The sequence below is a fragment of the Acipenser ruthenus genome, chromosome 21 (genome assembly GCF_902713425.1).
Source record: "Acipenser ruthenus chromosome 21, fAciRut3.2 maternal haplotype, whole genome shotgun sequence".
Taxonomy (NCBI): Eukaryota; Metazoa; Chordata; class Actinopteri; order Acipenseriformes; family Acipenseridae; genus Acipenser; species Acipenser ruthenus.
Window position 1 is genome coordinate 11,923,485 of NC_081209.1, and position 144,179 is coordinate 12,067,663.

Here is a 144,179-nt window from a genome sequence, read left to right on the forward strand (position 1 = left end):
TATAAGTGTACAAAATTTACATGGTTGAGTACATATTTACATTGTTTGAGTTGGATTTGTGCTGTTGCAGTGCAATAAATGAATGACTATCCGTGCTTCAATTGGCTGAAATGATCCTGTAGAAACAGTGACAAAGTAATATGGCTTTACAGTAATCCTGTAGAACTCTGAGGGGATCAAGGCAGCCATTCAAGAGTTAATAGGCAAGTCTTGGTGGTCACATGACAGGGAAGTGAGACAGGGAATGTTGGACTACAATCACATGACAGGGGAGTAAGAGTTTTAGGGAAGCGCTGACTAGATAAAAAGCAATCCAGCCTTGCTGATAATATCCCAGCAATAATCTGTTTCCATCTGTCACAAAGACGGCCAGAGTGGGTGGCGTCAGACCAGAAAAGGAACACACAGACAGAGACGGTGGTGATGATGAGCTGAGTGCAATGGCTGCACTCAGCGTTTATTAACAAATAAAAGGGTTGAAAACAGCACAAAAACAGGACACGGCACTATAGCCAAAATAAACAGACATACAAAACGACTAAACACTAAACAGACGGTGCAGGACAGACAGACGAACATGGTGAGTACAAACAACTATTATTATTATGTTTAATGATTTTAACTCTCCTCTCTCTCTCTCTCACCCGTTCTCCTCTTCCGAACACCTAACCCTGAGTGCAAGAAATGTGCGTCTATATACACTATTGTGCTGGGATTCAATTACTAATTAATTATTCACTTGAATCCCAGCACGTGAATTAATTACGTGCAACCCTGTGCTCACATATTACATTTAACCAGCACGTGAAGTGATTTGTGCCATCCTCGTGCCTAAATACAAATCTACACTTTTTAAATACACGTGAAACACAGACCCGTTTATATCCCGTGTACCAATCTATACACCAACATTAACATACGCACGCATACATACATACACAGAACACACAAATGCACACAGGGGCGGGGCACTTTGCCACATATACCCCCCCTTGTGCGCAGCACACATGGCCTCAACGGCCACCTCCCCCCTTAAAAATCCAGCAGTCCAGGACAAAGTCTCGGGCTGGGAAGGGAGGCTTCAGTAGGCCCATGGCTGGCAATGCTGTCAGCTCCCCTGCCGGTAGTGGCACGGCTGACAGCATGCTGGTCCCGTCCTGCAGCGAAAAAGCTGCGGGGGCGGGTGGTCCCCCGACCTCCCCCTTCTTCGTAGCCGGCAGCTCCCTCCTGTGGGGCTCCGGCCACAAGAACTCCTGCAGCGAAACTGCTGCTGGGGAAAGTGGTCTCCAGACCTCCTCCCCCTTCTTCGTGGCCGGCAGCTCCCCTTTCTGGGGCTCCGGCCACCGTACTCCCTGCGGAGGTACGGGCAGCAGAGGCAGCTCCTGCTGTTCTGCTTCTGGCGGTGGTGGAGGCAGAGGCAGCTCCTGCTCCTCTGCTCCTGGAAGTGGCAGAGGCAGCTCCTGCTCCTCTGCTCCTTCCGGTGGTGGTGGCGGAGGCAGAGGCAGCTCCTGCTCCTCTGCTCCTTGCGGTGGTGGTGGCGGAGGCAGAGGCAGCTCCTGCTCCTCTGCCCCTGGCGGTGGTGGAGGCAGAGGCAGCTCCTGCTCCTCTGCTCCTGGCGGTGGTGGAGGCAGAGGCAGCTCCAGCTCCTCTGCTCCTGGCGGTGGTGGAGGCAGAGGCAGCTCCAGCTCCTCTGCTCCTGGCGGTGCTGGCTCCCTCTGCTGTGGCGGCTGGGCATGTGCGCGCCGTGCTGCCTTCAGCAGCATAGCTAGAGGCTGCTGGGGGACACCAGCATCCTGCCCTTCTCCCCCCCAAAAATTTTCAGGGGGTTGAGCCTGTAACCCCTCCCCTTCCGGCTCTTGGGGCTGAACCAGCAGGCATTTTCCCTCTGCTGGTGGCTTGGGTCCCAGGGCTGTGGAAGCCCCGACTTGCCTCCCTTTGGGCTGTGGACGCACCGACTCCTCCCTTTTGGGCTGTGGACGCACCGACTCCTCCCTTTTGGGCTGTGGACGCACCGACTCCCCCCTCTTGGGCTGTGGACGTTCGGGCTCCCCCCACTCAGGCGTAGGACGTTCGGGCTCCTCCCACTCAGGCGTAGGACGTTCGGGCTCCTCCCACTCAGACGTAGGACGTTCGGGCTCCTCCCACTCAGGCGTAGGATGTTCGGGCTCCTCCCATTTGGGCTGTGGACGCTCAGGCTCCTCCCGCTTGGGCTGTGGACGCTCAGGCTCCTCCCCATAGCTGCGGAAGGGACAGTGGGCGAACAGGTGATCCTGGTCGCAGAGGAGGCACCCCGGCGATGGCTTGTTACATCGCCGTGGATGCCTGGCCCTTAGGCGGCACTCCTCCTCCCTGTCCTTCACCTCTTTATCCGTCTCTGCCTCCCGCTTGGGCTGTGAAGGCAAAACCAGCAGGCATTCACCCTCTGCTGGTGGAGATGGGGACAGCAGGTACTCACCCTCTGCTGGTGGAGATGGGGACAGCAGGTACTCACCCTCTGCTGGTGGAGATGGGGACAGCAGGTACTCCTCTGCTGGTGGTCCTGCTACCTGGGCTGCTGTTCCATTTATGGTTGCCTCCAGGTAGCTGAGGACAAACTCCACACCTTCCTCCAAGGTGTTTGGGGTGTGTTCCTGCTGATAGGCCTCCCATCTCTCACTGTCCATCATCCACAGGGCCTGGACGACTATGGGCAGAGACTGGGCCTCCAGCCCAGCATTCTCCAGGAACCAGTCCCGCCATTTTGTGGCGTCTTCTGCCATTATATTTTTTTCTTTTTTTTTTTTTTTTTTTAAACAAAACCCCTCCTGGTCTGACGCTTGGAGGCGCGGCTATCCCACGATGACACCACGTGTCACAAAGACGGCCAGAGTGGGTGGCGTCAGACCAGAATGGAATACACAGACAGAGACGGTGGTGATGATGAGCTGAGTGCAATGGCTGCACTCAGCGTTTATTAACAAATAAAAGGGTTGAAAACAGCACAAAAACAGGACACGGCACTATAGCCAAAATAAACAGACATACAAAACGACTAAACACTAAACAGACGGTGCAGGACAGACAGACGAACACGGTGAGTACAAACAACTATTATTACGTTTAATGATTTTAACTCTCCTTTCTCTCTCTCTCACCCGTTCTCCTCTTCCGAACACCTAACCCTGAGTGCAAGAAATGTGCGTCTATATACACTATTGTGCTGGGATTCAATTACTAATTAATTATTCACTTGAATCCCAGCACGTGAATTAATTACGTGCAACCCCGTGCTCACATATTACATTTAACCAGCACGTGAAGTGATTTGTGCTCTCCTCGTGCCTAAATACAAATCTACACTTTTTAAATACACGTGAAACACAGACCCGTTTATATCCCGTGTACCAATCTATACACCAACATTAACATACGCACGCATACATACATACACAGAACACACAAATGCACACAGGGGCGGGGCACTTTGCCACACCATCCCATTAGCTCTGCTTCTTTATAAGGCTTTATACTTCAAATCAGGACACCTGGGCGCCCAGAATAACTGCCTTGGCTTTGCTCCAGGGAAGTCTGCACCCTTCAGCACATGACAGCGTGCTCTAGTTATGAGTGCAAATAAAATCAAGGCTGCAACGGGATTGGAATCCTCATTTCAGTCCCTGACTTACAGGGGAAGTAGTGGAAGCAATTGTATTTCTCTAGAAAGTTAGTGACCTAATTCTGAGCAGTTTGAAAAGCATACTGTGTGCGTTTAGATATCGGACTCATCTGCACTTCAGTTTCTTCCAGTTGAAAATACAGTATAACGTTTTCAAAATGTTGATTCTGACACCAAGATTTCTTTGTGGTTTATGTGTTGCTTATTAAAGTAATAGTATATGAAGTCCTCGGATCAGGATTTCAATAGCAACAGTAGCCATGTTGTCTTGCGGTTTATTTTGTGTTTTAAATATTCTTACAAAAATGTACACACCAGGAAAACCTCATTAAGCTGGTTCATCACCCCAGGCATCTTTGAAATGTTCTAATATTTCTATAAAGAAGCGTTCTATTATAATTAAACACTGCTCTTCCAGATGTGGGGGCTAATTGGATGAACATCTGGTTTCTGATTTTTATACTATAATAAGAAATTCATGTCATGATCAAATGTAGACTCTTTTTAGTCTCCCACTATGGAAGGATTGCCTGATAATTAATAATAAAAAAAAAATCATAAAGATAAAAAGATGGCTGAATGCCTGTTATTAGGAAATGGAGGATTTTCAGCAGCCATTCCTGAAATAACCTAGTATAGGTAGAATATATCCAGCAAGTATTTTCCAATATATTTGAATTACCCATGCAAGTGCTATTATTCTTTCTCATTTAGCTCTATTCAGAGCAGGACTGAGCGATTCTACCCTGGCAGGTGCTGTCTTTTCTCCCCAGTGTTTTAGGAGAACTCTTTTTGCTACTAATTGTAGTGGATCTCCTCCGCCCGGCTGATGAGTTATTCATACTGACGTCAGCATGAGACTCATGCTTTCATCACGACGAGGGAGCTTGCTCTTCAGTTCAATGACAAGACGCTTGTGTTTGAACAGTGATCTTAGCACTTTGCTTCCAGCCCGCACTCCATTCAATTTAATAGACTCAGATGCCAAGCCATTAGTGCAGCTTTTAGGAAAAGAATCCTGCCCCCTGTGGTTGAAACACGTCATTTCATATCTTTGTTTTTTGCATTATAGCTATAGCATGTATGAGTCTCTCAAGTCATCCAGGTGGACGCACAGTTGTGTTTACACTCAAATTAGAGATGTTGTATACCAGTTCATGTTACATTTATGATGCAACGTTAAATGGGAAGGAAATGGATTTGAATGGATACTTATGGTGTGAACAACACAAGTGTGCTCACCATTGAGCACCCCTCCCTAGAGACGTACATCTGGCATGCAGTCTGGCTTCTAGTTAAGTGGAGCTGCATGTACTGTCACTTTAAGAACGAAGAGGATTCCCTATCTGTGATGGCCTGTAGATATGGGAGATGTGTGGTGGCCTTATTGTTTATTTTTGCTGCAGCTCTGTGGGTGGTCTGTCCCGAAATGTCATCCCAGTGCTCCAGGAGGCTTAAAGAGGTGGTCAGTACTGAGGTGTTGGGATAGAAGACCTACTGAAGCAAGTGCAAAAGGAAGAGTCAAATCATTTGAACAGATACACTACTCTGAGCTCTGCAACTAACCAATAACAAAACCAAAACAAGGAATATGCTAGGGAGCATGCAAGTTTAAAGAGCTGTGTGAGAAATACACAAGGATCAGGATGGATTTCAGGTATACCTTGCACATACTGTGGCTTGCATAATATTTGCAGTTAACAGTTTAAATCTTTCAAATTCCTTGTGTGGTCCATTAATCCATTACATCATCCAAGCATATGAGCAAGACATGCTTGCATAGTTCAAGCTGTAAACTTGGTAAGACGTTGGTCTTTCAACCATGAGGTTAGTGGTTCGCATTCAGCCCGTGCCTATATTCAATACAATGGGCTGAGATGCGGAGCTCTATTGGAGATGCGCAGCCCTGTGGTTGAAACAGGTCATTTAACGTCCGTGTTCTTTGCAACATAAGCTATAGCAGGTACGCTGGCTTAGTAGAATGGTAACCCGTTTGTCTTTGAACTGTGAGGTTAGCTGTTCACATTCATCTCTTGTCTCTCCATTCAATTTAATGAGCTGAGATGCCGAGTCTCAACATGTTGTTAGACCATCCTCACTTGTGTGATGAATTGAGAATGCATAATGGGTTTGAGTGAGATATCAGATCATCCACCACAAGAGAGGGAAGGCATGATAACAAACAAACATACAGGCCTTACTACAAGAAACAATAGTAATAACAAACATGTCCACTAAAAGTCTTTCTCAGTGTCTTCCATTAGAAGTTTGTCATGGCTTTCTCTTTGCTGTATCCTGTGTTTTCCATAGCGCAGCAATCCTGATTGTTTTGGTATTTTTTTTATTCACACATCATAGGCAAATTAACTAGGGAATTACTTTTTCAAGTTTTGCTACGGTGTGTTTGCCAGGTAAAAGAGAATGTCTCTTCTAAACCTTGCAATAAGGACAACACAGGACACAGCAAAGGTAACCTAATAGGATTCTTGTAAACACTGCAGGGTGTTCTGTAACACTTTAAGTTTATTTTAGTGTTTATAAATGGAGCATTAGTGACCACTTAATGGTTGTGGTTGATGTACAGTAGGGCCTTTTCTCAATTAAAAAAAGCCCACACTTCTGTAAGCAGTATTATTTTTGTCACATCCTGAACCATCTGCTAGTAATGTTATCTGGTTGTGAAATGATAAGAGAAGCAAAGATAACAATATCATTTTATGGTGGTTAAGGGGGAATAGTATTACATTTGTGTGGCTAAAAGTAAATTCCTCCCAGACTGCTATAGAAGGCTTTGGGTAAGAGTTTGATGGCATCAGCAGTGCTCTGAGTGGCTTGTTTCTGTCTGATACAGAACCCTACATCAAGACGTATCCCTGCAGAACACAATCTCATTCCATGTGTCACTGAGGGGTCCTGGGCTGGATTAGAGAGGCAGCAGGAGCCTGTCCACAGGGTCTACTGCAATAGACAATTCAACCCATACCAAACTGATTAGGAACTTTAAATATATCATAAAGAATACCTTAGCTGTTCATGGATTTGATTCTGCTGTGTACCCCACCCAGAAAACATATCATAATCTGATTTTCTAAATGTATTTCTGTATCTATGTTTTCTGTGTTCTTGTAACAACAGGGACTATGGCCAGTACTGACAGGTAACACATACTGTAACACATACCTGCAACCAGTTACTGTACTCTGATTGAACTTTTCACTAAGGGCTCCTTTTTTCATTACATTTTACAATAATGGTTTATTTGTCAGGCAGGAGGCTATGTGGTCCAGTGGTTAAAGAAACTGTTTTATAACCAGGAGGTCCCCAGTTCAAATCCCACCTCAGCCACTGACTCATTGTGTGACCCTGAGCAAGTCACTTAACCTCCTTGTGCTCCGTCTTTCAGGTGAGGCGTAGTTGTAAGTGACTCTGCAGATGATTCATAGTTCACACACCCTAGTCTCTGTAAGTCGCCTTGGATAAAGGCATCTGCTAAATAAACAAATAATAATAATAATGAAATGTGAAAAAATACTTACATTTAAAAAAAAAATAACTATGGATAATGCACAATATGGAAATCAAGAAAGACTTCAGCAGTTCAATAGCTGCATCTTAAAAGAATATTTCGAGCTGCAGCCAGACCGAACTGAAAAATAAAAGTATCTGAGAAGTAGCTATTTGCGACTGTACCTAGTTATATCTTTTCAATGTAATAAGTTACTGTAACTATTTATATCTTTTCAATGTAATAAGTTACTGTAACTGCAAGTCACTTGTAACTGTAACAGATTGCTTTTAAAAGTAATTCCCCAACACAGACAATGGCTGTTCAGAAGTAGACTCTGCTGCTGATGAGGACAAGCTGGGCTCAGTAAAAGACAGTGGTGTGTAATGTTATGGGAACCACAGGATCAGGCTCCTTATAAAAGCATGCAGCGCTGTGAATGAATCCTTGCTCTTTGCTGCCATCTAAAGGAAAACTTTGGAAGAGCATTCTTCTTGACCCAATTTTTTTTTAAAAGCACCCAAGAGAAATATTTTTTCAAAATATAAATATTTGAAACTGGCAATTTTAAGATATCAGAAATAACCAGTTCTTTAAAAATGTGCACATCAGTCTGACAAGTTCCTTGCAATTTGTCGATTGTTTTTACAATATATATACCGTGTGCACTGGCTTGGCATCTCAGCCCTTTGTATTGAATAACAAGGCAAGGGCTGGACGTGAATCACAAGTCTGATACTGCTGGCAATATCATGAACTCACCAACCACTCGGAGGAGATCCATTACAAGTGCTGCAGATACTTTTGACACTGGGGCGTTTCAGTTGATCTAAATGATTGCAGATCTAAAGAGGAGACTAAACCAATGTCTCTAAACTGTATTTTTGTCATTAAAAGTATAATTGCGTTTTGTCCTAATTTAATATTTAAACAATGCAATATGTAGATCTCCACTGTGTAAATTAATTGAATAGCCCCATCTATAAAAATTATTTAGCCCCTGAATAGCTGTTGTAATATCAAGGTTCAAGGCCAGAACTAAAGGATTGTCCCAGTTTTTCCTTTTTCTCGCTGGGGGTGTATATGAAAGTGACAAGTACTGTCTACGAAAACCATTGCTCAAAAATAACAGATAAAAGATAAGGCTATTTATCTAGAGTGCACATCTCCACCCCAGCCTAGCACCTATTCCATATTCACAAGGGGATTCGCTATCTCTCTCGGGGAAACTGAGAATGAAACACCCTTTCTCAATAGACCCTAACCAGAAATGCCAGGAAGTAACCTTTGCCCTGCTTGGAAAGCTGTGGGATATCCCGGCTGCCAGCTTATCAGTACAGTAGACAACGTGGACACAGGACACCTCGCTCTGTGACGTATTGATAACTAGGACATGCACAGATTGCACCTGGCATGGGAGTCTTTCTCTATTTTGTTGTTTGCTTGTCAGAACTGGAATTCCCCACATGGGAGGTTGCAACCTGAATGCCTTGTCTTGAACCTCAAGCCATACTATTCACTGATATAACACATGGTCTAAGTCCATTATATTTACTGTGGAAGTTGACACTTATTTATTTATGTGACTCCTTTCTAGGCCCACTTGTGCAATTGTGCTCATTTTAAGGTCATTTAATATGATTGTCATCTTTAAACAACCTCTGTCTTCAATATGTTGTATAGCATTATGAAATGTGCTACATATTATATTAAAGATGGCATTATTAAAAGATGGAGCTCACATAAAAATGGATTGAAATAGGATAATTACTTTAAAATTAGCAACATTGCACACGTGGGTCTACATTGGACTTGATACACATGGACAATAAGAGAATAAAAATAGAGTCCTGCAAATACACGCTGTGGTAGTTCCATTAAAGGTGAAGCCACTTCCATAGTAGGCTACATATTTTATTTTTGGCCATCACTTGTAGGCACAACTCCCATGTCATTACCCTTTTCCATTAATTACATACAGAATTCAGACAAACTGCATTCCTAGTTCACATCCATATCTACAAGTCTTTCACTTAGTTTACTGAATCATTTTTAGAAGAAGATGGTTGCCTATTTTTCTATTGTTGATATAACAATTGAATATTGAGGGTCTGGATCTGTTCAGAGACAATTGAATACAGGTTGATATGTTTTGTATAGTGATATAAGACCACAGCATAACCCATTGTAGTTCAAGCAATGGTTCTTCAATGGAGAATAAGTGTGTTGTATAGTTGGTGTGAATGCACACCCTCCATATCTCATTTACTTTGTGTCTTTTTAGTTCTTTGTCCATCATTAAATGACCACTTGATTTTGTCATTCCTCATACAAGTAGCCATCAGGATCACATCAGTGATATATATCACATATGCGACTCACATATGGTGATATGCATCACGTTGTGAAATTAGTGAATAGTTACAACCCTATTACTCACACTGACATCTTGATAACTACTTACTTTTCTCCCTGAATGCTCCCTTCTTCCCTTCAAAGTAGATATTACACTTAATGTACAGTTCACTTCGAGACATATTGTTGAGGTGCAATTTTATCAATAACTATTTGTTAACCCCGATCACATGACTTATAGATTAATGACATACGTATGCTCTGGGTAATCTAAAGACATCAGTTTCCAGGAGAGTGCAGTCACTCCTGGCCCAGGCCTTTATCTGGAGTGGATTGTGTAGGCCGCTCAGACACCAGATAACAATGCCAATGGAAGTTGACCTGTCCGTCTGTGTACTCCGGAGATTTCTGATCCTGGAAAAATGCCTGGCTTGAAGCTACACTCAACCAAAATCAAAGGTCAAAATGTGAGGTAGCATTGTTATCTGAGCAAAACCTTTTCTGTCTTGTTGAAAATCTATTGTTCACACTTAGTTTCACAAACGAGGTGTGTAGGGTTTTTTTTTTTTTTTTTAGTGTAATGTGAAAAAAGCTCACTGCTCCTTTCCTGCTGTTTTTTGCGCAATTCCACATGGAAAATAAATATATGCAGTAAAAATAATTAATCATTTTCACAGAAGCTGTATGTAGTGCAATGATTTCCAGTGTATATTCCCATATAATTCATTTTATTTAAAAAGAATATATTGTAATATGTTCCCTCAACACACACATAATTTGATATATTTCAGCATGTAAAATACATGTTGTAAGTTATTTACCCAATATCTAATTACTTATTAAATACATATGTTAATTATTGCAGTTTATTCATCGGTTTTCTTTGCATGATATTAGTTTAAAAACGAATATGCATCCTCCTCTCACAGATGTTACAATGCAAACAATAAACAATACAATAAATGACTAGTGCAATCTTTTTGTGTTACCTAGCAACACTCTTATCAGAGATCCCACAATCTCAACGTCATTAAAGGTATATTTCCATCTGATCTAAATGTATAGCACATTGTAATCGTAGTGCAAACAAAATGGCTAAACACACACACACACACACACACACACACACACGTATTTATATAAAATGCATAAAAATCACTATTGACAGGGACTGCAGAAACAGAAACACTGGTTTCCCAGAGCTGGACACTGACCTAGCTTGAAAGTTGAATATAGTCCGTTACTGGATAAAGCATTTTGTTTCCCTTGCAGTGAATTTGGGATGCACAGAGGACATGTGTTGTATGGAAGGCTTTTCAAATTGGAAAAGGCACCGAGACAATGTAAAGCACTTCCCACGTTTCAGCAGCTTGCATTCTATTTATTGGTTTTTGTTTGCCTCTCTCACATGTTGGCCCCAAATCCCTCCTGTGGCTGCAGCAATGCACTGTATTAGATCTGTATTACACGTTGTAAGTGCAAGCTGTATTCGTGTACTGCGAGTTTCTGTGGGTGTCATTTACAAATTCTGTTATACGGCTACATGCAGTATGCAGAAACCATTTGAACTACATACCCATCTGAAGAGTTTTGGTTTTGACATATTTGCAAAGCGTTTAGCTCCAATTTAGCAACACTTCCATTAGCTGTGTGGATCTCATATGGGCAGTTTTGAAAGAAACACGGGTAAAAAAAAGCTGTCAAAACATGTCTCATGCTGCAAAGGGTGGTTTATGACATGAAAGTTGGTTCTGAAGGACTGGAGTAGATTTACCTCTCAAAATGAAAAGACCTAGGAAGTGCAACAGAACTGAAAGTAAGGCATACAAACTGAGAGCTTACCTTAACCAAATATAGTAACAAATAGCATGTATTAAAATACAATTTTACTATAACATGAGCATAGTAAATGGAAGAACATGACAAGTCACTGTGTGGGATTATTTCTACTACAACTAAACAACTAAGTGATATAATTCAAGGTTTATTTTATAACCAGATTTTCTACCAGGTAAATTAGATATTTGAAATCATGACCCTTATGCTCATTTTGTTTAGTAGCTTAGGAAATCCCTCCCAGTTCCCCAGCTCTAAGCATTAGACCACACTGCCTCCCAGTTCCCCAGCTCTAATCACTAGACCACACTGCCTCCTATTCTCTCAGCTCTAACCACTGGACCACACTGCCTCCAATTTCCCTGTGACCTTTTAGGAAAACTGGAGCCAATTTTCTAGACATGAAACAAAAAAGCTCTTTGGTTTTGCTTTGCAATCCCTTGGTGAAAAACAGTTTTATTAGAGCGTTTATAGGCTTTCCTTGGCAATCAGACACAGTGGAGAGCACCTGGGTTTCATTAGAATGCGCATCTGTGGCTTTATGATTTAACCTGATGGGATTTCATTGGCAGTGCCCTCTGAGCTTTAGCCAGATTTCGGTGTGAGCTAGTAGCTGTGCCATTAGCTTTGCCAGTTGCATAGGGTGCCCTATAAAGTTGCCTGCATGTTTTTAACAGATCTCCCACTCGTTACACAGATTACTTACAGTGCCCATCACTGTTTTGGGAGAAAAATTTCACGAACATTTCCCAAGCATTGTGCCTGAAGGCTTCTTAAGCTTATTATTAATGATGTAAGCTTTGCACAGGAGTAAAGGCTACACATCCAGCCCTAAATATATATGCTGTTTACTTTAAGAAAGGTAGTGATATATGTATATATATATATATATATATATATATATATATATATATGTGTGTGTGTGTGTGTGTGTGTGTGTGTGTGTGTATGTGTGTGTCTTCTTCAGTCTTTAATATTTAGTGTAACATTTATTTCTGTTTGAAAACTAGCTTGTTTGTTATATACATGTGTATAAAATGGTGTGGTGTGTTACAAAGTAATAATGAAAGTCCCAGTCAATTATTTGAACAATTTAGTTATTTATTTAACTTTGTTTGTCTGAAATAATAAATTAAGTCTACTGAAATAATGAACTTGTTAAGGGCTCATGTGTCCGTGGCAACATGTGTCATTAATTAGTGTCTCATTTGTGTTTTATTTGCCATTCCATTCTTGAGTAATAACAGAATGGTTGACCTCCATAGAAAGCAATGGGCGAGCAGTGTCTGGATGTTTGCAATCATTCTGAGTGGCTCTTATTGCAATTGCTAAGATATTGTGTTTTTAGGGGACCTTTATGCATTGATCGTGTCTCTCTGACTGTCTGTTTGTCTGTCTGTCTGTCTGTCTGTCACACTCTGCATTGAGAGCATGTTAATTGCCCTGATTTTACCCTAATGTGCACCAAATGTTTATCACACACTCCTACCCTCATATACTGTACATGTATCAGATTGCATTTGGCTACAATCAATTTGATACAGATATGTAAGTGCCTGCACTGCTTTTATTTTTTTGGTCTGTCTATAGGAGCTTTCACCTGAGTTCAGGAGCTGCCCTTCCTGGAACTGGCTGTCTGCTATGTAATGTAGTAAGCGCCAGCACCCTCTAGTGTTTCCATTTATTGCATACCCCCCCCCCAGGATTTAAATCGCCTGCTTCCAATAATGAAGTCATTTACCCCAGTTCATTATTTGGAGGTTCCATAGCCAACTGCCAACTAACTGGACCACAGAACTCCCTTGTGATTTTGTTTGTTTGTTTGTTTTTTCCACAAAGTGCTAATCCTCCCAACTGGAAACATCTTGTACCCTTTCCAAAACCAACACTGTCTCCGTGCTCCAGAACTGCAACGATAAACACTGAGCCAAGCGACACGGGAAAGCTTTGTCCTAGTAATTACAAATCAAAGGGAATGGGATAGGCAGGATAGTAGAAATATTTGTTTCCTAAAAACCTAGGATCATGATTCTGAATGAATCGTCTTTTACCAGTTATACTTATAATTGCAAATGTTGGAAATATGTGGAACTGTTCTTGTTGTTTTTTGGTTCAGGATAAACAACTGCTGTATGCCAAAAAAGTTTTAATAAGAAAACAATTCTCCACGTCCTCTCTATTCAAAGAGTAGCTTCAAACGCCTGAGTGGTTCTGAGATCTGTTTCTTTAAATATGCCTTACTTTGAGCTGTTTGTGAGCTTGTCTGGACTGAACTGCCTCTCTCAATCCAGTCAAATCCAGTGAGAATGTGTTTAAATCGAGGTAGTACACTATGACTGTAGTGCTATTATGTCCTTTTTCATACAGGAAAATCTGTCAGTATATATTAGGGATGAGATATTAAGCATCAAGTCTAACTCTTCTATGGTTGCTCCAAAAAGGGACATTTACTTCAGTGCAATTACTGGGGATGTTTAGAAAGATTTGTTCTTGCTCTGTTAAAGTAAATAAGAATAATGTTTATCCCTCAAAACAAAAGTTCAGGGCACTTTTAGATTATTAAGGGTTAACAATTTACACCTTTGTTTGTTACTGGTTAATATACACAATCTATTTATAAACGAATAAAAAAGATCAGCTGATAATATATATTATAAACCTCACGGACCCTGTAACCTAAAAACACATTTATAATAGCATTAATACCCCACAGCAGTCATTACTGCAGATCATTGCCCTGTAAAGCGCACTCACCTTCATCTTGGGAGACTTACCTGTCTGTGGTCAAGTCAGAAAGAAATATCTGATTATGGCCTACCTGTAATTAGCCCCATGATGAGTGTAATCAGCACACGTATTCATAACTGGTAGAGATCAGGTATAAGATCCAGGGAACAGCAGTATATGCCACTCAGTTTGATAGGTTTCACTACACACACATCATTTTAAACACACCCCATACTTTTTAATGAATAGCTTGATGGTATATTAGTTATATTTGTCTTTTTAAAGTCCCATTCAAATACATGGAGTGCCTGTCTGTTCTACACGGTGAACACGAGGACTGCGTTGATTTTCCATCAGTCTTCACCAATATTTTGTCATGTGTTCCTAGCCCCTATAGGCATTACTGGGTTGCATTTGGCTATGATCCGATAAACACATTTTTAAATATTTACAATAGTCGATTTCTGAGGACCCTCTGTTTCACATCCGCAGGATTTCTGAAAAGTTTTAAAAAGCATTGTGGAAGTTCCAGAAAATGTGTAACGTTTAAATGTGTATGGCAGTGCTCTCTTCTGTCTGTGGAAACTTGTATACACCCTCATCGAAAGAATGTCTTTACACATTAATCTTTCACTTTGGAAAGGATTTGATGGTTTAGTTCTGTTGTCATTTCCACAGCTATTCCTGTCATTTTTCTCTGGTTCTCCTTATAAGTTTACTGGTGAAGTTTGCTCAATTAAGTTTGCTGAAGAATGGAGTAAAATCAAGGCAGTTATCTTGTTCAGCATGTAGAGTGTGACAGATGGATAGACAAAAAGAAAATGCTGAATACAAAAATATAACTACCTTAAAATGATGAATGTGATTTACTGTTTTCATTAGTGAGTGATTACTGATAAGTGATAATTAAATGTTCACATTTTCTGATGAAAAAGCATATGTTCGTATTGTAAAGCCCAGAGAAGTATTGTGAAGCATGTTAAAATAAAATAAAATAAACCATGGCAAGCTTTTGTAAATGCAGAGTATAAGCCTGGAAAAACTGCAAAAGCAGCATGTACATTTACCATGGGAAACTTTCACAAGGGACACTGTTCTAATCTGTGGGTAACAGGGCTTGTATGGTGCCTTGTAACAATAGCTACGTTCTAGAATTAAATATCTTGCACTGTGGTATTTTCAACAGTCTTACTGAGGTCTTGGTACAGCATTTCATGGTAGGCAGTGCCACCTGCTGGTGTATTGGTGATATTGCAGTGGGCATACTGAACCTGAAGAATCTGCAGGAGATACATGCTTACTGCTGCATGTCTGTCTCTCTGTTGTTGTTTCTTACAAGATATCTGTGAGTCAAAATATAGTTGATAAGAAATACAATGAAAAGTGCAGTTATGAGGCCCTGTTCACATTTTAGTGTAGGAACTATATACTTTGGACTCCTTGATTCTCGCTGTCAGCAAATTCTTTTTATATTAGTGTAGGTTACAATTACATTTCTACAGCTGCAGTCAGTATCATTTCAATATGACAGCGATTATAGGTCAATGAGCATAATCAGGGTATAGAAGTCTACTGTAAATTGTATATCTGTCCAAGCACATTTAACAGGTACAAAAATAGCCAAGGAAGCAGAAATCCAGTATCCAACTCTGGTTCTCACTCACTCACACTCACACTCACACTCACACATAAACACACACACACACTGTGTTAAAAAGCTTGATCATGGCGGCTATGTGACGGGAGGATACACGATGGATTACTGTATATATAAAAAAGTGGGGGCCAAGTTTATCTCAAATGTGTCTTGTTTAACTTAGCCACAATACATTACTGTATATCTTTATAGGGCTGACCCTTTTTTGCAGATAACTTGGCCCATTTTTGGCCTTATCGAACTATCACACTGAGTGCGGTGTCAAAAGAGCCAGACTTAATGGCAAAACAGACTAAAATGATTAACTTCCAGAGAAGTCTTTAAGCTTCCTTTCAGGAGAGCTTGTGTGAGTCTGTCAACCTGCTGTCGCTGACAGTGCATCGACCACAGCTAATATCTCATAAACCAGCAACTTTACATTTTCAATGTGTCGGCACCCTTCACTGACCTGTGAACTAAGATGACTGCCGGATTGGGGCCATGTGACTTTTTGGTTTCCGGACGATAAAGAATTAACACAAGTTAAATCGTGGGTGCCATTAGAAAAAAAATAAGTTTCTGAATTTTCTTTTGCAAAGTTGCCACCACTACAGTGTCAAAGCCTTGTATCTCTGAAACGATTTAAGATAGTGACTTCATATTTCCAGGGTTATATAAACTCTTCATGCTAAATGTGTTGCTAAAATGTACTTCTAAGCTAATATGACTTCCATTTTGAAGTTATAGATTTAGAGACAATACATGCTGAAAAATTGTCTTAATATTTGATACACAGCTGTATTGTTTGATTTTCTTATTTAAATTCCATTACCAGTGTTAAAAATTAACTCTTTCACTGTCACATTGCTTTAACCTCTCACCATATCAAAGATACAGACCACGTGTTATTGATGTGGAGTTTTTATAGTTGGTACATAGCTGTATTCTATGATTCTCTCAGTAATGTTATATTACAGGTGGTGGTGTCCTGTGAACATTAACCATATCACTGCCATATTTTTTTAACCTCTCGATATACAATATCAATGATACAATCTTTTTCACTTTTCAAACCTTTTGATCAGATATGACTTAAATGTACTCCTTTTGTTCACTCCCATTTCTAGGTTAATATAGATTCAGAGTTTTTTTGAAGACTGTCGCATAAAAGGTTCATTTTGACCTTCCTAGTCTCATTGTCCAGAAGTCAGGACGTTAAACCAACTGGATATATTGTCTTGATTTCGGTTCTCATCCTAAGGGGGGCAGACCTTGGTATTACCTTTCCCCATGATGGATGGCCTGTCAGCCAGCAAACTTCTCACCGTATCTCCAGGCTTCGACAATCCGCCAGGCCGGGAGTCCCAGACGTGTAGTTCTGGCTCCCTGGGGTTGACTGATCTTACACTTTACGGATACCTGGATCGTTTTTCCGATGGGAAGTGTCGGATGTAACACATCCCTGGCACCCCTCGGCATTAAACATTCCCAGCTTCCTGTGTTGGAGCAGAGCGGAGCGATGTAGAGCTGTCACAGCAACATGATGAAGCCAGGCCCCAGATCAATAGGGGAGAAACCGGAGCTCTGCTACAAAATGGGGCTGTTATTTTTACTCAGACAACCTCATATATAATGTCTTGCGTGTCAATCGATAACAGCGTTTCACTTGTGTTAACTGTACAGGCCTTTTGATCTACCAATGCTTCTCTATTTGTTTTGTACCTACCACCCTGCCTGCCTGCCTGCCTGCCTGCTTTATTTCTCTGTCTGTACTTTATATGGCTGATTTTACAGACCCTCATTAACCCTAATATTGGATTACCTTACCCAAAGTAGCATTAAGTAGTGCTAATCAGGGTCTGTGAAACCAGCCAACAATGTTTACCATATTAAACAAGTACAATCATTTCAGTTTGCCATGCTTTGTCCATGCTGATACTGTGCTTACAATAGTTAGCCATATTTTTGGCATACCTATCGACCATTAAACAGGGATAAACTGCAATTAGGTGTCCATTTTCCAAGAGTGTTTTCATTTTCCTTTTCATTGTGTTGCTGGTCCAGTTCATTGTGGTACTTGGATGCTCCTTGAATCACCCTAAACAATGAAACCTGGGCTGGTTTGTGGTTCTGAGGGTGGGGAATTTACATCAAGGAGCCCTACAGCAGATATCTGTGAGCTTCTAGCACCTGGCGAAGAAGGGCCTGCAGGTGTCCTCTTGAGCTGAGCTGGTGGCTGGCCAGTAGGGGCCGCTGTTTAGCGATGAAGAGAATGTCCCTGACTGTCAGCAGCACCAGTCAATGCACCTCTCCCTGTAAACTCCTGAACAAAAACCAGAAACTTTACACAGCCAGGAGCCTGCACTGCCCTGACTGTGCACACTACACAGCTGTGCCTTTACCAAGTTAGTCACTCAGTGTTTTATCTACTAAGACTTGCTAAATATCCGTTGGATGTCACAATTACTAGAAAATATGTAACTTTGACTTTAGCTATTTTAATTGGTTGTGAAAATCAATGAACACATATTGAGTTAGTGATTGCAGATACAGTTTTTGTAAAATGTTTAATTTATATTTTTGATATTGACAATAAGTTAGAAAAGATCTCTATGGGGACTCAGGCTCACAGGCACGCAAGGGCAGGGGTGAATTTAAGAGAGCTCAGTGATATTTCTGTAGAGGTTCCTATAATCATGTTTAAAACCATTTTCATAGCTATATAACTATTTTCTAGAGTATTAAAATGAAAATGTGGTCCAACAGCTGGGAAAACTGAACTAGTTAGTGTTACAGAAATCATGGTGATATGTGAAACACTGCCCCCTGCTGCTCTTTATTATAATTTCCACCGCCCTCATAAATTGAATTACAGTAGTGGTGAGGTTAAACAAAAAATCTCTTTGGTACAATTATATATTGACCCATCCTGAACATTTATGGACATGGAATTCAATTGGCGGTGTCCTCTGGTCGCTGTAATTGAAATCAATACATTTTTTATCAATAATTTTCTTTTTTTTTCTAAACCCCGTACATATATAATCCCGTACATATATATATATATATATATATATATATATATATATATATATATATACAATCAAATTGCTCTGTTTAAGCTACAGATATTGCTTGATTAAAAATATGTTAAAGCCCTTCAGCTTTGTAGAAAGAAAAGATTCATTAAGTCATTCAATACCTTTGTGTGTATATATATATATATATATATATATATATATATATATATATATATATATATATATATATATATATATATACAGCATATATATACACTACCGGTCAAAAGTTTTAGAACACCTCCATTTTTCCAGTTTTTATTGAAATTTTCGCAGTTTAATGTCTCAATGTACTCTGAAATTAAAGCATAGAACAAATAAACAATTGGAGATAAAAAAGAAATCATGGAATCGTTTTGATTAACAAAATTTAATCTAACTTTTGGACTCATCAAAGTAGCCACCTTTTGCAGATATAACAGCCGAACACACTCGTGGCATTCTTTCTACAATGGAAATCAAATATTGTTCGGAAAGTTCTTCCCAACACTGTTGCAGAAGTTCCCACAAATGTGTTGCACTTGTAGGTTGCTTTGCTTTCACCCTTCTGTCCAGTTCATCCCAAACCAGCTCGATGGGGTTTATGTCTGGAGACTGTGCTCGCCATTCCATGATTTGAAGCCTACCGTCTTGTTCTTTTCTTCTAAGGTAGTTCTGACATAGCCTGGAGGTATGTTTTGGGTCATTATCTTGCTGTAGGATGGACCCCTGACCGACTAGGCGTATACCAGAGGGTATTGCATGGCGCTGCAAAATGCTGTGGTAGCAGTTTTGGTTCAGGGTGCCACTCACTCTGTGCAAGTCGCTGACTCTGGATCCAGCAAAAGAGCCCCAGACCATCACACATCCTCCTCCATGTTTGACAGTTGCTGTCACACACCGAGGAACCATCCTTTCGCCTACTCGACGGCGTACAAACCCCCTGCGTGATGAACCGAAGATTTCAAATTTTGATTCATCGGTCCATAAGACCTTCTTCCAGTCATCAGTAGTCCACTGGCGGTGCTTCATGGCCCAGGCAAGCCTCTATTTTGCCATCTTAGCAATGGCTTTCTTACTGCCACTCGACCTGTCAAACCTGCAGCTCGAAGTCTTCTCTTCACAGTTGAAACTGAGACTTGCTTACTTCGTCCAGTGTTAAGCTGTGCTTGAAGCTGTTGTCCTCTGAGCCGCCTATCATGCAAGCTGTTGACTCTCAGAAACTTGTCTTCTGATTCTGTTGTGGCTTTGGTTCTGCCAGACCTCTTCCTGTCAGAGTTTCCTCCAGTTTCCTCCAGTTTCCAAGTGCCTCACTGACACCTTGGCTTTGCAATTTCTCTAAAGGAAAGACCTACACTTTTAAGGGTTATAATGGTCTGTCTGTCTTCATTTGTTAATTGCCTTTTTCTCACCATTATGAGAGCAATATACTACTTCCTGCAGTACAATACTGTCCAAATAATGCTTAAGAGGGTGTAGTAACACAGTCTGTTCCAACACTGCTTTTATACAGACAGAGGGTTTGTAAGTAATCAACAAAAGTTGGGACACCTGTAGGAATTGTTAGCATCAACTTTCAAGGCTTAATTTACTTCCATTGCTGCAGAACAGCTGTAAGTTGTTAACCCATTACTTGTTCCCTGAAAAAGGCCTTTTTGTATAACTCTGAAATGTACATTATTTTTCAGTTTTTCGTAACCTAAACTTTTTTTTTAAACTCTGGCAGTTTACCGCTTACCTTTGTACCATTTCAGGTTATTCACTGGACTTGAACTGCTTAAATTTCAATAAAAACTGGAAAAATGGGGGTGTTCTAAAACTTTTGACCAGTAGTGTATATATATATATATATATATATATATATATATATATATATATATATATATATATAATTCAATCAACCAATCAACCTTAATTTTTGTACACTGCAATTCAGCCTCCTCTGAAAAAAAAAACTATGTAGAATTTCAAGAAGGTCACAGGCATTAGACAACATCCCACCAACACAGGCAGCTCTGAAACAGCACACCATGCATGCAGCCTACCAGGCAGGACATAGATGGAGTCAGGCACTACAAAGGGATCCCAAGATACCCAGTCCTGCAGACTGGGGTTGGCAGAAGAGTGACGGTTCTGGATGGAAACCAATGTGGACAACCCTTCATCACACTCATGATGATGGCTATGAGCTGAGGTACTGTAGCTGTAAGAAGGCATGCAGAGGCCAGTGCAAATGCTACAAGGCCAGTATGATTGTGCTCATTTTGTTCTGCCAGGTTACTGTTGAATATGATAATAGGTTCATATTTTGTTGTGTGCTGTAAACATTTATGTCTTTTGTAACAGATATAAGTTTAAAATGTATTTTATTTGTGTTAGAACCTGTTTTAACAACAATGTATGATCAATTGGGTAAATAGTTTTAGTGCAGTTGCAGTTTTCCACTATGTACTACACAGAAAAATAAAAGTTTAACATTTTTCCACTTAGGAAGATCTGAGAGGGTAGTTCCAACCCAAAGTGCAAGGTTTTGGCAATATCTCTGGCTAACCACACCACTACAATGATCAGATCCTTATAAATGAGATCTCATTTTAAATCTGCTGTTTATATGTGTACCATTATGGCAGGGCAATTTATATAATAAATGACTTATTGATTATCAATTAGGTCTGGCCACATGCTATAAAAAGGAGCTGGAAAGACATTGTTTAACCAGGGTAAGCCAAAAAGGAAGACAAACCAATTTTTTAAATGTCCACAGAACCTTTAGAGGTAGATTTAGTTCAGGGGATTCTTATCCCACACCAGTAAAGAGAGGGGTGAGTCAGGGTTGAAGGATTCTGGAGCAGGACCTTCCTTACAGTGGAAGCAGCGCTCAGCCACGCCTGTTCACCTTGTTTTCTTCGCTGTGTTTCGTAACATTTGTAGCTGTGTTTTGGTATACAATGTGTCTTACCAGAGCAGCCTAATGCTATGGCTACCATTGGTGCCTGTGTGGCATTGTCATCTGCAATCCCTGTGCCTCTCTCTCTTTCTCACTCTCTTGCAATGGACTCCCATCATCCCTTTTGAACATATTACCCCTGTTTTGGCCTCTTACACTGGCTCCTTGTGCAGTATAGAATTGATTTTTAAGATGTTGCTGTTGACTTACAAGGCCCTGAATGGATTAGCACCTAGTTATTTGCAGGAGTTACTGACCCTGTATCTTCCAAACCGCACTCTGAGATCACAGGATGCAGGGCTGCTGGTTATTCCTAGGGTCAACAAAAGCAACAAGGGAGGTAGGGCTTTTTCTTGTAGAGCTCCTAAATTATGGAATGCTCTGCCTTCGTTTGTCAGGGAAACTGGGACCGTTGCAGTTTTCAAGTAAAGACTAAAAACGCACTTTTAGAAAATGGCTTTCTTATCTTAGTGGGTTTTAATGTAACTTTAAAATTGCTGCTTTTGTCTTATGTGTATGCATAAATGGTCTATTCAAATGGTCTGACTGTGTTATGTGTGACATGCTATACAAATGTATTGTGGTTTGTTCCTTTTTTTCTGCTGTGTGCTGTACAGTGCTTTGCAATACTTTTGTATAATAAGCGTTATATAAATGCAATAAATAAATACATTTTACAACCATAGTGCAAATAGGAAAATGTGCTTAAGTATCAGGAAAGTGCTTATATGACAGAAAAACACATGCAGGGCTATTAAAGAGTTGAAGAGACAGAAAAAATATATCTATTGGAAATCCATTTACTGTTCGCTCCTGTTACAATATGTAAGGTTCTGGTGTATAGTAATGCAGATTTGTAATCATATTAGTCTCCTATTAGGGGTAGAACCACTACTAATTTGAATCCAAGAGTTATTATTATTATTTATTTCTTAGCAGACACCCTTATCCAGGGCGACTTACAATTGTTACAAGATATCACATTATACATTATTTCACATTATTTTTACAGTTGGGTTTTTACTGGAGCAATCTAGGTAAAGTACCTTGCTCAAGGGTACAACAGCAGTGTCCCCCACTGGGGATTGAACCCACAACCCTCCGGTCAAGAGTCCAGAGCCCTAACCACTACTCCACACTGCTGCAGTTGAAGTGAAAATAGTCAGATATGTCAACTAGTCGCCACTTTATCATGCACTCAGGTATTTTATAGCGTCTTGCGCTCTTTGTGAGCGTACTGTTTTGTAACTCTTAGCAATATATTTAAAAACAGCTTGGAATTAATTAATGCTGTGAAATCTAATTTATAAGTTAATGGAAAGCAACCTCCGTTGTGCTTCCGTCCATCTGAAAGCGCACGCTTCACAACTATGTCACAATAAGGTGACGTGAGATTAGTGGACGAGCAGGGTCTGAGGTCGACTGTCACTTTTCTATCCCACTAGTCCACTATTCGGTTCTACCCCTAGCCTCTACACCTTGCATTAACTCTGATCTTCATTGTTGGAGGTGCATATACTCAGACACAGGCCTATGGGCTTCTGCATTTCATCAGAAAACAGTGCTAAATACAGGCATCATATTTTAATAAGTCTGTTATCCATTAGCGCTGCTGTGGCAAACTGTCTCTTTACAGCACGGTGTGGCTGCTGGTCCAGCTCAGGTTTCAGGTCAGTCAGCTCACCTGCCAGGTAAAGTCTAGAATTCTCCTATCTGGGTGTAGATCTGTGTGTAAGTTAATAAGGGTCTGCCTCTCTGCCTGCACCGAGTAACACAAGCCAGCTCCCTGTGCTCATTACACAGTGACTGAGATCAGGCTCACAGTCCTGGTATCAGTGGGATCTGCCTGAACCCTTTTCATTTGCACTTGCATTTGCTGAGCAGATCAAGTGTTTTCTATCATTGTATTTCCTCTTCAATAATTGACTTGATCATACACTCTGCAGCATACTGTGCACATTGTTGTATTAATCTGGAGAATCGGTTATCAAAACGTGAGAAACATTTCCTTGCCATTACTTATTCTATACTACTCTGTAACACTGTTGATTAACATCACTGTTTCATCATACTGCTGGCTCTAGTTATGAATATACAGCCATGGGGGGGGGGGGGGGGGGGGGTGTTACTGACACACTTGTTAATTTATGTTCCTGTTAAAAAGGTACTATACAGTGCTGTTGAATTTCCAGGGAATCTGGGCTGAAAGGACTATAAAACCCATGTCAAATGATCAATGAATCAGCCATCATTGCGCTCCATGTTTTGGCGAATGGAGGCTGCCTTCAGTGATGCAAATCGGGGGAGGATATCTCTGTCTCTGCCTGCCTGCCACTGAAGCACTACAGCAAGGCTGGAGCTGAAATGTCTCATTTAATTAAAGTGATAAGATCGATGAGGAGTTAGATTAGAGACAACACGACGATGGCAGCTGTCAGGAGCCTGATTAAAAATGCATCCTGCTCGAAAGTTAACATTTCCAGTGTCTCCGAGCCGCAGCTCTGCACACAAGGTCGTGCAAAGAAAGCTGACAGGGCAGTGGGAGGGAGAATGCTTTCCTCTGCAGTTCAGTTGCATCCATTATGATGAAATCCTCTGTGAAGAGGATATTGTGAAAGCTGTTCTATGTGCATTTATCTGATTACCATGAGACTATTAACCCTCCTGTTATGTTTTGGGGCAATTTAAAACACATTTAAACAGCCTTGAATTGATAACATATTTTTCTTTGCATAGCTTTTACTCTTTTGTTAAGGTGACCATATGGCTCCATGCTCATCGGGACTGTTTGGGACAATTCAGGCTTTTCAACTCACAACCCAATGCATCCTGGTATGTTTTACCTGTCAACCCAATGCATTCTGGTATGCTGTACCTCTCTCAGGTACCATTCTTTCCTTTAAGAGAAGCAGGGCTATGCTTACCAGAATGCATTGGGTTGCGAGTTGAAAAGCCTGAACTGTCTCAAACGTCCCGCTGAACACAGAGCCATATGGTCACCTTATCTTTTGTTAAATATTGCAAATATTTAATATAAAATAATAATATAAACTCTCATTATAATACACTGTGACAGGACAGAGACCCTCCAGATTAAAATATGTTTCTGTGGCTGGCAGCCATCTTGGCTCAGGAGTGGAGGAACAGCCTGGAATCAAGATGGCCACCCTCTGCACAGCCACATGGCTATAATGAGTTTCCTGGTCTGGTGTGCTGTCTTTCTGGGGAGGTGATTGTCTGATAGATCAGCCCAAGAATGCTAGCCATGCAGTTCCTGGTTGGCTGATCAATCAGTCAAATAAGCACCTGGAGAAGACGCCACACTATTTAAAAGAAGAACAAAGAAAAGTTTGTTTGGGAGGAAGGTTAGTTAGAGAGAAGACTGCAGCAGGTTGTGCTCCTTATGCGTTGGGATAGCCGTAGCTTGGGTGCTTTTTCTGATTGGATGTGTTTATTTAAATATTTTAATGAAGTACTAATTATAGCTATGGTACTTTAATTTTCAGTAACATTTCTTTATAAATGGGTCATAAAGTGTTTTAAACACTTGTGACAAAACAACATATAATTTCTATCCAGGGTGGGTTATTTGAAGAACATTTCTGTCCAGGATGAATGACATATACTCTCAGGTTCCTTTGTACAGTATATGCAGGACAGAACTGTGAGCTCACATTGCACATGACAGACAGAAGGTAGAAGGTAGACATGTGATATTTGCACAGATACTTTTCACACAGGTAATGGGTGAAAGTTGCATCTTGCACATTTTTTGGCAAATCCCAGTTGCTGCAGACAGAGATGCACCGGCTCCTGCCTGGACATTCTGGATAAGAGCAATTGCTACAGGTGCTCTAGGCATTCTTGATCTTCTTTGAATAAGGAGTGTCACCAGTGCCTTGCCCAACATCTCCAGGAAAGTTCTGCATTGAAACAGCTTGCCAGGATTCCACATTACATTGGCATCAGACTAAAGGACAAAAGCATTGTACGCCAACACATCAACTATGTTGTAAAAGCTGAGACAAAGAGAACGTGAGCTAGCAAAAACAAGGTTTAGCTTCACACACACAATTAGGCAATATACTGTATATAAGACACGCATTTGAGAGTGCATTTGAGACGCATTCAAGATCCTCTTTGAACACACACCAGCACACATTTCCGATGCACACCAGAGATTAGGTATCTAATCTGATTTCTGCAAATAACTAGTGGCCTCATTATTGTGTCTAATGATAACAGTTATAGACATTATATTAGTTTCCTTACAACATCTCGTAACAACAGCAATAAAATCAGCTTTAAATTGTCTGCACGGTTACAGAAGGTGAGCCCTGGATTTACTTGAACCAAAGCTAATTGAAATGGTCTTTCGCTGCTTTGAACCTGGCTGAGCTTTTTAACAATAAGAGATGAGAAGATGTTTCTGAAAGCCTTCATTTAGACCTTTGAGTGATATTGCCCTTGCCAAGGCAGCTGCTCTTCTGCTGGGATTATCCTGGGGTTAGTTTGACCGGCCTTGCTATGGCAACGGAGTTATACCTAAACACAGGGAGCAGGTGTTTAAAGCCATTGCATAATCAAAGGATCATATCAAAGGCTGGCATGTTGTATAAAGATGATTTAAAGAGCTGTTGTTTTCCAGTTGAAGCACAAAGACTCGAGGGGAGTCTAATCTCTTTACAGCGGTTAGGAACACAAGCTGGGGGTTAACACACAGACATTTTAAAAGTAATATCATCATCAGACCTTAAATGGGTAACGCTTTAGTTTAGGTATCTGTTATAACTGATCATAAACTATAAACATATTATTGATTATGCTATTAACAATTATTTAATGTAATTAGAAATATTAAGACTATTAGTATACATTTTTTGCTACACTATGTTATAAAAGTGTAATAATATACATTATAACGTGATTTATAATGTGATTAACACGCTAATAACAATCGAGAGAGAATATTCAGAACCATTTATTAAGCTTTTATAAAGTATCTTCTGTCCTAAGCCTTAATTTCATTCAACTGTTTCCTTTTGTCCTAGTTTCTGTACTGTAAGAACATAAGTGGTAAGAGCTGAGGGGCTGGTAGGGAGACAGTGTGATCTAGTAATTAGAGCTGGGGGACTTGGGGGGAGGCAGTGTGATCTAGTAATTAGAGCTGAGGGACAGAGGGAGGCAGTGTGATCTAGTAATTAGAGCTGAGGTGCTGAGAGGGAGGCAGTGTGGTCTAGTGGTTAGAGCTGAGGTGCTGGGAGGGAGGCAGCATGGTCTAGTGGTTAGAGCTGAGGGACTGGGAGGGAGGCAGCGTGGTCTAGTGGTTAGAGCTGAGGGACTGGGAGGGAGGCAGTGTGATCTAGTAATTAGAGCCGAGGGACTGGTAGGGAGGCAGTGTGATCTAGTAATTAGAGCCGAGGGACTGGTAGGGAGGCAGTGTGATCTAGTAATTAGAGCTGAGGGACTGGGAGGGAAGCAGTGTGATCTAGTGGTTAGAGCTGAGGGACTGGTAGGGAGGCCGTGTGATCTAGTAATTAGAGCTGAGGGACTGGTAGGGAGGCAGTGTGGTCTAGTGGTTAGAGCTGAGGTGCTGGGAGGGAGGCAGTGTGGTCTAGTGGTTAGAGCTGAGGTGCTGGGAGAGAGGCAGTGTGATCTAGTGGTTAGGAGGTAGTGTATTTATTTTATTTTATTTATTTATTTCAGAGATATGGAGTTTATATGTGAGGCTGAGAATAATAAATGTGAATATGTTTCGTATTGCAGAGTTGTGGAGAGAAGGGGTTGAGTCCTGTATCTACCCTGAGCTGCCTGGTTACCTTGGAGCAGCTGGCTCTGCACAAGCCAGAGAGAGTTCTGTGTGTCCCTCACATACATTTAATATGGAATTCAACAACAACATACATATAATCAAAGAAATGCAGGTTTAGGTTTCAACTCATGTATTTAAACATCCTGTATCTTTCACCACAAATCCTCCACCCCCCTCTTACATACTGTTTTTGTTTTAGCAGAGAAATTTGTTTATTGTAAATAGGTTGTCTAACACTGCCATCTGCTGGCGTGATTGGCAAATTACATTAAACAGAGAAATGTCGTGTGCCCCATTGATCAGAGCTGAGGGACTTGGAGGAATGCAGGATAACGTGGTTAGAGCTGAGACTGGGAGCATGGCAACGTGGTTAGAGCTGAGAGACTGGGAGGATGGCAGTGACAATACAGAGAAAAGTATTTTCCGTAAACAAAAAAAAAAACGACTTCACATGGGTGGGATCAGTGCATCAATGTGAGGACTTGCAAATTGTGTCACTGTAGAGGCGGAGTTATAGGGAGCCAGGCTTTGGGTGTCAGACTTGGGGTATGAGGCGTGTGTCGTCCGTCTTGCAAGTATACACTGTTGGAATCTGACCACTTCATTTTAGATCATTGGATAAATTGGTCAGATTCTGCAGAGAATCTGCACAGAATAATCTCCGTGAACGCACCCACTATGTTCACATGACGAGGGCGCTTTAGAAACACGTCTGAAGGCAGAGAGCGTTCCCTTAGGCCACATGATCAGTGCCCACTAATTTTGATCACGTGTTGTATGGAAGATGGCTGCGCTCTGAAAGTTCCACGCTTGTCTGTTTACATTTTTTACATTTTTAAGTTTTACCGGATTGCCAGGCTTGCATCAACTGCGACCATGTCCAGGCTTATTGTCAAAAACCTCCCGAACGGGGTAAGTGAGGTGCAGTCATTGAAAATAAACTAGGCAACAGACCTGCATTGACAATACTATGCGGTGCTGTGGCTGGTGAACGAGCTCTCTAGTTTGTATAGATTTCGCAAAGAGAAATTGCATGAAGCAATTCAAAACACAGAGAAATATTACTCCAATGTTAATATAGCCCCCATGTAAAATGTCGTCTTGTGTTGTGTGTCTGTGCGTGTGTGTGAATTATTGAAATCGAAATGTTGGGTAACGTCACAAAGAAAGGGAATAGAAATAGTTGCATTTTTTTTTATTTGTCGATAAGACGACTTTTCAAGTTTTGCCCCACGTTCTTTGGGCGGTGGACTAGCCCTGTGTTCATTTAGGGATGGGTGGAAGGCAAGGTTAAGTTTGTGTGTATTTAGAACATGTTTCTCATTCATGATTCGCTGTGTCATGGGTTTGTGCAGCGTACATCTGCATAAAGAGTATTCCTAGTACAATGCAGTATCTCACAATCATTTTATACTGAAATATGTTTCCTTTGAGATGATACAAATATGAAAAAAATAAAATACTGGGAAAAATATTTATATTCGTTCATATAATGAAATGTGTAATTGGCTAATATTGTGCAAAGGAAACCAATGCATAAATTGTCTGAAATTATTAGCACACATTTAGTATAGTGTTTCACTTCTTTCTTCAATAGGTTTGTCCAACGCATGCATTTGATACTGTTAGATTCTGTTTAATTTCTAAAACATTTCAACTTCCTGAAACACCTTGTATGTGCATAAGACTTGCATGTGTGCAACAATTCTGTGATGAAGGAAATGAAAGACAATTAGCTATACATTGCACACAGCTGCTTAATCCCACACACAAAGGTAAGGTCTGTTGTTGTAAATTTAACACTCAGACACCAATGTGCCTTTTGTTTTATTTTGTCTGCGTGTTTCTAGATGAAGGAAGAGCGGTTTCGAAGCATGTTTGCTGCTTTCGGCACCCTGACAGACTGCAGTCTGAAGTTCACCAAGGAGGGCAAGTTTCGCAAGTTTGGATTTGTGGGGTTCAGATCGGAGGAGGAGGCAGGGACTGCACTGAAACACTTCAATAAGAGCTTCGTGGACACTGCAAGAATAACGGTAGGGGCACTTGCATGAAAGACCATAATGAATACAGTAGAACCTCAGAGTTAAAAACTGACCGCTGTACCGAACACCCTACTTTCAGCTGGAAGGATGCAATAACTTAACCATGCGTGCAATGCAGCCAGATAGGTACTCCGATAAGCAGTGTGCTGCTCATGGAGAAGGCAAAATTACTGAACCAACAAACATATCCAGACGAAGGTGAGGCACAACAGAAGCACGGGCAATTTTACTAGGAAAGTTTGAGTTTTAAAACAAAACACAATTATTTTTTTCCCAATCAAAAGGAGGATAGGCATTTAAAATCTGTGTGTTTGCTCCAGTTACCATTTCAATGGTAACTATAAATGTAGCCTTGTTCCATTTGTTGTACTCTTTTAAAATACCAATATTTTAAAAAATCCCATGAGTCTTGCATTACTGTGCTGTATCCTTGTATTATTCACCTGGTTAAGGCTGTAGGTTGCAGGTACACATTTATTAAAACCATTACAAACTCATTTTCAGAGTTACGGAAATTCCTTCCCAAGGTGTTCATATCTCCAAGGTCATGCTCTAATACCTCAAATACAGAAGCACTGTACATATCCATGTCTATGTGGCAAGGAATGTGCCTTCCAGGTTTCTGCTCATTCCTTCATTAAGCCAAGTGAAGGAATTGGCTTTTGCTGAAACAATTTGCTATTTAGGGACCTACTTTGCATCAGTTTAAATAATGTTTTTTTTAAGTCTGTTAAATAAAGGTGTATTATCTGTTTAAATAAATCTAGCATCAAGTGTGTATTTCTTTTTTCTATTCAATACTGCTGTTATTTAATTTTGGAATCTAGTATCTTGCATTTATTAAAAATCCTACGAAGAGTTTCTAGCTCTGGGTTAGCACATTGAGTGAAGGGTGCAGACGGTTTGCTAAGATCTACACCGTTTCCAGGTCATGTTGCTCTTACAACCTCCTAATTAATTAGAACACCAATATCCTTGCATTACCCAGCACTGTGGGTGTGTTTTGCAAGGTATAGTTCACAGTTTAGTGAACTGTTTCCCTCTGTTGCAGGTGGAGTGTTGTAAACCCTTTGGGGATGCAACAAAGGCTAAAGCCTGGAGCAAACACTCTCGGAAGAGTGTATCCACTGAGGGCAAAGAGCCTGGCCAGCAGAAGGAGGCCGCGGCAGTGAAGAAGGTACAAGTTGCATCAACTTTCCTTTTGCTTTGCTGGGAGTGCACTGTTACTAGAGAAAAAAAGACACCTCAGCTGATTTAACCTGTGTTAATTATTGCTATGGCAGGAGATTTGAACTTAAGAGTATCTCCTGAATTCGTTGTCAAAGCACTTCACCACAATCGTAAAAAAAAAAATAATAATAATACGAGCCAATCACAGTGATTGAAAATAAGAGCAAGAGTAAAAACAGGAGCCTTTGTTTTAATCTCTGGTCATATCAAGGAAGAGAATGCTAGCTTGGAGATATTGGAGTTTATTACATTGATCTAAGCAGGGCCAGATCTTAATGTTACTACTCTTAGTTAACACAGAGCCCTTTTTGTTCCAAGGTGTTAGGGGAATCAAACACCGAATATTAGAGTATTTCTGGCTCTGGTATCAGTTAGTACCTTGTGGATTGTCCTTTAGCCCTAAAACACAGAGCAAAACGAGAATCCCCAGAATGAGAGTGGCAATACTGTCCTGGGGTTTGTAGGTCAATCAATAAGGGTATCTTTCAGGGCTGGAATCCAATGCACAATGCCATTGGGGATGCTTTGATTATGAGTATCATGCAGTCATAATAGTCAGTCCCATGCACAATGCTGTTGGGGGTGCTTTGGTTTCGTTCTCATAACTCTGCATACAAGTTGGTTGGAAACTCACTCGGACTGAACAGCAATGATATTCAAAGAGAAGTGACAGTCTGTTATTTCTGTTTGTTTTTCCAGGAGAAAAAGAAGAAAGCAATCACCAGCACCCTTGGCGAGGTAAGTGTAGGATAGCTGGGAGAGAGGAACCGTTTAGAATATATCTATTATCCTCCGCTATATGAAATATAGCTGGTTAATTTATTTCACTATATTGTCATGCATATTCATAAACCTATTCCTGCCCTTCTGAACCTGTTCTGGAGTGGCAGGCGGGATACAGGCAAAGATGACAGATGAACCCATTGAAATGCTGCATTTTGTGGGAGGAGTCGGGAACCAATGACATTTTTCTGATTGAACAGGTTGGATTCAACCAGCGGGTGTTGTGAATCCAGAAGATATTTTGACAGGAAGTCCCGATGCATAACCGATGTGAAGTGAAAATTGGTAGTAAAAATTGATTTATGACCAGGGATATGTTCATAAAACCCTCATATACGTTTGTTCTCTGCAGCTGAAAGAAGACCAAGACTTCAAGGAGTTCCTGGCTGTCCACCAGAACCGAGCCCAGGTGCCAACGTGGGCCAACGACACGCTGACAGAGCCCAAGAAGAACAAGGAGCAGGACGAGAAGAAGAAGAAAGCAGCCACAGACTACCTGAACTTCGACTCGGACCAGTCCTCGGAGGAGGAGGAGGAGGAGGAGAGCACAGAGAGGAGTAAGTGCACTTTAATGAGAAAACTTCCAACATTGAAGGAAAATACCAAAGAAAAACATTTAAATAAGTAAATGTGTAAAGATAGATTTTCACCAGACTCAAGATATTTTTCAACATAGTCTTGTTGGTTTTGATATATTTATTCATACGTTATAAAATCAACTAGGGACTTTTTTTTGTTAAACGTTTACTCAGGAATGTTCGATAGGAGAAAGAGATTGTTTCTTCTAAACATCGCAGTGTATCCAGATCATGCTCCCTCCTGCAACAATGCTGGTGCTCTGATTGAAATGAGTGGCATATTGTGGGAACAGAAAACCAGCATTGTTGCAGGAGGGAGCGTGATCTGGATACACTGCGATCCTAAGAAGATACATTATTTTTCTCCTGTCAAATGCTCCTGAGTAAATGTCGAGAGATCTATTGCCCAATTGACTTTTGATTCATGATGTGATTAAAAATGTCAAGAGTCGGCAATATGTTAAAAAATATAACGTGATACGGACAACACGGGACACAGCAAAGGTGACGATTCTTGTAAACACTGCAAGATGTTCTGTAACGCTTGGTGACGGCATCTCAAGGTAATACTTGCCCGGGTCGGTATAGCTAACAATATAGAGTCAGATCAAACTGAATAAACCTTACTACAGCGCTTCCACACAACAGGGTCAGGCCACTTCAAGCAGACTAACTTCAGGACTAGAAAATCCCCATCAACGGAACAAAATTAGTGCCAGTTGCAGTGTACTAATCGGAAGATAATTCGTTTAGCTGATCTGATCAAGCCGATCAAGTTAGACTGACCATGGGAACCAACCATAGAGCAGTATATATAAAATAGAAACCAGGGTCTTAAACAATTTGAAGACTGATAGAAACCAGGATCTTAGACGATTTGAAGACTGATAGAAACCAGGGTCTTAGACAAATTGAAGAATAATATAATCTGTCCTATAAAAGGAAAGTGAAATCCGTCTATCTATACAGTGCTTCACAGGGTTAAAAACAGGTGCACTCATTTTAAACAGGCTCCTTTATTTTCGATGGCCTGAAGACGTGAAATGAATCTGGAATTCGATACCCAGCATATGCAGCACAGAAAGCAACTGTTAAAATCAGATTTGTTTCGATTACCTATTTGGCTTCAGCTTAATTATTTTCCAGGCTTGCTTACTGATATCCTCATTTCTGAAGATGGATTATTTCAGAAATGAATGAAGTCTTAACACAAAATCACAGTTACATGGCACAGGCTTACTTTGGTTGTTTTTATTTTTATATATTAGGCTATACAATTAAGTCATACACCTTGTAACCTCAGGGTTAGAAACTCCCACTCGCCCACTCGACGAGGCAAATTAAATCTGATGAGGACTAGTTGATGTCTGTGTCTCAGTAGTTCTCTGGGCGAGTACTTGAAACAAATGTACTGATATACTCTCACATTCACAGGCTTGCATTAAATGCAGGAAAAGTGAATTTTCTAACGGGTTGTAGCAGTGGTGAATAAGTATTCAGAATGCTTACAAAACAGTCACAGAACTGAAACCTCCCTTCATCTCCCCTGCAATGCCAACCTCACTTAATGACGTTTTACGTTAATGTTCTCCCACTGCGTGGGATGCGAAGTTTATTGCTGTAACCCCCACTCCAGAAATCAGCCAGCATTTTTGTAAATAGCAACAATGTAATGAACAGTAAAATTGACATTTAATTTGTGTCATTGGTGTTAATTTCAGACGGAGCTTCATGGTCAGCAAGGTAACACAGCTAAGAATTTTTTTCCTCTGTCATCCTGTCTGGTGCTTGTCAGTGTCAGTTTCTCAGCACACAGTACAGCAGTCGCTCAGTAATGAGGTCATCCATCTGTAGGAGAGTTTACTAAGGTGCCTTTGTTAAAAAAATAAAATAAATAAATAATAATAATCTAAATTTATAACTCTGTTTATTTTTTGGGAAAATAAAAATTTTAGGGACCCCAGCTGTTGTTGTTGATTCCAGCTCAGGAACTTCACATAAGGACTAGTAAGTTTCAAAAGGTACCACAATTTTTAGTTTCTAACCCTGAATCTGTTCAATATTGTAAATGTAGAGCAGAAGACAAACCCTTTACTGAGTTATTATGTTTTATTCTGCAAAGCTGCCACCAACACAGAAACCATTTGAGGCAGTGTCTGTCTTCTAGGGGTGTAATGAAACACTAAAGTCCTGATGCGATATGATGGTTCTGCTGGGCTACTTGAATGGTACATAAAAAGATCAAATGATCAACTAATGATGGACTATTCTATTAAAAGACAAACATTAAATGAGACAGGGAGAGTATGTATTCATACAAACTACAAAATGCAGTTCATTCAAGAACTATTTGATGAACTGCAATGAATGCTGTTGTGCTTTTGGTCTGGAATCACAATACAAAGCGTGCCCTATGTAAACTTAAGAGCAATGCAAGTTACTCAACATGCACAAATGGAGCACGAAAATACAAAGCACAAAAAATGTCAGGAAGGGCAGCGAAGAAAAAAAAAAATAATAAATTCCAGATCCCACCCAATTCCATGCTCTTTTCTTCTTTTGAATGCATTTCAGTATAATTAATGGATTAATGAAGGCAAAGTGCATATTTGATAGCGTGTGCAGAATGCCAAGTGAACACCATTCTTTACATACGCCACATTTTCAGCGACCAGGTAAAATCAGACTTTACTGCGGTTAAACACGATTTATGGCAGCATTATGGGGGTTTTGCACCTGCAAATCACTTTGCGCATATTCTTACATCACCCCCAATGTCTTTACAGTAGGTCCACAGTTGTATCCTGTGATGGTCTCATTACAGTTATTTTATGGATGTCCAAATTCCGTGACCTCTGACTTTATTAATGATATTGACCTTGGCTGTCAGACCGAGCTTTTAAAATCTGTAACTTGGCATTCTTGCAGTAATTAATAAGTGAATGAAAGTTGTGTTTGTGTTTGCTGTTCACTCAGCAGGCAGGGAGACGGGGCTGTCAGACATGGATTACCTGCGTTCCAAAGTGGTGAGTGAGAGAGAGGAGGAGAGCGAGGAAGAAGAGAGCGCAGCAGACAGGAAGCTTCCCCCACAGGCAGACGGCGCCTACGAGAGCGGAGACAAGGGCACGGCTCAAACACTGACAGATAAAAAGAAGGGCAAACAAAACCAGGTTTGATTATTGTTATTAACTGATGTAGAATTGTGTACGACTCCAGGATTACAATAACATCTGAGTATCAAGGGCAGCAAACAATCAGCAACTCGTCCAGACACCTTAATAGCACCCCCCCCCCCCCCGCCATGAAATCAAAGCAGCTTTGAAAGATACTGAAAAATACTTCTAGTCGTAACTTTTGTCATTGAATTTGCTTCTGTGTGTTTCTTATTGTACAAAAACAGCCAACTTAGGAGAAGGGATCAGCCATATAAACATGTGATAACTATACCGAGCATCAAAAGAAACTTATCACTATTATAACACATTTATTTAAAAAAAAAAATAAGGTATAGAAATGATGGACATTGATGAAATGTTTTTGGTTTCTTTTTAATCACTCGATCATTCATCCTTGACCATGACACGCTTGAGTAACTATGACTGAAGCATATGCACTTAATCACCTAATTAGTGAGACAGTTGATTGGACACTGGATATGGAGGGACTTCAGCTGTTGAATTGCAAGCTTGAATAAAAGCAATAAAAAAAAATCACAGAAAGTAAAACAATCGGCATGTTGGAGGCTGGACTAGGGCAGCATACTGTGGCTCACCGTCTTGGGTGCTCACAGCCAGCAATTTCAAACCTGGCAAGACGGTATAACCAGACACACACTGTTAATGACAGGCCACGAACTGGGAGATCAAGAGTCACAACACCTGCCCAAGATCGACAGATCATTTTGCAGCATGTTCGTGATGTCAATTGTTAATCAGCATAATAAAAAGTCACTGCACCTGCTCTAAAACAGAGTTTCATTTTTTGATCACATCTAGTGAATTTTATCCAAATATAAGGGATAAGTTTCTTTTGATGCTCGGTATATAAAATGACCAACTTGGAAAAAGATATACTGATATACTTGCATTCATTTAGATTTAAAAATCAGTTAAAAAAACAGATTTGTGCTACTATCATGAACATTGTAGTGTGAGAGATAGGGTTCATAATTCTGTATTGTGGAAATAGATTGATTGTTTGATCCCTAAGCGCGGGAGTTTGAACTCTCCACAGCGCTCATAGAATTCTACCTCCATGCAATGCACACGGTGTGAGAACAGCTGGCATTTTGTAAACTTATTTGCATATTGGTTTAAATTAATGTAGTGAAATACCAATTTTGCATAATGGAACTAAGTTGATATTGAAATCTGTCGTGGAAAAGCAATGATTGGTTCTCTAAGTGAGATAATGCGTCTAGCTCAGGGGTGGCTCTTCCAGTCCTGGTCTTTGTTCCAATCCTATTCTAAACTGTTTAATTTAACTAAGTAAAAATCTACCCAGACCCTAAAGTAGTTTGTTTTACCTGTTTAACCTGGAGTGGAATGGCCGCTCCAGGATCGTGACTGGAAACCCCTGGTCTAGGTCCTGGCAGTTTGATTTCTTTTAAAGAAAAAGTGGCAAACATTAAATGTCTGTGAATTTTGTCTTAAAGAAAAAAATCTGAAACATTCTGAATCCTTTTACCTAAAAGGACTCAAACTCCCAGAAACGACTTTTGTCGTCAGAGGTGAAAAGACGCTCAACAGTCTTTTTGATTATAAATAATATTTAAAAAAAAAAAAGAAAATCCTATTAAAAATCCAATACATGTTTAACATTATGCATGCATCTTTCTATGGGATAAGTGAGCTCTGTGACGTGATGGCAATACTTATGATATACTGGAGTTGTGTTGTTCGCTCTGTGTATTTAAACATGTTGTTGTTCTCCTCAGACTGAGCCCACCACCCCGTACACTGTGAAACTGAGGGGAGCTCCATTCAATGTGAAAGAGGTGAGAGCACGAATCAATCCCTTCATTTTCAATACATTCTTCTTTGTTTAGTTTGTCATGTGATGTACATGTTTTTCATGAACACATGCATTTTGCCATTTCCTCTTGCATGTTAATGGCCTGATAGACGTTAAGGGCAATCTGATGATGTTCTCGGACACACTTGTTCTGGGTTCTTCTGCTCCAATATTGACTTCTTGTTCTTGTCAGATTCTGGCTTTACCCGGCTTTGAGCTTGTAAGGAGAATCCTAGGTGCCAGGGCTGTGACAATTTGGCCTTTCAACTACACTAGTCCCAAGGACTACTGTTGAAAATACCATTGTCACACAGTAATTACCCTATTAATTCTGGAATATTAGCTACAATGTCACCATCATCACAATTCTCTTCAATCATGTTTTAAGTCCCATCAATTGCGAATTTTTTTTTCATGGTCTCTTTTTACTGCTTAAAAAAACCCAATGTACTACTCAAGAATACATGTGTTTTATGGTTGAGTTTAATGTGCATACCACTCATGTGGCTACATTTCCATGAGTTACTGTTATGATATCGCATAAAAAGTTAGTGGCCATATTATTAATTATTGATGTTTTTCATTGTGACGTACTGCATTACAAATACATTCTATTGCTGAATGATACTGCATGTCATTTAAAAACAACACTCGACAAAACACTCGGAATCACAGAATACTGTAAGATGGACGTAAACTCTGGTCTCATTTTTTACTTGCTCAGGATATTTTGATAGCCTGCTCTGTACTGCTGCCTTGTACAAAGGAATATATTAGCGTACAGTACCTTCAAATGAGATAAGGAGCTCCAGTGTTGTTACTGATATCATATTTATAGGAAATGGAAACATTCATGACAAACGAGACACCAGTATGTCATGAAAACCATGACCTATGACTTTAAAATAAAATAGGATACATAACTAGATAAAGTAACCAATGTATTGTATTTATCAATTTGTGATTAGTAAGCCTATACAATCACCAGTAATTTTAAAACATCGGCAGTGGAAAGATAGCAAATTCTCCCAAGGGCTCGCTTGTTATCACCACGTCTGCCCGTCACAGAAATGCCATATCTCATGGATTTCCTGACATATCCTCAATATACTCTCCCAGTCTCATTTTTGTCTATTAACAAAATAGTCCATCATTAAATAATTTGATCCCATCAGGCATTGCTCAAGTAGCCTATCAGGACCATCACATATATTGTGATTCATGTTGTATTGCAACCTGCATGTCATGAAACACATGTTGACATTAGTGTATCGTTGCACCCCTACCACTCTGATCTCATGCAGTACTGGCCGGGACTGAATTCAGTTTTCGATGCCCAGTTTGCAAGGTACTTAACCCAGCGTCACTTTATGGACAATGTCACTTGTATACAAGAAGAGAGAGGAACATCCTGGTAGCACTAGTGCTGATCCTTTAGGTTTAAATAACTCAGAAACACAATTCTCATTAATTTCACTAAATTATCAAGACTAAACAAATTGCTGTTAATGTCACGGTAATACATTTTTATTCCAACCCTAACACACACTCACGGAGAGAATCCTAAAATGCTGCTGTTACATTTTTGGTTGGTCCTGTTTGTCACAATAGAAGGTGTTAATGCTTTTAAAGCACTGGTTTGTTACTGACGTGTGTTTCTTTTCTTCAGCAACAAGTACAGGAATTCCTGGTGCCTTTGAAGCCTGTGGCTATCCGCATAGTAAGAAATGTACATGGGAATAAGACAGGTTGGTTGATAATTATCAGCGAGTAATAGAGCTCTTGCACCATACAGATCTTCTTAAAAGTTCGAAATACAGAAGACACAGTGAACGAAGTGCAGTAACCCTTTATAAAGTCAATGGGCTGGGGGCCTGTTAAGCATTCAGTTTACGCAATATGTTTTACCTGAATCATTTTTCCTTCAACCATGTCTTTTTATTTTTTTTCTAAGGTTCCATTTTTGTTGATTTGAAGTCTGAAGATGAAGTCTTGAAAGCTCTGCAAAGAAACAAGGACTATTTGGGTATGTGCGTCTGACAAGCGTCTTTAAAAACTAAACAAGGTTGACTAGCTCCAAACCATTCTGGGCTTTGTTCAGAGATGTGTGGGATTTAAAATTTTAGATTTTTTTTTTTTTGCGGCAGATAGTGATGTGTGTCTTTGCTTTTAATGAAACCAACGCAAAGAACTCTCTTTCAGACATTCTGAAGTGTTCTTTGCTAGAAGTGTTAAAAGAAATTTGTCATGTTGCAGGTAATGAGCCTTGGCGTGAAACCAGGCCGAGATGAGGAATTTTAATTAATTTAAATTCTTGTAAAGGAAATAAATGGCAGGCATGTTTAATGTTTAAATTTTTTTTGATTATTCTTAATAAATGTATTTAAATATATATGTAGATGCTCAATATGGGTTATAGTATAAAAGACATGATTGAACGGCATGGTTTAAGGGAGCACTCTGATTGGCTAGCGGCATTCTAGAGGGGGACCACCGGCTACCGCCTCATCACACAAACTTAACACATCACTCTGCACTTAGTAAAATGATTTTAGTGTAACAGTCCATATTGTTTGTTGGTCCTGTATGATGCTGTTGATGCTCAAGAAAGATAGAAAGTACATTTCAAAGTTTCTCTTCCTGGTAGCATCTTAGGTTTACCCACCACAGAGCTAGCAGTGACAGGTGATCAGTTTATGATGTCATTCCTTTTAAAATAACTACTTTCTCAGTGGCATTGAGGTGCATTTGCACATTGAGGAAATGCAACAAAACGCTGAATGATACTTGCAAGCATTAAGCCAACTCCAGGCAGTGTTAAAAGGCCATGATAATGTTTTTAGGGGTGTGGTTATCTCATGTCAATCGCACCCTCTGTCGTGTCTTGGTGCTAAGTTCAACATTCTGAATTGTTCTGAAGAGCTCCAACTCCCACAGGCAACTTGAAAAAGTGCAGTTTTCAGTGTAAAAGATTTTTTTTAATAGGTATGAAAAAAATTCTATTAAAAAATCAAATAGACATTTATCATAATGCTTTTGTCTCTCGTATAGGAAAATGTGAGCTCTACGAAGTGGTGATAATACATATTAGGTAAGATTGACTTATTGTGTGTGTATACCAGGCGGTCGCTATATCGAGGTGTTCCGTGCCAAGGCTGCCCCTGAAGGCCGACCTGAGAAGCGCGGGGGTGAGGAGAAGGATTGGAGGAGGCAGCTGAAGGAGGATGAAGAGGAGGAGGAGGTGTCCGAGTCAGGGAGGCTGTTTGTCAGGAACCTACCCTACACCTGCAGCGAGGAGGACATCTCAGGACTATTCAGCAAGTACGGTAGGTCAGGCACTTTACAAAGAACTGAACACAGACACACAGAAGTTGCAAGTACTGAAAGAGGTCTGGAACAAACCAGTGTGCAGGCAAGATCAGTCGATTTGTATATTAGGGATAGAATAATAATATTCGATATGGAATATCTTCTATAATCCGTATAGAGAAAATTTAATGTGTTTAAGGAAATTTGGAAGCTAGTGGTATTTTAATACTGTACTTGGCATAGGCCTGTATGTATGTGTCACATTTTTGCAAATGTCTTGAGAAACGCTTTTCATCTTTGAACTTCCTAAGGGTCTTCCTTGGCAGTTAATATGAGTATCAGAATGTGGGTGTATACTGAGGCACCTCTGTTCGTATGCCTCGCTTACATTTGCACAGTTCCAAAGAAGCACGTCTTCAATTGTGACAGAACTTGGTTGGAACATTCTGTAGCACAAGTTCTAGGGAGAATCTGCAGCTATATGGAAGCATTGGTTGATAAGTTCTACTTAAAGTATTGCATTCAACACGCCTGGGTCGTGTTCATGATATCTCTCGGTTTGTATTTCCACTCGGGATGTAATACATGCTGTGTGTTGTTTTTGGCTTGTGGGTTTAGCAGTCTCTCTTCCTCTGTGCCCCCAGGCCCCCTGTCAGAAGTGCACTTTCCAATCGACAGCCTCACTAAGAAGCCGAAGGGTTTTGCCTTCATCACCTTCCTGATTCCAGAGCACGCCGTCAAGGCACTGGCTGAGCTCGACGGGCACATCTTCCAGGTACGCAGGAACGGCGAGGTTACTGAGAGTATCACCAGGTACGCAGGGAAACTGTGCAGAAACGGCGAGGTTACTGAGCATCACCAGATACGCAGGCACACTGCGCAGGAACGGTACGGTTACTGAGAGCATCACCAGGTACACAGGGACACTGCGCAGGAACGGCATGGTTACTGAGAGCATCACCAGGTACACAGGGACACTGCGCAGGAATGGCACGGTTACTGAGAGCATCACCAGGTACACAGGGACACTGCGCAGGAATGGCACGGTTACTGAGAGCATCACCAGGTACACAGGGACACTGCGCAGGAATGGCACGGTTACTGAGAGCATCACCAGGTACACAGGGACACTGCGCAGGAATGGCACGGTTACTGAGAGCATCACCAGGTACACAGGGACACTGCGCAGGAACGGCACGGTTACTGAGAGCATCACCAGGTACATAGGGACGCTGCGCAGGAATGGCGAGGTTACTGAGAGTATCACAATCTCAGGGTATTGGAAGAGGCCTGTCCCTGTCTGTTCAAAGTTAATAAGTATATTAGTGGTTGAAATCTGGGTAAGTATAGTGGGGGCTCTCTGTCCTTCAGTTATGACCACATGTTTACATGATGATGCAGTTGATGTAGGTCATTGTCATCTACTACGATACTGATGGCTATTTTATATTTACATCATTTTGTATTTGGTAATACAATTAGACAAGTGTTTCCATAACTGTGTACTAGTAGCAAAGGCTGCTGATGCCTCCTTCCAATCACTCTTGAGAGTCACATGGTAATGTGATTCTACGGGGATTCCAGAAACCAGAAAGGAAATGCACTAAAACAAGATGTTACAGTAGAGAGCGTCGCCTGTGGCATTCAAGGTGATGTGATTGACTTTATGTTGGGATCGGAGGACACCCACTAAGCTGTTCTCCTAAACTGTTGTAAGGGAACAGAATTGGACTTTCTAAAATGGGGAGAAAAACATGAAAAAGAAATGCTGCAAATAGTGGAATTAAAAAAAAAAAATGTATATATAAACCGATGAAGGCAACAGCCAATATATTTACCTACTTGGGAAGTGGATAATTGTGACACACACACTATTTACAGCAGCAGGGCAGCAAATAAATAAAATAAATCTATAGGAGCATGAGTTTTTAAACGGCTCCCTCTGTTTTTGTGTTTGTGTCCAGGGCCGGATGTTGCATCTCTTGCCCTCCACCATAAAGAAGGAGAAGGTGGAGGAGGGTCCCAGTGCACCCGGAGCCTCCTCCTACAAGAAGCAGAAAGACTCCAAGGACAAGGCCAGCGGTGCCAGGTGAGCCAGATGCTCTCTGTGTGCTTGTGTCTGTCTGTCTGTCTGTGTGTGCGAGATGGTTCAGAGTCTCATGAGCCAAAATTTTTTAAATCCGATTGTCTTGCGGGCACTATTGCAACAGTCTCCAGTCCAGATGAGTTAGTGTCTTACAGAACCCCCTGCAGGGTTTAAAAAAATACATTTTTTTTATTCACACACATCGGTAAATCAACAAGGGATTTCTTTTTGTTTTTCAGGAACGCCAGGAGAAAGAGATTGTATCTTCTAAATATCATAGTGTATCCTGTCTGTTTCCTCGTGCCACCATACTGGTGCTCTGATTGAAATATGGGTACAGAAAACCAGCATTGTTTCAGGAGGGAACATGATCTGAATACACTGCGATCCTTAGAATCCTTTCTTTTTTCTCCTGTTGATTTGTGAATACCATGAATAACATCTATTCCTTCATTCTCTCAGCTCTCATAACTGGAACACACTGTTCGTCGGGACCAGTGCAGTGGCTGATGCCATCGCTCAGAAATACAACACCACCAAGAGCCAGGTTCTGGACCATGTGAGTACACTGCAGAGCTGTGCTGTGGAGCCATGCTGTGATGCTGTGTGCTATTCATGCAGCACTTCACAGAGGAGTGCTAGCCATTAAAAAATGAATTAAACAAACAACCAAGTTACTAACTGAGAGAAAACAAAGTGTGAGAGCAAAATAATGACTTTGTGGGATGTAGTTCATACTTGCACCAATGGTTTACCTACAGGCAGACCATAGATGCGTTTACACCTACAACTCAGACTTGAGCTGGTTTAGGGTCGATTAGATTGAAAGATTCTTATCATTTGAGCTACCCATTTGCATCTGAGCACAGACCTAGGCTGGCTTTGGCGCTGTATACCCCTGAACTGTAGTGCGTGCCCGATGATGTCATAATGACCACCCCTTGCGTGACGACACTTCACTCCCCAAAACACAGAAGCGGTAGTGTTTAAATCAACAAGCAGCCTGTCATTTGTGTCACGTGTGTGTTTCTACTTCAAGGTGGGTGTTCCGTGGTAATTAAGATTCCTTGATGTGCAAATAACACCTGTTTCTTTAAATTTCCACTTCCAAAGTCTCAAAGACTCATATTTATTCACCTCTTTATCTTCCCCTGCAGGAAGCTCGTGGCAGTGTGGCCGTGCGCATGGCTCTGGGGGAAACCCAGATCGTCCAGGAGACACGACAGTTCCTCCTTGACAACAAAGTGAGCCTGGACTCCTTCAGTCAGGTCTGTGCATATCTTCACATATTGACAGGCATTACATACATCTATTAATTAATGTGTTGATTTCAAAACAAGAAAAGCTATCCTTCCTTCACCTTCACAATTGAGTACCAATCAATGGCAATTAACTTCCGCACTGAGGCTTTTAAAAGCCGACTGGAAGTGAATTTTCCTCTCATCCGGGGCTCTGACATTTTTACTGCCATACTGAGGCCGTCTGTTTAAGGGAAGGACGGCTTTTCCTGTTTTGAAAACAGCAGGTTAATGAATGGATTTATTTAATACTTGCTGATTTTTTTAAATGCTTCTTAAAGGCAATTACAAGTATCAGCACCCCCCTAATCATTTGATTGTGCTGTCCATTCTGTCCCTGTTAGACACCACTAACACTGACAGACTCATGCCTGGTTCATTTCACAGCTGCTTGTTTGCTTTTGATTTACTGAAATACTCTAGGTTTTATGAATTAAGGTAAACATGGAATTAACTACTTTGTCAAGGATGAGACCAGACATTTTAACAATGTTTTTACCGTTTGTTAGTTCCACATCATGTTCTACATTGAGCGTTCTTGTTTAGATGCAGCGCGTGCCGCTAGTATTAACAGAGGTAGGCAATTGATCAGATTACCTGAATCCCTGGACAGACTGATTCACCACGGTGATCCTGGAGGTATTGGAGACTTCTCTGCACATCTGAGAACTATGTATCCAATGCACAATATGTAAGGTGTATGGAGTGATTTGGTTAGCTACAGTTACAATGACAAGTGGCATTGTCCCTCTCTCACTTTCAGATTTACAGTAGCATTCATCGGTGTCTGTTTGTCTACTACATTATTCTCATTGTTTCATGTCTACAAACAAGCAGGTATCGTGCTTGCAGCAACCGGATGTTACAAACGGAATCTTAAGGGATTCAGTCTAATCTGACAGATTCTAATTAGAGTCAATGAAGAGAAGTTCCTCATCTAGTTGTTGTTATACTCTGGTTAATTACATTCATCAGCCATGCAGCTGATATCCACCCCACAAAGCACATTGGGAAATAAGTAAGATCAGAAGGTTCACATATAGGATGGTTGCTATAAACTACAATATATAAATGCCAGGAGTGTGAACAATCAGGCCCCTGGTAAATCTTCTCTGAACTGATCACACCATGTCTAGGTTTACTAATAGAAGTTGTCCATGCAGCTATAAGGTTGGAATAATGTATTTAACATCAGACTTGATCATTTAAAAATACTTCATTGAGTGTAGTTTTGAAACCCAGGACTGGGTGCAGGGCTAGTCTTTCAAATCCTGATATGACATTGAGTCTTGGACAAGTACAGGAAATCCAAACTGTCTGGAGGGGTTCATTTGTACAGCATTGTGTGTTTCTGTGTCTGCCTTGCTTTCCTGCACAGTGTGCTTTGTGTATTCAAACTAATTCTCTTCAGCTCGTCTGTTGTAAATAGAAGTAAACGTGTGCCTAGCAGCCCGGAGCAACAGACAGTAAATCTTAACATGCAGCTGTGTGGGTGTGCCTGTGTGGTCATTTTGCACCCTGCTGTATGTTTACAGGCTGTCGTATAAGTCAATACGGGCCACCAGTAAGCCAGCCAGTGATCGGATCCAGTCTCAAATCTCATCGACATATTTATATGCTTAATAAAATCTGAAAGAAATTCATTCAGTCATTTTGAAGAAATCGTGTTATCGAGAAAAACCTTCAAGATGGTTTCTAGGGATGGGATAGGAGTTCAAAGTCATGATCACTTCATGTTCCAAGATTCAAGTCATTACAGCAATAAGCTGAAGTGACTATATATTTTTAACATTAAGGCAATGCAAGTACTATATTAGTTTAAAATGATGATTTATGTAAACTTATATTTGCAGCAAAATTATTGTAAAAATGTAGTAATTCTTGCATTGGGTTGCAATTAGTCGGATCATTCACTCCAATGTGTTTTAAACCATCGATTTAAAATAAGCTCCATGTTCATTTCACTAATATAAAAGACATGTTAAAACATGCTTTTGTTGAAATAGATTGCCATTATCATTCAGTGACCTGCCTGTGAGGGACAGTCTCTGTTGCCACTGCTTCAAGGAAAACCACTCAAGGACAGTGAAAATGGGATCTCGATTATGAATCACAGATGAGAGATGAACCAGTCATTGTTCAAGGTTTTTCAACATTCCAGTCCATCTTCCTATCCTGGGTACAGATGTCATCCCGTGCATATAGCATAGTTCTAAAGTTAAAGCAACAACACTTGTATGTTTATTAGTAGTTTGTTTTTGTGATGTATAATATAGTGTGTTGTGTGAATAGTGTATTGTCACAGAAATCATTTTACACAGTTTAAAACCCCTTTGCGGTCCTCTCGCCCAAACAGCACAACATGCCGTCTCGTGTAACAATCAGAGACACCCTGCACACCCTCCTCCCAGTTTGTGAACTGTGGTATTGCTTGGCATGTCAAAAATTACAGGAGTCTGATCAGGGTCTGAGATTGTAAAAGCTTCTCTTCAGATTCCTCAGGAAGCTAATGGCGCTTCTTTGAAAATGGCTGCCTGTATGTCATGGGTGATTGAAGATCAGGCAGTAATGTTTTGGTTCGTCTTTTCTCTGCAGTAAGTCACGTTGCTGCTTGTGTATTCGGGCAGTGATGTCTTTGTTGTGTTTTCTCGGCAGTCAGTCACGTTGCTGTTTGTGTACTTGGGTAGTCACGTCTTTTGTTGGTGATTTTAATACACGCACCACTACACTGTACTCGAATTTAAGACGCAGGTGATTTATGAGAAGCAAAAAATTGTTAAAGTGCGTCTTGAATTCGAAGGAATACGCTAGTTAACAAAATAATTCCATTAATCTTTCCTTTTGTGCAATTCTATTCATTATGTGGGTCTCAAATTTGCTGTATTGAAAGCAACAGATGGAATGGTAAAAAAAAAAAAGTGCAGTAGAACCTGTCCTATCTGATTGAATTGGTTCTAGGGGTCCATCGGATATGTAAAAATGTCGTATCTCAGAGGGTGTCATTATACCGCTTTGTAGTTGATTTATTAATGTTGGGGCATTATAAATTAACAATATCAGGTACATCAGTGTGTCTAAAACATCAATTTACAAAACGGCATTCCAAAAACAGTTCTTGGCATGCATTCCCAGGCTGTGCCAGAGTAATGCCACAGGTTTTATTTGCACCGTGCATGGTAATCCGAGACAGTAACAAGAAGAAAGCGCAAACACAAACCGGTATTAATGATACAAATCTCTTGCTTTCTTGTTTGCTAGAGACCCATTGGTTAAAGAGGGTATTGTATCTTGCAGGATCGGATTTGACAGGTTCTGCTGTATTTTATTTTAAAACATGATATCTGTATACTACTACAAGGTACGAGGTGATGCTCTCATATAATGTTGAACGTCCCCAACCCTGAAACCAGGTTTTCCTGTCATTTAGTAACCAACTAGTTCCCCTTATTGACTGATATGCTTTTAGCCAGTAACAGATTCCAGTGTAAAGTATTATATAACCTAATGTAGTACCAGATATCTTGTTTTAAAATTCAAATTCTATGTTTGCTATAACATGCAAAAACGATTTATGGAAGTATTTTGCTTTCTACAGTAATTTAACCAGCAATTCAATGGATGTCTGACTATGGAAACACGGTAAAGATTGAAACCAGGTATTTTTCCACACAGTCCCTGGAGATGGATGTATTGGATCCTTGTTCTCTGTGCAGTCATGCATGTCTCTGCCTGTGTCACACTCCGCTGGGCCACAGTGTGTGTGCTGGTCAATCCCAGAGCCGCTGTGCGGAAACCAGCCTCCCGGCACAGTTGAATGCTGCTGCTGGGGGGGAAGGGGAACCGACAATTGCAACAAGACCATTTCCAAATGTAACAAAAGAAATGGCATCAAACACTCTTACCTACCAAACAGTCTTTCTCAATGTCTTAGACCCCAAAACTGCTGGAATGTGGAGAACCGCTTACTGAATTTCCTGGTACCCCTTAACAGATTTCATTTCTGCAAGTGCCAAGACTGATGCAGCATTCAATTAGATATCAGTCTTAGCAGACATCATTGCAGGAACCCATTCCAACGTGTCCCCTGGTCCTGGTTTCTATACTGCACTTAATGTACTGACTGGGGTAACGTCAATTCTCTTTTAGATTTGAAAGACCAGTCAAGTTGTGGGGACCCCAATGAAGTACATATCTTTAGACACTTAATATTCGGTTCTCTCCTTTGCAGTTAGGAACCATAGTTGCAAGATTATCATTTTTATATGCTAGTGGAATGGCATTATGGGACAAAGGCAGCCATTACCATTATGCCTTATACAGGGATGTAAATAAGACTCCCATTGCATAGCAGTTTGCTCCATTCCTGGTTTTACTGTGAGTTTAATAAGACTGTGCCTGTTACCTATACACTGGGGCTATTCAAGCAGTAGCAACACCTGGAATGGGTGAAACTGCTATGCAGTAGGAGTCTTCTTTCCATCCCTGTTATAATTGGTTCCACTCTGAGTGGATGACTTCTAAAGGGGAAGCACTGTTACTCCTAGTATAAAACAAAAAAAACTAAAGTTTGACAGACGTTTGGGCTCATGCCTTTCACCAGTGGAAGCTGATTCCTGTAATTCCCTCCCCAGGCGTTGGGCCCTCGCAGTGGGACAGTGATCCTGGTGAAGAACCTTCCTGCAGGGGTGCAGGGGCCAGAGTTAGAGGCCGTGTTCGCTCCGTTTGGATCACTGGGGCGAGTGCTGCTGCCCCCTGCTGGACTGACTGCCATAGTGGAGTTCCTGGAGCCAACTGAGGCCAAGCGTGCCTTCACTAAGCTGGCCTACACCAAGGTAAGAGAGCGCGAGAGGGAGCTCAGAGACTAGCTCAGTGCATCTTTCAGACTGTGTGTGTGTGCCTCAGTGTATTGTTTAGACCGTATGTCTCTCAGTGTATTGTTTAGGCTGTGTGTGTGTCTATTGTTTAGACTGTCTTAGTGTGTTGTTTAGACTGTGTGTGTGTCTCGGTGTATTGTTTACACTGTGTGTGTATGTGTCTCGGTGTATTTTTTACACTGTGTGTGTGTGTGTGTCTCGGTGTATTGTTTACACTGTGTGTGTCTCGGTGTATTGTTTACACTGTGTGTGTGTGTGTGTGTCTCGGTGTATTGTTTACACTGTGTGTGTGTGTCTCGGTGTATTGTTTACACTGTGTGTGTGTGTGTCTCGGTGTATTGTTTACACTGTGTGTGTGTGTGTCTCGGTGTATTGTTTACACTGTGTGTGTGTCTCGGTGTATTGTTTACACTGTGTGTGTGTCTCGTGTATTGTTTACACTGTGTGTCTCGTGTATTGTTTACACTGTGTGTGTGTGTGTGTCTCGGTGTATTGTTTACACTGTGTGTGTCTCGGTGTATTGTTTACACTGTGTGTGTGTCTCGGTGTATTGTTTACACTGTGTGTGTGTCTCGGTGTATTGTTTACACTGTGTGTGTGTGTCTCGGTGTATTGTTTACACTGTGTGTGTGTGTGTGTGTCTCGGTGTATTGTTTACACTGTGTGTGTGTGTCTCGGTGTATTGTTTACACTGTGTGTGTGAGTGTCTCGTGTATTGTTTACACTGTGTGTGTGTGTGTGTGTGTATCTTGGTGTATTGTTTTCCACTGGGTGTGTTTGTGTGTGTGTGTGTGTCTGTGTATTCTTTAGACTTTTGACCTCAAAAGAGTAGAGCTTAGTGCTCCCACTAGCCCTGCACCCCAAGTTTCAGAACGTCCCTTCCTCAGGTATATTATTGAAATGACCAAGTGCCAGGCATTTGAACTCAGGCCTCTTAATTCTGGTCTGAAGTGATCATACTGCCCATCACAGTGTGAATAAATCGTTACCTAGTAGGAGTTCATGCAGCTGCAGTGGTGGCACAGTTTACTTCATGTCAAGCTCCTAGCTCCTGATCATTTAAATAATCACTGAAGGTAGCTCTGAAACCTGGGACTGGGTGCAGGGCTAGAGTCTTGGTTCAGACCGTGTGTGTCTCCGCTTTGCTGTAATCCCGAGGGTGTCTCAGTTTCAGCACGTGCCCCTGTATCTGGAGTGGGCTCCCATGGATGTCTTCTCAGGACCCCTGCCCAACAGTGTACAGAAACAGGAGCCCCTCTGCTCCCCTGCTCTAGAGGTGAAGGAGACGAAACCTGAGAGTTCAGGGGAGGGGGGCAGTGAGGAGGAGGAGGAGGAGGAGGAGGAGGAGAGCCAGCCTGGCTGCACACTTTTCATCAAGAACCTTAACTTCACCACAACCGAGGACACCCTGAGACAGGTAGGCTGACACACAGAGCTCCTGTCCAGCTGTTTCTTTCCTGTTTCATTTATAGTACTTTTAGCACATGCTGTTGAGAGTACAACATCTGGGGATATTAAATATAAATAATCAGACTTTTTCTTTGTGCTGGAACAAATCTTCACATATGTGAACAAACACTTCTTGAAATGCATTTGGTGGGAAAAAAATAACCATTCACATTTGTTCATTTAACAGTTTTTAAATGACTAGAAGGTCATGCAAGGCAAATAAATAACACAAATTCTACTGTACAGAATGGTGTTTGTAATAATAACTTTAATAGATGATCTGATGAGGCATGGGTTTACTTTACTCCTGGAAAAATTACACTTTGTTTTCCTGCTAATGCTAAATTATATATATATATATATATATATATATATATTCCCAACCATATTCTTCGGAATTTGGCATAAGATGGCTGCAGAGGTCATGTAACATTGGTTTCCTCTTTGAAATATTGACTTCACACTCCGTACATAAGTGTATTCTATGATGATTGATTGTGGGTGCTGTGCTGTAAAAATGAAGCATTTTGTATCAGGAATTTTATAAAGAAGCTGCGGGTGCATTACCAAAGCCTCGTATCTCAGAGATGATTTGAAGTGCTGACTTCACATTTGCAGTGTTGTATAAATAGTGGATGCTGCATGTTTAAGTGGCAATGACATTGACCTCTGGCCTACATTATGACATCACAGTGGACTGGAATTTCCAGGTATCTCAACAATAAAAAGCCCACGCTTGTATGAAATGTGATGTATGAAAGTTATTTTCGGTCAGATCTGCCTCAATTTCATCTCAGCACACCTTCTATATCTGTTTGTTTTAAGGAATGATTAGTAAACTAGCACTTTGAAAGCCTATGTTGATTATTAAAGCAAATTTGTGTTTAGAGGGTTTTTTTTGTTGTTTCTCATTTTTATGGTTTAACTTGAGTGTTTATAAACACTAAAAACCACTCCATCAAAAACATTCTTAAGTCCTTACTTTCATGAATGGAGCCCATTGTAGCGGGAGATGCAGGAGCTTGTCTGTGCCATGCGGACTGTATTGTGTATTGGTATAAGAGATGCCCCTGGATAATGTCTCCACCTCTGCCCTTCTCTTGTCTTTCCAGGCATTCTCCAAGTGTGGGGCTCTGAGGAGCTGCTCTATCTCCAAGAAGAAGGACCGATCAGGTACCGCTCAACTCTTATTGCTGTCTTCAAAATATGTGACCTAATAAATAGCTTAAGCAGTTCACCTCCAGCCCCCTGAAAACTTAAGTGGATAAAATGGCAATAAATTCAAACAAAAGTCTTTGAGATCATCTGCTTAGGTCCTTTTTTTTTTTTTTTAATAAGGTAGGTTGTAGCATTTTTAAAATGCAAAAGAACCATCAATAAAGAAAAGATCATTTTAATCTGCTTTAATAGAAAACAGATGTAGGTAGAGCGAGATCTTCAGGTCCACATCCAAAGGGACAGTCGGCCTGGTCTTCAGCATGAAGTTTTAACATCTACTCTCGTGTAATGGAAATCTCCCGCCTCTCTCCAGGCAACATGCTGTCAATGGGATATGGCTTTGTGGAGTTCAAGAAGGCTGAATCGGCACAGAAGGCTCTCCGGCAGCTACAGGTGAGGCAGTGCTATAGTACCTGGTCTCACAATACAAGCAGTCTTTAGCATTGGATTAACATTGGATTTGAAAAAATGTATTGCCAATCAGGCCCTGCCTGTAATCTGTTAATCAAGAGCCACCTAAGATACCAGCAAAAGCAAAATGTGTGCATTAAAAGATTTACGCTGTGAGGTCTCGGGGAGGCTCACCCGTTACAAGCACGACCGTGTGCTGTGCAGGGCATGTCATAGTCAGGGGAGAGCGGGTTTCTGAAGTTGATGGTTTTCACTGGGGATTCAAGAGGGGGTAACTCATTGGCTCTGGCACTCCTACAGCGCACCCTACTGGTCAGGTGCACAGTGAGCTCAAGCGGACACCTGCAGGGCTGTCCTTTGTCCTCCAGATCCCGGCACAGCTATAATGTAATTTACTTACCAGATTACCATTTATACGCTTTTGCCTGTTTTAGAGAAAGAAAACACAATGTAGATACCTAAGAGATACAAAACCGAAGAATAGATAGCAAATCATACATGGTAAAAAAAAAAAAAAACTTTCTGGGTGCAACTCTTACAACACAAATGTTTCCATGTTTTCATTTACCTCTCCAATGCATTAAAATAAGCTTGTACTTAACAGAATTTTTTATGATGTAAATTAATAGAACGATCCATTCTGGGCAGTGCTGCTGATAGCTTCTAACAGTCATCTGAACTCCTGCCAATGAGGGTGTAATGGTTACTGCTCCTTTAAAAGGGAGTGTCTGGACTCGCTGACTCTCCGTGTCTCTGTGTTTCCTCAGCACTGCATGGTGGAGGAGCATCAACTGGAACTGAAGCTGTCAGAGAGAGCAACCAAGTAAGTGACAGCCCACTTCCTGCTGATCAAACCGTGCCCTCTATGGCTATCTGTAGTAATGTGGCTTCCTAGTTATGGTGTTGATGCTGTATCACTGGGATCCTTTAACACCCATCTTGACAAAGTTCTGAGATCAATCAGCTACTCGGAGCCGGAAAAGCACTGATGGGTCGAATGTAGAGATGCAACAATGAATCTTATTATAATTTTTCATTTTTTGAAGTAGTGCTTTATATGTGGTAAGTTAGAAAATAAACCCTTTTATTTTTAATTGTTCATTTAAATATGGTGTTTCAGCTGTGCAGATGTTCAATATGATGTGCTTGAATAAAACTTTTGAGTTGTATCTCTTAATATTGCTGTTGTTTAAAATGTAACCGTAATGACTGCCGGCGGTGGCTTTAGGTATGAGTATAACCGCGACAGTCAAAGGGACGTCTGATGCAGACGCATGCATATTCTTTCCAGTTGTTAAACACTCAAGTCCTTTGTATTTCTTTTTTAATAAGTGTTCTAAGTTGAATGCAAGTTGTTCCTTTTTGTTTAACTATTATGCACAACAGTGTTTTTAGTTATTAGATCTTCTGTTAAACTAATGTTTGTTCTTTATTTTGAAAAATAAAATGTCAATGCATCGATTTTATCATAGATAAATGCTTATTTATTTTGAAGAAGTACATCAAAAGAACTACTTGTGTTAATTTGTATGTTTCATCACAATTGAACAAGTTATATGAGGGCTATAAGGTAGTGCCTGTTTGTCCATCTGCAATCGCACGCTTCACAATTGAATCAGAAAGACGTGCGATTAGTCGACTACCAGTTTCTGAGGTGGACTTTTCAGTGCTACCCCTGTAATATGCTAAGACTTACATTTTGGCAAAGCTGGCTACAGGGCTTCCCCTCGCCTCTCTGTCTTGCTTCCCTGTAACCCCAGTGTTTCTCTGTGTCCTCAGAGCCACAGTGACGTCGGTGCGGAAGAAGCAGCAGTCAAAGAAGCAGACGAGCTCCAAGATCCTGGTGCGCAACGTCCCCTTCCAGGCCAGCGTGAGGGAGGTGCGGGAGCTCTTCAGGTACGCACAGCTCTTCATTACACTGCTGAAAGAAGAGCAATATTATCTGTACGGTGGTGCGTTATCAACACCTCCACTTTCGTCTGCAAGGATAGTGCAACCTGCGAGAGCACTATGGCAACTCGAAGTGCATCATGGGATCTGTAGTCCCCAAACAGCACTAAAATACAGTACAGAGGGGCTAATGTGGATACAAGTTCATACATTTCCCAATATCCTTTGCACTCAGCTGTTTGCACGTTTTGTTTAATTCACATTTTTCTTCCCTTGGGGGGGCTCCAAAATAATTTGCACGAACAGGAAATTCGTGTTGAGTGAATTCATATTATAAGAAGTCATTTACAATAAACGACTGCTTAACCCTTTGCAGTCCATTTATTAACTTTTTATACGCGCTGTTTAAAAGTATTTTTTTTCACAGTCAAACGGGTTTAAATGGCCCTGCATATCAACAAAGCACTCACTAGGCATCTCCAGCCCCGCCCCACCCTTTTGTTTGCTATAGCGTTCACCTATGTAAGAAATAAATAATAATAATAATAATAATAATAATAGTCGTACATACCGATCGATCATCTCCGGATCACTCGTTTTATCACCAAACTCCTCAATAATGCGATCCAAGTCATTATTTATTACATCTGAAAAAAGCTTTTACATCTGAAAAAAGCTTTGCAAATGTCCATGATAGTCTCTGTGCGCTGACGCACTCAGCCAGCTTGTTTACTATGAACGCCCCGTTATCTGATACCTGATACCATGTATGACTATTCATGAGATACGCTTTTTTTTTTTTTTTTTTTTCCGACTTGTCTCGGCTCCTGTCGCTCCCACTCGGCAATTTAATGGTTTTCTCGGCTTTTTCCGGAGAAAAAACGACTAAACACCCGTTTATTGCGTTGCTATAATGATGTCGGACCCAGTCCGACAAAGGACCTGTGAGGAATAATTGCAATGTCGGACCCAGTCCGACAATGGACCGCAAAGGGTTAATGTTGCTGGGACCTTGTAGAAACTTGGTACTTTGAGGAAATTCGTCTAATCCGAGTTTGTTTTAACGAGAATTGACTGCACTTAGAGTTTTATTAGGTATTATCCTCTTGTTACGCATCAAGACTCTGGGTTTCCACTACACCTCTGCTACACCACCAATTCTCTGTTAAGTTCATTTTAAGCAATTAGACAATTAGCAATCCGTATAACAAATAGCTAGATGACATTAAGCATCATCCTAAAAATATGGCCATAAAACCCTTTCATCTGGGAGGAGGTATTAGTTATCAGGGATGGCAATGAGACTCCTGTTGCATAACAGTTTCACCCATTCCAGGTTTTACTGTGAGCTTGATTATTCACAGTATACAGGTAACAAGCTCAGGAGTTTCCTAAAACTCATAGTAAAAACCAGTCTTTTTATTTTTATCAAAGGTGAAGACTAATGTATTTAGTCCAGATGTTATCCAGGCAAAGAGAAGCATACGATTTTTAATATTCTAATTTTAAATTTAACTTTAAGTTATTAACACTGAAATGACTAACAAATAGTAGGCTATCCTGTTGAGGTTTGCAGTGTTTTTTTCAGTTTACATTTTTCGTTTTTTTTTTTTTTTTTTTTATTGTTATGTGGTCTAGGCATTTATTTTTCTTGTGTGGGCGATGTTAGAGATTATTGAGTGTTTTAGCCAATGCAATGTAAATTTCCAAGCAATTGCCTTGTTAAGTCTATTAACAACCAAGCAATGCTGTTGTGAGCTCTCTAAGCAAGGGTCTTGTATATTTCACCCAGTAGGTGGCACCACTGAGAAGCGATCAGATGTGCCAAATTATAGATGCATTGCTTCAGTTGTTCGGCAGATCAATAATATACCATTTTAATTCTCTTTTGAGTGTATACATTTTTACTAGAATTACTTTTCTAACAGGAGCGTGATGGTTATAAAGTCATTTTCTTTGCTGTTTTACTGTTCTCTATTGCATATATTGAAATATAAAGTGAAACAGACCTGTAAATAGTGTTACTTCATATTGTCATTACTGATCTACTGAAGGTTGGAAAATCTTAATAGTCGGCATGACTGTAATTCAATATGAAAATGTGTTTTATATTTACAAAAATAACATATGAGGCTGGATGTGTGATAAATGAAATGCTTAACCCTTCTGCATACATTGTTGTTTACTGTTTAAACCGCCACACACATTTGAAATATTTATATATAGTCATATTTTTATAGTTTTGTATTTATTTTAAAACGAGGCGTTTGGTTTCCACATTTACAATTAGTGGTTTACAGTGCTTCGAGATGCAATATAAAACTTTTATTTATTTATTTATTTTAATTGAAAATCAGTGCATAATCCTCTTAGAAGTACTTTTTCAAGTAAACGTTCAGTACAGTAACATGCAGTTTTAGGATTTTTATATTTGTTTATGGTGTGCCTTTATTATTCATCCACCTGCTACTACTAGTACTACAGCCACTGCACCTTACTGCAGATCTTCCCTTGTTTAGGTATAGTGTTGAAATGAGCAGGTACCAGGAGTTTGAACAGTCAGCCCCTTGGTAAATGTGCTGTGAACTGATCACACTCAACACAGCATGAATAATCACACCTGAGGTTCTGTAGGTTCGCTGATAGGAATTGTTCATGCAGCTATAAGGGTGGAACAGTTTATTTAATATCACTCTCCTGGCTTCTAATCACTAAATACAATTTGAAATTGAAGGTTGTGAAACTCAGCGCAGAGTGTAAGGCCAGTGTGAGTTTCAAGCCCTGTTACTAGATTGTCTTCTGCAACCATTTATTTGAAATGAATAAATACTGTTTAGGAGTGGGTCTTTATGGCACAACCTCTCCTGACTGGCAGGTGGCAGTGTGGCTCCATGCGGAGTTGCTGACCCTTTTTCACTGGGGCTGAAGAGATATTGGAGGACACAATGAAAATGCTTTGGTTCAGCAGACCGGGCGTGACTGTAATATTGCATCAGAGCAGAGCTGCTGTGCGCCCTGGCATGAAGATGGGCAGATTAAACAGCACACACACACACACCATTTACATACACACCTTATACATATACACGAGTACTGGTTGGACATTCACATAATCTGTCAACACTCCCATTTAAATATTTGAATATTATTATTTTTTTATTTTGCTGGAGAATTATATATTTCATTCAGCAGTAACTAAGTAACGTTAATGAGAAATATATACAAACGGGCATTTGTATAGAATAATACTAATTTACTGCTGTTAAGTGGAGTTCTCTTTCTTCTACTACTGGAGTGGTGTGCAGTGTTGAGTGGAGTTCTCTTACTAGACTGGTGTGCAGTGTTGAGTGGAGTTCTCTTACTAGACTGGTGTGCAGTGTTGAGTGGAGTTCTCTTACTAGACTGGTGTGCAGTGTTGAGTGGAGTTCTCTTACTAGACTGGTGTGCAGTGTTGAGTGGAGTTCTCTTACTAGACTGGTGTGCAGTGTTGAGTGGAGTTCTCTTTCCTTGAACAACCCTCTGGTGGTCAAACACTGCATCACAGAGTGTCTCCTTCCACTAACATGTTTCTTTTGCATATCATCCTCCAAATCCCAGGATGCTTTGACAATGTTTTGCAAATTATGAACCCCCTGTATATATGGAGAGATTATTTAATAGTATAATAAAAGTGTTGATGGCTACTAGTCACATAGATGCACTCAAACCGCTTCTGTTTCGGTTACAGTACTTCTGGTTTGTAAGTGTTATAGCAACATGTCATGGATATTATGTCGGTTTTCATAGCGATTTGACTTTCACAGAATCCTCAGTATGCCAACCAATTCATTCCCTTGACAAATCCACAGTTCTTAGTCAATTAATCAATTAATAAAATCAAAAGGGGGTGCCATAAAAAGTTTGTTATGGATATTAGACTGGAGGCCTTTTAAAAGAGGCATGTAGGAGCATTGCTTTGTGTTGTTTGCGGTACAGTGTTGACATCATCTCATCTCTGAAGGTGAGGCACAATTGCACCTCAGTCCTGACTTGAACACCCCCTGTCTGTAATTCTGAACATTATAGGAAATGAAAATGAAGTTTCAGCTCTAAACATGCTAGCATGGCATCAAAAGCAACATTTTAATATCTGTGGATAGATTGAGAGGCAGGTAGTCAAAAAAAGGAAAAAAAAAAAATGTATTTTTGAAGAGGCACAACTTAGTAAAACCAGACGGATAAGTCATAGGAAATGAGATGAATGCAATGCAGTGTTGCTGCTGTAGTTTGCATTTGTTTTATTAACTGTGTCTTGACAACCTCAGTCACTCTTACCGTTACATTGTTACGGGGCTGTGTGTTCCAGTGGTTAAAGAAAAGGGTTTGTAACCAGGAGGCCCCTGGTTCAAATGCCAGGTTAGCCACTGACTCACTGTGTAACCCTGAGCAAGTCACTTTACCTCCCTGTGCTCCGTCTTTCGGGTGAGACGTTGTTATAATCGACTCTGCAGCTGATGTATAGTTCACACACCCTAGTCTCTGTAAGTCACCTTGGATACAGGCATCTGCTAAATAAACAAATAATAATAATAATATTAATACTCTTTTCATATACAACGTTGCCCCTTTTTATAGATCATGCATCTTTATGAGGCCGGCCCCTGTATTGTCACTTGGCTGTTTTTGCACATGGAAAATGTTTTTGGACAGATACTCTATAACAGTATATGTATGATTTCAGAATAAGAATTGATGAATAGGCACTGTACTGAATTAATTGACAGCAACATTCTCAATTCCGTCCTCCAGTAGTTGATAATAGAGTGTCTGTTCTCCATTCAAAGAGAATTAGTGACAAATCTGTCTGTGTGACAGATGTTTATTAAATGCTTGCCAGCTAAATGTTTCAGAGAGACAGTGGGTGTTATTGATACAGTGCATCATCACACTAAGACTGTTAATAACCACTCTGCTACAGAGCTGCAGCTATTCTCCGCCCATTGTGTTTAAACTTGGTAAGGACATTCTTTACACATTTGTCTGTCAGTAGATATGTACAATGCTATACATACAGTCGATGTTGTTCTGAGTGCTCCACTTTCATGATATCGATTTAAGGCTGTCGCCACCGGCCTCGTGCCCAACCACCCGAGGCGTGATGTTATCCCAGTACAACACTCGCCCTGTCGTGCATTATTCCTTTACTGACACACATGTCTATATCTGCTGTACTATGCAGACAAAGGTAAAAAGAACCACATCTTGTTCTTTAGCTACTTAATGTGGATCATTTGGCCAGCGTACCAGTACGCAATGGTACTGTTGCAAGTGCTTGTTCTAAGATATTGGACGGTCCATATTTAGAGTGATATATTACATAATTAATAACTAGTGTGTTTTTAAGTGTTACTGTTAATTGTGTTTTTAAATGCCTGAAAATGTATTAAATAAATCAGTCACTCAATTCTCTGGTTTACTCCTTTTGGTCCATGTGTTTGATTTGAAGTTTGTCAAGCCAGTGTGCAGTGCAGAGATGACAGGGATTGAAATGTTATGTATGTACCACCTGTGCAGAAACAGGTAGAATAATGATCTTTTATTTAAGGCTGAATTTGTTTCTCGTTGGAGAAATCCTCAACCACGTTTTGTTTGTGATTAGTCCCAGTTTCCATGGGTTATGCGTTGCGCACATGATGTACATGGCACTACCGTGCTGTCTGCTCATCTTGGTCCATTTTAATTAAATAGATAATCTTACTTCATTGCAAAATTACGCAGAATCAATGCTTGAGATTCAAGAAGCCATGCTCAGACAATTGAAGTGTCTCAAAACTCAAGCTGCATGTCGGGTTAGTTTAGGGGTGTAGAAGATGCTGATGCCATAATTGGACGGCAGTAATGCCTGCTTGTTTTAAAACACCACTTTAAAAAAGGAAAGAAATGTGGACCCTTGCGCACTGACTGTGTCAGTCTGTCTGCTTGCTACACTCTACTTGGTGAACACAGTAATATGCCTTGATCTTCACCAAACTTTTATCACAGATTTTCTGGATTGTATTTGACTTTAATGTGATTAACTCTTGATTTCTATTTGTGATGCTTCTGGTACTGTGTGATTTATTACTCACTTATGATGACCCATTTCGCTGGTCTCACATACACTTCCGTTATGAATTGTTCTTCCCATAAGAACTGGAACTCCCATAAGAAACTTGTGTGGGTTGCATTCCTTTCAACGGAAAGTGCAGCGTGCAAAAGATGCTATGAAAAATACCATTAAACATCAAATGAGTATTTAACATAATGTGTGCATCTTTCAAATAGGACATGACATGACGGTAATACATATTATAACCAAACCAAGGCAGAAAGCTGCGTTTTAAATCACCAGCCAACATGACTTGCCAGTCCTTTCTACACAAAACTCCCAGGCAAAGCAAGTGGCCTGGAGAGCAGAGGACAGATGGATCTCATGTGTGAGGGAGAACTGGCCCAGGGCAGGCACACCAAACTGGGGAAGACAAACAATTAAGGAAGGGGGGGGGCTACAGTATGGACTTCCCCCAGATGGCAGTAATTCTTATCTAATATGTATTACCATCACTTTGTAGACCTCATATTTTCCTATATTAAAGATGCACAAATTATGTTAAACATGCATTTTGTTTTAAAATGGTATTTTGTTCACAGCATTTCTTAACTAAAAAATAGGTGAACGTCTTTTGCAATAGTTTCCAAGCTGCACTTCCTGTTAATGGGACACAATCGACCCACATTGGTTATCTGGAAGTTTGAGTTCTTTAGAAAAGACAAGAAGCATATAGATTTTTAAACGTATATTTCTCCAGAAAAAAAAGACTTTAAGCGTGCCATCGGCATGTATTTTTCTTTAAAAGAAAGAACTCAAGCTCCCAGAAGCTTCACGCATGGTTTACCTTTGATTGTCAATCACTTTTCCTATGCCTTGCTTTGTGTTGAAAGGCCCTTTTATACAACCCCTCGAAGCGTAGCATATCTGCAAGGAGCAGCACATTTTCTTCACCAACAGCTTTAAATACATAGTCTAATATTTGCGTTTTTCATATAGGAAATTGAGACATACAAAATGATGGCAATACATACTGGGTAAGATTTACTAGAATTATTTTGTTAGCACCTTGCACTTTAAAGAGATGATATTTTCAACAGTAAAAACTGTATTTAAACCATATTGAGGCTCTTTTATAAAGCACCTATATAGAAGGAGGCCCTGTCAGTTTGCTAAACAAAATTAACAAGTGTCTCCTTGTCCTCCTTTCCTTGGTCAATACGCCTCTCAAAGCAGATTGAGTTTATTTTTAGCATTGATTAGCAAGCCCTATAAATGTACAGGTGCTTTGCATGCAATCAGACTGGCACCCAGTCCATATTGACTGACTGACACGCATTGATATGGACACGTAGAAGAATTACCCAGAGCTAGGCAGGTTTGTGCTTTGAAGCGCATGGTAGTGATTGATTGACTTGTGATCATTCAATGTAGTGGTGTCTGAAGTGCAGAAAAGATTCCCTTCGCTGTTAGAAATATAGAGGATGTGCGCCATGGAGGGTTGCCTGGAGTGGAGGAAGACTGATGGTGACCAAATAGAAAAAAGTACAGTCATTAGAAACTTTCAGCCACTTTGCACCTGCCCCTGGGACAAGCGGTTTGAAATCCGACTCGTTCACTTCCATCAGCAGCAGCTCAAGATCAAATCCATTTCAACTGGGACTCGGTTAGGATTGTGGGCTGGTAGAACTCGGCCTCTCCACTCTGGTGGTAGAGAGTATGATGCTAAGGCAGGTTTTAAATCTCGGATTGTCAAACATGACGGCTGTGAATATATTTTACTGTCGGCGAAATACTGGAGGTTGGTGAAGAAATTAGCAGTGAAGAAAAACACGGTAAATGCTGGTGACCTTTGACTTTTGTGTAATGCCGGTTTGTAGTTTGGACTGTAGACTGCAGATGGAATCGGCTGAAGCCTCAGTTTGATATTGGAATGAGATGAGATTGAGTTGACTGGTGTCATGGGGCAGATGGGATTGTGGCATTAGTAATTCACTCCAAACAAAAAAAAAACTGTTCGAAATGTACAGTTTATCACCAAGTCTTCAGAGTAACCACTTTTCTGTTATGGTTAATATAACATTGTCTTTCCATCAGCAGTGACTGGTTAAGTTACCTTGCCTATTGCTTCTCTTTGTGTTACCGGTTCCCACTTTATCATCTTGTATGCGTCTCAGGTTTTTGAGATTCATCCTTGTAGCCCAATCTGTATCCACAATTGATCTCTTTTTGGTATTCGGGTAAATGGAAATTGGAATTTGAAGGTTTGGATGTTTTATTCATTAATGTCATGAATGTAAATGTATTTGTTTTTAAATCCAGAGTAAACATGCTTTTAGTTTTTAACCCAACTAAAAAATAAAAATAAAAATGGGAAGCACTGTTGCCAGCTATGAATAGACACATTATGGAGGTTGTGCACATCTACTTTAATGTAGATATAGAAGATTCTGTATAAAATATTCTACTGTAGACATCATTATTAAAAAAAAAAAAAAAAAAAGTTAACGTTGTACATGATATTTCACACATGCTGTGCAATTAATAGCACCATAACATGACTGTACGATTCATAATGTCTTGCCATTTTATTAAGAAATTCTAGCTCCTGGAATTTGAATTAGTGATGCTTTCCATTCTCAATGTCCGTGATTCTCCACTCCATATGTACGTTTCCCTCGCATGCTCTGCACAGTCACCCTTTCTTTATATCTGTAGAAAGCACAGGCTGGGGACTAAGACATGGTGGAGAGAATGAAACAGTAAGGAAGAGGGGGTGCAGATACCCGTATTCAGAGGTTGTTAGGTATAAATTAAATGGATTAAAACATGTTAATTACACAAAACAAAGCCCTCCCTCAGTTCCCCTTGTCTAAACAATTATTGACTTCCAATCAATACCAATCTGACATTCTAATGTAGAACCTGTCGTGATCAAACCAACTCGAATGTGATGATCTGTCTGACCTTTCTTTTATGCTTTTGATGTAACAGCACTTCAATTTCACTTTGCCTGTTCTGCAGTGAATTGTGTGTCTGGGTGAGGTATAACCTCATTGAAGAAATGCATCTCCCAGTATACACAGTGATTTATTTGTGTGATTAATAATAATAATAATAATAATAATAATAATAATAATAATGGTAATAATAATAATAGTAATAATAATAATAAATAATAATAATAATAGTAATAATAGTAATAAAAATAATAATAAGTCATTTAACAGACACTTTTATCCAAAGCGACTTAGAGACTAGGGGCGAACTATACATCACAACTGCTGCTGCAGAGTCACTTCCAATAGGACCTTGGTTTTACATCTCATTATTAATTCAGCATATATTCTTGTGGCTGCAGCTAATAAACAGTGGCATCAAAGATCATGCATATGCCATTTTGAAAGGCACACATTCAGCAAACATGTTGTCTGGACTCTGCCTCAGACTGATAAAGTGTGTGCTGATTTTGCATGCACAGTCCTCTGATAATGACATTATTGGCTGCAACCGCTTTAATAGAGCATTGCAGTTTAGCCCCCGATTTGATTTTTTAACCATCATGCATATCTCTATTTACTGTGTACACAGTATGCCCAGCACGCCTCTTTAAGGCCCCAGCAGGGTATGATGAGCTGTCGCCTGTACGAGGTCACATAGCGAAAGTGACTGCTATAATCAGAGCGAGTGTGTCGCAGAGTGGTGATTGAGATTGTTTCACATTCACCAGGCTGTGATTTGCTTTGCCTCCTCACCGTTACTGACACAGAGTGCTGCTGTCACTCACCCTGAGTGATGGCTCTCAGATTTGCTGTTAAAGGGCTAATTTCTGCTTCGAGTGACGCTCTGGCCTTATCAGCAGCCCTGCTGTAATGCTTCTCGAATGGCAGATGAGGCTTCTCTTACAGGCTGGTCCCTTATTAAATCTGTGAGGCTAACTGAGCCAGGCTGGTAAGATGGAGAATGAAGAACAGCTCTGATAGAAGTGGGTCTTGTGGCATTAGCTGTACTCTAGTGGCGGCTACCTGACAATGCAATCAGAATTGTGTAAATATTTTAATAAAACCTGGATGGCTGTACCGCTGTTTCGACTGCTACCCCTCTTCCCTCTGTCTTTCACAGCAGATTCCCACACCCCTAATACAGTGACATCTTAAATTAGAAGTGTTTTCTCATCAGAAAATGCTGCCACACATCTCGGTCACTTTGAAGCCAGCATATTGGTTACATTTCAAAAAAGATGAGCTGCAGTTCTACTCGGATATGATTTGCACGAGATTTGTCTCTTATACCTGACCATGGCGACCATGAGGGCACCAGGAAAATAAAAAAAAAAGTGTAATGTCTCATTACAGTATTTAATTCTTTCTACATTGCCTAATTCTATAATACACTGTTGTGAGCTTATATTATCACAGTTAAAAATAAAACTGTGTGTAATAATGGTATGTCCCGTTCCCTTAGCATCACAAAACAGTTTGGTTTTAAGCTTTCATTTCGGTTTCATTGAAACCGATTGAATGTCAAAAACAGCTGGACGAGTTGATTAAAAAGCAAACCAATCATAACCGACTTGCATAAAATAAATGCGTTGTACAAAGAAAAAAACTCACTTTTGGAAAGGGTGCATCATTTTGGAGTGACATAACATGTAATATATGTATGCAATAAGGCCCCGAGAAGTCTGTATATTCAACGTATACGGACACCCTGAAGGGCCTTACTGCATTTATAATCCAGGTAAAATAGTGGATTTGAAGAAAAAAAAATGTTTAGGGCAAAAAATGAGTCTTTTTTTTTTATTATTAAATGTCCTTACACCAATAAAGTAGTCCCATTTATAACTTTGAACTACACACTAAGTTAAGATGAGTACATACATTTTATTGGAACATGCAAAAGAAAGTATATTTGTATTTTTGATATTGTGGACATTGCCATTGAAATGATACTCCAGGGGGCGGAGTTGAGACGGCACAGAGTTATTATTTTCCCTGTCACTAACAGTGCAGACACACTGTTTGAGCAGAACAGATGGGAGGAATGAAAATAAATACAATGACGCCTCAGATTTCAGTAGTTTTTCAAGGTATGTGTCAGAGGGGTGCATAAGTGTTTTTTTGTGTTTTTCAGTAGCGTTTACAAACTGCTAAAAATACATTATTTGAATTGACAAAGTCAAGGTGACTGAGTATAAAGACAGCATTTTTTTTTTCTATCTATCTTCCAGTTCATTTCATTGTTCTTCATCCAAATCGGCATGTCTACTTACTACTTTGGGATTTTTTTGCAGGTGATTGGTCACTCAGTTTCATACTTAAAGCTGTACATCTGTAACTGTAAGCAAGATGGCTACCGATACTTTAAATACTGTGTGGCAGCGCAGTGATTTAGAAAATGTGACAAGGCTCCAGCTGTCCGTATCCATCCAATATACATTATATTATATATCCATCCCACACATCAGACAGAGCTGTTTTTTCACTTGTCATTTTAAAAACAAATTGTGGCGAGGTGGTAAATAGGGTGCAAGGCAGAACGTACGTCTTTCTCAGTTCTGTTAATGATGTAATGTCTGATGGACGCCAACATGGAGTTCTGCCTTCAGACACACGTGGATCAATGTTCGTTTGAATGTTGTGATATTTGTCCCAGCAGTAGTTGTAACCCTCAATAACAAACCCCTCGCTTCCCTTTGTCCGTGCTAGTCTAGTCTTTATCTTTCCCTGGCTGTTGGCGCAGGGCTGAACTGTCTGTCACACTGACTGGCTGCTCTCTAGCTTGTCTGTGAAATGGCTGATGTTGTCAGTGTTTACCTGGCTGGATGACCAGTCTTATCTCCAAACCCTGGATCAATTGGGATGTCACTATAAACAGCCTATCTCCCAGTCCTAAATGCAGAATGTGAGTGTGCTGATCCTGGTGTCTGCTGAGGAACGGGATGCTGTGAAATAAGACTGTGTTTTAATTGTCTAAACTGTACTTGATCCAAATACAGACCATTTACTGGATAAAACATGGACTTTGGGCATCAACATCTTATTATTATTATTATTATTATGATGATGATGATGATGATGATGATGATGATGATGATGATGATGATTATTATGATTTGTTTATTTAGCAGACGCCTTTATCCAAGGCGACTTACAGAGACTAGGGTGTGTGAACTATGCATCAGCTGCAGAGTCACTTACAATTACGTCTCACCCGAAAGACGGAGCACAAGGAGGTTAAGTAACTTGCTCAGGGTCACACAGAGTCAGTGGCTGAGGTGGGATTTGAACCAGGGACCTTCTGGTTACAAGCCCTTTTCTTTAACCACTGTACCACACAGCCTCCCTTGAAGTACTTGTATCTAACTACATAATTCCAGTAAATCTCGCCTAATATGTGTTGCCATTTCTTGCACCTCACATTTTCCCACATGAAAGATGCATACATTATGATAGTTGAATTTTTTTTTTTTTTATTGTAAATTTGGAAGCAATGTAGATACTTTAGTGCTGCACTTCCCTACCCGTATTCTGCTTTAAGAGGTCACAGGGAATGCAGTCAACTAAAAACAGGAAGGTGAACCATTGCCAGGAGCTTCAGGAAGTTTACATTTTTGTAAAGGAAATACATTTCAGCCATACCTTTAATTTTTTGATTATTCTTGAGAAATGTATGTTTAAAAAAAAAACAATATTAAACACTATGCGCTGTTTTAGAGTTATAAGAACTCAAGTTCCCAAAATAAATTTGTGTAAAAGCACGGTGGTGTGCAGGGTGAGTTGTACAGTCAGGGAGTGTGCAGGTTCACGTCCTGGCTGTGTGCAATCCCCTGTCTTCACTGGGGATTGCAAAGGGGGCATTGCATTGGCTCTGGCACTCCCAAGGGTTAAAGAGGCTGAACCGGCAGGGACTGTTTATCCTCATCGTCGTGCTATAGCAGACCCGACTGGCCAGCAGCCTGGTGAGCTCCAGCGGAGATCTGGTGGGCTGGCTCTAGTCCTCCAGGGGAAGCTTGCCGACATCCGCTGCCACGTTCCTGGGTGCAAGAGGCAATGGGCTTGGTTGTTGGATCAGAGGATGCCCACTGACCTTCAGTTCTCTTGTGCTGTTCTTGGGAATTGGGGAGAAAATATAAGGTAAAGTAAAAAAATAATAATTAGAATATCTAGAACATGTTTCTTGTTTCTGTAATCCCTCATTTTAATATGCAAACAGGTGCATTATGACTGTATTTGTTTTTTAAGCTTCAACATGTAAATGATTGTGATTTAATAATATAATATATCCCCATGTCTATTTATAAATCTCTGCGGTTTAACAGGGCTTGTTAATCCATCCTGAGATTTCAAAAAGAATTAACAGCTTTGATTTTTTTTTTTTTTTTTTTTTTTTTTTTACTTTTAAAGGAAACTCTGATTCCTCACGTATCATTTTTAAACAATTAGCTTTAATTAAAAAGAATCCTCCTTTTTTAATTAATCAAAGGTAAAATGCAAATTGAAATGGTAAATGTCTCATTTAATAAAATGAAAGCTATATCCAATCTAATTAGCATTCCTGTGAACGGATATTGGTGCGTGGGGGTGAAAGATGGGGGTGTCTGAGAATGTGGGTCTAAACGACACACATGTGTATGAAGGGCCATTGCTTTTTACAATTTGACAGGAATTCATTCAGCCGTATTGGAGCAATCCTGGTATCGAGAAAAACCTTTTTGAATAGTGGCTTAAAGTAAGGGTTCCATCCAATTCCCCATTCGTCCGTTCCCCATAAGCCAATACAATAAATAGTCCTGGAGATACAGTGACAGCTAATACATTGGACACCCATTATATAGCCTGCTTGTTTCCCCTGAAACCTTTCATGAATTGAGCATCAGAAAATGTACTTCAAGTTAATAATTGCTCCTCCAGTTCCTAGTAGTCTGGTCCGCTTCAAAAGCTTTTAAAGACCTATTTAAACTTGCAAACGCAAATAAAATGTCTCAAGTGCATTTACTTGTCATAGCTGTCCACATGCTGTGACTGCTGCAGGTACCCACCATGCTGCGTCATTGGGCTCTTGCATTGCAGAATGACCTTGCAATGTGATTGAAACCTAAAAGGCTCAATTGAAAATTCAGTGGTGAGATTTTTCTTTCCTTTCTAAAACCTGTGTGGACACTTGGTGTGACTAAACCAACTTGTTTCATTTCATTTAGTTGCATGAATTTAACTGGTGTCAAGTCCCAAATCACATTGTTTTAATGAACCATTATACCTTGTGGGATGTGACGCTATTTTCACATCTCACAAATACATTATTTTAATCTCCTTCTTGAATTTGGCCAGTGGTCGGTCCCAGATACAGGTTGTATTATACACATATTAGAAGTAAACTCTGGACACAAAATGAGAGGGGCTTAAAAAAAAATACAATCTACAAAAGACTTCCCCTTTGAAGGATCTCAACTAGGGGGGAGGGGGTAAGAGAACCTGAACAAAAGGTACCCTAGTTTTAATAATATCAGTATTGTTAAACTTGCATATGAAAAGATTTTAGCAGTACCCTTATTTAACACTATTCTTGGACACCTGAGCTTTCAGCCTGCTGTCTTATGGGGTGGTGGGGGGGGGGGGGGGGGGGAGGGGGGTGTTCGGTCAACACTGAGGTGTGCTTGGTTGCTTGCAGAGCTGTGAGAGCAAGCTCTCATTGTGTCTCCCTGCCTGACCACACTGTACACTGTGGGTCATTGTGCCTCACCTTCAGTTTCTTTTGTGCAAGCTTCATGATTCCTCATAAAATTAGCAGCCCAATTCTGCAATTAATGAAAGGATAAATACTTGAATTCATTTAAAATAGTAAACGGTAAACTCGATTTCACATTGTAACATGAATGTGTATTGCTTGTTAATCTCGTGTAGTATATGGCTTGTGTGGAATTTTCCAAGTGAAAGAACAAGGCACTGTGACGATGACACCCCCTGGTTATGACACTCACTTGAGCAGAAGTGAAAAGGAGCTGCTTCTTTTTTGTGGTGTTTTTTTTGTCCCTGCTTTAATTTTGCACGGCATTGAAAAGCAGGGTTTGGATTTCAAAGTCAGGCTGGAGTATGAGTCTTTATGAAAGAAAGATGAAGGAGCCAGCTGTTTTGTGCAGCCCAACGCTAATTGGCTTTTCCTGGCTGCAAGCACCACGTCTCCTGATCCACCAGGCTGCAAGCACCACGCCGCCGGATCCACCAGGCTGCAAGCACCACGCCGCCGGATCCACCTGGCTGCAAGCACCACGCCGCCAGATCCACCTGGCTGCAAGCACCACGCCGCCGGATCCTCCTGGCTGCAAGCATCATGCCGCCGGATCTCAAGCACCACGCCGCCGGATCCTCCTGGCTGCAAGCACCACACCGCCAGATCCACCTGGCTGCAAGCACCACGCCGCCGGATCCTCCTAGCTGCAAGCACCACGCCGCCGGATCTCAAGCACCACGCCGCCGGATCCACCTGGCTGCAAGCACCACGCCGCCGGATCCACCTGGCTGCAAGCACCACGCCGCCAAATCCACCTGGCTGCAAGCACCACGCCGCCGGATCCACCTGGCTGCAAGCACCACACCGCCGGATCCTCCTGGCTGCAAGCACCACGCCGCCGGATCTCAAGCACCACGCCGCCGGATCCACCTGGCTGCAAGCACCACGCCGCCGGATCCACCTGGCTGCAAGCACCACGCCGCCGGATCCACCTGGCTGCAAGCACCACGCCGCCGGATCCTCCTCGCTGCAAGCACCACGCCTCTGGATCCTCCTGGCTGCAAGCACCACGCCGCCGGATCTCAAGCACCACGCCGCCGGATCCACCTGGCTGCAAGCACCACGCCGCCGGATCCACCTGGCTGCAAGCACCACGCCGCCGGATCCACCTGGCTGCAAGCACCACGCCGCCGGATCCACCTGGCTGCAAGCACCACGCCACCGGATCCACCTGGCTGCAAACACCACGCCGCCGGATCCACCTGGCTGCAAGCACCACGCCGCCGGATCCTCCTGGCTGCAAGCATCATGCCGCCGGATCTCAAGCACCACGCCGCCGTATCCTCCTGGCTGCAAGCACCACACCGCCAGATCCACCTGGCTGCAAGCACCACGCCGCCGGATCCTCCTAGCTACAAGCACCACGCCGCCGGATCCTCCTGACTGCAAGCACATCTGTAGAACTGCTTATTTAAGTGTCATGAAAACTTGATTTTTTTGCATTTAATATTTTGTTACAACACCTAGTAATCTGCATTGCGCTATAGCCATTACATACAGTGCCTTGCGAAAGTATTCGGCCCCCTTGAACTTTGCGACCTTTTGCCACATTTCAGGCTTCAAACATAAAGATATGAAACTGTAATTTTTTGTGAAGAATCAACAACAAGTGGGACACAATCATGAAGTGGAACGAAATTTATTGGATATTTCAAACTTTTTTAACAAATAAAAAACTGAAAAATTGGGCGTGCAAAATTATTCAGCCCCCTTAAGTTAATACTTTGTAGCGCCACCTTTTGCTGCGATTATAGCTGTAAGTCGCTTGGGGTATGTCTCTATCAGTTTTGCACATCGAGAGACTGAAATTTTTGCCCATTCCTCCTTGCAAAACAGCTTGAGCTCAGTGAGGTTGGATGGAGAGCATTTGTGAACAGCAGTTTTCAGTTCTTTCCACAGATTCTCGATTGGATTCAGGTCTGGACTTTGACTTGGCCATTCTAACACCTGGATATGTTTATTTGTGAACCATTCCATTGTAGATTTTGCTTTATGTTTTGGATCATTGTCTTGTTGGAAGACAAATCTCCGTCCCAGTCTCAGGTCTTTTGCAGACTCCATCAGGTTTTCTTCCAGAATGGTCCTGTATTTGGCTCCATCCATCTTCCCATCAATTTTAACCATCTTCCCTGTCCCTGCTGAAGGAAAGCAGGCCCAAACCATGATGCTGCCACCACCATGTTTGACAGTGGGGATGGTGTGTTCAGGGTGATGAGCTGTGTTGCTTTTACGCCAAACATAACGTTTTGCATTGTTGCCAAAAAGTTCGATTTTGGTTTCATCTGACCAGAGCACCTTCTTCCACATGTTTGGTGTGTCTCCCAGGTGGCTTGTGGCAAACTGTAAACGACACTTGTTATGGATATCTTTAAGAAATGGCTTTCTTCTTGCCACTCTTCCATAAAGGCCAGATTTGTGCAGTATACGACTGATTGTTGTCCTATGGACAGAGTCTCCCACCTCAGCTGTAGATCTCTGCAGTTCATCCAGAGTGATCATGGGCCTCTTGGCTGCATCTCTGATCAGTCTTCTCCTTGTATGAGCTGAAAGTTTAGAGGGACGGCCAGGTCTTGGTAGATTTGCAGTGGTCTGATACTCCTTCCATTTCAATATTATCGCTTGCACAGTGCTCCTTGGGATGTTTAAAGCTTGGGAAATCTTTTTGTATCCAAATCCGGCTTTAAACTTCTCCACAACAGTATCTCGGACCTGCCTGGTGTGTTCCTTGTTCTTCATGATGCTCTCTGCGCTTTAAACGGACCTCTGAGACTAACACAGTGCAGGTGCATTTATACGGAGACTTGATTACACACAGGTGGATTCTATTTATCATCATTAGTCATTTAGGTCAACATTGGATCATTCAGAGATCCTCACTGAACTTCTGGAGAGAGTTTGCTGCACTGAAAGTAAAGGGGCTGAATAATTTTGCACGCCCAATTTTTCAGTTTTTTATTTGTTAAAAAAGTTTGAAATATCCAATAAATTTCGTTCCACTTCATGATTGTGTCCCACTTGTTGTTGATTCTTCACAAAAAATTACAGTTTCATATCTTTATGTTTGAAGCCTGAAATGTGGCAAAAGGTCGCAAAGTTCAAGGGGGCCGAATACTTTCGCAAGGCACTGTACTGATGTCAACTTTTTACAAATGTGATTGGGCAATTTGATTGAACAGGCATGCTTAAAATACAGGTCATGTGCTTGTTTTGAACCTTTGTGCAACCCCATTTTTGAGAACCCCATTTCAGTAAAGGAAAGCTCAGGAATTTCCAGCATTGCTCAAACTTCTGTTTTGTAGGTATCGGCATCCAATCAAGGCCTGTGTAATACCCAGTCTCCCCCACCTTGTGCCCTTTGTGCTGTGCAGAGAGCTTCTATGAAGTTTCTGCCAGGTTGCCACTGAAAGGAATTCTTTACGCTGCTAAAGCCTGCTAACAGGATTGGCAACAGAGGAAGAAAAAAGGGCGGGGGGGGGGGGGGGGGGTTGGCACTTTTTTCCATTTGCTTTTTGCTTTTTTCTCTCCTTTTTATTATGTTTTTTTTTCTGTAACCAAATCCCTGGCTTTGGATAACACCATGGTAATACTCTCAATTAGTTCTTGTAAGGTGACATTTGGACCTGCTGCATTCTTCACGTGATTACATCAGGGGGCTGTTTGTCGTGTTCTAGAGGTAATAGGATTAAGCTTTCCTCAGCTTTGCCAGGCCTGATCAGCGCTCTGTCTGCTTCCTAGAGCTACAGTGGCGGCTGGAAGCTTCGTTTTATTTAAATGGCTTTATTAAGAAAAGCACTACGATAATAGCCCTCAGTTTGGCAGTCAATAGTAGCTCTAATTAGACTGAAAATATGTGCTATATAGAGAGCTTGTGGACGTTTAAAACTTTTTTTTTAATCTTTCCTACCCCCTCAACCCTTGACACCTGATCTTGTCAACTCTCATAAGCACGGTTAAGTCAGGTTAGTAGCTCAGTTGGTGCCTGAGCATGGTTTTATTTAAAGCAGGGGTTCACAAAATACCATTTTCAATGAGACTTGTGGTGTCCTGATTGTGGGCAAAACCTTCATTTAAACTAAAACTACTGTTTTTCGGAGTTGTAGCATTTTTCTTGTCCAGTAGCAGCATTGAATCTCCTGTTTTTAAATTCCCCACATACGTCACTTCTCGTGCATGAGGGTTCGAAGGTGCACTGTGAGAGGGAACTGAACTATATGTGTTCGAGTAATTCAGAGCAGAGTTTCAATGATTGTGGGTTTCCTCTTTGAAAAGCACAAAGAGCAGAGGGAAGGTGAAGAATGAACTGGCTGGGAATACAATCCAAGACAGTGGTACCCAACATGACCCTGTGTGCTTGAAGTGCAGCTTCACCTTTACCAGCTCGAGCGAGATCTCACCGCCTCAGTGTGTTGTGTGTTGTGTGTTTAAAACCTTCCAAACTTGATTGAAATCTCAAATGGAGACATTGAATTGCAAAATAAACCAGTGGAGTTTTTTCAAAAGTGAGCAAGAAATTTTTAGTAGGGGGGGAAAAAAGCTGCAACACCAACAGAACAATGTTTAAAAGCATCTTCGTTCCTGTAGATGCAAAGAGAAGGAAAACTAATAGACCTGGATCCGACCCGAGCCCAAAGAATATTTAATGTGTTTTACAGACTTTCCCCATAATAGGTGCAGTCCTAAAAATGGAAACTGTACATGGACATTTAAAACACTACCTAGGGGACATAGACAGTGACACACAAACTACTGGGAGAAGTTACATATATATATATCCCCTTTCTTTAACAGTAATGCATAGATTTTTTGCATTATGGGGATGGGATACACTAAGATGTTAACATTGATTGAATTGACCTGATCAGAGTGTTGCATAACAGATTTTCTTATGTGAAAAACATACGTTATGGTAAAGGTGAATTTGTTTTTGTAATTTATTCAAAGCTGTTGAATATTTATTGTATGCCCCTTGCAGGGCAGTGGCACTTAATGGGTTAAGTCTCAGCCGTGCTTTATTTGGCATTCCATTATTGAGTAATAACAGAATGGCTGACCTCCATAGAAAACAATGGGAGAGCAAAGTCTGGTTGTTTTCTAATATGGTTTAGGTCAGTATTGTTTAACTGAAGGCTCTTGAGCTATACACATGAGTCATTAAGCTCCAGGCTGTTGATATAGCAAAGGTGAAGGTTGGACAATTAGTAGTGTTTGGTAGAAGCAAGAGTTGTTTTTGATGGCTCTTTAAGAACTCATAGGTCAGATTTAATGGCTATTTTAGGCAATGAATTATCTCATTATAAATTACAAAAATAAAGATATTACTCCTGAAGTACTATTAAACATCAAAAGCTGTAGAAATATGCTGAATGTTCAGTGCTCAAGGTGAACTCTTTACACCAGATAAGATGGACTGGAATTTTTACAGAATCATTGTTGCTTTCTCAGAAGCGATTTCCAGTCATTTGTTTGGTTGCAATTCTTTACCTGGCGAGGTTAAATGTAGCATTGAGCATCACGCTGTCAGCTGCCTGTCAAGGCTGAAGACAAATGCTGTGCTTTCTGAAGATAAATGCTGTGCTTTCTGAAGATCATCTGCTAGTTGCCGCAGTTATTGATTATTCCTGTCGTTAACATTCTGTAATGTGTTCTCCCTGTTCTGAGCCAGTTCCCAGTACACACGGAGTGGCAGAAGGGTTCGTTTATTTTATTTTATTTTATTTTATTTTATTTATTTTCTAGCGCAGTCTACAAAAGTTCAATGCATATTGAACTTTATTTTAATCATTAAAAATGTTTTCCCTCACAATAATGTTCACTAGTCTAAGCACTCCATTCTCAGCTCTCCAACACTGTAATTAACTTTATCACTAATTCTTGGCAGTTGATACAGAGCCTGACATTTTAAAGAAAACAGAGTCTGGAAGGTTATTAAATCTCTGTCCCCATTATTGTTCCTCTGCTAAATCCCTGGAAGATTTCCTGTTCTATTTCCTATTAGCTACATGACTAATGTAGTGGAGCTGCAGACAGACCTACCAATCTAATTCCAGCATGGCACTCCACAAGCACTAACTCTCCCCATAGACAGTCAGGAGTCCACAGCTGTACACAGAGATAGATCCATGCAGATAAACACACCAGCACACCATTCCCCATTTACAAATCCTCCCTACATTGATGCACAGTGGGATAAGCATATCTCCTGTGTAGAAATGCATCTCCAAATACATAATGCAGGTGCTTGCTCTGCTTGTATTGATTCAAATGGGCTTCTGTGAAGCTGAGAGGTGCAGCGAAATTATCTTTATATTTATCCCTTTTCTTCAGCAAGCATGCTGGTTCACAGCCCTGTATAAAAATAGGAACATTCCCACTAAAGTCTTAACTTTAAAATAAACTATAAAGCCTTAAATGATTTATTTGTGCTTATGATGAATTTGTAAAGTAGATTAACGTCAGCATTCAGTTTTATTAATGTATTTTTATATTTAATGTACCTACCCTATTCCTTCAAATTTAAGATGCCATTTTTCGTCTCAAATGTCCAGCATCTTAAATTCTAGTATAGTGATGTGTTTATTAAAATCGCCAACAAGATCGGAAATGCTCATCAAACTCCTGTATTTTTCGACATGCCAAGCAATACCACAGTTCACAAAAAGGGAGAAAAACAGGTGCGAGTAATCGCTACTGGAAATGAGAAGCAGCACATAACTGTAATGCTCTGTGTGATAGCAGACGGCTGCAAACTGCCTCAATACATCATTTTTGTATACATGTGTAATTTAGGTTGTAACTTTTGTAAATGCATGTTTTTTAATGTTTTATTTTTTCCTTAAATTGAGGGTGGGAAATTTAGGTTGTGTCTTCAATTCTTGGGCGTCTCAATTCAAAGGATTACAGGATTTCTTGAGATCCCTGCAAGTATTTTGTAGTAAAGTCAAGAAGACAAAAGCTTACTAAACTAATATCTAAGCACAATATCAGTGCCTTATTATGAAAAAGCAATATACAGTGTTAGAACTGTATTTAATTCTTTGTACCTTATCATACCTGTGCTGTGGGAGAATCCTATCCAGCCATTTGACCTACTGTAGAACACAGGAAGTGATGAGGAAGCAGGAAATGAACCATTTTAACTGTACAGTCGTATTGAAGCCTGTGTGATGGGTTTCATAGAGCCTGATTTAATAGATGTTCTCCTGAACTACCTAATATTACCTTGGGTGAGATAGTCCAAGACTAGTGCGAATTCGAGGTCTGTGTAGCTTTTAACAAAAAATACCAGGAAGCAGTCATTTAAACTTTCAAAATCTATAGAGCTTTTCTTAAAAACTGAGGCATAGCACTAATAATGGCAACTAATGATAATAATATTATTATTATTTATTTCTTAGCAGACGCCCTTATCCAGGGCGACTTACAATTGTTACAAGATATCACATTATACATTATTTCACATTATACAGATATCACATTATTTTTACATACAATTACCCATTTATACAGTTGGGTTTTTACTGGAGCAATCTAGGTAAAGTACCTTGCTCAAGGGTACAACAGCAGTGTCCCCCAGTGGGGATTGAACCCACAACCCTCCGGTCAAGAGTCCAGAGCCCTAACCACTACTCCACACTACTGCTGATACCAATGATACTATTACTGCTGGGATTACGACTACATCGTCATCATCATCATCATCATCATAATAATAATAATAATAATAATAATAATGATAATAATAATAATAATAATAATAATAATAAGCAGGACCCAAAGCTCTTCAACACAACAAAGCAAGACCTGAAATGGCTGACACATTGTGGTCACATGACTTCTAGACTAGGCATGTTACAATACTGCCTTCATTTTTGTTAAACAGGTGTTTTCTATGATTCTCCCAGTCATAATAAATGGCATAATAAATATGAACTGTTTGCTGGCAGACGAGCATGCTGTAACACAAACCTCACTATCTACAGGCAGTATAACAGCACTGTGGTTTGCAGAGAGTGGGGAGGCAGGCAGGCAGGCAGGCAGGGTAGCTGTGTCAGTGTGAGTCCTGTGGTTTCTCTGTGTCTCTGATTTAAATCCTAATAAGCAGTGTGTGTCTCAGAACAGGCATCGCACAGGGAGGTCTGCCAAGCACACTCCACAGGAGACACTGTCTCTTTTTAACCCTTCTGATACCAGGGTAGAGTACCGAGAGCTCCACTCAATAGCCAGCATTGTGTAGCAGGCATGGGAAGATGAAGGAGAGAGGAGCCAGCAATGAGGAAACTGAAAACCCTAAATAACTGCCTCTGGCAATTGCTTGGAGACCATGTCACCACCAAATAATAAAAATACTGTTCCCGGTGTGCTTAGTAATATTATGCTTGCAGAGGCAAAATAATATATAATTCCTCCAGAGGAAAATATACTTTGAACTTTGACCCATTCGACACCTCGAGACCATCACTTTCAATTGAAACACAAAATGTCTCGTTTTCAATCACTCGACAACACCCACAGTACAGAAATGGTCATTAATGATCAACAAAATGAGAATGTTTAAAAAAAAAAAAAAAAAATGATGTATAGCTGGTACATTTGTATCTCAGAAACTGCAGAGGAACGGGAAATTAAAACAAGGTAAAGGCAATCATCCAAATAAAGCTGAAGCAATAACGGAGAACGACAAAACGTCTGTACAGCACTGAAACACTACATTTAAAAAAAAAAAAAAACTGTGCTGCTGAACCTCGTCTTCTTTAATATTAGCGTCTCAAGGGTATCCATGTATTATAAAAAATAATACATGGGCCTCTTCAGTGAGTTACAGGAAAACAATTTTAGCTTGGGTTTCTGTGACAGTTTATAAATGACTCGATCTTCGGTCTCGTATTTTATGACGTCACAGAAACCATAGATGTAGATATTTTCCTATAACTCACTGAAGCCCATCTATTATTCTCTCTCTCTCTCTCTCTCTCTCTCTCTCTCTCTCTCTATTTATTTATATGCGAGCGCCATCATTATATGATATTGTTTAAAGATAATGATCACATTTGGAAAAGTGTAACTTCATAAGATTCTCTGCACATGGGGAAAAAAAGTAAGTACAATATAATAAAAGGGTATTTCTTGAAATGGTGGTTCCATTAAAACATGAAACAACTTCCATAGTAAATTGTCATTGTCAGCAAAATTCCCATCTTCTAGACCATGTCCTTTCACTACCTGACCATCTGGCAGAAAATACATTAGTCAACAATTGGAAGCTGGAGTGCAATTTGTATACTATTGAATGTACTTTGGTTGCTTTAGTTGATGAGGATCAAACCCTGCCATGTATAAATAGGTCTGGTATTCTAGTGTGTGTGTTCTTTTTTTTGTGTTGCACCCCAAAATGTAGGATAGGCCACTTAATTTACATTTTCAAGGTGTCCTCTTGACTGAAGAAATCTTGCTGATTTTCAACCCCAACTCTTGGTCAAGTCTGATCATGGAAACCGTCTAGTGATGCACACTACAGGCTTGTAGATTGTCGCATAGTCTTCCATCATCCACTGTCACCTTTTAGATTGTCCCATAGTCTCTCATCCACTGTCACCTTTTCATCATTGGTATATTCTACTAAACACCAGTCTACCAGCCATTTCACTGCTGTCTGTACTCTACACACCACACTACCAGCCATTTCACTGCTGTCTGTACTCTACACACCACACTACCAGCCATTTCACTGCTGTCTGTACTCTACACACCAGTCTACCAGCCATTTGACTTTCAATGACCCAGAGAAGCTCCCTGTTTTGTTCTCAAATCATTTACAGCACTGTTTACATTGTTATATAAGGGTCGTCTGTCTGTGTGTCACACTAACATTTTTACATCTAGAGAACCTCATATTGTGTTTGGATGTCATCCCATGCATAAAAAAAAATGGCTTTTAAATATATAGACACATTATTATTATTATTATTATTATTATTATTGTTATTATTATGTTCCTTATTTTATTTTTTTGTGATTTTATAAAACATTAACACATCGTGTAGGGTGGCTCTTAATAATTTCTCCCAGTTTGAGCTGAAAGAACGTCTCAGCTCCGTACTCCTCTCATCCAGACAGCTCTATCTCTTGTAATAGAACTTACTAGCTCATAAAATCTGCAGGTAGACAGAGGTCTGTATTTCACACCTTTTTACATATATCTAATTTAAAAGAAAGTGTTTTATTTGACTTACAAAACTGTCCGCTCCACAGTGCCTCTCCTCTCCAGTGAATGCCCCCCTCCCCCAGACTCGGCCGTGCCTCCTCAGCTGCAGTGCCTATCAGCCCCCCACCCCTCCCACTCTCGGAAATGGGGGGAATGAATGCCTGCCGTGAGCAAGTAGCACTGGTCTGCTTTCCACTGTTTAAATAAATAAATTAATAAATAAATAAATAGCTAGCAGAGGGCTTGGGGGGCACAGTAAACACACTTGAATGCAATCTGTGTTGATAGACTAAAGCAGGTTCTGCAGTAAATGCATGTTAGAGACCCACAGCATAAAACAACACCACACTCTTCAGATGTTTCTATCGGATTTTTCATCTAAACTCTACCCTGAAATTATATGCAGGTTCAGAGTAGGGATGTTTTAATAGTTCCCATTTTAAGCATTTAAACTATTTTATGTGCTGCTACAGTTTGAGGTGTACAGTGTAAGGTTATTTATTCTATATTTATTAAGTCCTTTCTATGTACACATGCATGGTGCACACATGTTGTCTCATCCACATGGAATGTTGCATCATAAAAAGTAAATGCCCTATAATGGAAGGGTTATCGTGATGGCGGTTTTGATTGCTTGCAAAACTTGCCAGTATGTTAATTAATTTAGCTTGAGCCGCATGGAATCTCATTGTCAGTTTCTGCGGGTTGTCTTGCAGCACATTTGGAGAGTTGAAGACAGTCCGTCTGCCTAAGAAGATGAGCGGGACCGGAACTCACAGAGGATTCGGATTCATCGACTTCCTCACCAAGCAGGACGCCAAGGTCTGTCTGTCTGTCTGTCTGTCTGTCCTTCCAAAGGTATTCCCTACTGGACAACAATCTATTGTGATTATTATCGGACAGTTCACAAACAACTGGAGAGGAGCTGCATTACAAGCAGGGAGGGTTAGATTTAGAGTAACAAGCAGGACTTTATTGTTCCTTGTCTAATTGTCTGCAGGCTCAATGTTCATTGAGGTCATTGAGAGAGACTTCTAGTCATAGAGTTTATTGATTTTAGTATTTTGAAATTTAAACATCATCTCGCTTCAAAGTTTCTGTGCAGAACACGCAATCATTCCTACATTATTGCATATTATGGCGATATAAGGGGATACAGACGGATAAGCCTCAAATGGGTTATTATAATAATTAAGTACTCAGTGACAGATGTGCTGCAGTAGATTGAACAAAAATAAAAGATCTCATGTGGTTGGGATTGTTTAATTATCGCACAACTCTACAAGGCACAATCAACATTCATACCAGTAACCGGATGACAGCGCGATTCCGTTATTGAAGCACTAATGCTGCTACTGTTTCCCAAACAATAATGCAAAGAAAACAGTTCAATCTAATTAGATGATCAACATGAATTAAGTCAATTACACATCAACATAAAAATGCAAAAAATAGACCAACAGCTTGCCTTTTTCTTTTTTAAAATAAACACAAAAAAGGTAATTGTAAGTATGCCCCATACATTGAAATACAAAACAAACATAAAAACATTTTTAAACTTACCTTCAATCTCCAATTAACACAATCGCTCGTCTCTTACTTCTGAGTCCACTCGCATGGTTGTGCACAGTGGTGGTTGTGCTCATGTAGAATATGTTATTTTATTGGGAAACGCAGTTTTATATAGATTGTGTGCACTGCAGCGGGTAGGCTGTAAAAGTTGTGGACAGAGATCATTTGTTCAATGAAATACTTCTGTGATTAGGTTATTCATTTTTAATAAAGTTATTCTTATTTATATATATATTTTAAAAGTAAACTAGCCTAAACAAACCGCGAGACCTCTTGAAAGTAGCCCAAAAAGTACCAACCCACGACTCTGGCTGTCTTTTTAAAGTAGCCCAGTTCTGCGTGGAAACCGTGGACCCGTCAACTGCACTGTGTGACGTTTTAAACAGTAAGTGAAGTTAACTGTTCAACACGAAGAAATGGTGACAATTACATAAAACCTAAATAACATAAAGCAACATAAGATTGAGGGTTCATTTGGCTAGAGAACACAATTGATATTATCAGGACCACGATTTAGACACTTATTCAGTCAGTAATAATGCTGCGCAGGTAAACTAAACAGCAACTGGAATGTTTGTATTTTTGCAAAAAGGTTTGATTTAAATAAAAGGAATATTTATTGATACTATACTGTAAGTCACATTGTGATGTCAGTGCTATGTTGTAATAACAAAACAAGCTACTACAGTAAATTATTATTATTATTATTATTATTATTATTATTATTATTATTATTATTATTATTATTCTCACTTAAATAGATAAACTCCTGCAGAATGTGAGTGTGCCCCTGATTCCCCTGTCTCCCCTCAGAAAGCCTTCACAGCTCTGTGCCACAGCACCCATCTGTACGGGCGCCGCCTGGTCCTGGAGTGGGCTGATTCAGAGGAGTCGGTGGAGACACTGAGGAGGAAGACTGCCCAGCACTTCCACGGTGAGTGACACACTTCTTATCCCCGCTGCAGATAGAATACCCTACGAAGAGGATATAGTGCCAGGGCTTTATGTATATGTGTCACATCTTAAATTGTTTCATATATCTGGAGAATTGCTGGTATTAGTTTTATTTAAGTTATTGAGTCTCTGATTCTAGATATATAGGTGGTCTGTCTGTTTATCCATACATCTATATGTTACACTTACATGTACCTGTATCTGGCAGAACCACGTATCCAGTTGTCATGAAACTTGGTATTAACATCATATACCATAAGTTATTGAGAGTATCGGATTCTGGGGATATATGGAGGTGGCTCTCTGTCCATCTTTATGTCTCGCTTACAATTTTAGCAAATATATGGAGAATCACTTATCAAATTGTGATTAAACATTGCATTGCTAATTCTTATTTTATTCTATTCTGTGTGTACTGATATATGTGTCATGGTTACATTACTGGAATTCACAAACACAAAAAAATCACACTTTCTTTTATGTTTGGCTACTTTATATTTCACTATGACCAAGAATTTAAAAAAAAAAAACTTTAAAAGAATGCCCTAAGGTTGTAGAATGTCATACAGCCCCAGTGTGCATTATTCTAAATATTAGTAAGATATATCCTTGCTCAAAGCAATGTGGTGCTACAGTTTTAACATACAAAAAAATAAAGTGCTTTGTGTAGTTGTTGGTAAACAGAATTAGGAAATGATTAGTCATATTGCTTAACACAAATATTTACTAATGCAGGTTATTATTTAAGAGCAGAGAAGAGGTATTTATTTTTGGCACAGGGCCCAAATATGGTTAGCAAAACCATAATAAAAAGTATTATAACACGGACATACAGTATGTTATTATAGCACAAGTACGCTTCTAATGGTGTTACTAAAGTTGAATATTGTTAATAACTTGTTTAAACTAAATTACTTTTGGAGTAAGTAGGCTATCACCCAGCAGTCGCTTGTCTGCTATTTGAGACATTGACACTTATATTCTGTGTCGTTGATAGTTTCCTTCAAATCTATTATCAAAATACAGTAAATCAGTTCACAAAAATATCTTCCTCAGACACTTTGCTAAGGCTGCAAGTATCATCGCTTGGTTTAAAAGTATGTTTGCAATAGACAAAAGCAAAGGCAAAACGGTGGTGGTGATGGTGATTGACAGCAAGGTAGAAGTGGATGGAATGTTCCAGTGTGAGGCTGGGTGAGGAAGCGGAGCAGGACTGAGACTTGTTTGGAATGTGGATGGAATGTTCCAGTGTGAGGCTGGGTGAGGAAGCAGAGCAGGACTGAGGCTTGTTTGGAATGTGGATGGAATGTTCCAGTGTGAGGCTGGGTGAGGAAGCGGAGCAGGACTGAGGCTTGTTTGGAATGTGGATGGAATGTCCCAGTGTGTGGCTGGGTGAGGAAGCGGAGCAGGACTGAGACTTGTTTGGAATGTGGATGCAATGCTCCAGTGTGAGGCTGGGTGAGGAAGCTGAGCAGGACTCGGACTTGTTTTGTACAGGACACTAAATAAAAAGGTGTTCATATTAAATGGTCTTTTCCTTCACTTTGTTCATAGGAACACAAACATAGCATAAACCATTGTATACCGAAATTACAATATTTGTGGTGTAGCATAACAGAAACGGTGTCACTATTGTAATGTACCTAAACAATGGTAAACCAGCTTACTGACATCCGTAGTTTCTCCTCACCGCATTACATCAGACCCTACTGGCCAAGCGCCTGATGAGATCAAGCAGAGACCTGCACCTCTGGTCTATAGAGGCAGGTAGCTCTCTGACATCCTGGGTGTAACAATTGGCAATTGGCTTGGTTCTTGGAACAGAGAACGACCACTGACCTTTAGTTCACCTGAGCTGTTGTGGCTAATTGCTGAGGTAAGGGAGCATATTTGGACATTCTAAATTGGGGAGAACGTGGAAGTAAAATAATTTGGTAAAAGAAATCAGCCACCCACACCCCTCCCACAATAACCCTCTCTCTTTCTACCCCGCCTCTCCCTCACCCCTCCCACACTCTCTTGCTCTGTGCTTTGTGTTGTTCATGAAATTGCAGCCATGGTCAGCTGTTTCGTGTTCCATAAAATACATGCTAGACATAAAGCCTCCTCTCACTCTCTCTCTCTACCAGATCACTGTCGTTTTCTCTCCCTCACTCATACTCTCTCTCTCTTGTCCCGCCTGCCTGCCTGCCTGCCTGCCTGTGTGAGAGCAGTCAGTGCTGCATCATTGTCCAGGGCTCAGGGGCAGGGATTGATGTTCTCTGTACATGTTTGTTTAGGGAGATCATTAGGCATTAAAGAGCCGGCTCCTCAATCAATGCAGAGAGTGCAGCACTCCTGCCCCCAGCTCGATGCACACAAAGTGTGGAGTGACCAGCTCAGAACAGGCCTGTGACCAGATTAGCTTCATTCTGCTCATCTTTGTAAGCACTGTCAATGATCAATTATACACAGTTAATGGCCCATGCAGAGGATATATTTATGCTAGTTGAAACAGAACAGTGTTTGTGTGTATACAGGCAGCGCCGCCTAATCGGGATTCATAAATTGCGTAAACCAAGTTGAACTCTTGAAAGAGCTGGATTCTCCTTTGGGTTCTCAGGCTGCTGTTGCAAAGAAAGGTGGGGCGTGTCAACATCATAGGTGTCTCGCCTTGTGACAAGATGCGATTTCTTTATTTTTTATTTCATGTACAAATAAAAAACAGCGATTTTAATTGTGTTTAGGAATAAAAAATAACAAGTGACTCATATTTTGAATTTATGTATTTAACACTTAATCAGAATGTGATGTGATTTCATTCATTTAGAAACAAAGTGTTACTAAGATCGTCTCTAATGCCTCTTGTTTAATTGGGACAGCTGCTTATTCAGGATATTTTTACTTCTCTGAGGCGTCCTGATAAAGCGGCACCGACCTATATTTTGAACTCAATATTTTGAAATTTAAAGGGACTGCATCTACCTGTGGGATGAAGACTGTCCTACTCTGAACCAGAGTTGTTTGAATCTGGGGCATATTTTAAACACTGGGACACATCAAGGTTCTTAGTCCATAAACCATCTTTCACGTGTTCTGAATCCAATTGAGTTGAAGAGATTGAAGGAGAAAAGAACATAAGGGTTAATGAACGAGAGGAGGCCAGCCCGACTCATCTGGTTCCTAATAGCTGATTGATCTCAAAACATTGTCACATTGGGTTTTAAAGTGTCCCGGTGATGCTGCCTCAACAACATGACTAGGTAGCCCCTTTCATAGGGCATAATGAAGAAAAATGTCAAATATTTTCTGGTAGAACAATGTTATTTTGTTAATTCCAAATGGGCTGTCTGTTTGGTTTAGCTGGGACCTGATTGGTCAAATCCTTGGCCCTGGTTATTTCATTGATAGGGGAGTTCTGTGAAACAGGACTGGATGCAGGATTAGTGTGTTTCTAATATTATCCTTACCAATGGTGATGAAACTTTGACATCTTCAGCACAAGTTATTGGAAGTATCAGAGTCTTGGGGAATATGAAATGCTTGTCTTGTATGTATGTTGCAGTGAAATTGTACATGTACATCAGAGAGTCACAATACAAAAAAGTTACAATATAAGAAAAGTATAGTTTAAACCTAATCCAAATGGAAATGTTTAGAATTTGGTCTGAACATCATCAGATCTGTAATGTGAAATCTAGTTGGTTTAGTGTTTTATAGAGTTGTAACTATACAGCCGTGTTGGGCAATATACCAGTACCCACAATATATCACAGAGCTAAAATGATACAATACCAGAGTGGGGCCATGATTATATCGTGGAGATGGTACTGCCATGCTTTGACATGGTTTAAAAACCAAGTATAGTAGTATACAAGTTAGAGCTCATTCAAAAACGGTCGCCCTGGCTCGTATCAACAGTGTAATGCAAACAGCCCATCAAATGAGGACTTTAGAGCAATCAAACTCATAACGAAACTCAGTTCCTCAAATACAATTAACAACTCTTATAAAATAACCCTTAGTCAGTGACAAGGTAGAAAGAGGTGCACATGCATCATACATACATAAACACAACACAAAACTGGTATTATTAATCTTTAACAATTGTTGAATAAACGTTGTTTAGTAGTGCTAAGCCGTTTTTAAATATCTATTACACGATCAAAGTATTTTGCATACCTGCCACTTTCGCCAGGTTTTATTAATATACGTGGAGCACACGCTTTTAAAATACATTGGAATGTGCTGCACAATCCACAATCCTAGTCCCAGGCAGGATGTGTAGAATTGTGGCAGCCTGCTCTGTTACTTGGAGAAACAGCCTGCATTATTATTTTATGTTCTAGGCTCTTAAATTGATAAGAAGTACATTTTTTTGGCACTCCTTTTTTTAGATAGCTTTAAAAATATGAAAATGCATAAATATTGCTAAAATATGATAACTAGTTCTATTTTATTTTAAGGAACTCTTGGAGTTGTTCAATTTTTGTAAAATAAATTCCTAATACAGTGGTTGTGCTGTGCAGTTCCTAAATAGTGAGCTTTCACGCATAGAGAGAGATTCTTTATTATATTTCGTTTTATTGCAATAAAAGAACACAATTTAGAAGCTGATCCTTTTATTATGCATTTCTGTTGTAATACCCAGTAGTATTTCTTTAGTGCTGTAGTAATGTACATTTAATCAAGTGGTCCATAATGTGTATTTTTTATAATACTGGTCTCTAAAGTATTTAATCAGATGCACTTGAATTGTTTAGTTTTTATTGTAATATTTTAATTTGTATTTTTCTGTAAATTGCTAGCTCTTGTTTTTTGTAATTTTTGAATGTACTGTATATTGATGTGGTGGCTTGTGAATTGAAATTACCCTAAACCACATTAAGATGGATTTCACCTGATTTTAGGATGGGATTTGTTGTGTGTGTGTTTTCTATTTTATGTAACATGGGCATTATGAAAAAAGTTATATGGAATAAAAGATTTGTTTTTACGACTTAAACTGTAATGATAAAAATGTGATGGAGACTGCACTAGATGCGGTTAATTGAAATTGTTCTGTTCTAACTGCTGTGTTTACATGTCCTGTAAATGCGCTTTGATACTAAAGCACCATGGGGTCCGAATGGACCCCAGGTTACCTTATGAGAGTTAAACAGCTAGTCGACTCCTAGTACAGAACAGTGACAGGGGACCTCACAAGCTGGTCGTTAGCTAATCACACGCTGGAATTAGGATGCGTGCCGTTTCAGATGCAATTACAGGACCAGTGACGTTTTAGAACAAGCAATTCTCTGTTTAAAAAAATCCAAGCAGTTTTAAAACATAGTGCACAAACCGCAAACTGTTCTGAAACAGTGCCAGACATTAGCGAATGCATGATTTTAATAATATATTTTAAAGTGGCGATCAGTCCACCTGTTCGATTTATTGTCATCTCAACCATTTGATTCGTAATCGTTCAACCCCTGGTACACAAGTATGCATCAATCTCGTATGGCGAGTGGAGGTCATGGCGATGTATGCGCTGGTTCTGGTAGCTTTATTCTGTTTTCTCAACCATGCTAGTTTGGTTGTAGTTTGAGGCAGATTGCAATGCTGTTGGTTCTAACCTGATGGCTCTGTGTGTGTGTGTGTGTGTGTGTGTGGCTGGAGCAGTACTGTGCTGGCTGTGCACACAAGTCAATAGTAATTTGTCCTGATTGAGCCAGCACACCCTCTCTACACACAGGAGCAGCCCCGGGGGAGCTGTGGAAACAGACACACACACACAGCAAGCCAGCCCAGTGGCCTCACTCACATAATGTCAGATAAGACTGCCACAGCAGTTTGTCCTACTTTACTTTGAGCCTGCAAAAAGTCAGTCGCTAGAGACCTTAACCCCTTGAGTTTCTGAATCCTCCCTCTTGATGTTCCTCCTATGATGGGGACTCGATGTTCCTGCCTGGACAAGAAGCTATAGTAAGCAAATGATATGAACCGATTGAGTGAACTACAGTACAGTAATTATTCTTTTAACAATCATGCTCCACTGACGAATGGGGCTGGCCAAAAAGTTTGTCCAATTTGCTTAAGCGTTTTTAAAGTCAGCAGTATTTTACAGTCCTGGGGAATAACCTTGGATTGCTTCAGGATTACCAATTCAAATAAGAGGCTGGTGCAATCCAAGGTGATTCTCATCATTAAAAAAACAAAACAAAAAAAACTGCTTTGTCCCAGCATGGTCAAATCAACCTATTTGTTTGTTATTCATTTTACATTATATTGAATTTGCTTATATGATGTTTAAATTTGATCTCACTGCAATATTGTGTACATTCAGTTGTACATGTGTCACACAAAGAAAGTGAACATCAATGAAAAGCATGTTGTCTATTAGTCTTTCTTCAATGAATGATTGCAGCTATCTAAAAATGGGCCGTATTCTTGAAATGTTCCTGACAAGAAAGATCTTCTTAACTCCCAACATTTTTCTTAAGTTTGTAATTAAGAATTGCTATTCACAACAAAAAAAAAGATCTATATCTTAGAAGAAACTTAATAAAACTTTCAAAGAAATGTTCTTATTTTTTTTCTTTTAAATTGTTCTTATAAATCATTGTCTTAAATGAGTAGCCCTTATTGGATATGTCAAATAAATAGTTTAAACTATAGTGCCATGAAAAAGTATTTGCCCCCTGTCTGATTTTCTGCATTTTTGCATATTTTTGACACTGAATGTTATCAGATCTTCAACCAAAACCTAATATTAGATAAAAGGGACCCTGTGTGAGCAAATAACACAAAACATTGATACATGTTTCATTTATTTATTAAAGTTATGCAACACCCAATGCCCCTGTGTGAAAAAGTAATCGCCCCCTTGGACTCAATAACTGGTTACGCCAACGTTAGCAGCAATAACTGCAACCAAACGCTTCCTGTAGTTATTGATTAGTCTCTCACAACGCCGTGGAGGAATTTTGGCCCACTCCTCTATGCAGAACTGCTTCAACTCAGTGACATTTGTGGGTTTTCGAGCATGAACTGCTCGTTTCAGGTCCTGCCACAACATCTCAATGGGGTTTAGGTCTGGACTTTGATTAGGCCATTCCAAAACTTTAAATTTCTTGTTCTTCAACCATTCTGATGTATACTTGCTTGTGTGTTTCGGATCATTGTCTTGCTGCATGACCCAGCTGCACTTCAGCTTCAGCTTACGGACAGATGGCCTGACATTCTCCTGTAGAATTCTCTGATACAGAGCAGAATTCATGGTTCCTTCAGTGATTACAAGGCGTCCAGGTCCTGATGCAGCAAAGCATCCCCAAACCATGACACTACCACCACCATGCATGACCGTTGGTATGAGGTTCTTACTGTAGAATGCAGTGTTTGGTTTTCGCCAGACATAACAGGGCCCATGTCAGCCAAAAAGTTACACTTTTGACTCATCTGTCCATAGAACATTGTTCCAGAAGGATCATCTAGGTGCTTTTTGGCAAACTTGAGACGAGCATTCATGTTCTTCTTAGTGAGCAATGGTTTCCGCCTTGCTACTCTGCCATGAATCCCATTTTTGCCCAGTGTCTTTCTGATGGTGGAGTCATGAACACTGACCTTAGCAGAGGCGAGAGAGGCCTGCAGATCCCTGGATGTTGTTCTAGGGTTCTTTGTGACTTCCTGGACGATTTTACGCCTTGCTCTTGGAGAGATTTTGGCAGGACGGCCACTCCTGGGAAGATTTCAGCTGTCTTTCATAAGGACATTTAACAAACTTGTAAATACTGTAATACTGTAAATGTGTGAGTTCTGTTACTTACTGTATATGCATGTTAATGCCATGGTTCATGTGCACCCGTGGTTAACTCGACACCTTGGATAAGTCAACACTGAATGGCATCCCGTTGACCCAGGTTGACTGTGTAATAAATATAAATGAAAGGCAGTTTAATCCCATCAGATTCTATAGTGAGGCCCTCACTTTCACCCCCAAATAAAAAATGTGTTTCTATCAAAAAGCTTTTCATAATCATACAGCAGCCCCTTGCTAAACCAGATATGTTTGTCCAACATTAGGAGGTGTCAGGTTTTAAGAAATACAATAACATCGCACACACACATTTACAAATCATTGCACTGAAATAACACTAATGTGTTTTGGGTCTGCTGCTCATTACATAGTGAACACAAATAGAAATGTCTACAGTAGTAAAATCAAATAAACACGTAGCGCACTTTCTTTTTAGTTTAGCCTGTAGGCTACCGGTATGGTAACACAAAATAAATCATGCTGCTACATTGTACACATTGGTGTACAATGCAAATTAAATTGAAACTAAATGATTTTTGTAGTAGTAACTTGGCAGCCTAGACAATTAACACAAAACAGTTCATGGTGCTGCAGTGACAAGTTATTACAGGAGGGCAGTCAATTCTCATTAATACGAATTTCAAAGGACCAGCAACAAATTTTGCAATATACCACAAATTCGTATTATCAATAGTAGCCTATAAGCCAAATGTATACTGTCCATTTTTATTTAAGTTAGTCAGTGGTGCAGTGCTAAATTGTGCACAATCACAAACTACCTGCACATTAATAGAATAGGTGTGTATCCTATTCCTATAAAGATGTTCTGAAAGTGCTGGAGGGGTTAGCGGCACATGTGTGCAGTCTATTGCTCCCAACACGTTTGGGAAACTAGAAATGTCATAGACATTTGTTTTCAAAGCTTGTAAGTACACCCTGCTTTTAGAGAAAAATAGGTATCTGGATGTTCGCCTCGCAAATACATTGAGCACAACTGGCAACGCACGACAAAAAACTGACTGGGAAATGGCAGTAACAATTGCGACTGTTTAAACATGCTTTCAGAGTTTTTAACAAATTGATGCAGTTGTAGTGTCGCAATTGCCTGCAGCTTTCCTACATCTCATTATAATATTTGAGAATCCTCATGCACACTATCTCCGCCCCCTGTTTATGAATTTATGCAGGAACATCCATAATTTACATATTCATCTATGCTTGAACCGAAAACAGAAACTGCAGCCGCAAAGCATTCCCTAAAAAGTCACAAATAGCATTGTTGTTTAGTACATTTCACCCAAGACTTCCGACTCGTTTTCATGTGGTTTGTGATTATTGCGACAGGCTCAACACTTTAGTACACCTACCCTTTAATCTTTAAGCTTTTCACACAGATTCATCAATGTACCGTTATAACAGGGAAATACTGCACATACTGATTTTTGTCTTGTTTCAAAAGCGACTTAAGAACATAAGAAAGTTTACAAAGAGAGGCCATTCATCCCATCTTGCTCGTTTGGTTGTTAGTAGCTTATTGATCCCAGAATCTCATCAAGCAGCTTCTTGAAGGATCCCAGGGTGTCAGCTTCAACAACATTACTGGGGAGTTGGTTCCAGACCCTCACAATTCTCTGTGTAAAAAAGTGTCTCCTATTTTCTGAATGCCCCTTTATATAATCTCCATTTGTGACCCTTGGTCCTTGTTTCATTTTTCAGGTCAAAAAAGTCCCCTGGGTCAACATTGTCTATACTTTTTAGGATTTTGAATGCTTGAATCAGATCACCGTGTAGTCTTCTTTGGTCAAGACTTGTAGCCAGCACTGTTCATGGTTTTGAAACTGAATATTTAAATATTTTGGTTCTTCTGTTACTGTGTTTCAACTCTTTCAAGAACTTGATCATCAGAAGTAGGGGAGTCTATCCGTATATATCGCACTTCCATTTGTAGACACAGTAGATTCATGGTGATCTTGAGAACTGACCAAGTAGAAGGACATCTGGTATTATGTGAAAGTCAGTTTTTGCATGTGTGGGCTTTCTCTCATTCTGATAGCTCTGGTTGTGTATTTACAGCAGTGATTTGTATGTTTCTTTGAAGACAGTGCTGCTCTGCAGTGTTATTTTTAACTAAGCCCACACTGGAAGGCTGCAAGCTGCCCCCTGCTGGTGTGATTTGGCCACGGGCTCTTGTGGCGGCTCTGCAATCTGCCAACGTGTTTCCTGACTGCATGTGGATGTGGAGCAGGGAGGCAGCTCCGTGGCCAAGGGCTCCCAACACCCCTCCCCTGCTCGCTCTGCAGGATTAGCGCTTCCCCCAGTGTGCGTGGAGCTGCACTGCTCACATTCATTTGTCGACACACCGAATAAACTTTTAGAGTGAGATGGGGGTTGTTTTTTGCTTTATTTCTCCAGCAGTCAACACATTTCATCTCGGTCTTGTTTACCAGGGTGAATAGTTTGACTGTACTATCAGTTAAGCATTAACGCTAGACTTGTTATAAAGTCAGATAATCGCAACAAAAATCTTACATTTTGTTCTTAAACTAAATAAAGTCTGTACTGTAACATCAGCTGTTGCTGACAACTGCAAGAGAAACCGGTTACTACATATGTGAGAGCTGCAGTATGTAGTGAATGGGTGTGCATGGCATATAAGTTGTGTTTTTTTTATTTTGTTTGCTACAGTCACTTTGAGGATTCAAAAGAAGATGGAAAAATCAAATCAATTGATTCCGCTGATATGAACCAACCTGAAATACAAAAGTAACTTTGAGCCACGTCACAAGCGCATTACTTTGCGTGACTGTGTCTTTGGTTCTCTGTCTCCCTGCTGTTTCTTTGTCAACAGAATTGTGATTGCTTGATGTTTGCCATTCACTCTCCACCCTGGGTCACTGAGGACTAAAACCAAACACCATGCTTGAAACTGGTCTCAGAGCGGATCGCTCTTGTAGTATTGAGTATTCAAATATTAGCTTTACCTTCCAACCATGCTGAGAATATGCACATGGTAAAACCAAACCGCAAGACTGAAGCAGCCCAAACTCTCCTTCTATTCTCATCCTTTTCCCCTCCCTCTCATCTGCTTCTCCTTTTTCACAATCTTTTCTCCTCTTTCTCACTCCCACCCACCCCTATACTATATCCCTTGCTTTGTCTCTCTCCTCTTCTCACCCCTTTCCCCTTTCCTCTGCTTCCCCTCTTTGACCTCTCTCTCTCTCCCTCTCCCATTCTCTCCTCTTCTTTCTGACCCTCTTCCCCTCTCCTTCCTCTCACTCCCTCTTACCTTTTCCATCCCCCTTTTCTCCTCTTTCACCTACTTCTATCTCCCTCCCTCCTTCTCATCTCCCCTCCCCTTCTCTGCTTTCTCACTCCTTTTCCATCTCTGCTTACCGTTTACTTTCTCTCAATCCTTAATTTCCCATTTGCTTGTCCTCTTTCATCTCTCCCTCTCTCTGTCTTGCTCCCTGTCTTAAATTCCAGATAAGCTTTATTGGCATGACAGGATTATTCCGGTTTTTCCAAAGCAATTACAGTCAGCACAAATTAACAAGAAAGATCTTAGTGTACTGTATGTTAAAAAAAAAAAAAAATAAATAAAAACATTCTTGTGATTATACTTCTGATATGTTACAGTAACAGATACAGTTGGAACAGAAATGTTTTTAAATTGAGTCTCAGGCTCTGACAGGCAGTGCTTCACATTCAGTCACAGGTTTTCTATACCTCTCCCAACAATCTGTTTTTTTCATTTGCATCAAGTCTTTAATCACTCAGATTTTGGGAAAGTGTGTGTCCCTGACTTGTGTGTCCAGAACCCGATGCGTCTCAGTTTCTGTCTCTCCCGTCTCATACTGGTTACACAGACTTCTCCCTGGTTTCCAGTTTGTTTTTTGTGACGGCTGTGGTTACTACTTTTGCTTCATATTTTTTCCCTTTTTCTTTTTGGAACCTGATAACATTCCAGTTTAGTTTGTGTTTCTGTTTCATATTTCCAGTGTGACAGGGATCTGTGTATTTGTTAAAGGTGTTTATAGTTTATAGTACTGTTCTGAAGCTCAATGATATTAGTGGGGCTCAGTTGTTTGCGATTTGGTGCCTGATAGATAATGGTGTCTTTTCCTGGGGTTGGACTCTTTGCACTGCTTTGTAGTCGGAGGAGCTTCTATCACCCTGACTTGGATGTTATTTCAGTGATCTTTTCTCTCTGTCACCCCTCTCCTCTCTGCTTCCCATACTCAAGAAAGTACTGCTGGTTTCTTTTTTCTTTCTTTCTTTAAAATTCGATTTTTTTCATTTTAAAAAATAGGAGCCCTTATGAGCTAATCATGTCTGTCTGTCAAACTCTACACAGTGAATGTGATTTTGCTCTAATCTTCACCAAATGTTTGCCATATATTCTTTAGCCTTCTAGATCATGTCATATTGCATTTGGCTATAATTCGATAAGCTCTCAATTTTATACAGATATTCTTATGCAGTTTTATACCGATATTTTGTAACTTTTCAGGTTTGATCTGTCTCTCTCTTCTCTCTCTCTCTCTCTCTCTCTCTCTCTCTCTCTCTCTCTCTCTCTCTCTCTAGCACAGCTATTGTTGCTGTTAATGATGTCAGTGATTGAGAGTTCATGCTTAGCTGGCTGTCGTTCTATTTCTAGACACTTGCCTATTACCTCTGTGCAAATCCAATTTCCCGGCCCTATTGTCATGTGTATGCACCTATTCAATACAGCAAGGCAAATGAGAGTTGAGGACTACCTCTGGGGAATGCGCTGGGGGGGCTGGAATAAAAAAATCAAACCTAATTATTGCATATTGATTTCTTTTTTTTGTTTAGTCAAAGAGAAAAATATTGTAACAGTATGAAAATACCAAGAACCAACATGGTTGCTGAATTAAGTAGTGCCTTACCAGGTTAATACCATTAATGATCTTACAAAGAATTTACTATTGAAGAGTCCTACAAAATTGAAACTTTTGTCATTGAATTTACAATGTTTTTGTTCTATTTCATAAACACCTATAAGCAGTTCTCACTAAACCTGTTATGTGAGGTAGGCTTTAGCATAAAGGAAAACGTAGCTCAGGGGGGGTACTCAATAGGAGGACCGTCGTCCAAATCCGGACCGCAAGTACATTTGGACCAGACCGCCAAGTCATATGCCAATCTATGTTTTACTTGCATTCACATTGGAAATGCTGTGTATTCTTTAGACCACATGGTTCTTCTGAGAGTGTGGAGCGTGGGGGTACAGTAGGTGTCGCTGTGATAGTAAGTAGCAGATACTCTGTGCAAGCTATGAATGAAACAAAATGTACAAGTCAAGAGTATTAGCAGCTCAAATGAAGTGAAACGTTGGCTGCTGTGGCGTCAAAACATCCCTTCTCTATGGCTAATTAGTAATTTTTTTTGAAAGTACACAAGAAAGATGGACTTTTCATACCTGGTACGAGTTCAGAAAAACGCACTTCACAAAGACCAAGAAAACAATGACAAGTACCGGTGCGACAAAGCCTGCTTTTGTTAAGTAGCTTTTCCAAGCTGATTAAAAAATATTACCGGTTAGACAACATAATGCTCTTTTTAAAAACACATGTGAGTCAACGCGTATTTGTGTTACTGTTGGTACTCCTGACTCTCGGGAAGCACACAATATGGGACCGTACTGTGCTACTCGTGTGTCCGAAACTTCACTTTGCAAGCAGTGGTAGCGCAACGGACAGAACCCGGCCACGACAGATCTCATCATTCCACCATCCACCAAAATGTGCTGTGTGCAAAACTTTCCATTGAGTATGCTGATTTATATTGGCGATTTAAAATTGTCAAATTCTGCGATCCAAGTCAGGCTTACAACACATGAAGTTAAACTGTTGTAATTTACTGTATTTTTTTAAAATTATTATTTGTAAGGTGTTTTTTTTTTTTTTTTTATTTTAATTCACTTGAAAGAGAAAGCAAATTACTTTTCAGTTCAGTTTTTTATTTTGTGCTTCAGTTTTGTTTGCTACAATTTGCTTTGCTTTTGCAATGGTGAAACACAATGTTTGACTCAGCTAACACAGACACACAAGAATACAGCAGTGTGGAATAGTGGTTAGGGCTCTGGACTCTTGACCGGAGGGTCGTGGGTTCAATCCCCAGTGGGGGACACTGCTGCTGTACCCTTGAGCAAGGTACTTTACCTAGATTGCTCCAGTAAAAACCTAACTGTAGAAATGGATAATTGTATGTAAAAAATAATGTGATATTTTGTAACAATTGTAAGTCACCCTGGATAAGGGCGTCTGCTAAGAAATAAATAATACAGTAGTTATATTCATTTAACCTAGTGAAGAACTCTCAAACCAACAACATGTGTAAAGCTGTATTTGTGTAGCTCTGTATTTGTTTGTCAGTATGGGGATGGCAGTCAGAGTGACAATGTGCTCTGGACCTTGGCCTTGCTGTAAGAATTTTGGACCTTCACTAAAATAATTGAGTACCCCTGATATAGCTAATACCCCATTTCACATGAAACCAAGAAACATGAAAAAATGTATTTACTTGAAAATAATTTCCAGAACAAAATTCTAAAATACTGAAGACACAATAACACAGTGCTGTACCTCCTAAAGTATCAGCCTGTGCAGTTTAGCTGCCAAACTAGCACGGTAAAGCTAAACTGAAACTCTTCTTATGAGGGGTGTGGTGGCTGGTTTTATCTGTCCAAAAACGGCCAAGCATGAAGGGACCTAGCTTGGCTGGAGTGACTAGCATGACTCTCAGTATACAACTTCATCTTTCAAAGTTATGACTCGTTCCAAAATGATGCAGCATTTGCTACAGACCTCCTCAGGATGGCTGCCACAGGTATCTCTCCAGACACAACAGTTTGCAAATCACAAAACCTCAACATGGCTGCCGTCAAATTGAAAAACGAACCATATAAATGCTGGTGTGCCAGAAGTACAAGTCACACAAATGTAAAGACAACCTCCAATGAAGCAACTATAGAGATACTCATTGTGGGTATGAATGTTTAAATTTGTGACAGTTTAAGTATACATTTTAGACATTTATAAAGAAAATGTTGTGTGCTACGTTGCTATTTTCCAGTTGTCATGGTGTGCCTGGCACAGACTGCAGTGCCCTCTCTGACCTGTTCCTCTTTTTTCTTTTTTCCAGACGGTCCTAAGAAGAAGCGTTCTGAAGTGATGGAAGACATTATGGATCAGATGGAAACTGCAGAGGAAGACTAGAATGGACAGAGGTCAATACTATTTCTGTTGCTTCAAAATCAATTTTCTCTCCAGCCAAAAAAGATGTATTGCTTATTAAAAACCCCTGTCTTTTAGGATGTGTCCAACTGCTTCTGCTGCTCCTGTATTGAATTGAATTTGTTTTTGTATCTGTATCAGAATCCTTCTAGAACCAGCAGAGTTCTGGCCCTGTCAAGCATAGAATGCCACCTGTGTGCAGTTGCTTTGTGGTTTTGTGATGTGGAATATACCATGTCTACTGATTGGTTGGTGGTTTTGCGATGTGGAATGTACCATGTCTACTGATTGTTTGGTGGTCTTGTGATGTGGAATATACCATGTCTTCTGGGGCTACATTAAAACTGGGGCTGTGTAGATAATGGAGTAATTCCCTCAACATGTTTACATTTGTTGGGTATTAACCCCTTTACAGCCAAGCATTCTTGTCATAGTCACCCGTATTTGATACCCTAGTTAAACGTATTTGAGACCGTAGAGTGATAGTTTTATTTTTTTTTATTTCCAGACCCTTGCCAGATCAAACGACATTTTCATGCTTTCAACACATTTATTTATTTATTTTGTAAGATCTCTAAATATACAAAAAAGTAAAAAAAAAATATATATATATATATATATATATATATATATATATATATATATATATATATATATATATATATATATATATTTTATTTATTTATTTGAACCTGTATTCTAATACTCAACATAACCAACTTCACCACATTGTAAACTAGTAAACAACAGCAAAGGCGCAGCCTGTAAATCGAGCTGTGTGACGAGTCTGACAGGTTTGCAAAGGGCTTGACTGTCTCTAAGAAGTGAGGTGCAGTTTAATGATGAAGTTACACAGCTAGGATGGAATCAACCATGGCCGATGGCAGCTACCCAAAGCCCACTAGGGGAATCAGACATAGCTGATGGGGGCTGCAAAGGGGTTAATGAAGTCAGAAAAAGTAGACTTGATTATGTGTTTATAGTCTTTAGATTTTACTACATTGCTTTTCATCTACAGTATTCATTTACAATGGTTAACAATGCATTATGATGCTATAAATAATTAAACTTTAAAATTCATGCAAGATCACCATTAAAACAGGACATTTTAGGTTAAATGTTTAGTAAAATATATGCTGTTTTTGATTTGTGTTTTTAATGGTTTAAACCTTTACAGCCAAAGTGTCAGTTTACGGCCTTAGTGCAGCTGTACAATTGTCAGTGCCCCGGGTGAAAAGGAAATTTAGCTTTTAGTTAATTGCCATTGATTGGTACTGAATTGTATAGATGAGGGCAAATGAGAGGAAGTCAGCTTTTCTTATTGTGGAATGAACACATTCTTTGAAAGGCTTGTTTGGGTTTCATTTAATACCTATTGACCAAAAGGGAATTTTCTTAAAATCAGCGAGTGTTATTATTTATTTATTTATTTATTTATTTATTTATATATATATAGTTGGCAGACGTCTTTACCCAAGGTGCATTCCACTAGGACTTGATTAACCAGATTTGAACCCAAGAATGAGGCAAGTGATGTTACCTGCCATCCAACATTAGTAAAACTATCTTGAAAACGAGTAGACGTTGCCTTCATCAGCATCTTCCGATTTTAATATAGAATTTGTAATCCAGAGTTTTGAAGTTCAGGGAAAACACAAGCTTGCTTCCAAGCCATTGCTAGAGTCAGCGTGCTCTTTAACCAAGCAGAATAAACACAGATGTGTCAGTAACACTTTGTTTTAACTTCTGGTAATTAATGTTGCAATGCATTGATTACTATGTAGTTCACACATAATAACTAAATAGAATCAGCTGCATAATGTGTGCATATCTGATTGGTTTAATTGATAATTACAGTAACAAGGCCATTAGAACACTTTGACAGGCAGAAGTTCAGTGTTTACCTCTGACACTCTTATAAACTAGCCACTTCTAAAGTGTCCTGCTCCAGATGGGGCTCCACGATGGCTTTGCTCTGTTTTTTGCTCTACTGTGAATACATAGTTTGATACATATCAATATGAGGAAATGTTCCGTTTTGTGGGTACCTCTATATCTAGAATTAAACAAGTCATTACAGTAAGGTCGGGGTGAATACAGTCCTTTTGTTTAAATGCAACGTGCTTCTGGACCTGCACATAGCCCTTGTTTAATGATACGCATCACGGCACTAACAATTATACAATTTGAAAAACAAAGCCACAAGCTTGTGGAAGTTGAATCAATTCAGATGTCTGGACTTTATTTTTCAAACTATCATCGGAAGTGCCGTGTGAATAGGGTTACCAGACCTCCCGGGAAAACTGGGATTGTCCCCGTTTTCAGCCTTCATTCTTTGTCCCGGTCGGAAAATTCACATTTTGGGTACAAAAAAGTATCAGTGATCTCAGCAGGTTAACAGCAGAGTATTTTATTAGGTTGTGTTAGCAGCATGCAAAATGAAATACTCTTATGCATTATGTGTTTACTGTGTATATAATGTTTACATGGTAATAGCTGATTTTACGATCATATATGTAGTAAAGTACATATCTAATTGCAATGAAACTTAGTAAGGACATTATTTAGCACAAGTTATTGAGAGAATCTGAATGTGTGAGTGGGCATTATCACTCGGACCCCCTACTTATCCCAGAATCGCTCATTGTCTCCTCGTTATTACCAAGGCAGACTGACTGTGGTACAATTGTTCTGCATTTTATCCCAAAACAGGCTTCTGCACCATTACAAAAAAATGTGTTTTGGGGTTAAATGAAGAACAGTTGTCCTACGTAGTCATTCAGCAGTGGTACTGTATGATGGTTTTTTTTATTTTTATTTTTATATAAAAGAGGAGACAATTATTATTCAGAGATACCAAGATAGTGAGCAGTGAGCTTGTATGACAAACTAGGTGATTTAAAGCCCCACCCCTAGTAAACATTTCTTATCGATCATTACATATTTCAAGTGGAGATGATTAGCTATTCAGGAATGCCAAGATAATTAGGGGCCTGAGTGGGGTAATTCTGTTTCAAGACTGGTGATGCTATAATTTGGACCAACATTGTATAGCTAGATTCATAGTCTCTTGATAGTTTTGAAAACAGTTCCATGCCCACTCTCAGAGTTCACACTCTCGCTGTTCGCTGTTCCATCTGTCTACGAAAATAAAACAGACACATCGACCTTTGTGCAAGTTTTTTGCATCTCTAAAGAGCGCAAGTGAAAATGCACCTTCCCAAGTGAGGCAATTAAAACCAGGACTTGAGAAGTTATGAATTCGTTTGCATTATTTCTCCCCCACGCTGAGCTACTAAAGCTCCACTTTTACACCCCAATCAGATTGCAGATGTCCCCTTCCAGGCACAATATTCATAGCATATGGAAAAGCACTGTTGTCTCGTGCGAAAGTGTCACCACAGTAAAGTGTTCATCTCACCTGCCTGCGTGCTCAGCTGTTTCTTAATTCTCCAGAGGGAGACTATTATCCCAGAGCGGACCCGATACAAGTCCTTTTTAGCCTAAAAAGTGATGAGTGCTCACTTGCTTTGTCTTTGTTTGTTAATAGATTTCCACTTTACAAACTTGATTGTAGCTAACTAAATAGTTCCATAAAATGGCCACCATGCAAGTCAATTCACTATCTACGTCTCAAATGTGCAGCTTTGAAAGAAACATGTTTTACGTGTATTTTTCGTATTCATATTTTGGAAATGGTTTTGTTAACTGTGGCAGGTCTGGGGTTAGAATCCCCTCCCTGCTAAAGCATGAGTGGAGTGTGGCCAGGTGCTAATTGATTCATTGATGATCAGTTAGCCCTGGCCTGTGTTCTGTAAAGAAGCTGGAAAGCCACTTCCTTTGTTCTGATTTTCATTAACACAGTGTTTTTACCATTGCTGGTATTACCCTGTGCACCACTGGAGCACCCCTGCACTATTGCTGTCATTGCTGGTACCCTAGTGGGGTCACATGTAACTGCAACAAACATTGGATCTGTTTTGTCTTTGTTTGTAAATAAACCCTGGGTGCCTGGGTGACGTTTCGACTGCATCCCTCTGTGTCTCTGTCTCTCACAGCAGAGTCTCACACCTCTGTTACACTTGCCAATACCTTAAACATGCTTACATCAAGATTACTACATAGATTTTGAATGTTTGTAGTGTTTTAAAATCAGAAACATTTACATTTCTGCACACTCTGGGCACCTGAAGTCATTTTGATTGTGGGCTCCAGCTTGCACTTTAAATACAGTGTATTACTGTGGAGCTGGGATTAGTGTTAATGCAGCGTGTTACTGTGGAGCTGGGGTTAGGTGTTAATGCAGCGTGTTACTGTGGAGCTGGGGTTAGGTGTTAATGCAGCGTGTTACTGTGGAGCTGGGGTTAGGTGTTAATGCAGCGTGTTACTGTGGAGCTGGGGTTAGGTGTTAATGCAGCGTGTTACTGTGGAGCTGGGGTTAGGTGTTAATGCAGCGTGTTACTGTGGAGCTGGGGTTAGGTGTTAATGCAGCGTGTTACTGTGGAGCTGGGGTTAGGTGTTAATGCAGCGTGTTACTGTGGAGCTGGGGTTAGGTGTTAATGCAGCGTGTTACTGTGGAGCTGGGGTTAGGTGTTAATGCAGCGTGTTACTGTGGAGCTGGGGTTAGGTGTTAATGCAGCGTGTTACTGTGGAGCTGGGGTTAGGTGTTAATGCAGCGTGTTACTGTGGAGCTGGGGTTAGGTGTTAATGCAGCGTGTTACTGTGGAGCTGGGGTTAGGTGTTAATGCAGCGTGTTACTGTGGAGCTGGGGTTAGGTGTTAATGCAGCGTGTTACTGTGGAGCTGGGGTTAGGTGTTAATGCAGCGTGTTACTGTGGAGCTGGGGTTAGGTGTTAATGCAGCGTGTTACTGTGGAGCTGGGGTTAGGTGTTAATGCAGCGTGTTACTGTGGAGCTGGGGTTAGGTGTTAATGCAGCGTGTTACTGTGGAGCTGGGGTTAGGTGTTAATGCAGCGTGTTACTGTGGAGCTGGGGTTAGGTGTTAATGCAGCGTGTTACTGTGGAGCTGGGGTTAGGTGTTAATGCAGCGTGTTACTGTGGAGCTGGGGTTAGGTGTTAATGCAGCGTGTTACTGTGGAGCTGGGGTTAGGTGTTAATGCAGCGTGTTACTGTGGAGCTGGGGTTAGGTGTTAATGCAGCGTGTTACTGTGGAGCTGGGGTTAGGTGTTAATGCAGCGTGTTACTGTGGAGCTGGGGTTAGGTGTTAATGCAGCGTGTTACTGTGGAGCTGGGGTTAGGTGTTAATGCAGCGTGTTACTGTGGAGCTGACTGAGTAAAAAAGTTAATTAGATCACTGATCAGCAAGATTTATTAACATTTGTTTCTTTTTCAACTGTATATCACCTTTCACAAATTCCCACTGTCAAAACATATTGTATAAAATCATGACTTTAATTGAATCAAGGTATTCTGAGTAATTCTAACAAAGTCAGCAAAACATGGGCTTTAGAACATGACGGTCCTTGTAGCTGATTGATCTCAAAACTTTGTCAAATTTAGGTCTTAAAGGACCAGAGTGATTCAGCATCAACAACATGACCCATTCCATACCCTCACCGCTCTGTGAAGAAGTGTCTCTCTCCTTCTGTCCCAAGTTAACTTCCAACTGTCCTCTGGTCTTAGTTTCTGTAGGGTTAACTATGTCAGTCAACGCTTATTTTAAGATCTAGAAGAATTCCATCATTTGCCCCCCCCCCCCCCCCCCCCAACGCACACACACACTCAGTTGTGTTGGAGAACCCTTTTGTCAGCCCTCATAGAGTGCAAAATAAAAACACAATAACTCACGAAACTCATGTTTTGATGCAGTTTTGTAATGCATCATTAGCAAATGTACGTGTTTTTTGGAAATTTGGAATCACTTGCAGATTGGCACATCAACCTTCTGATCAAAAATGATGTTTGGCAAATCACAGCAAGTATTTATTCAACGTTATATGCTTACTCATCTAGATATATAGGTAGTTAAGAGATAATCCTTGGAAATGTATTTCAGAACCATACAGGGTGAACATGTGTTACACCTCCAGATTCTCAGTAATATGGTATGCTTCTTATTGTGTTTTTTAGGTTGAACACCACGTAGGTGTGAACACTGTGGATCCCCTGATGAGAAGACCGAAGCCTTGGGGAATTAACTCCACAATAAGCAGAGCCTTCACAGCGGCAACCTGATTCAGTTCTCCCAATACAGGAAGATAATGTGTTGTGTAGTCCTGTTCATCAGCCTCCAAATGTATAGAAATGGCAGGGCCATGACCCAGGGCACGCTGACACAGGGAGGATTGTCTCCTGCGGTTTCCTCTCACAAAGAGAATGGACCTCTTGATCTCTTGTTTATCTGTTCACAGCACAACTTGTGGGGTTTTATTTGTAAACTGTCGACTGGCTGTATTCTGTGTTTTCAACAATCCTTAATTAAAGGAGTGTACAATATTTAAAAAAAAAAAAAAAAACATTTTAACCTATATGATTCATTATGGGAGAAGCATTTCCCTGGCAACGAGGATATTGACTATTATCGTATTACCTCCATACTATCGTATAGTGCTGAAACTGGGTCTTCTAAAGTCTGGGCAGAAGGTGTCTGTCCGTATGCCAATATGTCACTCTTCTTAGGAAGAACTTGTGATTTGTGAGTTTCAGTATCTGGGAATAAATAACTCGCACTGTTTTTTGTACATCCTGTGGATGTAGGTCATGGTGACATACTTGCGTCTTGGGTTTCCACTCCACTAATCTGCTGAACATGTTAGAGCATCTCTGTTACCGCTGAGTGGTCCTGTTTTCTAGTTGCTGTTTATCTATCTGTTAAAGTGTAACAACATGGTGCCATTTGGAATACAATTTCCCCCAAATAAAAAGACATTGTGCTGTATTGTGTTATTTTTTTTTCTATTTTAATTTTAGTTTTCCCCTATTGCTACCGCTGTTTCTCCCCAAGTTAGAATGATGTCCTGCAGTAACCACATCTACTCCCCACAGCAGCTCAGGAGAGCTGAAGGTCAATGTGATTCGACTCCCACTGTCAAGTCAATCTCCTCTTTACTCCCATGAGCTCTACAGCGGATGTCAGTGATCTACCGGCCTCTAGAGGATGAAGTCCAGCCTACAGGTGTCTACGATTCATGGCCAGTAGGGGCCGCTGTAGAGCAGTGAGGAGAGACGGTCCCTGGTGATTTTGTCTCCTGAACCCGTAGGAGCGGCAGAGCTAATGTGACGCTCCCTGTGAATCCGCAGCGAGGAATGGAAACTTTACACAGCCTGAACGCAAACCAGCGCTGCCCTGACTATAAGTTACACAGCACAACATGCATTAGCACCTTTACCACATGAGCTGCTTGGGGACCCAACATTCGTGTTTTTGTGGTCAGATTTAGAAAACACCCATAAAATGTTTTTTTCTAGAAAATGAAGTATAGTTTAGGTTACCACGGCACTTGAAGAGTGGATGATATCAGTGCAGGTATTCCATGATATTTAATAAGCAAGTGATCTGAGTAGTAAACCCCTAGCTCTCAGCACAGGTTAACTAATATATTAGAATGAGGTCTGAATGACTCAAGCTCGGTAGACCTAGTGGGGTTGAGATCTCTTTTTAAAAGCATTTGTGTCCTGTGTCAATTACTACTAAAACAGTATCTCTTAATCCCTGGCCAACTAAGGGTTGTCCATAATTATCATCAATTACAGCAAGCATACACTGTCCTATATTTTCGAAATGTAATTACTCACCTTAGTGAATGTGAAATAGGCACTTTTTACTGGTTTACTGTATGCTATGTTATACACAAACATGTAGAAATTGCACTGGTTCAAAATATTATAATAATCTATCTCTGTGGTTTGCAAGAGGAACATAATCTGTAACTTAATTGGTGCATGGATTTCCAAAGTGGTATAAATGTTCTTTTTTTTTCTTTGTCTAAAAAACAAACCCAAAAATGTTCCATTTGTATATTGATCACTGCAGAAAGCAGATAGTACTTGGCTTTACATATTTCCTATCTACCAAGAGAGGCAGCTCAAGTCAAGTCACTTTAAGGTAAATTATGTTTTATTACAAATCCCCCAACACATATTTCTGTTTACTATTTATATTGAAAAATACATATTTGTGTCAAACAGGATTGTATTAGTGTAGGTCTAGTTAGTACAATATGTTATATTTTAGTAACTACAAATAAATTGCAAGAAATATGTCCCATTTTCTAATCGCATTTCTCAATGAAACAGTAGAATTGTGTGAGAAGCAGGAAGCTTTTGTGTGGTAAGGTGTAGATTATGAGAAACAGATTTTAGACATGTTATTTGTGCATGTATTTAAATTGTGCATATATTTGCAAACTGGGGGAATACAGTAACAAAACTTTTTTTTCTTCCCGCCATTTAACAATGAATTATATTTAGTGTGGTTCTGTCTTTCAGTACCATTTGTCATTCAAATGATCGCCTTTGATATACGCTGATATAGCTAACAACATTGCATCAGTAAGGAACTTGTTATGCCCAGAAAAGATGTAATCTTACAGAAAACAACCGGAGCTTGCTGACGCTCCATTGCCTTCTATACACTGGAAAACTACGAGGATCAATTTTCTCAATCAAAAATAAAATATCATGAACTGTGGCTACAGCTCTTTTGAAGGATGGTTTATGAATATTTCAAGCTATATAAAAACTGATCATTCTGGACAGCCCCTAAATGATCATTTATTATTATTTTTTTAATAAGAGTGCCCAATTATTTGACCCCCCTGATTTTCTCCCCAGTTTAGAATGTCCAATTACATTTCCGCACCGCAGCAATTCCCCACAACAGCCCGGCAGATCTGAAGGTCAGTGAGTGTCCTACGATTCCACTACCAAGCTTATCCTGACACGGAAAGGACGATTTCAGCGAGTTACCAGACTCTCCAGGCACCTGACCAGCAGGGTCCGCTGTAGTGCGACAAAGAGAAACGGTCCCTAACGGGGTTGCCTCCCTGACCAGCAGGGTCCGCTGTAGTGTGACAAGGAGAAACAGTCCCTAATGGGTTTGCATCCCTGACCAGCAGGAGCACCTGAGCCAATGTGACCATCGTTCAACTATAATCTTTAAATCTGGCTTTAACCCTTTGCAGTCCATTTATTAAGTGCGTGTCAGGCACGTCAGGTCCAATTTATTTTCACACGTGCAGTTAATTTTAGACGTGCTGTTTAAAAGTATTTTTTTTTCCACAGTTGTGAGTTGTAAATGAATAATCACTTATTCACTATATCTGTGCCTTGTTTTATCCTATGAAGGAGATATAGGTGTAATGGAGGTGCTCAGATGTACATATGTCACACTTCACCCTCTTCACTATATCTTTGTCTTGTATTGTCCTGTGAAGGAGATATAGGGGGTGACTGTTTATCCATTGGTCTGTATGTCTAGGAGGCATTTACATGAGTGTTATTTTTTACATAGTTCTGAAGAACCACTTACTAATGAACCTACACACAGGCACAAATAAGTAGTCTGATAACAGGTTTGTTTGTTTGACAGCAATTGCAGAAAGTGGTATACAAATGCAAATTCTATTGTAAATTGTAACGTAACGTTCTACACAATAGTCGAATGTTTCTTGTAACGACAAAGGAGACGTGATGTATTGCACTGCTAGTAAATCAAATCTTATTAGATATGATATTCTGTTGAATAGGCTGTGTCGTTTTGTATTGAAAGAGAAGTAGACACATCACCGAGTTGTACAAGAGGCTGGGATGGGAGTCACTACAGTCCTGGAGGCATTAACATTGATGTTATCTTATTTATAAACCCCTGTATTACCTCAATGTTTCACAAGTTGTACTGTCACATCATATGACCTCAGATCAAATCCTTTTAAAGCTTTTAATGCCATGTTTCCATATGGCCCATAAAACTCAATCTCACCCTCATTCCACCACCAAACTGGGGCTGCAGCCAGTTCCAATCCAATCTACAACCTGACGTTACACAAAAGTCAAGATTCCCTCTCGTATCAAGTTTCATATAATTGCAATTTATAAATGAATTCACCTGCCTCCAATACTTTTCAGATAGGTTAATTAACTCCTTTCTATTCTTTTTTTCTGCAAGCCACAGTTTAAAACACAACACTAGCATCCTCATCCTCATAAATAAAAAAAAACAAAATGAATACTGTCCTCGGGGACTGTTTTTAAATATGTACATAAACCCTGTTTCTCTCTTAGATGTCTGTAAAAACATTACTAGCACTTCAATCCTATGGCCTACTTTTTAAGGTATATTACATGATAAACAAAATACTGATTATATTAACAGGAGGCTTCGTGGTCCAGTGGTTAAAGAAAGGGGCTTGACACCAGGAGGCCTCAGCCACTGACTAACTGACCCTGTGCTCCGACCTTCGGATGAGACGTAAAACAAAGTTGTTCCTATTGTAAGTGAATCTCCAGCAGCAGTTGTTGATGCATAGGACCTTAAAATGAGCAGCAGTTGTTGATGATAATAGGACCTTAAAATGAGCAAAACTACTCAAATGGGCCTGCATAGGACTCAATACACATGAAATAAAAAAATGTGGCAATAGACCATTTCATTTCTGCAGATATACCCTCTGTGGTAGTTCAATTTAAAGGTAAAATAACATCCTACCTGCCACTTGTAGGTAAAATGCCCATCTTATAATACAGTGCTTTGTTCTGCATGTATATTAATAATTGTTTTTTGTAAAGGAAGTAAAAAAAAAGAACATATTTTTCTCAGGAAAAGGTGGCTGCTATCACAAATACTCATGTGGTATTTTGCGCCTAATTACTGAAACTCAATTCCTGACAGAGCAGGGTGAACTTGCACTCTGAAACAAACAACAGATGTGCAGGTGAAAGAGGGGCTCTTCGCACGCACTGTCGTTTAAACTGCAGGCTGTGTGGGGGGCTGACAGTCTCTCATGTGAAAGAGGGGCTCTTCGCACGCACTGTCGTTTAAACTGCAGGCTGTGTGGGGGGCTGACAGTCTCTCATGTGAGAGAGGGTCTCTTCACACGCACTGTCGTTTAAACTGCAGGCTGTGTGGGGGGCTGACAGTCTCTTGTGTGGGGTGAGGAGAGACAACATTGTTTACCAACACGCCAAGTTGTATTTAGTGCTGCGGCCTGGATCTTTACTTTTCGTGTTTGTGTATTTACTCTCAGAACATATGCACTTCACCAAATGAGGGGATGTGTGAGCTTCACAGCATTGCTGTCTAATCTACACTACTTAAACCCCATTTGATTGCCAATTGCAAATCGTATGTACATATCAAACAGTAGAGATAGATTATATTCAAATAAATAGCTGCCCTTTAATGTAGGACCATACTTATATGTGCAATACTGTACAGCAATGTACTTGCATGTAGCTCTTCTATTGTTATGCTTTTATTTCCCACAGTGATATTAGGTGGGAGTTGTGTGAATGTTAGAGTGATATTAACAGTGTGATAATAACCAGATTGATTTCATCTGGCGCTTTTCCCAATTGGCTCCCATTGTATTCTACTCAGGACATTAAGTGGAGGGTGACATTCACAGAAGAGATATTTACTCGGTTTGACTACTTCCCAATCTCATTACTCTGATGAAGGAATTCATTGAAATGTTTGTCTACCTGACCTAATAACTTCTAGTTTAGCAAGTCATTCCGAGGAGTCTAGACTGTTTAGGTGATTCCCTGTAGGAAAAAAAACATTGCTCTTTGTGCTAGAACTAAGCCCAGCCTGTCATGCTGCAGTTTTGACATGAGAAATGAAGTCCTTGCATTCTCTCTCTCCCTGGTGCTTTCCTGTCACTAACCCTGTGACCTGCATGGCTGAAAAGAAGAGGCAGAAAGGATAGCTCGAGGCAAGGTGCTGCCGATGTCTCCCTCGGTGTTTCTCTCTTTCTTCCACTTTCATCCTCTTCTTTCTCTGTGATGGAAGTGTCCACTTTGGTGTGAATTCTAACAGTGGAACCAAATATTATTTAGACAGTTACTGTACGTTTTAACTACAAATGTGATGTTTTGATCTAAACATAGCTTGTGAAATCTGCTTGCAGTTTTTCTGATGTTTATTAGAAATCATCTTTTTCTTGACAGGTACCATTTTGCTGTTGAGTTCTCATCTCACCTAAAAGATGTTTTGCCTTCATTTCTATCAACTTTCTTTTTAGTAGTGCTATATACCCTGTGATTGAATCTGCATTTCTATCAACTTTCTTTTTAGTAGTGCTATATATCCTGTGATTGAGTGTGCATATCTTACATTCAAATATGTCTCCCCCCTCCCCTCACCTCACCTCCCCTCTCTCTCTCCTGGCGCCGGTGTGATTGACACTTACAAATTACCCAGCCGCGGCCGGCGCTCTGGTGACCTACAGTAGCATCTCCACAGCGCTGCATCTGCCTCCGTTTTGTCATCTAATTACTGCAAATCCCAGGAACATTCCCTCTGCTGAATTTATAATGTGAGAATCAGCTGTCTCACAGTGAGGCCTTACTTATTTCTTCTTTCTTTCTTTCTTTCTTTCTTTCTTTCTTTCTTTTTCTATCTTGAAGAACTATCTTAAAACTCTATTTTATTTTCTCTTTTTTACTCCTTTCTCTTGATTTTCACAACTGTTTAAGTGTGTGTAAATTGAAATTTGTTATTGTAGGGTTTATTGTTACAGTAAATATCTTGAATTGTCTATAATTCCCATTCCCATTTTTACTTTTTTATTATATTCTCTTTCTCTCTTCTTCCTCTTTCCCTTGCACTCCTTCTTTCTTACTTTCTAATCTGATGTGCTTGGTGGTTGCAGCCCCCATTATAAATCTCTACTTGAGAGAGGCTCAGGACTGAATGGTGTGATGGGGTGCTGAGGCCAGGCTGGAGGTGTGCTTGCTGGTGCCTGACAGTATGCCACTGGTGTGAGTGTGTGTGTGTCTGTATGTACAGTATGTCTGTTTGTGTATCTGTGTGTGTGTTTCTCATAATGTTGACCACGCTTTGTTCTCACTACACAGAGCTCACTCCTTCTTGTGACGCGGTACACTTTTTTATTTTAACAAAATGAAAATGTCTTAGTTCATAGCTAGAAATCAGCCAGGCTTGTCTGCCTGACAGTGAGGAAGTAGGAGGCACAGGGAATTGTAGAGAGAGGGAGTGGGGGAGGGGCTGTGTTCTCACCTGTCAACACAAGCTCCAGAGAGAGAGAGAGAGACTGTCACATGAACCATGCTTTAGACGGCTCCTGCATTGTAATGGACCTCTATTACAGATTGTGACCCAGGTAGGGACCCAGGTAGGAGTGCCATTGTAAAAGGGGCTTTAATGTGTTTGTGATGTCATTTACTACATAGTTAATGATATAGCAATATTTCTATTTAAACCTTCAGGCATCTTGGTATTCATTCTAATAATCCATACATTTATTACTCAGTACACAAGGTGTAGTTCTCTGTATTGTCCAGTAAGTGCACTGCAATCACATTCAAAGCGCTGTCCTGATTTTGTTTTTCAACAATCTGAGTTTTATATTTACCTGTGAAACTGAGCATCAGGCACCACCTTGTAACTGGGGATGCAGTTTAAAAAACAAAATAACAAGGAGCGTGATTCTCATGAGAGGGGAGAACATGTCTGTTAGCAGAAACCTGTCCAGGAATCAGAGAAGCCACTGCATTCACGGGGTCACTTTATAAACGTTCATTCGGTATTGCTCATTAAACAGGGAGCACTGGGTTAGCAATGCAGTGATTAATCACACATTATCTAAATGTGTTACTTTTTCATTAGGTGAGTTAGGCCCTTTCTTGTGCTGCTTCTTTGTGAATTTAGCATCTCATTATCCCTCAGACCTAAATACAGCCACTGTTTAAATCATTCAAACAGAGCCTCTTGATTACCAGCGTTACAGAAATGAAACATCTCCCAGTGCATGGGAATCTCATTAGTGTTATATACAGTATAAACCGCCAACAACAAGAACAACAACGACATATTGCAATCTGCCACTGTTTATATCAGTTGAACAGATTCCAGTCTAAACCCTTTTTAGAATTGTGTTACCATTCGAAGCGGTACATTAATGAGATGCTTAAAAAAACACAGTGCCAATATATATTTGTCTTTGCTCCTTTGCTTGTCCCCATTTGTGTCTAATACCAAGGTGTTAATACAAAGGGATAATGGCAGTCTTTAATAAACTCCTGTATTGTGAAAGGATAGTTGAAAATGAGACTCAAACAACGCAAGATTACATCTTTAATGTAGCCTCTATCATATTCAAAGAGTTTCTGGTGGAGGTGGAATAAGTTTATTTAAGTGGGCAAGTGTATTAACTCAGTGTTATCTAAGCCAGTGTGTGGGAAAACAAACTACTAGAGTTGTAATTAATAAGAGTTCAAACATTAGGCCAATAACCATTTTTTAGCCAATGATCGATAACTAAAAAAAAATGTCATTATCTGCAGAATGGTTGCTATTGTCACTGAGCCTGCAGAGCTGTGAAGACGGGGAGTCTGAAAAAATAAACAAGGCACTGGGAAACAGGGCCATTGAAACCAGGAGCAGTTTCCTTCACGAGGAGATAGCGCTCAATCAATCATCTTTAAACAAAGCGCTGGGCCCAGGAGCTCTTTTAAAGGCAGCTTATTTAATTACAAGTCCCATTTTCCATATTTATGGCCTCTTCCTTCAAATATTAACCTTCTGGGCCGCGGCAGGTTTATATTGAGTGCAGGGGGAGTGTGGCTCTTCATTAATACCAGCTAAATTTATCAGAGCCGGGCTGGGGACAGCTTCATTGATTGGAGGAGATGCCATTGTACACCCAGGGAAGCCTCTGCAATGAACCTCAGGCTGTGATGTGGAAACCTATTCTACTTGCTGGTTTACAACCATTTTGGTTTTATATTGTCATTACTTAGAAGTCTTTGGTGCTTGCTTTAAATAAGCAACATACTATATATATATATATATATATATATATATATATATATATATATATATATATATATATATATATATATATATATAATGGCACACAATATATATTGTAGTTATGTTTTTTAATATGTAACATACAACCTGGATGTACCAGCCAATTCAGTGTTCCTTCATCTTTAACTACTAGTCAACACTATCTCCTTCCCATTCCTTCAGCTCTAACCACCAGACTGCATGGCCCTGCAGCACTCAACCGAGAGCCTAAGAAAAGTTTCTAAACAAGGCATGTATCCACAATCATCTGTGGGTGATTTTCCTCTCAGACTAAATGAAATGACACCAAATATTTCTGCAGGGAGAGACCAAGGGGGGAGTTAGGTAGTTCTGAGGGAAGGGGGGGGGGGGGGGGGGGCGTGTGTGCGTGTGTGTGTGTGTGTGTGTGTGTGTGAGTTGTTAAATAGCTTGTTTCTCCAGGGGACGGTACAGGCCTGGGTTATCACAGAGAAGCGTGAAGACAATAATGCAAACTGACACTTCTGAAATGAGACACTGGTTGCCGAGGCAACGGGCCACGGGGGAGGGGCTCCCGGGAGGGCGCTCGGAGATGGAGACTAAATGATGTTTGATTAGAACTTAAATCATTTAGGCGGGGGGAAGACAGGCCTTTTGTCAGCAAGGGACCTGGGGTCAGCAGAGAAGCAGCCATGGGGCGGGAATGGATTAGAGATGAGCTTCAGGTCTGAGAGGAGGGGGTGTATTTATTTATTTATTAATTTATTTAGCAAATAAAAACTTTAAAATAGAAAGCTGTTATTATTATTATTATTATGATTATTATTATTATTATGATGATGATTATTATTATTATTATTATTATTATTATTATTATTATTATTATTATTATTATTATTAACGGACTGTGTATATATATTTCAGAATATATTCGAATACATTGTTTAATATATCATCCTATAGTGTATATATAAAGCAGATTAAATTGGACCATGTTATTTCACTATATATTATAATACTGTGTGATAATACAGTGTTATAGGATGCAGAATTTCTGTGAGTGAAAGTGTTGAAGTTACCCTTAATACACATTAAAAACACAGCTCTATTTGTTTTTTTAATCCTTACCAGCCTTTATTTAGTCTATCGTGATTTTCATTGAAAAGAGGGAAAAGGTCGAAGAGAATACCGTTAAGTTCCTGAGGTAGGTGGCCGATTGTGATGTCACTGTTTCGAATCGATTGTGATGTCACTGTTTCGAATCGATTGTGATGTCACTGTTTCGAATCGATTGTGATGTCACTGTTTCAAATCGGTTTTGCAGTTGCAGTTGATTATTTTTAAGCAGATGACGTCAACCATACCAATATTGACAATAAAGCATGGTAAAAATATGGCACAGCTGATCTTTATGAATTGGGATTCTTTGTGATGTGTCAAGGAACACAGCGGGTGAAACATGTGCTTTGATTGTCTGAAAGATCCTCAGCAGTCTATAATATATACGTAGTGCCATGATTTTGAGTGAGCCTAAATTATAGCCTGAAGATTACTTGTGTAAACCAATAACTAGTTCAGCCATTGCATGAGTACAAAATAGTCTTGTTTCAGGATCTACATGGAAAAGATACATTCTGCTGCATCAGTGGATGTTTACACTACAGCTGCCACAGACACCACAAGTTTGCAAATTAATGAATATTTACCAGAAATATTTTTTGAGGCCACCAGAATGATTGCAAAGGTTGTCGGTTCAATATATATATATTGGTTTTTGAACAATATTGCTGGTTCTCTGTTCCTTGTTGGCTTTCTAAAACAAAGACCTACTGGATCACTGTGAGTACTCACTGTAGAATAGTACAGACAGCATCGCGTGGGATGGATTACACAGTGTGCTGGTTTACAGCGGTTCTGTCAAATCGAATACTGAACCTTAAAAAAGGTTTGAAAATACATACAGCAGAAGACGCCCTGCCATGTAATTCAAGGATTGCATTCATTTTCATTTTACTTTCTGAATTATGCAAACACAGGTTTTACTGTACCATACCCACGGGACACAGTTACGCAACATAATCTCAGAAAAGAAACATCACATGACTTAGTGCTGGACTGCAGAGATACACATAGCTTGTAACACTGCCGTTACAGATTCTGTCCTGTCCTCTGTCGGTGAGATGAGATGAGGTTAAAAGCAGACCACACCTGCAGACAGCCTGGCTCTTTTGCACTGTGGTTGAGCTGCTTGCTGGTAGTGCGCGGGGGCGCTGGTCTGTGCCCAGCCTCCACCCTGTTACAGAAGCAAGACTAACAAATCAAGCCGGATTCCGGATTGTAGAGGGTATCACAACATTCATTTCACTTGGGGTTCGGTTGGGTTTGTAGAGGGGCTGGATTAGGCAGGTTTTACTGTAATAACCCTGTATTGATTTCTCATCATATGTATAATGTGAAAGCCATGTATTTACTGTGCCAGAATGCGCTTGTTGCATTGCTTCTTTCTCTTACCTGTCATACAATTCTCATTAACACCACTGTCAGTGACTTTAAATCATTCTACACGTTTTCTTTCTGCCTTTGAACAAGGCAGATTAAATGGTCTCAAATGACACTGTTTTTTAATAAAACTGTCCACCTTACCTTGTTACGATATTTGCAATCACTCTGAGTGGTCACTTTTGCAGTTACTTAAATATTGTGCTTTTTAAAAACATTTTTGGTATGTTATGGTGCTTTTGACTTCTTTATAGAAGAGCGCCATCTAGTGTACAGCAGTGTATTGCCAGCAACACTAAAGGAATCACAAGTGTTTATGCTTCTAATACAACAGGACAAGGTTCTTTAAGATATTTACTTGAAATATTTACTGTAGTTGTTTCACCTTTAATGGGCCTATTGTAGGGTGTATTGCAGAAACATGTCTATTGTCACATTCTACTTTTGCATCCTATTTTTTATTGTGAGCACCATCTTAAAGCTTCAGTCTTCAGTATATTGTTTAGCATGCTGCGATATGATAAATATTAAAAGATGATATTGCTTAAAGGTGGTGATCACATTAAAAACAAGACGCAAAGTACGGGAAAAAAAAATACCTTAAAATTTGCACAATTGCGCAAGTTGGCTTACATGGGATTTGATACATGTGGGGAAAATATAGACCAGTTCATTTCTGCAAATATTTCTATGGCAGATCCACTAAAGGAGAACAACTTCCACAGTACATTTTTTGCCCCTCACTTGTAGGCACAATTCAAATCTTACAGAGCTTTATTAGCAATATTGCACATGATCAAATCAATATAATCACATGTATCAATGAAAAAGCCCTGAAGCTTATGTTGACTAGAGTTCTTGTGGCAGCCAGTAGAGGGTGCACTTTCACCTCCTGAATTTCTGATTGCTCCAGACAGTGTGTGTCTGGTTCTGATGACCTCCCTGTTTTTATTACATACTTTTTAAAGACCAAAATACACCAGAGAGACTTGCATGCACTGCCACAAATATTTACTTGACTTATTTACCTATTTTATTATCATGCAATAGACAACGCTATTTTGCAGTGTGCGAAAGATGTTTTTTTGTATTATTGCTGTTGTTTTTTTTCACTGCTCTTATCAATATGTAGCTCACATTTTAATTTCTGACACCTTTTCTTAAATTATCTGTGAAGGTGCAATGCAATTTTATATTTATATATTGTTCCACACATTTCAAACCTAAATATGATGATGAAAACAAATAATGCATTAAATTTCTTGTTAACAATCTTTAATGGTTAACAAGGGTAGATATGAATACCTCTGCTGTGTGTGTTACTGATAGGGTAATAAAATGCAGTTAATTTGAGCGATTTCATTGCCAGAGGTTATGCAATATCTGATTACATTTTCATACAGCAGGCAACTGCAAACAGCATCTTTCTTTTTTTTTTTTTTTTTTTAATTAAAATTGTTAAGATAATCTACAACGCTATTATTCCATGGCAAAGTTGACAACATTTTTTGTGTGTAATACAATGTTTAATTTTTAATGTATTCCTTTATTCTCTCCACAATCTGTGAATGTATTATCAATTCTTTAGGACTTTTACATTTTAAACCAACAATTGTGGACGTTTATTTTGTGACATCATCCCTCAATCACATGTCCAATTTTGCAATAACATCTTATTATTCCTGGTTAAAAGTTTATTACCTTCCATAGCGTTCTGTGCACTCTGCTTCTTCAGAAATCAGTCGTTGTTGACTTACCAGTTTATTTATATTACCTTGATTTTTCCCCCTATTTTAAATGCAATTTACCACAACAGCCCAAGAGAATTGAAGGTCAGTGGGTGTCCTCCGATCCCTGGAGGACAAAGGCCAGCCCTGCAGGTGTCCACTTTAGCTCACTAGGCGCCTGGCCAGTAGGGTTCACTGTAGCACAATGAGCAGAAACAGTCATCAGGTTTGCCTTCCTAACCCACGGGAGCACCAGAACCAATGCAACGGCCTCTGGAATCCCTAGAGAAGATGAGCAACTTTGCACAGCCAGGAACCTGTGCTGCCCTGAGTGTATGACTCGCCTTGCACACCATTCTCTGCCAAAAGCTTTACATTTATATGGACAGATAGACAAGATTGTTCATGGTCATTTCACCTGGAAAGGGAAATTGTCTCTACGTCTTCAGGGTCTTTTTTCCCTAATGACTGACCTGCTTTACAGACAGTAAGATGTTTCAACCCCCAGGACACTACTGGAAATGATCTAGGAAGTGAAGCAGTAACAGACTTCCAGGAAGACAAGCACCAGACGTGGTACCAGGTGTCATGCATTACAATGAAAATACATGATGCTACAACATGTGTTTCTTTCCAAACTGCACATTGATGCAGTTACTAAGAGTGGAAATGTACAACAGCTACAAACAGTTTAATATGCAAATTCCATGACATTATCATTTATTCTATATGGGATCAGAAACCTGTGTACATTTTTTTATTCTATTATTAAAATACAGTATTCATTCGAATGTAGGATGCACTTTTTAAGCCATTTTTTCTTCTCAGAAATATCCTGCATCTTAAATTACAGTATAGTGATGCGTGCATTAAAATCTCCAACAAAAGACATGACTACCCGAGTACACAAGCAGCAACGTGAGTTCCAGTCGAGAAAAGACGAACAAAGACGTCACTGCCCGAATACACAAGCAGCAACGTGACTTACTGCCGAGAAAAAACGAACCAAAAACGTTACTGTCCGATCTCGAATCATCCATGACATACAGGCAGCCATTTTCAAAGAAGCATCATTAGCTTCATGAAGAATTCAAAGAGAAGCTTTTACAATTTCAGCGTTTCTAAGAAAGTACCAGCTTGGACAGATTGGAAATGCTGATCAGACTCCTGTATTTTTTCGATATGCCAAGCAATACCACAGTTCACAAATTGGGAGAAAAATCATGACTGGAAATGAGAAGCAGCACATAACTGTAATGCTCTGTGTGATAGCAGACTGGAAATGAGAAGCAGCACATAACTGTAATGCTCTGTGTGATAGCAGACTGGAAATGAGAAGCAGCACATAACTGTAATGCTCTGTGTGATAGCAGACTGGAAATGAGAAGCAGCACATAACTGTAATGCTCTGTGTGACAGCAGAGAGGCACAAACTGCCTCCATAGGCGTAATTGAGGTTGTATCTTTGTAAATGCGTATTTATTTGACATTTTATTTTTTCCTCAAATTGAAGGTGGGAAATTTGGGCTGTGTCTTAAATTTGAGGCGTCTTAAATTCAAAGGAATACGGTAATTACAAGTCAGAAATACGTAAAGGACTAGACCACTTGAGGTCTTTCTGATTCACTATACCTAGATCAGACATGAGCCCATACTGTGTGTCCTCAATGGAGAATATGATTGACTTCCTAGTTCAATTAACTTTACATTGTTTACCACCCACTCAGTCAAATGCAGTGTAGAAAACAGCTGGCCAAAGTCAGTGGAATATAATCACAATTATCAAGGATTCAGAATTTTTTCAACAACAACAAAAAAAAACAGAATAGGCATAAAACAAATATGTTTCTATATAAGGCAAGTCATTTATTACAGTACTTTGGGCAATCGTATAAAAAAATAAAAGAATACAGACATGTTCAAACCCTATGTGTAGGTGTGACAAAGAGCGAAGAAATTCAAACTGTAAATCTCCCTCCCGACCAGAAAGGGCGCTGTGTAAGGTTGGTGGTATGCCTCCTAGATGGGCAGCCTCGACGGTAGGCAGAAACCGGAATGAATGTTAAGACTATGTTATGACACTCGTTTTCAATACAGCACCCCTGTTTAAACCTGTCTTCCTGAATGGCATGCAGGTACGATTGAGCTGTGCTCTCAAATCCCTTCCCCCAATAAATAAAGACAAACATTCACCACAGTTTACAGAGTAGAAAAAGGAAAGTCTCATTTAATTTGGCCCTGATTCAAGGATTTGTAATTTAACTGTTTTATTATCCTCACAGAAAAAACAAATTACTTTTGCAGCTGTACATTCTACAAAGCATGCTTTAATATCAATAGACAGGTTTAAACCGGAGCGATGCATTGGACATGTTAAAGAGTGCCATGACATAGTCCTGACATTTATTCTTAAGTGGTTTACATTGCCATTGACCACTTAAAGTGGTTATACAGCAGCTAACACAATCATTCCTGAAATCTCTCCTGCCATGCACTTCATTACACTATAGTTCAAAAGAGCGGTTTTAAAAGAAATGACGTTTAGGCAAACAGATATTTTCTATTTAAAAATATTTGTTTGCAAGCCTTGCTTATTAGTAGTCTTGCACTGCCTTGGTCGTTTTGCCGATACTTTTTCCCTGTTGCCCCTGTAACATTCTTTGACTCAGAAGACACTGCGGTGAAATTACCTAGGAAGTGTAAAATAATAATAATAAAACAATTAAACCTGATAATTTTACACAATTTAAAAAGTAAACTACTTGTTGCTAACAAAATGGGCTGGCATCAATCTTTGCTCTCCTGAGAGGGAGACTGGCATGGGTGAAAAAGGATAGAGCGAGCAGGGAAAAAGAAAACAAAAGAGTTAGGATATTTTTAACTGATCCCCTCTAGCTCTCGGAGAACCTTTCTTGTGGAGGATGAGGCCGGCGCGACCGGGCCTCTGAGGTTGAGAAGTGAGCTTCATTTACCACCGGCACCCCACAACTGTTCCACCAATGCAAAGGAAAAGAAATAGAAAAGAGATAAAGGCTCATTCATTTTTTGGAAGTTATAAAAACTAATCTCACCACTGAGTGGCGAGAAACAAAGAACCCTGTGGGAGGAAACCTCTGGTGGTCCCAATGGAGAGATGCCATATTAGTAATACTATATTGTGCAAAATAAATATCATGAAGAGAGGAGTGAATGTAAGACTCCACTGTGGTGGAAAACCACTGTCTTATTTTTTTATGAGATGCTGGTTGACATTGACTTTGGCTGCTGAGGATGCTGCTCCTATACAGAAGGAATACATTGACTTTTCATGGACAAGGAATATCAGAATGCAGTCCTGGCTGAAGGGGAGATCCTGTTGAAGGTGGTGAAGGCAGACCAGCCGGTCACAGTGGAGAGGGCAGAAGGAGCGAAGACAGCAGTCGTTTAGTCTTGGGTGGAGGTGAGGAGATTGTGCCAAGGATGAATTGAATTATTATTATTATTATTTATTCCTTAACAGACTCCCTTGTCCAGAGCGAATTGAATACCAGATCACTGAACTGAAGAATAGGTGTGTGTGGGGGGGGGGGGGGGGGGGGATGAAGGGACCAGCATCTGAACCAGGGGGCCTTCCATAATGATGCGCCATAGCAATGGAGAGACAGAGTGCCAGCAGAGGAGGAGGCAGATCTGGAAGCAGTAGCAGGGTGAAGATGGGCAGCTTGATGGCAGGGCAGGTGCAATGGGAATGGTGGAATGGTGGATGTGACTGGAGTAGCTGGTACAGCTGGTGAGGGGGGAGGGTGGCTGATGATTCCAAGTGAGTAATCTGATTTTCAAGCACAAACAGGCGATCAGTGACTGAAGGAGCTGTGGTGTTGAGTGGTCGAATGTCATGGTGATTTTTTGAAGCATGTTGGAGGAAGGATCAGTAGTAAACTGCATAGACAAATATTGAAATGATATAAAGTTGCAGTCTTTCAGAAGAGCTCTGTCTAATAGCAGTGAAAAGGTTAAAGAAGTAACAGTTTGAAGTAAAATCTGAAAAAGGGTTGAAATTGTTTCTGAAGATTTCCTTCGGTGAACAGCCTTTGCATTTTAAATCTCTCAGCACCACAGAGCGTAGAAAGGTGCACTGGCCTTGTGTGAAACCAATTTTCTATATGCAAATCACCTTCATTCTTTGCTGCTCCCCAGGATTGGTATATTTAGAACTCGTTTTATTAAAATTGTTACTGCAACGTACCTTTTACACTCAGCTGCTATAGCAGAACAAATTGAAAGTTTTAGGAAAGACACCAGGCAAAGAGAGATCTTTTGAATTTGGTAAAAGGCCTGTTCTGCAAGATTTGAAGGCTAGATCAAATAGCATTGACTTTTTATTTCTTTAATTCATCTTTCAGCTAAAAAAAATGTTTTTATTGCTTACAGGGAGCCTTAAGCCTCTTCTCTTACTTTTCACTGTAATGTGATCCCCACTGACTGTGCTAAGGATCTCTTAATTTTTTTGATTATTTATTTTATTTTAAAGTTGACTTAAATGTGACCACTTCCTTTGCTGTAGGTCACTTTCACTGCATTGCTGCAGCTGAAATCAGTCCATGCTTGCCGGTATATTTGGAGACACAACAAACGCAATACAATGTGCACTGTTAGTAAATGGAGAACATTGAACTAGTATAGTGCAGACAAAAGCGGTGTGTTTTCCTTTTTTTTGTCTGAGACAAGGTGCAGGCTAGGCTGATGTAATTAGTTAGTTAATTGATTGCTCCTGTGTTTCAGCCTTTATAAACCTGGCAGAAAGCAATGGAGAGGAAGGGAGAACAGGAAAGTAACCAGAAAGAGAAAGCACGGAGACGCAGTTTTTTTTTTTTTTGTCGGGTTTCATTATTATTATTATTATTATTATTTATTTATTTATTTCTTAGCGACGCCCATATCCAGAGCAACTTACAATTGTTACAAGATATCACATTATTTTTACATACAATTACCCATTTATACAGATGGGTTTTTACTGGAGCAATCTAGGTAAAGTACCTTGCTCAAGGGTACAGCAGCAGTGTCCCCCACCTGGGATTGAACCCATGACCCTCCAGTCAAGAGTCCAGAGCCCTAACCACTACTCCACACTGCTGCCCCTCTAGCTAAGTATACAGTTTGTCAATTGCAATTTAATTGCTGAGAAACCTTGATCCTGAAGAATGTTTTTGCTTGATGTTGTATACAGTAATTATTGTTATTTTATGACACTTATTTTTCTGTGCAATATTATTGTGTGCAGTATATTGATTTTTGTGTTGCAGTGAATCTGAACATGCTCTGTGCCTCGCACCTTGCTGCGTTGCATGAATCTGAATGTACTCCGTGCCTCGCTGTGTTGCAGTCAATCTGAACGTACTCCGTGCCTCGCTGTGTTGCAGTGAATCTGAACGTGCTCCGTGCCTCGCTGTGTTGTAGTGAATCTGAACGTGCTCCGTGCCTCGCTGTGTTGTAGTGATTCTGAACATGCTCTGTGCCTCGCTGTGTTGTAATGAATCTGAACATGCTCTGTGCCTCGCTGTGTTGTAGTGATTCTGAACATGCTCTGTGCCTCGCTGTGTTGTAGTGAATCTGAACATGCTCTGTGCATCACTGTGTTGTAGTGAATCTGAACGTGCTCCGTGCCTCGCAGTGTTGTAGTGAATCTGAACGTGCTCCGTGCCTCGCTGTGTTGTAGTGATTCTGAACATGCTCTGTGCCTCGCTGTGTTGTAGTGAATCTGAACGTGCTCCGTGCCTCGCTGTGTTGTAATGAATCTGAACATGCTCTGTGCCTCGCTGTGTTGTAGTGATTCTGAACATGCTCTGTGCCTCGCTGTGTTGTAGTGAATCTGAACATGCTCTGTGCCTCACTGTGTTGTAGTGAATCTGAACGTGCTCCGTGCCTCGCTGTGTTGTAATGAATCTGAACATGCTCTGTGCCTCGCTGTGTTGTAGTGAATCTGAACGTGCTCCGTGCCTTGCTGTGTTGTAGTGATTCTGAACATGCTCTGTGCCTCGCTGTGTTGTAGTGAATCTGAACGTGCTCCGTGCCTCTCTGTGTTGTAGTGAATCTGAACGTGCTCCGTGCCTCTCTGTGTTGTAGTGAATCTGAACGTGCTCTGTGCCTCGCTGTGTTGTAGTGAATCTGAACGTGCTCTGTGCCTCGCTGTGTTGTAATGAATCTGAACATGCTCTGTGCCTCGCTGTGTTGTAGTGATTCTGAACATGCTCTGTGCCTCGCTGTGTTGCAGTGAATCTGAACGTGCTCTGTGCCTCGCTGTGTTGTAGTGAATCTGAACGTGCTCTGTGCCTCGCTGTGTTGTAGTGAATCTGAACGTGCTCTGTGCCTCGCTGTGTTGTAATGAATCTGAACATGCTCCGTGCCTCGCTGTGTTGTAGTGAATCTGAACGTGCTCCGTGACTTGCTGTGTTGTAGTGATTCTGAACGTGCTCTGTGCCTCGCTGTGTTGTAGTGAATCTGAACGTGCTCCGTGCCTCTCTGTGTTGTAGTGAATCTGAACGTGCTCTGTGCCTCGCTGTGTTGTAGTGAATCTGAACGTGCTCCGTGCCTCGCTGTGTTGTAGTGATTCTGAACATGCTCTGTGCCTCGCTGTGTTGTAATGAATCTGAACATGCTCTGTGCCTCGCTGTGTTGTAGTGATTCTGAACATGCTCTGTGCCTCTCTGTGTTGTAGTGAATCTGAACGTGCTCCGTGCCTCGCTGTGTTGTAATGAATCTGAACATGCTCTGTGCCTCGCTGTGTTGTAGTGAATCTGAACGTGCTCCATGCCTCGCTGTGTTGTAGTGATTCTGAACATGCTCTGTGCCTCGCTGTGTTGTAGTGAATCTGAACGTGCTCCGTGCCTTGCTGTGTTGTAGTGATTCTGAACATGCTCTGTGCCTCACTGTGTTGTAGTGAATCTGAATGTGCTCCGTGCCTCTCTGTGTTATAGTGAATCTGAACGTGCTCTGTGCCTCGCTGTGTTGTAGTGAATCTGAACGTGCTCTGTGCCTCGCTGTGTTGTAATGAATCTGAACATGCTCTGTGCCTCGCTGTGTTGTAGTGAATCTGAACGTGCTCTGTGCCTCTCTGTGTTGTAGTGAATCTGAACGTGCTCCGTGCCTCTATGTGTCATAATGAATCTGAATGTGCTCCGTGCCTCTCTGTGTTGTATTGAATCTGAACGTGCTCCGTGCCTCGCTGTGTTGCAGTGAATCTGAACGTGCTCCGTGCCTCGCTGTGTTGTAGTGATTCTGAACATGCTCTGTGCCTCGCTGTGTTGTAGTGATTCTGAACATGCTCTGTGTCTCGCTGTGTTGTAGTGATTCTGAACGTGCTCCGTGCCTCTCTGTGTTGTAGTGAATCTGAACGTGCTCCGTGCCTCGCTGTGTTGTAGTGAATCTGAACGTGCTCCATGCCTCTCTGTGTCATAGTGAATCTGAACGTGCTCCGTGCCTCGCTGTGTCATAGTGAATCTGAATGTGCTCCGTGCCTCGCTGTGTTGCCGTGAATCTGAACGTGTGTTGGTCCCCTGTATTTTGTCTCCACCCCTTCAGCAAATTATTTCCTGTCATTAACCAAACAGTTGTTAACTCTTGACTGACCCTGAGGTAACCCCGAGGTAAAGTGACCTGGGAGGGAGGGAGTTTGTAAAAATAATAATTCACAGAGGCTGCTAGAGTAGGGGCCAGTTTGGAGAAGTGCAATACTTAGTGTAAGGCATAGAAACTTTCTTGAACATAATACCAGATACTATTCAGAACCAAACTCCATGCTTGCTATATAATCGGCATCCTTCCAAACATTTGAGACCTAAGTAGCTAATGTAAGTACTAAACAGAATCACATTTCTTATTATCCTATTCTGAACACTGCACACATTATTCTGAATATTCAGTTTACATGAATACTGAGTATTGTAAAATAATAATTAAATAAAATTGCATTTCCCCTACCAGGCTAGTTGTGACTTACACCTTCATCCAATACTGCATCTGATATAAGGCAGCTATACAATGCCTGTATCATTGTAGAGTTGTCTTTCAAAGGTTTTAATTATGAAACTGTCTTGTAGACCTGAGACTGTGCTGGCATTGCAGTGTTTGTCTTTCATCTCAGTCGTGTTCATAAGGCTCTCCCACGTTAGTGAGCAAATGGGGCACACAAACTGGCTCCTACTCTAGCAGCCTCTGTTAATTATTATCCTCCCTCAGTCATACTATTATTATTATTATTATTATTATTATTATTATTATTATTATTATTATTATTATTATTTATTATTTGTTTATTTATTAGCAGATGCCCGTATCCAACATACAGTTATTACAAAATATCACAGTGCAGAAAATCACATTACAGAATATCACATTACAGTTAAGAGCAGTTATAAAGTACAAAATCAGTAGAAAATAAGATCAAATTCAAATAAGAGCAAAGTAAAAAATACAGTAAATAATTATATTTATGTACAGCAACACTTTCCATGAACTGTCTCTAATTACTGTGTATTTACATTGCAGTTACTCAGTAAATACATGTGTACTTACACAGAATTACAATGTTATTATGCATAGTTATAATGTACTTAATGTATAATTTTATTTGCATGATATAACCCTAATTCTAATCCTATCCCGAACTATAAACCTGACCCTAACCCATCTCCAATACAATTGTGTAGTTATTTATATCATGCAAAAAGATTTACAGGTCAAACAGTTTTCATATCCGTAGTTTTATAATAGTTTAGTTTTGTAAACATTATGTTCCCTTTCAAGTACGAAATGTAACCATTACTGAATGGGTGTTTACCTCCTTAAGACCCAAATCCTGAATACTTTATACCAAAGCTGCTCTTTGAGCCTGTGACCCCGCCCCCAAGTACTGCAGTCACAGATCTCAGCATCAAGACTAACTGATCAGAGAGCCTTATTCAGATAAGTATATTGTTACTTATATCTGTATATATTTCGCATTTATGTGATAATTTAACAAATCGCTGTAATAGTTTTTCTATTTACGCGTATTTGTGTGCACTACAGCCTGTTGCTAGTTACATCCCACTGTGGCCTTATGCCCTGCATGAAGCCAGCAGCTCGAGTCGCTTCTTCCCAGGGACCCAGCAACATAAGTCAGCTGACTTTGTGCTTTCCCCCCAGGCTGCATAGCTCTGACTGAAGCTTATCTTCTTTCTCTTTTTCGGCAATTAGCACCATATGAGATGTTTTATATTATTTATGCAATTATTATATTACTGTTCTTTCTGTGTTTTACAGACTCACAGGCCTGTCTGTAATGTGGTGTTCAGCACACGTGCAGTAAGAGCAGCATTGTGCAGGACTGAGATACTGGCTTTGGTTTGTTGTTACTTGTTATTACAGCCACAGTATCTTGATGCCGTTTTGGTTACATCTTTTTAGCATCAGCATTGCGAAGGCTGTTAACCCTTTGCAATCCATTTATTAATCGCACGTCAGGCACGCCAGGTCTAATTAATTTTCACACTCGCAGTTAATTTTAGACGCGCTGTTTAAAAGTATTTTTTTCCACAGTCAAACGGGTTTAAATGGCCCTGCATATCAACAAAGCACTCACTAGGCATCTCCAGCCCAGCCCCACCCTTTCGTTTGCTATAGCGTTCACCTATGTAAGAAATAAATAATAATAATAATAACAATAATAGTACATACTGATCGATCATCCCCGGATCACTTGTTTTATCACCAAACTCCTCAATAATGCGATCCAAGTCATTATTTTATTACTATAACATCTCAAAAAAGCTCTGCAAATGTCCGTGTTTTCTGTGTGCTGATTCAGTCAGCCAACTTGTTTACTTACGACCCGCCCCGTTATCTGATACCAGATACCATGCATGACTAATCATGAGATACGCTTTTTTTTTTTTTTTCGACTTGTCTTGGCTCCTGTCGCTCCCACTCGGCAATTGAATGGTTTTCTCGGCTTTTTCCGGAGAAAAAACGACTAGAAACCCGTTTTTTGCGTTGCTATAATGATGTCGGACCCAGTCCGACAAAGGACCTGTGAGGAATAATTGCAATGTCGGACTGTGGCAAAGTGGTAAAGACTTGCAGGTGAATGCAGTGAAGAATAATCACACAGACAACGTTGGTACAGGTGCAAGGGTGTTTATTGAATTTAATAAATGTCCAGAGCCTTAAGGCAAACCTGCAAATAATAATAGTGTTGGAAGTGATACAGCGGCGTGTATCACTTCTATTTGTGATCCACGGGTTTGACCCGTAACCCCAAAAGTCCCGTTCAGTCACCCACATAAAACACAAACACAAAGACAGTGCGTGATTCAAGTGCTAGTGGTGAAAACAAAAGGACAGTTCTGGTAGTGCAAAGAGTGAAACGGTGAAGTCCGGGTTTGTCGCTGGCCTGCGCCTGCAGCTCCGGATCGTGCTCAGTATTCCTCAGTGGCTAAATAACACACAAGACACACAAGGTTTTAGACACAGACACGAAAACACTCACAGTTTCTTCACTCTACGGGCTCCTTCTCGGTTAGTTCGTTTAACCATATGCAAAGGAACAGATCACTCAAGCCATGCCCCCTATTTATACCCTCACCCATGACCCCGGGGTTAACGAGCGCATCCGCTCCTCCAGTCCTCGAAATGACCGACTTCCATCTACCCTACGGAATAAATTGTCGTGCCATTTCATTAAGGGTACTCTGTTCCTCGTGCACCGTGCCCTCACAGGTCGAGAGGGAGATCTAACACCAAGACTCATTCGCTCTCTGTCACATATCCCACCGCTCAGAGTGGAGCCGAAGGAACACTCGGCTAAACCTAGCTTTCCCATTACTCCCCCCTCCTTGGAAAAATAATCCGCATTTTGGTGGTCTTTCCCCGCACGGTGTACCATATGGTACATGAAGGGCTGCAATGCCAGATACCACTGAGTTATCCGGGCATTGCTGTCCTTCATTGTGCTTAACCACTTGAGTGGGGCGTGGTCAGTGACGAGATCAAATGAGTGTCCCAGCAGGTAGTATCTCAAAGAGTGAGTAGCCCATTTAATGGCCAAACACTCTTTTTCGACGACGGAGTAGTTGCGCTCCCGAGGGAGCATTTTTTTACTTATGTACAGAACAGGGTGTTCCACTCCGCCTACCATTTGAGACAGGACTGCACCCAAACCGACATCCGAAGCATCGGTGTGGAGGATGAATCTCTTAGTGAAGTCTGGAGTGATGAGAGCAGGGGCCTGGCAAAGTCTCTGGTTAACAATATCAAACGCCCCCTGACATTCTTCTGACCATTTAATTGAATTTGGTGCGCTCTTCTTAGTGAGGTCAACTAAGGGGTTAACCACTGTGGCATACTCGGTGATAAAGCAGCGGTAATAACCGGCTAACCCCAGTAGCGACCTCACTTGAGCCTTGGTTTTGGGGATTGCCGCGTCTACCAAGGCCTGGACCTTGGAGACAACGGGTTTCACCCTGCCATTCCCCATTACAAATCCCAAATATTGTGTTTCTTTCTTGGCAAACGCACATTTTCGCAAGTTAGCTGTCAGCCGGGCTGCCCTTAGAGACTGAAGGACGGCTGTGATCCTAGCCAAACGCTCTCGCCAGGTGGAGCTGTAAATAACCACATCATCAATATACGCTGCCGCATATTCACGATGTGGGTGTAAAACCTGGTCCATCAGTCTCTGGAAGGCAGCAGGCGCACCATGTAACCCAAATGGCATGGTTGTAAAATGAAACAGCCCCTCTGGTGTTGAAAATGCAGTTTTCTCTCTAGAACTACGAGTTAACGGGATCTGCCAATATCCCTTCGTCAGATCCAGAGTGGAAATAAACCTTGCCGTCCCCAGTCTATCTAGAAGTTCATCGACCCGAGGCATGGGATACGCATCAAACTTGGCAATAGCGTTTACCTTGCGGAAATCAACGCAGAAGCGGTTGGTGCCGTCCTTTTTGGCCACTATCACAATTGGACTGCACCATTCGCTCCTGGAAGGCTCAATCACCCCAAGTTCGAGCATGTCCCATACCTCTTTGCGAACGCCACTCCGTCGACTTTCCGGGATCCGATAAGGTCTCTCTCGCACTGTGACACCTGGGGGAGAGATAATGTCATATTCAGCAAGGTTAGTTCTACCGGGCGTGTTAGAAAAAACATCGCTAAATTCCTAAATTAACCTGTGTAGTTCACGTTGCTGATCAGGAAGTTACTGTTCCCCCATCGAAATGTTCTTTGTGCCAGAGGGTTCCAGCTCGGGCCCTAAATCATCCTCTATATTGCCTGGGGCTATGAATAAAACCTCTCTTGCCTGCCAGGGCTTTAATAAATTTATGTGATAAATTTCTTTTTTATTACGGTGATCGGGCTGTCTAATTTCGTAATTCACCTTTCCTATATCCAGAATCACCTCATATGGCCCTTGCCATTTAGCACATAGTTTGGATTCTGATGAGGGAAGTAGCAGCATTACCTTGTCTCCAGGCCGAAAAGCTGCTGTTGTCGATGCTGAGCCGATCTGAGATTGTCTTGGGCCAAACGACCGACCAAATCTAGGCGATCTCTAAGTAGGAGCACATGCTGCACTACATTTTTGGACGAGCTTTTGTGCTCCTCCCACCCCTCTCTCAACAGATCGAGGATGCCGCGAGGCTGTCGGCCGTACAAGAGCTCGAAGGGGGAGAACCCTGTCAAACTCTGCGGCACCTCTCTCACTGCAAAAAGGAGGTAGGGAAGAAGCGATGCCCAGTGTTTTTGCTCTTGATTCACAAATCGTCTCAGCATCGCCTTTAGAGTCTGATTGAAACGTTCCACCAATCCGTCCGTCTATGGATGATAAACCGACGTTCTGATGGGACGTATTTTTAGTAATTTATATACTTGCTGTAGCGTATTTGACAAGAAATTAGTTCCATGATCAGTAAATATCTACTTAGGGATCCCTACTCTTGCCATAATCTGCACTAGTTCTTTGGCTATCACAGCAGCACTAGTGGACCTCAATGGAACTGCCTCCGGGTATCGCGTTGCGTAATCTACCACCACTAAGATATGCGTATACCCGGAGTCAGAAGGTAGCAAAGGGCCGACTATGTCCACTGCGATGCGTTCAAAGGGGGTGGAAATAATCGGTAGTGGGACCAAAGGGGCGGGGCGCACTCGACCCGGCGCTACTCACTGGCAGTCTGGGCATGTGGCTACATATTTCGACACTTCCTTATAAAGACCTAGCCAAAAGAATCGAGCCAATATCCGTTCCCTTGTCTTGTCAACTCCGAGGTGCCCCGCAAAAGGGATATCATGCGCCAACCTCATGACCTCCAGTCGACAAGACGGGGGAACCAATAATTGTGTTACAGGATGTCCTGTGCTCGTGGCCAGGTTTACCCTATATAGTAATTGCCCCTTGATAATGAAGTGTGGAAATACTAGTGCCCCAGCGCCTTCAACATCCTTACCTTCAATGGACCGGACCTGTCCCCAAATGTGCGCCAGTGATGGGTCATTTTTCTGCTCCCACACTAGGTTCACATTTGAGTGCCACATGTCCGGTATATTGAGCGGGGCGGAAGTAACATCTGCCCTTGATGGCCCAGTAACCTCGCCCTCTCGGTCACACTGCATTCCGACCCCCTTTGACTGATGTTTTTCACCGTTATAGCAGGCTCCCACCAGCCCCCAGCCTTGTCTCATTAACGCTCCCTCCCATTTCCGCAGACTTCTCTCTTTGTTTGTTTTTTTCGGCCGGAACAGAGGAGAGAACATTTCTGCTTGGAAGGGAAAAACATTACCAGTCATTTCCCTTTCTACTTTTTCTGCCACATTTGCGTGTATGGCCGGGACTGCCCTTAATTTCACCAAATCTTTATAATTGGGCCAGTCCCGACCCAGAATAATGGGATGTGGTAGCCTTTCCGCCACCCCTACTACCAGGTGACGTTTAATCGGACCGACCGATAAATATGCTTTTACTGTGGGGTATGTTGCCGTGTCTCCATGGATACAGGAGATCGCCACCTGACCTTGTGGCTGCCACACCATACCGCCTAAGAGAGATGCTCTAATTAAGGTCTGACCACACCCTGTGTCCACTAATGCATGGGTTTTCACATTTCCAAAAATCACCTTAACAATACAAGGCCCCTCCCGACCATTTTTCCCTCGCTTACCCGCTTCAGATGCCAGATTACAGACGGCCACGTCACACTCCATCGCAGACGGGCATGACCTAGCCTGATGACCCGGCTGGCGGCACCTAAAACAGGTAGGGGGAAAGGAGGGTACAGGGTTAAATGGTCTGTCCTGCTGCTGGTATGGCAACGGGGAAGGGGTAGCACCTCTACCCCAGCTGGGGGCCAACCTTGGTCTCCATGAAGAGGAGGCAAGGTCGCCCATTGGGGTCGGTGCTCTTGGAGGTCGTTGAACCGGTCCCGGTGGTGGGGTTGGTGGAGCAGAGAGAGGAGGTGGGGCTCGGCTGCTCCGTTGAGGTGGCAGGGTGAGTAGCCCAGTCTGGGGGGATACCAGGGAGTCCTCGAAGTCCTCGGCGAGTTTTACTGCCTGTTCCAGGGTGTCGGGGTTGTGGCGCCATATCCACGCTTGGGTCTCGGCGCCGACCACATGACAAAACTGCTCAATAACGATGGCCTCCCCCATCTGGGCAGTTGTTTTTAGCGCCGGGGTGAGCCAGTGTATCATGTGGTCACAGAGCTTCTGCGCGACCACCCTGGGGCGTACGTACGGGGACCTCCTGTATTCCCTGAACCTCACTTGGTGCGTTTCCTCCGTAATGTTAAGACGGCGGAGAATAGCCAGTTTTACCAGGTCATATTGAGCGGCGTCGTCATCCCCCATCGCCTGGTATGCTGCCTGTGATTCCCCAATCAGGCAGGGTCCCAGCTGGCTTGCCCAGAACTGTCGGGGCCATGACGCGGTGGTAGCCAGCCACTCAAATGCCACCAGGTATGCTTCTGGGTCATCTTCCGCCGTCATTTTGTGCATCCTTGCTTTGGGCGCTACGAAGCCGTGTTCTGCTGACGCTGTGGGAGGTATTGCCAGCCCGACCCTCTCGATCAGAGCGGTGTACCTCTCCTCTCTCCGTCTCTCCTCCACCTCCCGTCTGCTATCCAGCTGCTCCAGCAGCGCCGACAGTGTTGCGTAATCCATCCCATCCTGACACCACGTGTGGCAAAGTGGTAAAGACTTGCAGGTGAGTGCAGTGCAGAATAATCACACAGACGACGTTGGTACTGGTGCAAGGGTGTTTATTTAATTCAATAAATGTCCAGAGCCTTAAGGCAAACCTGCAAATAATAATGGTGTTGGAAGTGATACAGCGGCGTGTATCACTTCTATTTGTAATCCACGGGTTTGACCCGTAACCCCAAAAGTCCTGTTCCGTCACCCACATAAAACACAAACACAAAGACAGTGCGTGATTCAAGTGCTAGTGGTGAAAACAAAAGGACAGTTCTGGTCGTGCAAAGAGTGAAACGGTGAAGTCCGGGTTTGTCGCTGGCCTGCGGCTGCAGCTCCGGATCGTGCTCAGTATTCCTCAGCGCCTCTACGGGCTCCTTCTCGGTTAGTTCGTTTAACCATATACAAAGGAACAGATCACTCAAGCCATGCCCCCTATTTATACCCTCGCCCATGACCCCGAGGTTAACGAGCGCATCCGCTCCTCCAGTCCTCGGATGCCACGCTGCTTACCGTCCGGGTCACTGAGCTCGGGTGCCGTGGCTCCGCCCCCTTCCGAAATGACCGACTTCCATCTACCCTACGGAATAAATTGTCGTGCCATTTCATTAAGGGTACTCTGTTCCTCGTGCACCGTGCCCTCACAGGTCGAGAGGGAGATCTAACACCAAGACTCATTCGCTCTCTGTCACACGGACCCAGTCCGACAATGGACCGCAAAGGGTTAATCCATTCTAACAAGCAGGTTTCACTCAGTCTCCTATTTTTATTATTATTATTTATTTCTTAGCAGATACCCTTATCCAGGGTGACGTACAATTGTTATAAGATATCACATTATTTTTACATACAATTACCCATTTATACAGTTGGGTTTTTACTGGAGCAATCTAGGTAAAGTACCTTGCTCAAGGGTACAGCAGCAGTGTCCTCCACCTGGGATTGAACCCACGACCCTCCGGTCAAGAGTCCAGAGCACTAACCACTGCTCCACACTACCGCACCAGTAATTTCCGGCCATTAAAAAAAATTACGGCAGTATTTAACGTGCGATTTATAAAACTACTGTGTGGTTTTTTTACAGGCCAATAATGGGTTTAGATGTGAATTGCCATTAAGGATTGTTACCGAGAGATTGTATCTAACCAATTGTCGGATGTATGGCAATTGGTTAGATAGGCTGCCCAGAATATCGAGATGTCAGGTTAAACAAAAAAACAAGTGCTGGATGCGAGTGAAGGGTTAGGGGCAGTGTATGCTTTTTGATTTAAAAAATGATGATATTTTTTATATAGCTTATATGCACATGCCTTCCTGAAAAAGAACTGTAACCACCAGAAATTAAATTTTTGTCACAGTTAATGATATTTAACTTTTGGTTGAGAAAAAAAGGATCCTTTCCAGCGCACAAGAAAGTATAGAAGGCACTGGAGTGTCAAGCTCCGGTTATTTTTCTTCTGTTTAAAGCTTTCTTTTGAATGACAAATGGCACAGCTAGACAGCACTACAGTTACATTAAAACAGCATACAATTCATTGTTAAATGGTGAAAAAATATGTTTTTATTTGTTACAATATTTCCTCAGTTTTTCAATTCATTGACAAATAATACATACAGTGATAATACATCTACACTCTGTTTCTCATCACTAAATCCAAGAGACACATTGCATGTTTATTTTAATAATACTAATCCGTTTTGCATGTTTATAAGAACTTTTCTGATATGTTTCTAAAGGCTATCTAGCTGACCAAAAACAATTAAATCAATGAGATACAATGTAACTGCTTCTTTCTTTCTTTCTTTCTTTCTTTCTTTCTTTCTTTCTTTCTTTCTTTCTTTCTTTCTTTTTTGAATGATTTTTTGGAGTTGTTTGTGTGTTCATAATTACCTACCTATAGTACAGCAAGGTCTATCCTGGTTCAAAATTATTGTAATGCTTTTTGAAACATTAGGTTTTACAGTGATACACTACACCAGGGGTGCACAATTCCGGTCCTGGAGGGCCGGATCCCTCCTGGCTTTTGTTCCAACTGTGTTCTAAATTACTTAATTAGACCAATAATTGGTAATAATTGGTCCAATTAAGTAATTTAGGGCAAGGTTGGAACAAAAGCCAGGAGGGACACTGGCCCTCCAGGACCTGAATTGTGCACCCCTGCACTACACTGTACCCTACAAAAAGCTCCCTTTACATTAAAATAAATAAATACAGTACTATACAATACTACTCGGTTTCATAGTGAAATTGGATTAGAAAACGCTACATATTTCTTGCAATTTATTTTTAGTTACTACAATACAACTTATTGAACTAATCCTGTTTGACACACACATGTATTTGTCAGCAGCTGTGGCCAAAAGTTTTACATCACCTAGAACTTTAGAACTGAGACATAATTTTAAAAAAAAGTATATGAACATAGTTTAGATCTTTTATTTAACATCATGTAATCAAATTCTAGACAAGTAAATACATGAATTCAAGTTCTAGACAAGTAAATACAAAATGTCTAAAGGCCAGTATTGTGTTCAGATAAAGAAACTAAAGATATATACAGTATATAAGCCCAATTATTAAAGAATTCAACTTGATATGTACATACCTCAGCACAAGCTAATGACTAAGTGTGGCAAAGTGCCCCGCCCCTGTGTGCATTTGTGTGTTCTGTGTTGTATATGCGTGCGTATGTTAATGTTGGTGTATAGATTGGTACACGGGATATAAACGGGTCTGTGTTTCACGTGTATTTAAAGTGTAGATTTGTATTTAGGCACGAGGAGAGCACAAATCACTTCACGTGCTGGTTAAATGTAATATGTGAGCACGGGGTTGCACAGAATTAATTCACGTGCTGGGATTCAAGTGAATAATTAATTAGTAATTGAATCCCAGCACAACAGTATATATAGATGCACATTTTCACTCAGTGGTGGGTTGGGTGTTCGGAAGAGGAGAACGGGTGAGAGAGAGAGTAGTGAAAGTAAAGTAAATAGAAAGCGTATAATAAGTGTTTTGTTTGTACTCACCGTGTTTGTTTGTCTCTCCGTGCACCGTTTGTTAAGTGTTTAGTACGTTTTGTTTATATGTTTCTTTTGGCTACCAGTGCCGTGTCCAGTGTTTTTTGTGTTTCAAACCTTTTATTTTCTGTCTGTTTATTAAATGCTGAGCGCGATCACGCGCTCAGCCTAACCAAAATCCAAGTCTCTGTGTTTGTATTCCTTCCTGCTTCTGGTCTGACGCCACCCACTCTGGCCGTCTTTGTGACACGTGGTGGCAGCGGTGGGATAGCCGCGCCTCCAAGCGTCAGACCAGGAGGGGTCTGGAAAAAAAAAAAAAAAAAAAAAAAAAAAAAAGGTCAGTGGCAGAAGACGCCATCAAACTGCGGGGCTGGTTCCTAGAGAATGCTGGGCTGGAGGCCCAGTCTCTGCCCATAATCGTCCGGGCCCTGTGGATGATGGACAGTGAGAGATGGGAGGCCTATCAGGAGGAACACACCCCAAACACCTTGGAGGAAGGTGTGGAGTTTCTCCTCAGCTACCTGGAGGCAACGATAAAAGGAACAGCAGCCCAGGTAGCAGGCCCACCAGCAGAGGGTGAATGCCTGCTGTCCCCATCTCCACCAGCAGAGGGTGAGTACCTGCTGTCCCCATCTCCACCAGCAGAGGGTGAATGCCTGCTGGTTTTGCCTCCACAGCCCAAATGGGAGGAGCCTGAGCGTCCACAGCCCAAATGGGAGGAGCCTGAGCGTCCACAGCCCAAGCGGGAGGAGCCTGAGCGTCCACAGCCCAAGCGGGAGGAGCCTGAACGTCCTACGCCTGAGTGGGAGGAGCCCGAACATCCTACGCCTGAGTGGGAGGAGCCCGAACGTCCTACGCCTGAGTGGGAGGAGCCCGAACGTCCTACGCCTGAGTGGGAGGAGCCCGAACGTCCTACGCCTGAGTGGGAGGAGCCCGAACGTCCTACGCCTGAGTGGGAGGAGCCCGAACGTCCTACGCCTGAGTGGGGGGAGCCCGAACGTCCACAGCCCAAGAGGGGGGAGTCGGTGCGTCCACAGCCCAAAAGGGAGGAGTCGGTGCGTCCACAGCCCAAAAGGGAGGAGTCGGTGCGTCCACAGCCCAAAAGGGAGGAGTCGGTGCGTCCACAGCCCAAAAGGGAGGAGTCGGTGCGTCCACAGCCCAAAAGGGAGGAGTCGGTGCGTCCACAGCCCAAAGGGAGGCAAGTCGGGGCTTCCACAGCCCTGGGACCCAAGCCACCAGCAGAGGGAAAATGCCTGCTGGTTCAGCCCCAAGAGCCGGAAGGGGAGGGGTTACAGGCTCAACCCCCTGAAAATTTTTGGGGGGGAGAAGGGCAGGATGCTGGTGTCCCCCAGCAGCCTCTCGCTATGCTGCTGAAGGCAGCACGGCGCGCACATGCCCAGCCGCCACAGCAGAGGGAGCCAGCACCGCCAGGAGCAGAGGAGCAGGAGCTGCCTCTGCCTCCGCCACCACCACCGCAAGGAGCAGAGGAGCAGGAGCTGCCTCTGCCTCCGCCACCACCACCGCAAGGAGCAGAGGAGCAGGAGCTGCCTCTGCCTCCGCCACCACCACCGCAAGGAGCAGAGGAGCAGGAGCTGCCTCTGCCTCCGACACCACCACCGCAAGGAGCAGAGGAGCTGGAGCTGCCTCTGCCTCCACCACCGCCAGGAGCAGAGGAGCTGGAGCTGCCTCTGCCTCCACCACCGCCAGGAGCAGAGGAGCTGGAGCTGCCTCTGCCTCCGCCACCGCCTGGAGCAGAGGAGCTGGAGCTGCCTCTGCTGCCCGTACCTCCGCAGGGAGTACGGTGGCCGGAGCCCCAGAAAGGGGAGCTGCCGGCCACGAAGAAGGGGGATGAGGTCTGGAGACCACTTTCCCCAGCAGCAGTTTCGCTGCAGGACGGGACCAACAGGCTGTCAGCCGTGCCACTACCGGCAGGGGTGCTGACAGCATGGCCAGCCATGGGCCCACTGAAGCCTCCCTTCCCAGCCCGAGACTGTCCTGGACTGCTGGGTTTTTAAGGGGGGAGGTGGCCGTTGAGGCCATGTGTGCTGCGCACAAGGGGGGGTATATGTGGCAAAGTGCCCCGCCCCTGTGTGCATTTGTGTGTTCTGTGTTGTATATGCGTGCGTATGTTAATGTTGGTGTATAGATTGGTACACGGGATATAAACAGGTCTGTGTTTCACGTGTATTTAAAGTGTAGATTTGTATTTAGGCACGAGGAGAGCACAAATCACTTCACGTGCTGGTTAAATGTAATATGTGAGCACGGGGTTGCACAGAATTAATTCACGTGCTGGGATTCAAGTGAATAATTAATTAGTAATTGAATCCCAGCACAACAGTATATATAGATGCACATTTTCACTCAGTGGTGGGTTGGGTGTTCGGAAGAGGAGAACGGGTGAGAGAGAGAGTAGTGAAAGTAAAGTAAATAGAAAGCGTATAATAAGTGTTTTGTTTGTACTCACCGTGTTTGTTTGTCTCTCCGTGCACCGTTTGTTAAGTGTTTAGTACGTTTTGTTTATATGTTTCTTTTGGCTACCAGTGCCGTGTCCAGTGTTTTTTGTGTTTCAAACCTTTTATTTTCTGTCTGTTTATTAAATGCTGAGCGCGATCACGCGCTCAGCCTAACCAAAATCCAAGTCTCTGTGTTTGTATTCCTTCCTGCTTCTGGTCTGACGCCACCCACTCTGGCCGTCTTTGTGACACTAAGGTAACGTGTTAACACAGTTATGTGAAAGGTAGCATACAGCAACTGGACTCTGCTCTCCCATTGTTTTCTATGGAGGTCAGCCATTCTATTATTACTCAATAATGGCATGACTAATAAAGCACAGCTAAGAAGATGGCACTAATTAATGATGCCTGTTCATATGGAAACCACAGCCCTGCCTCAAAAAGTTTAAATGGACTACAATGATTATTTCAGACAAAGTGGTTAACAGTGTGCAGGTGCAGGATTGCAACAGTGATCAATGAACAGACAGACAATGATAATCCAGGTGCAATGATGTTTTATTTGTAAATCCAATGGTATGATGACACAAATACAGCAAACAATAACAATGCTAGCAGGCAGTACAGCGGTGTGTACTGTTCTGTTTTAATCCACGGGTTGGTCCCAAAATAATAACAGTCCCATTCCTAAACACCCTCACGTAACACAACACTCAAACACAAGTCTACAGTGAGTGCGATATAGCGCGTGGTGTAAATGCAGTTTATTCGTGAACAAGGTGCAGTGTTGTCCAGGTTTAGTGCTAGCCTTTAGCGACAACTCCAGATCGTTTTAGTCATCTAATAACAATAAACAAACAGTTTTTAGACACGACAAAGAAACAAAACACTCACAATTACAATACAGGTCTCCTTCCGGTTTAGCATTTAACCATAACAAGGAACAGATCACTTCACTACACCCCCTTTTGTACCGTCAATCATAACCCCTTGGTTAACTAGTGCAACTGCTCCGTAGTATTGTATTCAATGACAGTGCATCCTACCTAGGCTCAGTGGAATGGTGCTCTGTCCTGAATCAGTGAAACCGGCAAGCATTTAATATATATGTTTGCGAGTGACTGCTGCCATATCCTTCCAAGACGTTCTCTGAGGGTGGGGCTTACTAGACAGCCTCAGCAAAGACTGGACAATAGTGTGTGCCTATTACTGACGTGACTTATCCCAATCATAGTAAATAATAAACTTCATTACACCGCTATACACACGACTGGGATACAGTATTTGTCAAATGACTCACTTGAATCTTTTACAGTGGTTGTATTTTAATTTCCACTTTTATACAGGTATCGTCTGTACAATATAAACCCCTTTTTTCGTCATGAAAACATAAAAGGATGGTCAATGAGAAACACAGCATTTTCCCCAGTCTGAGAAGCTAAGGTTCTAAAATCTACATCATCTTTGCTTTGCACTTAACTCAAAACCAGTCCTGCTGCGGAAGGGACACGGTTACTGGGTAGTTGAAACCCTCAGGGAGGGTTGCATTTAGCGGAGGTGAATATAAATGAGCATATACTTTACTAAAGGTGGAAATCATGGAACAATCAAATGGAATCATCATTTTATCTAGCGGAAACACATTTTATAATTTCTTCATGTTTTAATTAGGAAACTGCTCTGTTGTACACTCTCATTACAATATTAACAAACCTCTTCATCATTCTAAGTTTATTGCAGATGTTGGTTGATGACAGTAGTTTATACTGAAGTGAAGATGGAGCACCGTGGTGTAAAAAAGCATTGGAGTTAAAATGCTTAACCCTTCCGCTCCGGTGAACATTCTACCTATTAGAGGTCTGACTGACAATACCTACACCTTTCTAAAGCTGAGAATCTGAAGATTCACTCTATGATGAAATATACCTTACCAGTACACTTTTTGTAAAAAATATGTTTTAAAATGTACTCAAAAATTTAATTTTCTTTAGAAATGTCTCCAGAAGTGTAATTTAGTGTAATTTAGTGATTTCCTACTTAAAGACTGTAAAAGTATCAGTAGTAACCACAACTCTCAAGAACTAGGATCAGAAAGTCTTTTATAAATATCGTGTCTGGTTTTCATTTTACACCAAATTGTTTGACAGGTGCGTAATGTGAAGAAATATTTTCTATTGAAACGCATGTTAGTGAATAATACAAAATCATTTAAGAACTAGTTATTTTCACGTTTGTAAAATTCATGTTGTAAAAATATATTAAAAGTTTCAGAACATTTTGTATTTATTTTAAGTATACATTTTATTTTGTGTTTAGCAGTAATGAAATACAACAGATTCAGATCTCAAGGTGCCCATGTCATTTCTTTAAAAAATGTATTTACATTGATAGCTGAGTACTGTATATGATACAAATAGTTTAAAAAAATTACAAAAAAGAATCACCTCCTCATATACCTTTCTTCTTTAAAAAAACATTTAAATAAGCTGCCTTAGAGGCAGGATACATCTCTTTTTAATTTGGTGACCCCTTATTTTTATTTCTGTGTAAAATATATTATTGAAGAAGTATATTCTATCCTGCAAAGGTTAATGCTATCTGTTGCATACGTGTGATAGCTATATAAGGTATTTTATAAGTACCATATTCCTTTGAATTTAAGATGCCCTTGAATTTAAAACGCAGCCCAAATTTCCCATATGAAACAAAATATATTTGTAATATATAAGAAATGTATGATACTTATATTTTCCCAACATCATTCTTGAATTAAATAGGGCAGCAGTGTGGAGTAGTGGATAGGGCTCTGGACTCTTGACCGGAGGGTCGTGGGTTCAATCCCAGATGGGGGACACTGCTGCTGTACCCTTGAGCAAGGTACTTTACCTACATTGCTCCAGTAAAAACCCAACTGTATAAATGGGTAATTGTATGTAAAAATAATGTGATATCTTGTAACAATTGTAAGTCACCCTGGATAAGGGCATCTGCTAAGAAATAAATAATAATAAAAATATATTATCAAGATATTTTATAAATTTTTAATACACCAAAATTGGCCCCTTTTCTAGATATGAAAAAAGATATAGTAAATATATGTTTTATGTATTTAAAATATATAAATGTGTATATATGTTACAAATATCGTTAATGCTTTTAAAATATAAAGTAAATATATTGAGACTTATAAAATTCATATGAGAAAAATGCATTACGTATACATTTGAAATATGACATAGAGAGGAACGGTAGTTCCTTGCGTCAAGTTACAGCGAAGCGCGAGAACTGCAGTGACTATCTATACAGCACGGATAGTTTACGTGTTTTCAGTTTATTGGCACAGCAAAAAAGCACCATTCCACATTTAATCTGTAGTTCCCAACACTCTTACAAGAAATGTAGAACAAAAAGTAAATACCTGTCATACAGTAAAAGAAATAAGTCGCCAAAGGAAGGTAAAAATGTTGATACAGAACACATATAATAAGATATTAAACAGGCAAGATGATCAGTTGGGTCATAAAGTGTTCCTTTATGTAAGAGATGATGTTTCGTATTGTCTAAGAGATGTCATCTTGTACAGTTCTGGACTTCATTTTTGTTATAATATGACAGTCTCCATACGACGAAGTAACATAACTTAGAAATCACACAAACATAACATACACTGCAATTAAATCTGAAAAAATAAATATTTATTTTGCCAACTAAATCTGAAGCTAACATGCAAATGAGCCCCCACCAATTGAAGCTTTTGATTTGGCATTGTATGCTGCAGAGCTGACCTTACACTCCGAGAGCCAATCCCTCCGCTTCCTCGAGTCATCTACATACAATGCCAATGCTCATTGGGCACATACATAATGTGATTTGCATTTTAAATAGTGAGCAGATAGGTTTGTTGATTGTTTGAGTAGTATTGTTCCTTGGGATTACAAAATACTGAGCTCAAGTCTTGTGATTTCATAAAAATGCCAGGTGCTCAGTTAAAATTGCCAAAATGAGTTGAATAAGAATCTGTATAAATAGACATTCGAAAATATATGATTTTAATTAATGCAACAGAGAAAGATACGACCGTGCCCTGCTTGAAGATCGTCTGGTTGCTATCAACATGATTGAAGGTTGCCTGTCTGTAAGAGAAGTTGCCTGGAGAATGAGATTTTCTGCTTCAATCGGCAGACTAGTCCAGAGAAACCAGGAAACCGGCTCTGTTAGGGACAGGCCACGTCCTAGAAGGCAGAGGGTCACACACCAGCCCAGGACCGTTATGCTGACTGTTGCGTTGTTCAAGCCAACCGGTGGGGCAACGGCGACCAGCCAACCTTCACCAGCTGGCTGCAGCTGCACAGGAAGAGTGTAGGAACATCCCACAGCAGTTTATCTAGAGGCTGATCAGGTCTATCTGTCAACATTGCCAGGATTGTGTTAAAGCTCAGGGAGCTGCAAATATAATAATTGATTCAACATAATGCAATCGACAGATCCAAATTCTATCATGATTTCATATTATTTCATCAACAGTATATCATAAATAAATACAATAGAAACTATCAACAATATATATATATATATATATATATATATATATATATATATATATATATATATATATATATATATATATATGCATGTTAAATTTATGTGTGCAAAAGTATATATGTTCAATGAAAATGTCATTCATATTAGCTACATTTTCTTCACATTAAAAATGTGTTTGTTACACATAAATAAAAAATACATATATATATATATTTTAAGTTTGCAATATAAACCCTGTGTGGGAATCAAACCCAAGACATGCTTCTAATGCAGGTTACAGTGCAGGCACAGTAGCTTTCATGCCACAAAGTAGTATGCAAGTTTATCAGTAGTATAGTAGACAAGTTACAGGCTTTATGACAAATAACGAGATGAAAAAGATTTTGTAAATAATAATGTATTATCCCGATTGTATTGAACGTTTTCATCTAATTTTGCAAACTATCATAATAAGCTTGATCTATTAATTTAGTATATTGTAACGTGTTCATGTTTAGGAAGTAGTACTCAGGGTAGGGCTGCCATTTTATGAAATCGAAAGATGTTACACGAACAACAAAGAAATACTGTATATAATTCATATTAGTACTGTATTTTGTAACAAACTATTGAAAATGTATTTTTTCTTTATAATATGTACCGGTAAGTACGTTTTCTTAAAAGGAAAAAATAATCTTTGTCAAATCACGTCAAACTGTGCTCACTCACCGGTGGTGCACAGCAGGAGTCACAAATGGAACATCATAAATGATATCTTTCTAATTCCTGTGACTGAAGGTATAAGAAGAACACTCTGTGTTTGCAAAATACTGACAGTATGTAGCCTGCTGGGGTCACATGGCTGCAACTTGGATTGTTTACATCAAGTGGTTATGTTCGTTGTCTTCAGAATTATTCAAATGCTGGGGATAAAGTAGAATGTACAGATCAGTACTAAACAGTACATTTTTTTAAAATAAGATAGTGGAAATCGTTTCAGCAACTAATGTATGTCAAAGAAAAGGAGACGGTGTTGAATTCTCAAGTGATGTGCAACCCCCGTAAACAACAACACACATTCTCCCCAATCACTAACGGCGTGACCCATCCTGTTCCCCTTACAATACATGTAACATAGACAGACGACACAAACTGAACAGACAACAAGTCCTGTAACAAAGCAATTGTCCGGGTCGTTACAATATATTTTTTAATTTGAAAGTAAAAATATATGAAAGCATGACGACCTTTATGTACAAAAATCTTCACTAATATACAATTGGAAAACATCTATTGAATATTTATTTTCATTTCATTATTAAATGCCAATGTTTATATGATAGTGAAAAATAAATAAATATAAAAATAAACAAATAAATATATATGTGTCTATGTATTCATTTATCTATTCATTTATTTCAATATTTATATTGCCGGTAATGCATTTATATGTTTATGTTTTACTTTTACCGAATATATAGGCTATCCTTCAGCATAGCTAATTCTCAGAAATGATGTTCCTTTTTTGTCCAGCGGGGACAGCAAATAGTGTTACATCGACCAGTACAGAGAGGAAATCGTACCTCGTATGGGTCACCACCTTCAATTTAAGGAAAAAAATAAACATCAAATAAATATGCATTTACAAAGATACAACCTCAATTACGCTGTTGTATCATACAAAACTAACACGAAACAGTGTTGTTTTAGATTAACCATGGAGCTTGTTTATCATGCTGCGCACTGTATACTTAAAATGGCGTCTCTGTCATACACACACCACCACTCACTTTCGGCATCACACATCCTGGCAACAGCAAACAGGACACAACACTCCACAGCATCAGGCAACACGTAACCCAGCAACCACAACAACATTGAACACTGCTTGGCATGTTAAAAATTACGGGGGTCTGATCAGCATTTCCAATCTGTCCAAGCTGGTTCTGTTTGTTAGAAATGCTGAAATTGTAAACATTTCTCTAGGAATTCCTCAGGAGGCTTGGTTTGTTTTTTCTCAGCAGTGTCACGTTGCTCCTTCTGTATTCGGGCAGCAACGTCTTTGTTCGTCTTTTCTCCGCAGTCAGTCACGTTGCTGTTTGTGTACTCGGGTAGTCACGTCTTTTATTGCCAATTTTAATACATGCAGAACCAGCGAAAATATGTTTGAAGTGGTGAGTGTCAGTGAAAACTGCAGTGAACAGAGCTGAAATGGCAGCTTCCATGTATGGGACAAGTGTGAAAAAAGCACTAATATTTTAGGTGTTTTTTCCTGGGTTTTAATGTAAACCGCATATTTTTTCCTAGATTTAACCACAAAATGTTCAGAACTGCTAAATACATAAATGTTAAGAAATACATTCTTAAAAGTTTTGAAATATGTATTTTTGTATTTTTTTTTTTTTTGGCATTGTATGCCAAATCAAACGCTTCAAAGGGAGGGGGATCATTTGCATGTTAGCTTCAGCTTTAGTTGGCAAAATAAATATTTATTTTGTGAAAACCCTGATTTATTTTTTTCAGATTTAATTGCTGTGTATGTTATGTTTGTGTGATTTCTAAGTTATGTTACTACATCGTGTGGAGGCTGTCATATTATAACAGAAATCAAGTCCAGAACTGTACAAGATGATATCTCTTAGACAATAAGAAACATCATCTCTTACATAAAGGAACACTTTATATGACCCAACTGTTCATCTTGCCTGTTTAATATCCTATTATATGTGTTCTGTATCATTTTTTATTGTTGGTTCTGCTTAGATCATTATTTGCCAGGCTTGCTATCCATTCCAACATGGCTTGCTTCTCCATTTCTTTACTGGTACGATTACCAACTCCATTGACATCCTAATATTGAAACATTCTACCCAGGACTGGTACCGACTCTATTTGTCTATGGGTGATAGTTCATATCTTATGAAATCGAACCTTGACACATGGCCATATAAATATTGTAAAAGCTGTCTTTATATTAGCCTAAGCTATGTGGTCATCTGCTGCTCCCAGAACAGGTATTCCTTTCCATTAGAAATGCTTTATTATACAGTGTATATGCCATACTGTGTGTATATCTATTCTTTTGTATGCTATATGCTCAGCTGCTGCGAGAGTGAGAGAGCAGCCACACTCCAACGCAGTTCATCTCTCTGAGCAGCACACACACACACTTGTATTGAATGTGATTGAGAAGTAAAAACTGATTAACCCTGGGTCAGCTCTCCGCCTCGATCTGCACGCAACTCAAAGCTCATCTTCTGCCTGATTTACAGCCGGCATGTACCGCTGCACACATTTGCATATATTTATTTATTTATATCATGTTGTATTAAAGAATAAAACGAGAAGGGGGGGGGGGGGGGGGGGAGGGTATATTTAAAGAAACAGAGTTTCAATTTTAAAGATTTCCCTCCTGGTCTGTGTCTGCCCACCATCATTTGCATGCCTTCTGG

At 40.7% G+C, this 144,179-nt stretch overlaps 1 protein-coding gene across 2 annotated transcripts; it reads left to right on the plus strand.

Annotated features, from left to right (window-relative positions):
* The first annotated feature begins 28,083 nt into the window (after positions 1–28,083).
* LOC117963108 (probable RNA-binding protein 19) lies at positions 28,084–103,226 on the plus strand. Of its 2 annotated transcripts, none has more exons than XM_058994822.1 (24): positions 28,084–28,444; positions 29,383–29,565; positions 30,626–30,751; positions 31,504–31,542; positions 31,940–32,144; positions 35,145–35,335; positions 37,102–37,161; positions 38,848–38,926; positions 39,133–39,204; positions 40,301–40,504; positions 41,132–41,262; positions 42,452–42,576; positions 43,036–43,132; positions 43,731–43,841; positions 48,503–48,703; positions 49,914–50,162; positions 51,307–51,367; positions 51,726–51,805; positions 52,591–52,646; positions 53,603–53,719; positions 79,488–79,593; positions 81,157–81,277; positions 96,239–96,323; positions 102,419–103,226. In XM_058994822.1, the coding sequence occupies exons 1-23, from the start codon at positions 28,310–28,312 to the stop codon at positions 96,310–96,312; spliced, it is 2,823 nt and encodes a 940-aa protein (XP_058850805.1). In that variant the 5' UTR covers positions 28,084–28,309; the 3' UTR covers positions 96,313–96,323; positions 102,419–103,226. The 2 variants fall into 2 exon arrangements, with proteins under 2 accessions (XP_058850805.1, XP_058850804.1); XM_058994821.1 differs by having other exon boundaries at positions 28,085–28,444; positions 35,142–35,335.
* Positions 103,227–144,179: the final 40,953 nt, after the last annotated feature.

Excerpts from the sequence above, each read along its gene's own strand:
- LOC117963108 (XM_058994821.1), top strand. The coding sequence starts at position 28,310 with ATGGAAGATGGCTGCGCTCTGAAAGTTCCACGCTTGTCTGTTTACATT. Across the intron at positions 39,205-40,300 it reads AAGAAACAAGGACTATTTGG|GCGGTCGCTATATCGAGGTG; the intron begins GTATGTGCGTCT and ends TGTGTATACCAG. Across the intron at positions 40,505-41,131 it reads AGGACTATTCAGCAAGTACG|GCCCCCTGTCAGAAGTGCAC; the intron begins GTAGGTCAGGCA and ends CTGTGCCCCCAG.